Source organism: Muntiacus reevesi, chromosome 4 (genome assembly GCF_963930625.1).
Source record: "Muntiacus reevesi chromosome 4, mMunRee1.1, whole genome shotgun sequence".
Classification (NCBI taxonomy): domain Eukaryota; kingdom Metazoa; phylum Chordata; class Mammalia; order Artiodactyla; family Cervidae; genus Muntiacus; species Muntiacus reevesi.
The window spans coordinates 110,654,916-110,794,182 of NC_089252.1; the positions used below are offsets into that span (position 1 = coordinate 110,654,916).

A 139,267-nucleotide genomic window follows, 5' to 3' on the forward strand; every position below is an offset into this window, starting at 1 on the left:
CAACGAGAGGCCGAAGGCTCCGCAGCCATCTTCACGGAGCCCGCAGGAGGTAGGCATACGCGTTGCTGAGTGTTCATGATTCCAGGGGCACCGTCGCGCGTCATCGACGTCATCACGTGCTGGACGGGCCATCACGTGTCGGACGGGCCATCACGTGTCTGAAGCTCCGTCATGTGCGTCAAGTGCGGGTGACGTCGTCGCAGCGTCCGCGGTTCACGCGCGCCGCCGCTGCCGCCGCTAGAGGCCGCCTCAGGGGCCTTATGGCCGTCTCGTTGTCCTGCATTAGCGCCGGCCTTGCAGCCTCGAGGCCGTTAGGCCTGAGCCGCAGCTTCCTGCTGCTGCTAGTGCTGCTGCTGAACTCGGGTGAGGGTGGCGTCTGTTCCGCGCCGCTCCCGCTCCCGCTCCCGGTCTTCCCCGAAGCTGCCCTTCTCCAACCCGCAGTAGAGGCCGGGATGGGCCCTGCGCCGCCGGCCAGCCCGAAGTCCCTTCTCCTCTACTGAGCCTTCTGGTCTCTCTCAGGGCGGTTCCTGTGTTCCAGGGCTCGCAAACTCCCGCCCTCTCTGCGTCTACCCTTAGGCCCGCCAACCCTGCAGCCTCCTGAGGCCTTGTGGTGCCAGGGGAGTCATCCCTGCGTTGAGGGCTAAGCTCATGGCCTCCACACTGAAACCAGTGTTGCCTACCTCACTTTCTTCTCAGACCCTCTGTTCTTCAGAGGGTGCCTCACTAGCAGTAGCTTCCTTCCCTCAGGAAACGCAGGCCCTCAGGTGCTGTCTCCCTTGACTCCCTCAGCCCCGGGGGCCCCTCCAAACCTAACTGTTTACCTTTCTTTAGAAATCGGAGACAGGCCTCCTGTTCAAGGTCAACCTGCTCACCCCTGCTCTGGACTCTGGGCCCTCCATCTGCTCTCATTGATCTGTATCCTCTCCCTTTCTATTTACTGTGTTTCTTCACCCCGTCTTATCCCCTCACTGCTAGATTTCTCGAAGTAAGTTTTCACTTCATCTTTCCTTCGGGTGCTTCCTCACTTCTCACTTAATCTTTAGCCCGTTCCTGGCATGTCTTTGCCCTGTCATCCCTGACCTTTCCACTCCTCCCTCTTTGATTTTCTCTAATCCTTCCGCTTCTCTCAGGCCGTGCCTCCTGATTTTCCTCTACGTCAGAGTGACTCCCGTGCTCGTCTATGTTCCTCCCAGGCCCCCCATGTTCTCTTCATCCCTGACTTGTTGGTGTTCCCAGAAGTCTTGTCTGGGTTCCCTCTTCCCTGCTCTCTGAGTGAACTCACTTGCCCTGGGTATTGAGCTGCAGTTGCCATTTATGTGATGCTCCTTCAGGAAACAGTGTGCCTGGATGCACAGCAACATACTGGGCGTCTGTTCTTGAAGGACCTAGAGCCATCACAGCTCCTTGGGTTCCAAAGTTGAGATCCTCTTCTTCTGATAAACTAGGTTCTCTTATTCTGTCCTCTTACTCAGTGGATAGTAGTCATTCTTCTCTAAAATCAGAAATTGGGGAGTTATCCCTAGGCTCAGCTATCTTCCTTAGTCCCACATCCAGCTCACCAAGTCTTTTGCCACTGCCATTCAGCCCTACTCATTTATAGCCTGGCTTCTGCCGAGTCTTTGGTGGAATCTTACTGCGTTCAACCTTTTCACCTTCCTATCTAATCTGCTTACTGCCTTCACAATACAAGCCTGACCAGGTCACACCTCCATTGGTCTCCCTCCTCCTGGAGTCTCACCCAGGCTTCTTGGCCTGACTTATGAAGGCATTTCTGACTGACCCCTGACTTTCTTCCCCTGGCATCATTTCTTGCCATCATAGGCTTTGTCCTTTATCCTCTAGAGTCTCCAGCTTGGACCATGATGTTTCTTTCATAAAAAATGTCATTGTTACTTTTCATTTCTGTCTTACTCTCTCATCTTTAAGATCTGGCACAATAACCCCTCTTTCCAGAATCATCTCTAACTCTCTGTCTTCTGGGCTTACCTGACACATGGGGCCTTGTCCCCACATTGATCCCACATGAGTGACTGTGTGTTTACTTGTGACTTCTCTGCTGGACAGTCTGCTTCTCAAGAGCAAATACAGGTTGTGTCTGTCTGATACACCTCTGTCCCCAACCCCCAGCCCCTTGGCCTTGGACTCCAGGGCTGGAAACAGAGTGGGAGATTAGGAAATAATTGGTGAAGGATTGAATGAACTAATGAAAAATGTATTTCTTCATTGTCATCCTGTTACAACGTTTTATTTCATCTCTGTTCCCCATTTCTCCTCCAGGTTACAAAGGAGACAGCACCAAACCAGGTGGGTAGGGTAAGACCCTGCCTCAAGAAAACCTTGGGTCCTGGGAGGGTATATTCTGAAGAGGGTCACAGATACAGTGTTTCTGGGTCTATAGGAAGCAGAAATTCAGTGTAAATGGCCTACTTTCTAAAGAACAGCCTGTGCCTGCCAGTAAGTACAGACTCAACAATGCACAATGAAAGGGTATCTGGGCCTCCTGTGGGAATGCAGAGCCTCTTCAAGTTCAAGTCAGGCTGTATCCCATCAGGGAACATGCCCAGGAAGAAACCTTTTCAGCTCTGAACTGTTCATTTGCAGATGGAGCCTCTTGGGCCTTATGGAAGTGTCTGCAGAGCCTGGCTTTTCTGGGATCTTCCTGTCTTTTTCCTTAGACTTTTCCTTAGACTTTAAGGGTGGAGGGTTGTGTTGTTCATAGGTTTCCATTGTCACAGGTGCACCCCAATTTATTGTGAACTGTTATTTTTTCTTATATCTTTGCCCCACCCCTATTCCTTCTCTTCACTCTCCTCCCAACCTTTCTTGTATGTTCAATGCATATCTTTGTATTTTGGTATAAATACATATTGTGGTTTTGTGTGCATGTATTTTTAACTTACATAAACAGTATGTGCTCTAGATCTCTTTCTGTTTCCTCCTCTTTTCATTTAGCTCCATTTAAAAAATATTTTCCTTGGAAATAATTTTAAACATACAAAAGACTGAAAATAGTACAAGGAACACACACATATACATAATTTTTTTTCAGAATCAATTGAGAGTAGCATACAACTCTTTATCTCTGAATACTCTGATGTATATTTTTTAAGGATATTCTCTTAGGTAATCACAGTACAACCTATGAATTTCAAAAATTTACATTGATACCAATTTTTATCTACTGTCCATACTCTAATTGAGTCAGCCCTCTGCATTCCTACCAGCAGTTTGTGAAGGTGTATTTATTGTTATAGACCTCCCACCCCTTGGCTTCATCCAGCTTTTGCCTATCTAATTAATCTTTAGTTTAATTGATATTTTTCTCATTACTAATGAGCATGTCTCATTGTGCTTTTGGCCTCTTGAATTTCCTCTTCTGATAAATTGATTGTCCTTATTCCTTTGTACATAGTCTATTGTTCTTTTTTCTTGATGATTTCTTGATGAGTTCCTTGTATATTCCTAACAAAAGCATTGATTTTAGACATTGCAGATATTACCTACTAATCTGTCATCTGTCTGTTAACCTTGTTCCTGGGGTCAAAAATCCTTGATTTTTATGTAATCATGTTAATCAGTTTAATGCTTTTATGGGTTGTGGTTTGAGGTTTGTTTAAAGAGTCCTTTTCCATCCCAATGTTACATATTTGGCTGTTAACTGTACAGTTTTACCTTCAAGGTCTTCAAGTACTACCAGAGAAGAATTGAGTTTTGTTTTTATTTATTTTATAGTGAGCCAGTTTTCCCAGCACCATCTGCTCAACAACCCATCATTTACTCAGATTGTGGTAGCTCCTTTATTTGCATTAAGTTCCTGTATTCTGAAGAACAATTTCAAGTTCTCTGTTCTTTTTTTGGGGTCCACTTGTCTGTCCTTGTCAGTACCACAGTTTTTGTTACTATGGCTTTGATGTGTGCCTTAGTATCTGCTGGGACAAGTATCCCTTCTTTGCTCTATTTTATGGACCTTTGTTTTTCTATTTCAATTTTCAAGTAAGTTTATCAAATTTCTTAAAAATTCGAACTGGGAAAGTGACTTTACAGATTAATTTTGGGAAGAATTGCATCTGAAATATTTAGTTATTCTATTTAAAAACAATGGCTCCTCCATTTATGCCAGACATCTTCAGTGTCCTTCATTAGAGTTTAAAATGTATTACCACAGACATCTTCCTTAGTGTTGAATACTTGAATTCCAGGATATTTTATACTTTTTAGCTATAAAATATATCTTATTTTGAATATAGTTGTGCTATATTCAGGTTGGTTGGGGTAGAGAAATGTTACTGATTTTACAAATCAACTATTGAAGTATTATATACATGCACACAAAAAGTGCACAAATTGTGTGCCCAGCTCATGAAATGATCACACAGTGAATGCATCTGTGCAGTCTCCACCCAGTCAGAAAGTGGAGTGGTACCAGCGCCCAGAAGCTCCTTTCTTTCCTCCCAATCACTTCCTTTGCCCTCCTCCCACAAAGTATCATTACTCCTGGCTTCTGAAAGTATAATTTTTTTGGTCTGTTCTTTAATGTTGTATGATGTTTCCTGTAGGTTTGTTGCATGTTACTTTTATAAATAAGGATTTTCTTTCTGTTCCTAATTTGCTAAAGTAAGAGTTTGTTCTGTTTTTTAGTCATAAAGCTGTGTTGAATTTTTGAAATGCCTTTTTCTAGATCTGTTAAGAAAAGCACATGATTTTTCCTTAGAGAAAAGAATTGTTTATGTGGAGAATACACCAAGAGTGCTTCCACTGTGGACTACCCTTGTGCCCTGGGACAATCTCTACACGATCATGGTTCATTATTTTAAAAAATATAATATCAGCTAGTATTTTATTTACAATTTTGCATGTATAGTCACATTCATACAGTCATACAACTTGATTGTTGAAGCTACTTGCAAACTAACAGTGTGTAAGCTGTGAGTGGGAGGCCTCTGTTGGCTCCATGCTGGGGCTTTTCCTTAAATCGTCTATGTAAAGATTTCTGACATAGAAGTCTGGAGATTTTCTTGACTCTGAGTAGTATGGGGACAGAGGCCTTTTGCATTTAAGAGATGCAGAAAACCTTTTAGGAACATGACCTGAGCACATAAGAAAATACATTTCCTATCTTGGGACTCCTTCTCTGCTTCTCCTTTGTTTTGAAGTTCTGTGCTTTCTGCTCGCTGTGTGTCTCAGTGTCTGTCTCCTCCTCCTGTCGTGTCTCTGTTTTGATGCTTTTTGTCTGTTATCGTCATTTTCTGCCCAGCTCAGTGCCTTTGGGTAGGCTGCTGCTCTTCTCTCACCTTTAGTTTCCCCTTCTTTGAAATGGAAGCAAGTCCCTGAGTTTACAGCCTTGTGCAAGTTCCCCTGGGGGCATCTTGGTCTTAGTCATCCTTAGCCTCCTCTTTTTGGCCACTGTATCTCCCTGGCACACTTGTTCCTGAAGCTTGTGGCCAACCTTGGTGGCCGAAGAATTTGGACATGTCCCGCCATTGGCCCTGGGAAGTGAGCCTCCGAGTGGAAAATGAGCACGTGTGTGGAGGGGCCCTCATTGACCTCAACTGGGTGGTGACTGCTGCCCACTGCATCCAAGGGTGAGTATCGCTTCTGGAGACCCAAGACTGTAAAGAACCCAGCCTAGACTCCTTGTTTCCTCTGTGAAATAGTGTGGGAGTATAGGAGGTTGGGGGAGTGGGAAGGGATGTCCAGAATAGGAGAGAGTCACTCTCATGATCTCACAGAGGCCAGGGAACTGAGCCAGGGCAGGAACCAGAGCTACAGAGACTATCCTAGCCAGGGCAACAGGCAAACCCAGCATACACCCCACCCCTCACACACATGAGAACCTGCATGCCTGCTAATAACTGCACGCTTAAACACACAACACATAGACCAGGCCACTTGATCAGCTCGACTGATGAATGAGGAGGCAGTCATATCTCTGACCCTGAGGACCCCCAGGCTGGATGGGCAGGATGGAGTGAGCAGGGCAAATCAGGCAGGACTTCTAACGGGAGCATCCTTGGTGAAGGTAGGAGCATAGTGTTGCTTGAGAACCTGACATCCACCAGATGGGGCTCTGTGTCTCCTGTAGCACAAAAGAGTATTCAGTGCTTCTTGGCACCTCCAAGCTGATGCCCCCGAATGCCACGAGAACCATCTTGATCCCTGTGAGGGACATCATTATGCACCCCAAGTACTGGGGCCGGACCTTCATCATGGGCGATGTGGCCCTTCTCCAACTTCATAGTCCTGTCATCATCAGCAAGTATGTGCAGCCCATCTGCCTTCCGGAGCCCAACTACAGCCTGAAGGTTGGGACACAGTGCTGGGTAACTGGCTGGGGCCAGGTTAAACAGCGCTTCTCAGGTAAGGAGGAAGGGGTTGGGGGTGAGGTATGGCACCCCAGAGGGTACACTCCATTCTGTTGGGGTCTTGCCTGCTGGGCCCCTTCATGGTGCCTCTCACGAAGCTGTTACCTCTGACCCCTGGTTCTTTGAGGGGTCTTCTCACATGAGAAGTGTTGCCATGGTTTACACCATTGCACTTGCTGTGGGCCCTTCATTTAGACCTAGGAAAGCCAGATCATTTGCTTCTTTCAGAAGCTTAGAGTTAGGGATTCATAAATTCCTTCACTTACTCGTTCACCTGACAAATGTCAACGTTCAGGCATCTGCCACGTGCCAGACTCTTGGCACTGAGGATGTATGTCCTGCCTCTTGGGAACTCATAACTGAGTGTGGGTAGGGGCCCAGACTCACAGGGAAAGAGGCAGAGGCTTTGTCAGGTGATCATGAGCGTAAGTCAGGAGGAGTCTGGGATGAGCTCTGGGCAGAAGGTCTGCCCAGAGGTGCAGAGGTGTACCTGAGGTGCCAGAAGGAGGAGTGAGTGTCAATCAGGTGGCAGAGGGCACAGCCAGTACAAAGCTCATAGGCTGGAGAGAAGCAGCGTGATGTTGGGGTCTCAATTTCGGAGTAGTTGCACTGAAACTTGTATTGTATCCTGCTTGGCTCAAAAGCAAGAGATTCCCAGAGAAGAGGATTTTGGAGTAGAGCTTTAGCGAGTTAGGTGCTTGTCAGACATGGTCCACACCACGGGGGAAGGGCCAAGTGAAGGAGGGCCTGGAGACGTGAAGGGCTGTGGCCAAGTCTTGATGCTGGAGGTGACAAGACCCTGGGAAGAGGCAGGGTTGAGTGGAATGAGGAGTTAGTTCTCACCCCACTGGACTCCTCCACAGCCAACTCCACGCTGGCCCCAGAGCTGCAGGAGGCCGAGGTGTTTATCATGGACAACAAGAAGTGTGACCAGATTTACCGCAAGAAGTCCCGCATCCCCCGCGTTGTCCCCCTTGTGCTGGGGGATATGATTTGTGCCACCAATTACAGAGAAGACTTGTGCTCTGTGAGTTTCTGGGAGGTTCTGGTGGCTGTCCTTCGGTTGGGATGACTCCAGATGGGGGGCAGTTCCCCAGGGAAGGGTTTGCTTGGCCTCCCTCTTTGTCATCATCATCAGGCAGAGCCCTTCTCCCATCTTCCTTCTCCGTGACTTTGATTTTTGCCTGATATTCTGGGATGGGGTCCTCAACTGAGGAGTGAAGGAAGATTCCAGGTAGTGAGATCCTCAAGGATTGAAACAATCTTCCAAGTAGAACTCAGAGGGTGGGCATTCTGGGTCCCCTAGTCCCTTGGGCACCAGCTGGGCTGGGAGCCTCCATCACTCCTTTCTCTTTGCCTAGGGGGATTCTGGGGGCCCATTGGCTTGTGAAGTCGAGGGCAGATGGATTCTTGCTGGGGTGTTGTCCTGGGAAAAGGCCTGCGCCAAAGTACATAATCCGGGCGTGTATTCCCGTATCACCAAATACAGCAGATGGATCAAGAAGCAAATAAGCAATGGGATTCTCTCAGTTCCCTGCTCCTCTGCCTGGCTCCTACTCCTGTTCTGGCTGCTGCAGCCCCAGATGGGCCCCTGATCTTCGCTCTCCCTTCTCCGTGCTTTGCCTTTGCTGAATGAGGCCAGACCAAGATTAGATCAAGGTCATGGATCTGTATTCAACAAGAGTCAAGATGGGGAAAAGTGGCCCCTGGAACTGAGTCTAGCTTTGGCCTCCCAGTGGGGAGGGAAGTGGTGGATGACTAAGCCTTGAGTGACCAGGAGAAAGGAAGTGTGGCCTAGAAGTGCTCTGGAATTGGGGACCAGGGTAGCAGGGATTAAATTTGTGAAAACATAAACTGACTCTCTTCTCTTTTCTGGGTGGCCCTGGGGATTGGGGTTTGGTGGGTAGGCAGGACCTCCTGGAATTAATTCTCAGGAGGCTTCCCAGAGTGGAGACTGTTGGTTTTTGCTAAGCCACTTGTGCTGGGGCTTTGGGAAAAGGCCTGGGCCTGAGGCATCAGTTTTCTCAACTGTAAAGTGGGCGTGATGGGAGCAACTGAGACATGCACTGTAGGTGACAGTAGGAAGGATCTGTCATGCTCCAAAATCAGCTTGCTTTTTTTTATAACTGGCATATAAAAAATTGATTACAAAAGTCCTGTTCCTATATTTTTTTTAATTTAAAAGCAATAACTGATTTTTGGTTGTGATTTACCAAAAAAAATTCAGAAATACACATAAAGATTCCCCCTTGCTCATTAACCCCCCACCAGTAATGCTAGTAATCATTGTTAGCATCCTTAAATATATCAATGATTTTTTAAGCAATTAGACACATATATATTATTAATAACCTACATTAAAAAAAACTATATGCCTTGAAAACCTTTCTATGTCAATATCCAGAGCTATTCATAATTTTACATTATTTCATGTGTACCATGTGAATGTGTATATGTCATTTAACCAGCACCAGGTTTTAGGTGCTTTGTCTGCATTGCAGAAGTGTTGCCATGAATGTATTCCTGCACACTTGGGGATGGAGTGGGGGAGAATACACACTGCAGTATGTCTGCAACTGTCTTCCTAGGAGTGTACTCAGGGGAGGACCATCAAAGGAAACACAAATGTAGTAATTTTGGAAGAATACTATTTGTATAATTTACTCCTCCCAAAAGCCGAACAAGTGTACATTTATACCTATAGTATACAAGAATGAATGTTTCTTCTTTTTTACTAAAAATGGATATTATTAATTTTCAAAAATTTTGCCTATCCAGTGGTAGAAAGTTATATCATTGCTGTTTTAATTTGTATTTCCTTGATTGGAAGAATGCCTTTTCACGTGTTTATTAAAAAAAAGGCACATCTTTCCCTTAATAAAACCTTTGCTCATATGCCTATTTTAGTAATTAAGTTATTTATCTTTTTCTCATGAAAGGTCTTTCTCTTTTGTGAATATTTTTGTTGTTGTTGTTGTTCAGTTGCTAAGTCATATCCGACTCTTTGCCACCTCATGGGCTGCAGTCTGCCAGGCTTCCCTGTCCTTCACTATCTTCCGGAGCTTGTTCCAACTCATGTCCATTGAGTTGGTGATGCGGTCCAGCCATCTCATCCTCTGTCACCCCCTTCTCCTCTTACCCTCAATCTTTCCCAACATCAGGGTATTTTCCAGTGAGTCGACTCTGAATATTTAGCTTTTTAAAGAATTATTCACTTATTTATGATTGTGCTGGGCCTTCATTGCTGTGCACGGGCTTTCTCTAGTTTATATGAGCAGGGGTTACTCTCTGTTGTGGGGCAAGGGCTTCTCTTGCAATGGTTTCCCTTGGTGAAGAGCACAGGCTCTAGGCGCATGGGCTTCAGCAGTTGTGGTGCTCAGGCACACTTGCTCTGTGGCATATGGAATCTTCCCAAACCAGGGATTGAACCTGTGTGTCCTGCTTTGGCAGGCGGATTCTTATCCACTGCACCACCAGGAAGGTCCTGAATATTAAGTTTTTGTCAATTACTTTACAAATATTTTCCCCAGTTGCTGCCTCTTACCTTTTAGAAATATGTAGAATAGAAGGGTAATCCTCCTGTAAAGACTTCAAAAATTATTATTGAATGAAGTCAGTCAGTCTTTATTTTCTTTAAGAATTTTGAGGCTTGCTTAACTTGGCCTATTCCACCTCCAGATTATAAAGCTGTATTCACATATTTAATATTTTGATAAATTTGTTTTTTATGTGTAACTAATCCATTTGAAATTTGTTTATGTGTGCTGTAAGGTCAACCTTTAACACTATTTACTGTAGAGTCCATCCTTTTCCTGCTGACTTGAATGTCCACATTTATAATAACAAAATTCCAATATATTTGTGGGTAGATTTTTTTAAAATCTCTGTTATTTCCCACTAATCTGTCTATTCCTGGGCTAATGCTGTACTGTTTCAACCAGCTTCATGTTATGTTTTGTTAAATGGTAGCAAAAGCTGTCTTCTTAAAAAAAAAACACACAGCTTAATCTACAAAGTTTGCCTTTCTTATAAACTTTATAATCTGTCAGTTTTCATTAAAATTTTTTCTTTAATATTTTTCATTAAGAATATTATTGGTTATTTGAATTAAAATTAAATGCATAGAATAATTTTAGGAAGATTGTCATTTTTACAATATTGAGTTCCTAACCAAGAATGTAGTATATGCCTCCATTTATTCAGCTCTTCTATTCATGGATGTCTGGGAAAATACTGAGTTTATTTCTGAGTAGTTTACAAGTTTTGGTTATGTTTTTTAGGAATGGTATCTTTTCCATTACATTTATAAAACTCCATGTATTAGGTATTTTAAAGCTGTCGATGGATTAAAAGCATAATGATCTTGATTCCTGATCATCTTGCAAAACTGTGTATTTAATTCAGTAGTTTTTCAGTGATTCTCTTGGCTTATTTTGGGGTAATCAAATTACCTAAAATGGTCACAGCTACCTCTTGTCCTTTTTGAAATTCACACCATTTATTTCTTTTGCTATCTCCTTGCTGGAGACTCTAGAACAATATGAATTAGTAGCAATAATGGTGGAAGTATATGTGCTGAATTCTTCTTTTATTCATTTCATAGATACTTACTGGGACTTCCCTCTGTGTAAGGCACTGTTTTGGGCCCTGGTGACACAGTTGTGAGCTATTAAGATATTATTTTTATTAAATCTGTTTACATAATGAAATACGTTACTAGATTTCCATTAGATTGCTTAGGTAAATTTATAATGTTCTCTGGATTCATTTTTCTACCATTTTGTTTAGAATTTTTGTTCCGGTGTTGGACTGGTCTACAGTTTTCTTTTTTGTTCCACTCTTGGTACCATTACTATCAGTTCAGTTCAATCACTCAGTCGTGTCTGACTCTTTGTGACCCCATGAATCACAGCATGCCAGGCCTCCCTGTCCATCACCAACTCCCGGAGTTTACTCAAACTCGTGCCCATCGAGTCGGTGATGCCATCCAGCCATCTCATCCTCTGTCATCCCCTTCTCCTCCTGCCCCCAATCCCTCCCAGCATCTGGGTCTTTTCCAGTGAGTCAACTCTTTGCATGAGGTGGCCAAAGTATTGGAGTTTCAGCTTCAGCATCAGTCCTTCCAATGAACATTCAGGACTGATCTCCTCTAGGATGGACTGGTTGGATCTCCTTGCAGTCCAAGGGACTCTCAAGAGTCTTCTCCAACACCACAGTTCAAAAGCATCAATTTTTTGGTGCTCTGCTTTCTTTAAAGTCTAACTCTCACATCCATACATGACCACTGGAAAAACCATAGCCTTGACTAGATGGACCTTTGTTGGCAAAGTAATGTCTCTGCTTTTTAATATGCTGTCTAGGTTGGTCATAACTTTCCTTTCAAGGAGTAAGCGTCTTTTAATTTCATGCTTGCAATCATCATCTGCAGTGATTTTGGAGCCCAGAAAAATAAAGTCAGCCACTGTTTCCACTGTTTCCCCATCTATTTGCTATGAAGTGATGGGACCAGATGTCATGATCCTAATTTTCTGAATGTTGAGCTTTAAGCCACTTTTTCACTCTCCTCTGTCACTTTGATCAAGAGGCTCTTTAGTTCTTCACTTTTTGTCATAAGGGTGGTGTCATCAGCATATCTGAGGTTATTGATATTTCTCCCAGGAATCTTAATTCCAGCTTGTGCTTCCTCCAGCCCAGCATTTCTCATGATGTACTCTGCGTATAAGTTAAATAAGCAGGGTGACAATATACAGCCTTGACGTAATCCTTTTCCTATTTGGAACCAGTCTGTTGTTCCATGTCCAGTTCTAACTATTGCTTCCTGGCCTGCATACAGGTTTCTCAAGAGGCAGGTCAGGTGGCCTTGTATGTCCAGCTCTTTCAGAATTACTTCATGGCAAATAGATGGAGAAACAGTGGAATCAGTAACAGACTTTATTTTTTTGAACTCCAAAATCACTGCAGATGGTGACTGCGGCCATGAAATTAAAAGATGCTTGCTCCTTCCAAGTCAAGAAAAGTTATGACCAACCTAGACAGCATATTAAAAAGTAGAGACATTACTTTGCCAACAAAGGTTCATCTAGTCAAGGCTATGGTTTTTCCAGTGGTCATGTATGGATGTGAGAGTTGGACCGTAAAGAAAGCTGAGTGCAGAAGAATTGATGCTTTTGAACTGTGGTGTTGGAAAAGACTCTTGAGAGTTCCTTGGACTGCATGGAGATCCAACCAATCCATCCTAAAGGAAATCAGTCCTGAATATTCATTGAAAGGACTGATGCTGAAGCTGAAACTCCAATACTTTGGACACCTAATGTGAAGGACTGACTTATTTGAAAAGACCCTGATGCTGGGAAAGATTGAAGGCTGGAGGAGAAGGGCATGACAGAGGATGAGATGGTTGGATGGCATCACCGACTCGATGGACATGAGTTTGAGTAAACTCCGGGAGTTGGTGATGGACAGGGAGGCCTGGCGCCCTGCAGTCCATGGGTTCACAAAGAGACATGACTGAGCGACTGAACTGAGACCTGAGAGGAGAGAAATACATCCTCTCTCTCTTAATGTGGATGATGAAGCAGAAGGATGCTGGCCACCATTTTATGAAGTTACCATCACTGAAGCGAGGAGACAGAAATTTTAAGCCTGTTTAAGTGAACGTTTTACTTGGGAACTCCTAAATGGTACAAACTGCCTTTTGATTTTAGTGATCAAATGCGCTTCTTTTTATTTCATGAAAATTCTTTTACCTTTAGTAGTCCAGTGTTCCCCTTTGGGGGACTTTATTTTATTGTTCTTTTTCTGACTTCTTGAGTAGTATGCTTAATTCATTCATTATTTTTGGTTTCTGATCTTTTCGGTTAATTCCATAAAATTTCCTGTGAGTCTCACTTTGGCCTCATTTGATATTTGACTTCATTGTCATTTGTTTCTATATTACTTTCTAATTTCACACTGTATTTCTTACTTAACCCAAGAGTTCTATCTGTTTGTTGTTTAATCTCCTGACGGATAGTCTGGGAGAGGGATAGGAGAATTTATGGAGATTTTCTTTGTGCCTAGTATTTGGTAATTTTTATTGAATATTTCATGTGTGTGTGGAATAAAAGTGTGTGTTTTGAAACAGAGTTCTAGCTATAACTGATTGCATGAGGTGTGTTGATTGTGTCATTCAAATCATCTCAACGCTTCAGATAGTTTATGTCTATAAATCTGTTGATTTCTCAGAAGTTTATCATGAGAATTAAGACTGTTTCTTTTTTGGAAGGTAAAGAACATTTATTATTTTTAAAGAATCAGTGGGAGTATTGATAGATAATGATACTAAAAAATTCTACAACTTAGAGGAAATTTAGAGATTGTTTTATTATTCTTTCATATTATGCATTTAAAAAGTTTTACCTGATAAAGAATTTATATGTGAAAAAGATGACATCTGTAAAAACACATGTACAGGCAGGTACACTCAATTAGGGAACAAAGACTATTTCCTTCTGCAATTCTACCTTTATTTTTAAAAGCTGTATTGTTAGGAGTACAAGATTCATGCCTACTATACCATCTTGGTGAAATATATCCTATCAGTGTAAAATACACCTGTTATTGCATTTAATATTTGTTTTTACAGATATTCAGATCATAGAGTTCAGTCCTAACTCTGCTGTAATAATTGATTAGAATATAATTTTATATTTTGTATGTGTTTCTTATAAATTTTCCTGGGGGTTATTTTGTACGTTCTACAATTTCTTGCTTCAAACATTTAATTCATTTATTTTCATTCTTTGTTACTCAGTAGTAAATACATTTAAAGTTATGAATTTGCCTTGCACATACCCAGTAAGTTTTTTCAATGCATTGCTCTATGACTAGTATTTTCTAAATAGTTGATAGAATGTTTTTATTTCCTTGAAATAAGTTAACCAAATTTATTTTTAAGATTTTAAATCATTTGTTTAATCTCACTTAATTGTTAATAAATCCTTGTTCATTGCATCATGGTTAAAGATGTGGCCCAGAATAGTTCTGCTTTTAGGGAAGTTAACTGTGGTTTTCTTAGTAGTCTAGTATGTGGTTGACTTTTAAAGATGTTCCTTGCCTCAAAGATAGGCAGAGTTGGAGAAGACTCTCCCACTGCAAGTGAGGTTTTTCCATTTCTCATGTATCACTCACTATGTTTGATGTCATGATATTACATGGTGATGGTGGCAGTTTAGTTGCTAAGTCATGTCTGACTCTTGCAGCCCCATGGACTGTAGCCTGTCAGGCTCCTCTGTCTGTGAAATTATTTTAGTAGGAATACTGGAATGGGTTGCCATTTCCTTCTCCAGGGGATATTCCTGACCCAAGGACCAAACTCTTGTCTCCTGCATTGCAGGTAAATTTTTTACTACTGAGCCACTAGGGATTCCCTTGATATTACATAGACATTATAACTTTTATCTTTTTTCACCATAAAATAACTTTATTTTTTCTGTTTAAAGCTTTTATCCTGGATTGCATCTTAAGAAATTACTCTTGTCATTTCTATTTTTGCTTACATATATTTAATGTATTTCGACCCATCTTTTACCCTCAACTGCTTTATGTTACTTTGTTTTAGGTGAGTCTCAAGTAGCACATGAGTGGATTTTTTTTCTACCCAGTATAAGAATCTCTGACTTGTAGTATAAATAGAGGTTTTTGTTTGTATTCACATTGGTGGTCATGAATATGCTTGGTCTTTATTCAGTTATCTTTTATTATTGGTTGATCATTCCGCACAGAGCATTACTTTCCATAAAGCCAGAAGAGTAGAGATGGTTTTGCTTCTCTGGGTTTTCTTTCTTTTCTCTTTTCCTTACTCTTTTCCTCAGAGGCAATCTAATTATAGGACTAATCATTCTCTTGATTTTTGTACCATGTATTCCCTGATGGCTCAGTGGTAAAGAACCTGACTGCCAATACAGGAAACATAAGATATGTGGGTTCAATCCCTGGATCGGGAAGATCCCCTGGAGGAGGGCATGGCAACCCAGTCGTGTTTTTGCCCAGAGAATCCCATGGACAGAGGAGCCTGGTGGGTCCCAAAGAGTCGGACACGACTGAAGTGACTCAGCAATCCCTAAAAATAGTTTGTGCTGCCTATTTTTGAACTTCGTGCAATATGTACCTTTTGGTGTCTGACTTCTTTCAACAATATGTTTTATGAGATTTACCATATTGCTACGTTCTCATTGCTCTTGAGTATTCTGTGCATTCATCCTGCCTTTGATGACAGCTAGTGGGTTTCTAGTTGGGGCTATACTCAACAGTGCCACCGTCAACAGTCTCATGTTTCTTTCCTGCTGCTTACATGCATGATATTTCCAGGGCACACTACAAGAAATGGACCTGCATGTTGTGAGTTAGGCACATTTTCTACTTTACTCAATGATCCCAAAGTTTTTCACAGTGCTGGTCCCAGTCCATCTCCTGTAGCAGTGTAATGATAGCAATCTCATTACTCCATGGTCTTGACAACTAACAACAGGGTGGAGTAGGAGTGAGTCATCCTCCTGTATAGTATGAGGAGCATGGGATTCTTGGGGTGGGACTTCAATGGAGTGATGAGGAGGGGTCCGGGGTGGGACTTCAATGGAGTGATGAGGAGGGGTCCGGGGTGGGACTTCAATGGGGTGATGAGGAGGGGTCCCAAGATGTCACTTACTCTGCTGATTCATGAAGACCCAGGCTTGCAAACTGCTTCCTCTCAGGAGGTTACCTTCTAGGCCCCAGACAGCTCACCTCCCTCCACCCATGAGCTGTTCTCTTAAAAGTGCAGAGAAAAAATGTGGGAAGAAGGAAAACTCAAGTTCCAGCTCAGTCAGTCTCAGCAGGAACTAGCCATCCCCTGTTAGAGCCTCAGTTTCCATACCTCCAGGAAAGCCATGAGAAGGGCTTTGAGGATCTTGAACTGGGTACTGGGGATGCCTCACAGGCCAGGGAGTAGGCACTGTCACAACTACCACAGACTCAGTGTTAGGCATACAGGGACATGGTCAAGGCCAAGGCTGAGCCAAGGAGGTACTGTCATGGGCCAGACACCAGGTGCTGTCACAGGCCTTGCGTTTGGCAAAAGGTGCACCATACCAGAGGGGTATCTGGCAACCGCATCACATCACAATCCTGGCAGGTCATGACCCAGACCACACTGTCTCCTTAGCTTCCTGATTCTGCCCCACTTCCTGCTATATAAACAAACCATGAGTTCTAGAATTCTCACGCAGTGGAGATGCCCTGCCCCCTAGTCCCGTTATGAGAACCCGTGAGAGCTGTTCCCTTGCTTGCTATGGCCTGTGGGCAGGGAGCTCTAAAGGGCCTCGCATCTTCATTTCCTTCTGCCAGGGCTGACAGTAACCTCTTTGTTGAAGGTAGGGCTTTGGGAACATGAGAGAGAGGCAGGAGGACTCTACCCGGGTGCCCATGTCAGCGCCCTCATGCCTGAAGGGCCTCCATTTGTTCTTGATGGGCACCTCCTCACCAGACTGCATGGTGTGCCAAACTTGGGGACCCAGACAGTGTCAAGGCAGTTCCTGTTTGCAGGTGACCATGAACATGAGGAAAGAGCCTTGTTAAAAGTAGAATAAAACTCATAATCTGTGTAGTGGATGAGCTTGTTAGGGAGGCACAGTCTCAGAGAACCAGGACTCGTGCTGAGGACAGTGTGATATGTACGTGACTGCTCACCCCATGGAAGGCATCGTTCACACGGCTTATGTCACAACACCCCATGAGGTGGACCACTTCACAGTGGGAACCAGCAGCCCAGAGAGCTAAATGCTTATGGGGCTTGGATTCAATACCAATTTTCAATAGACTCTTTGGGGGTAAAAAGTTTGGGACCCCATGTGACAAAATCTGGGATCCCACCCTAGCTGACCACATGTAATATTGTGGTGGCAGCCCTGCTTCAGATTACCTGCCAGCTGCCCATTCTGCCCCTTGGCAGAAAATATGCTGGCATGGCATCTGTTGGTAGGGATGTGTCCCCCAACTTAGGGACTTTGTCCTTTTCCCTTACTGTGTGACTTGCTTTCCCAGACCAGTCCCTTAAGTGAGGGACTGAATGAATGAGTGCTGTTCTGCTCTCTGCTGTCCTCAGGCATCTGTGATGTTTGGGGCTGGTGAGGATGTGCACTGCTCCTCGTTGCTGATGGCTGTGCCTGTGATGATGTGGGGGTGAGAAGCTGTGACCTTGTAGGGATGGAGGTCATTAGCCAAGATAGGTGTCTCCATCACCATGTGTGAGTGCAGGTGGTGACATCAGAATACAGCTTATGAGTGGGAGTGCTTAGACTCTGGAACTCCAGAAGGGGTGGAGGTGATCTGCAGTGGTCTCTTGGAGCCACTGAGGGTCCCCTGTGTGTGGAATAGTATCACTGTGCCTATGAGAAGATTGATCTGCAACATCTCATGCCCTCAAATTAATCCATCCTGGTTCCCTAAAGATTCAGCTGCTGTACTTGGTGCTGGCATCTGGTGCTGGCATCTCCAAGCTGAATCCTGCAAATCTTGCATAAGCTTTTGGGGGAAGAGATCAGAGTCAGTGTTGTCCTGGACATGAGTTCTGAGGAGTGCTATTCTCTGAAACTGAAGAACCCACTATAGTTGTGGATCACAGAAGCAAAGTCCAACCCTTCCTCCTAGAGCTGTCAGTTCCTTCCTTGCCACTTACTGGCCCCAACAGCGGGAATGGGAGGAGAAGGGGCTGCATTGAACTAGATAGGAGATTTAGATTTTCAAGTGGTGAAGTTCATTCTGTGGGACCCTGGCTCTCCAGGGCCTTAGCCTTGTGAGAAAGGAAAGGGGAAGACTTTGGAAGCCTTCTCTTTCCTCCCAAAGTCTCCATTGGGGTAGGCTGTAATCTGAAACAAGGTAGCCATAAATCCACCACAGTATATGAGAAAGGCTGGAAAATATAGCCACCCCACCTTGGGGCAGACAGAAAATAGGACAGCAAGGCATTGGCCAGAGACACGGGGAAGAATGGAGCAATGAGAGGGCAAGGTAGACCAAACTCCATGGAAATGTTGGGGCCTGTGTGGGTGCCTGTGGATCCCTGTAGGGAGACACTGGTTGAGGGAAAAGGTGACCAGCCTCAGGTGTGGCAAGGAAACCTGACACCCACATCTGATAGCAGTACCAAGAGCCCTTGGACATGGTGGAACAAGACCAAACATCAGTGGTTTGGGACTGACTGAGGGATTGCTATGAGGCATGGCCCAGTAGATGTTTCTGCTAGTGTATGGGTCGCAATAGATGGTTAGCCTGGTCTGTTCATTGTTGTACCCTCTCCACCACCACCATAATTCCCCTCCTGCCCCTTCCCCCCATTCCCAGGCAAGGACAAGCTTTGCTTGCTGCTGCTGAGTCCCTGAAGCTCTGGTTGGCACTGCACGCTGAACTGCTTAGGGAAACACTTGCTGGAACCACATCTGCTTGAGACAGTGTGAACACATGTCCCAGTTTGCATGTAATGAGGAGGTCTCTGACCTCCTTGTGACGGCCTCTAGACCCCAGTCCAGACTTGACAGCAGGTTATACATTGATAAAAAAAAAACCTTTTTGTCTTTAATCTCAGTCTCAAACCTTTGCTGTAGAATTTCTCCTTTTCCTATCTTCAGTGATGTTGAGTTATTAAATACTAGTCCAGGAAGGTTCAGTTCAAAATCTCAGTCTCATAGCCAGTTCAATGCAGCCCTGTCTCCTCCCACTCATGCTGTTGGGGCCAGTGAGGGGCAAGGAGGGAACTGACAAGCATCCTTACTCATTGCCTGGAATAGTCACAGAGAGCACACCTCCAGGGCTGGTGGGCCATGGAGGCAGGCCCGGGACTTGTACAATGTGACGTCACTGTCCGTTGCTTCCTGGCCGCAACTGACCAGCAGCCCTGCTCATTGTGCCCCATCACTTAGTGCTTGACTGAATCTCACCCCTCTGATGATTCTCTTTCCCCGTCACTCCCCTAACCTGCTTGTGTTAACAAGGGAGAAGGGATGACCCTTAGGCTGTTGGATCCGAACAAGCCCTGGAGAGGTTGTCTGGTCCCCATTGTTTGGAGACTCTGTTTTTAGCATGGAGCTCCTGCTGCCTCTGGGCCTTTGGTTGCCACTTTGGGGGTGGTGAGAAAAGTCCCTCCCCACATGTGCATGTGGCTGTGGCTGCTTGTGATGGCTGGAAGTCTGAGGGCTGCCTCTTGCTGCCTGAGAGTCTGCATGAGGCTAGCACGGCCCCCTCTCTACCTTTTTCCTAAGGGTCCTGGTTCCGGGGTTGTGGTCGGACTAACATCTCCTGCAAGAATGTAAACGGAAAGTTAGTGGAGGTAGGCAAGTGGCCATGGCAGGTGAGCATCCTATTCCTGGGCATGAACATCTGCAGCGGCTCCCTCATCCACCACCAGTGGGTCCTTACAGCTGCACACTGCTTACAGAGGTCAGTCAGGGTGGCCAGTGGTCTCAGGGGCTCTGCTTTTTGGCCTGGGAGGCCCTGCTGAATCTGGTGATCCGGCAGTAGGGGCCTGGCTGGGTAGCCCTGTGCTCAGCTTGTGTCTCTCTACCCGTTCCATGTTTGACCTCACTGCTGGTGATCTGCCTCCTACCCATGATCCTGCAGATCCAAGGACCCCTTGTCATACTCCGTGAAGATGGGAGTTCAGAGCCTCTCAGAAAATGGTACCGAACTTCCAGTCATTCACGTCGTGATTCATGAGGATTTCACTAACCTGTCCCAGGATCTTGCCCTCCTGAAGCTCAGGGACTCTGTCTCCTGGTCCCCACTCATCCAGCCTGTCTGTCTACCTAACCCCAAACTCAAGCCATCTTTTGGATCCCTGTGCTGGATGATCGGGTGGGGAAAAATGGATATTCACGGTAAGTGAAAGCAGGCTGAGGTCCCAAGATACCTGCCTCTTCAGAACATAGCTCCACCAGGGGCTCCTCCATCCCATTCCTTTCTTCACTCCATCAGCAAACATTTCCTGAGCACTTAAATGTGCTGCACATTGTCCTGAACTCTGTTGATGGGAGAATATATACAGCACCCTGGTGTAAAAGACACCCATGATGTCCATGGACCTCAGTTCCCAAAGTTAAGTTAAATCCAATGTCAAACTCTCACCTTGCAGCCTGGAAGGAAATTACCTTTGTTACTGGGATTCCCTGTCTGCAGGTGGCACAGGGGCCATAGTCTCAGGGGCTACCTAGACATCGGGTAGCCATTTACACGCTTGTTGCCTTGAGCACCAAGACTTCCTGTCCCCTGTTGGTGTCACTGTGAGGTCCTAGAATTGAGGAGCCTTTGTGGGTCCTGCCTTCCAGGGGGTGGCTCCGTCTAGGCTTCAGGGTCTTGCCACCTTGGCAGGTAGCAATGGAACAGTGCTCAGCCACTCATGCTCATGGAACCTGAATCCTTGGCTTCCTTCAGTGCCTGGATGTTGTTCTGAGTCCCTCAGGAGACTTTTGCTTAGACTTTTTAATGCGGGCATTAAAAAGTCAGACTTTCGGCATTTTCAAAAGTCAGACTGTGGAGTGGGGCCTTTGTGAATCACTATCCTAGGAAATGGCCCTGCCTCCCACGTTATGAATCTGGATAGCTCCAAGATGGAGGTGAGCTGAAGAGATAGTGAGGCAGGATCTCTCTCTCTCCAGTGAAACCGCAGTCCCCCTACAGCCTTCAGGAGGTGGCTGTCAAGATCATAAATAATGATATCTGCAATCAACAGTACAAGTTCCTCTTCTTGACAGACCAGAAGAAGTTACTTGGGAATGACATGATCTGTGCCGCCTCATACTTGGGCTTGGACACCTGTCAGGTATGCAGTGTCTAGACCCGGGCAAGAAGGTGACTTTTAGCGGTCATGCATTCTTTCCCACGTGGCCCTGGGAGATTATCACCTTTCCCTGGGCCCCACTTTCCCCACTCTGTAAAATAGGGATGAAAATACTTTTCACTCCTCTCCCCAATTATAGTTAATAATGGCAGTACTTACAGGGAACTGCTGGGTGATAGGCTGTGCGTACTTTCATATGTAATAGTCATTGCCAAATCGTTTTCCAAAGCGATTGTAGTAATCTATATTCTTGCAGCAGTGTTTGAGAATTTCACTGCTCTATATCCTTGCCAACTTTTGGTATTGGCCAGACTAAAATGTTCTCCGTTCTGAGGAGAAATAGTGCCCTATGGTGGTTGCACGTACAGGTCTAGTTACTAGCGTACTTGTGCATCCTTTCACACGTTTATTCACCATTCATGATTCCTTTTCTGTGAGTCGCTTGTTCTATTGTTTGCTGTTTTCTTTTTATTATATCTTTTATATTTTGGGTACTGATTTTATGTTCATTGTATATATTGCAAATATTTTCTTTTTGAAATCATTTTATATATACTGTCTTTGCTGAACAGCAATTTGGATTTTTTAAAACATTTTTTTGAGGTATAGTGGATTAACAGTGTTGTGTTAGCAATTTAGTTTTTATTTCAGTCAAACGTATATCCATTTTTTTCCCCTTTTGGCTTATGCTTATTTAAGAAACCCTTCATCTTTCCTGAGGTTATAAAGACATTTTCCTATGTTTTCGTTTTCCTCAAAGTTTGGAAATTTTGGTTTCTACATTTAGGTCTTGAATCACGTGCATTCACTTCATAAATAGTGAAAGTTAGAGGTCTATTTTTATTTATTTCTGTGTATGGCCTACCAGTTTTCCCAGTGTCATTCAGTGAAAATACCATTTCCTCTACTGGCTGTCACCACTAACCTCATAAATCAAATGTCTGTATACACAGAGGATAGTTTCTTGAGTTGGACACCTTAACTTTTTTTCATCTTTAATACAAGTGTTTCTTTTGGTTTTTTAAAATTGAAGTATAGTTGATTTATTGTGTTAGTTTTAGGTTTATAGCATAGCGATTCAGTGTTTTTGCAGATTATATTCTGTTATAGGTTATTACATGATAATGAGTATAATTTCTGTCCTGTACAGTATATGCTTATTGCTTATCTATTTTATACATATTGAATAGTAGTTTGTATCTGTTAATCCCATACCCCTAATTTTTTCCTGCCTGTGTCCCTTCTCCCTTTGGTAACCACAAGATTGTTTTCTGTATCAGTGACTGTGTTTCTGTTTTGTGTATACATTCATTTGTATTCTTTTTTAGATTCCACATATAAGTGATATCATATAGTATTTGTCTTTATCTGACTTATTTCACTAAGTGTAATGTTCTCTAGGCTCATCCACATTGCAAGTGGCATTATTTCATTCTTTTTTTATAGACTGAATTATATTCCATTGTGTGTGTGTGGGTATCATATCTCCTTAAGCCAATTGTCTGTTGATTGGCACTTGGGTTGCTTCCATGCTGTTAAAGTGCTGCACTCAATATGCCAGCAAATTTGGAAAACTGAGCAGTGGCCACAGGACTGGAAAAGGTCAATTTTCATTCCAATCCCAAAGAAAGGCAATGCCAAAGAATGTTCAAACTACCACACAATTGCACTCATTTCACATGCTAACAAGGTCATGCTCAAAATCCTCCAAGCTAGGCTTTAACAGTATGTGAACTGAGAACTTCCAGATGTACAAGCTGGATTTAGAAAAGGTAGAGGAACCAGAGATCAAATTGTCAACATCTGTTGGATCATGAAAAAGCAAAAGAATTCCAGAAAAACACCTACTTCTGCTTCATTGACTACACTAAAGCCTTTGTGTGGATCACAACAAACTGTGGGGAATTCTTGAAGAGATAGGAATACCAGACAAACTTACCTGCCTCCTGAGAAACCTGTATGCAGGTCAAGAAGCAATAGTTACAACTGAACATGGAACAATAGTCTGGTTCAAAATTGGGAAAGGAGTGTGTCTAAGCTGCATATTGTCACCCTGTCTATTTAACTTATATGCAGAATATGAAATGCCAGGCTGGATGAAGCATAAACTGGAATCAACATTGCCAGGAGAAATATCAGTAACCTGAAGTATGCAGATGATACCACCCTTATGGCAGAAAGCGGAAGAGGAACTAAAGAGCCTCTTGGAGGTGAAAGAGAGTGAAAGTGAATGTTGTTTAGTTATGTCTGACTGTTTGTGACCCCGTGAACTATACAGTCCATGGAATTTTCTAGGCCAGAATACTGGAGTGGGTAACCTTTCCCTTCTCCAGGGGATCTTCCCAACCCCGTGACTGAACCCAGGTCTCCTGCATTGCAGTCAGATTCTTTACCAGCTGAGTCACAAGGGACGGTTAAGAATACTGGAGTGGGTGGCCTGTCCCTTCTCTAGCGGATCTTCCTGACTCAGGAATCCAACCAGGGTCTCCTGCATTGATGTCGGATTCTTTACAAACTGAGCTATCAGGGAAGCCTGGAGAGTGAAAAAGTTGGCTTAAAACAACATTCAAAAAACTAAGATCATGGCATCCGGTCACATCACTTCATGGCTCATAGATGGGGAGACAGTGGAAACTGTGGCAGACTTTATTTTCTTGGGCTCCAAAATCACTGCAGATGGTGACTGCAGCCGTGAAATTAAAAGACTCTCGCTCCTTGGAAGAGATGCTATGAGAAACCTAGACAGCATATTAAAAAGCAGAGACATTACTTTGCCGACAAAGGTCCCCCTAGTCAAAGCTGTGGTTTTTCCAGTAGTCATGTACTGATGGGAGAGTTGGATCATAAAGAAGGCTGAGCACCAAAGAATTGATGCTTTTGAACTGTGGTGTTGGAGAAGACTCTTGAGAGTCCCATGGACTGCAAGGAGATCAAACCAGTCAATCCTAAAAAATATCAACCCAGAAAATTCATTGGAAGGACTGATGCTGAAACTGAAGTTCCAGTACTTTGGCCACCTGATATGAAGAGTCAATTCATTGGAAAAGACCCTGATGCTGGGAAAGATACAAGGCAGGAAAAGGGGATGACAGAGGATGAGATGGTTGGATGGCATCACCAACCCAGTGGACATGAGTTTGAGTAAACTCTAGGAGATAGTGAAGGACAGGCAAGCCTGGTATGCTGCAGTCCATGGGGTCTCAAAGAATCAGATACAACTGAGCAGCTGAACAACAACAAATTAAATCTGTAGATTGCTTTGAGTAGTATGGCCATTTTAATAATATTAATTTTGAAATCCAAGAGCACAGATTATCTTTGCATTTCTTTCAGTCATCGTCAGTTTACTTCATCAGTGTTTTATAGTTCTCAGTGTATAGGTCTTTCACCTCGTTGGTTAAGATTTTTCCTAGGGTTTTTTTACATGATTTTGAACAAGATGGTTTTTTTACTTTCTCTTTCAGATGTTTCACTAGGGTACAAAAATGCAACAAATTTCTGTATATTAATCGTATCCTGAAAACTTACTGAATTCATTTATTCTAATAGTTTTGGATGGAAACTAGGGTTCTCAATATAGAGTATCATGTCATCTGCAAATGTGACAATTTAATCTCTCCCCTTTCAATTTGCATATATTTTATTTCTTTTTCTTGTCAGATTGCTATGGATAGGGCTTCCAGTACTATATTAAATAACAGTGACAAAAAAAAAAAAAAAAAAAAACAGTGATAAGAATGGGCATCCTTGTCTTCTTCCTGAATTCAGGAGGAAAGCTTTCAGCTTTTCACCATTGAATATTATGTTGGCCCTGATTTTGTCATTAATGACCTTTATCATGTTGAGATATGTTTCCTCTATACCCACTTTGATGAGGATTTTTATTATGAATGGATATTGAATTTTATTGATGTATTTCTCGGCATCTACTTAGATGATCATGTGGGTTTTCTTTCATTTTGTTAGTGTGGTGTATCACATTGATTGATTTGTGTATGTTAAACCATCCTTGTGACCCTGGAGTAAATCCAGTTTGATCATGGTGTATGATCTTTTTAATGTATCGTTGGATTCAGTTTAATATTTTGTTGAGGATTTGTACATCTATATTCATAAAAGGTGTTGGCCTGTAATTTTCTTTTCTGATCTTTGTCTAGTTTTGATATTAGGGTAATGGTGGCCTCATAGAATGAATTTGGGGGTATCCCCTCCTCTTTAGTTTTTTGGAATAGTTGGAGAAGGATAGGTATAACTTTTTTTTTCTGTGTTTGATAGAATTCCTCAGTGGAGCTGTTCAGACCTGAACCTCCAGGGAAGTCCCTAAAAATAAACTGATTCTTTTTTTTTTTTGCCTCATGTGGGATCTTAGTTCCAGGACCAGGGATCGAACCCATGCCCCCTCAGTGGAAGCACAGAGTCTTAACCACTGGACAGATCTGAACTTTTGTTTGCAGGCCATGTTTTTGTTTGTTTTTTTGTTTTACAGAATCGATTTCACCTGTAACGATTATGATTAGTCTATTCAAATTGTCTGTTTCTTTTTGACTCAGTCTTGGCAAGCTATATGTTTCTAGAAATTTGTCCAATTTTTCCCATTTCTTCTGTATTGTCCAATTTGTTGACATTTTAGTGTTTATAGTATTTTCTTATGATTTTTGTACATCTATGATATTGATTGCTATTTCTTTTCTTTCTTTCTTATTTTGTTTATTTGGGTCCTCTTTTCTTTTTGGTGAGCCTCGCTAAATGTTTATCAATTTTGTTAATCTTTTCAAAAAAAAAAGCCCTTGGTTTCATCCTTCTTTTCTATTTTTTAAGATCTCTGTTTTACTTATATCATCTCTGGTCTTTATGATTTCCTTCCTTCTGCCAACTTTGGACTTTCTTTGTTCTTCTTTTTCTAATTCTTTTAGGTGGTAGGTTAGGTTGTTTATTTGAGATTTTTCTTTTTTTTCCCTTGAGGAAGGCCTGTATCACTACAAACTTCTCTCAGAATGGTTTTTTCTTTGATATCATCATTGACTTATTGACTTTTAGTAGCATGTTGTTTAGTCTCCATATATTTGTTTTCCGGTTTTTCTGTAGTTGATTTCTAGTTTTATATTGTTGTGGTCAGAAAGATGCTTGATATAATGTCTATCCTATTAAATTTGTTGAGGCTGTTTTTGTGACCTAGTGTGTGAGATAACCTGGAGAACATTCCATGCTCACTTGAAAAGAGTGTGTATTCTATTTTTTTTTAAAATGTGGTGTCCTGTAGATATCAAGTACAACTGATCTTTGGTGTCACTTAGGAGCTCTGTTGCCTTATTGATTTTCTTTTTGAATGATCTGTCTATTGAGATCAGTTGGGTACTAAAGTCTCCTACTGTTAGTGCATTATTGTCAATTTCTCCCTTTATGTCTGCTAGTATTTTCTTTGTATTTAATTGCTCCTGTATTAAGTGTATGTGTTGACAAGTGTAATATCCTCTTCTTGTATTGACCCCTTTATCATTATATAATGTGCTTCTTTGTCTTTTTTTTTTTAATTTTATTTTATTAGTTGGAGGCTAATTACTTCACAACATTTCAGTGGGTTTTGTCATACATTGACATGAATCAGCCATAGAGTTACACATATTCCCCATCCTGATCCCCCTCCCACCTCCCTCTCCACCCGACTCTTCTGGGTCCTCCCAGTGCACCAGGCCCGAGCACTTGTCTCATGCATCTCACCTGGGCTAGTGATTTGTTTCACCATAGATAATATACATGCTGTTCTTTCGAAACATCCCACCCTCACCTTCTCCTACAGAATCCAAAAGTCTGTTCTTTCTTTGTCTTTTATTATGGCCTTTGTTTTAGAGTCTGTTTTGTCTCATATGAGTATTGCTACCCCCACCTTCTTGTCATTTCCATTTGCATGAAATATCTTTTTCTGTCCCCTCACTTTCAGTCTGCATATGTCTTTTGCCTTGAAATGAGTCTCTTGTAAGCAGAGTAATGAAAGGTCTCATTTTGTTTTTTGGTATCCAGTAAGTCACTCTTTGTCTTTTGATCAGAGGATTTAGTCCACTGACATTTAAAGTTTTTATTGGCAGGCATGTACTTATTGCTATTTTATTCCTTGTTTTCCAGTGTGTTTGTAGTTCTTATTTGTTCCTTTCTTCTTCCTTTTGCTTTTCCAATGTGGCTTGATAATTTTCTTTAATAGTATGCTTGAGGTCTTTTCTATTTGGTTTTTGTGTACACACAACCTATAATAAGTATGTTTTTGATTTGTGGTTACCATGGAATTTATATATGTTGATCCATAATTATATCTAGTTGCTTTAAAAAGAAGTCATTCAAGTTCAAACACATTCTAAAAGATCTACTTATTTACTCCCCTCCTTCAGATTTTGTGGTTTTGATGTCGTATTTTACATCTTTATGCTTGCCCCTTTACTGTTTATTGCAGTGATAGCTTACTGTGAATGGTGTCAGATTCATGATCTCTGAAGAAGATTTAGCTTCGGGACCAGGGACCAGGCATGATCACTTAAGAGCTTTTGTGTAGCAGAGTTTTATTAAAGTGAAAAAGGGACAGAGAAATTTTCTGACATAGACATCAGAAGGGGAATGGAAAGTGCCCCCCATTCCTAGTTTTAGCAAGGGAATTATATATTTTTTGATTGGTTATTACAATAAATCAAATAATGTCTCAAGGTTGTAAAGATCTTACTAGACCCACTCCCATAAGATACATTTTAAGATAACAGGATTAGCCAGAGGGTTTTCAGGAAGGAGAAACATGTCCTCAAGCAGGATACGTTACTGGTATATAATCCTTGCTAAGGAATGTTGAAAAAAAAGTGTGTCCTTTCCTCCTCCTTGAGAGCCCCAGATCCCTTTCTCTTCTTCGGGGACCCCGGACTTTTTAATCAACCTGCCTAGGAATTGACTGTCTCGGTAGTTATAATTGCTTTTATAGTTTTTTGTTTGTTTTTTAGTCTATGTTTTGAATTATTTAAGTGATTGTCAATGCTTACTAGTTTGCCTTTCCTATTGGGGTTTTCCTTTCCCTATAGATTGTTTCTTTTCCATTTAGAGAAGATGCTCAACATTTCTTTTAGAATGGTTTAGTGTAACTGAATTCTTTTAGTGTTGCCTGTCTGAGAAATTTTTTTCTCTCTACTTCTGTTCTAAATTATAATCTTGTTGGGTAGAGTATCCTAGGTTTCAGGGCTTTCCCTTTTCATGAATTTGAGCATATTATGCCACTTCCTTTTGGTCTGCAAAGCTTTTGCAGGGAAATCAGCTGATAGCTTTAAGGGGGTTCCCTTGTACATGACTCTGTTTTTCTCTTGCTGCCTTTAGGATTCTCTCTTTAACTTTTGCCATTAAAAATATTTATTTATTTATGGCTGTGTTGGTTATTTGTTGCTGTGAGGACTTTCTCTAGTTGCAGCAAGTGGGGGCTAGTAGTTGTGATGCAAAGGCTTCTCATTGCGATGACTCCTCTTGTTGCAGAGCGTGGGCTCTAGGGTGAGTAGGCTTCAGTGGTTGTGGTGCACAGGCTTAGTTGCCCCACTACATGAGGAACCTTCCCAGACTAGGGATCGATCCAACCCATGTCCCCTGTGTTGGAAGGTGGATTTTTAACCACTGGGCCACCAGGGAAGCCCTGATTTTTGCCATTTTAGCTATAATATGTATTGGTATGGGAATGTTTTGATTCATTTTGTTTGGGACCCTCTGTGCTTTCTGTACCTGTATATGTTTCCTCCTTTAGGCTTAGCAAGTTTTTAGCCATAATTTTTTCAAATACATTTTCTTTTTGTAAAAATTATTTATTTATTTGACTGTGCTGGATCTTTGTTACCGCATGGGCTTTCACTGGTTGTGGCGAGGGGCTATTCTTCTTTGTGGTGTTTGGGTTTCTTATTGTGGTGGCTTCTGTTTTTGTGGAGTATGGGCTCTAGGCACACAGGCTTTAGTAGTTGTGGAGCATAGGTTCAGTAGTTGTTGCTCATGGGCTCAAGTTGATCCACGGCATGTGGGATCTTCCTGGACCAGGGATTGGACTCATGTCCTCTGCATTGGCAGGCGGAATCCCAATCACTGGACCACCAGGGAAGTTCCTTCAAATACATTTTCAATCCCCTTCTCTCTCTTCTCCTTCTGGAATCCCTATTATGCATACATTGGCACTTTTTATATTATACCCATAGATCTCATATTTTGCTTTATTTATTTATTTATTTTTGGTTTTTCATTTGTCTCTCTGCTGTTCAGATTTGGTGATTTCCATTCCATTATTCTGTCTTCTAAATCTCTTATGTATTCTTCTTTGTTATTTTGTTGGCTATTCACTGCCTCTAGAGTGCCTTTTATCTCAGAAATTGATTTATCTATTTTTGATTGGGCCTTCTTTGTAGTTCTACTTTCTTGTTAAAATCATCTATGTTTATACTGATATTCTTTCTTAATTCACTTAGCCTTTTTATTACCAACTTAAAAAACATTTATTTATTTGGCTGCACCAGGTCTTAGTTGTAGCACAGGGAATTGTCAGTCTTCATTTCAGCATGTGGTATCTTTAGTTGGGGCATGAGAACTCTTAGTTGCAGTACGTGGGGTCTAGTTCCTTGATCAGAAATTGAACCCAGGCCCCTGCATTGGGCATGCAGAATCTTAGCCACTGGACCACCAAGAAAGTCCCTATTACCAACTTTTTGAACTCAGTGTCTGGTAGACCGATTATCTCTGTTTCATTACTTGTTCAGGGGTTTTCTTTTGTTCTTTTGGCTGGGAGTAAGTTTCTTTCTTTTAATTTTACTTAACTTTCTCTGTCTCTGTGAATTTAGGTGGAACACAGTTGTGTGATGTGGTCTCGAAGGGGTGGTGTTTCTGTGTGGAAGCGCCCCTTTGTAGGCTGTGTGCCCAGTATCTTTGGTGTGAGGGCTGGATTTGATGCAGACGCCAGCCAAGTCCTTCCGCATGGTGTGCTGGCCACTGTCACCTTGATGGAAGGTGTGGCTGCTGCTAGAGGAGCTAGAGACAGTGCAGGCTGTGAGCCGGGACTTCCCCTCTGCTCCCTCTCTGTGGCCGCCCCACCAGGGGTGGAGTTTGCTCCCACGTTGCTAGGAAACCCTGAGGTTGAGTTCAAGCTAATTCTGTTCCCTTTAAGTCTGTGGTTTTCTTCTCCCTACACTGGGGCTTTTGCCCCAGAGGAGGGGTGTGCTGAAGTAAATGGGGCTTGTGTGCTTACCCAGGTCTGTTGCGCTGCCGGTGTAGGCTTCTGGGGCTCTGCTCACACATAGCCCGAGATTGAGTCTTTTCCCCTGCTTGGTTGTCCCACATCTGGTGCTCTGTCGTGGTGCGGAATGGGAGTGGGGATGGTGGTGTTGGTTGCCAGGGTTCAAGTAGCTGTACCGCCACCACAGAGGCAGCCTGGACAGCCACTGTCCCCACATTTGGACCCCACCCCAGAACCCTGTGCCGCCTCTGCCTTGCTGCACTGACTCTTTTCCCAGGACCCAGCTGCCTTCCATTCTGTGCCAGGCTGAGGCATCGCTTGAGTGGGGTTTAAGTTTAAGGCAGTAAGGCAGCAGTCATTAGGCAGGCGTCTCTCTAACTTGTCATTAAGCTAGCACTGGCACACTCCTCGTGCGTGGCATCTAGGTTTCTCCTGCCTATCTGTCCCAGTGGTTCTCCCAGCAGCCATGTAGGACTCCAGGACTGGGATGGCCAGTCTGCGGCTTGACTTGCTCACTGCTCAAGGTGAGATTTTCCCGTACTGTCTTTCTTCTCCTCTTAGACCCCTTCCAGGGGCACAGGTCCTGACCCGATGCTTTTTTCTTGTCACACTTTGTTACATGGGGATCCTTCTTGCAGCCTTGGTTGTCTAGGAGTTCTGCCAGTTCCAGATTTATCTTTTTTAGATTCTTTTCCCATACGGACCATTGCAGAGTATTGAGTAGAGTTCCCTGTGCTGTACAATAGGTCCTCGTTAGTTATCTACTGAGAAGTTTGACTTTAAATCAACTTGAGCTTTGTGCTTATTGTGTGGATATATATATTCTGATTTCTAAACTGAGACATTTATATGACAGTGTAATCACAGTGATTATGATTACAATAATCACAGGGAGCAAAACAGTCTGATTCTGCCCAGTTTTTACCCAGGATCAAGGAAATACGTTTTAAAGGGACAAAAGGGGTTCAAATGAAGATGCTTATTGTGTTCAGTGTACCATTAACACTTTTCCCTGTCCTTTGCTCATGTTTTTCTATTAAACTACTTTTCTTTTTATTGATTTGTAAAAACTGTAGCTATTATATGCTGTGGTAATTGGTAAGGAACATCGTGTCTTTTTCAACTTAATTTTAGTGGCTTGTAAAATATGTGTATACACACACACGTACTTATGGATAGAGAAGATAAAACAAATATGGTTAAACATTAAATCAGTGGGTCTGAGTAAAAATATTATACTCATAACTTTTTTGTAAGGCTTTTTTAAAATTAATTAATTAATTTAATTTTGGTTCCACTGGGTCTTAGTTGCTGTGCTTGGGCTTCCTCTCGTTGTGGCGAGTAGGAGCTGCTCCTTGTTGCAGTGGTGTGCTGGTTTCTTGCTGCAGGGGCTTCTCTTGTGGATCACAGGCTGTAGGCTCGGGCTTTAATAGTTGTGGTGCACAGGCTTAGTTGCTCCGGACATGTGGAATCTTCCTAGACCAGGGATCAAACTCATGTCTCTGGCATTGCCAGGCGGATTCCTATCTACTGTACTTACAGGGAAGTCCTGTAAGTCTTAAATTACTTCAAAATCAAAAGTTTCTTTTTTTTTAACTTTGGAGACAGGAAGTTTTAACCCTTTGTGAAATGCTTTACAATTTTACCCTACTTGTTCATGATTTACCTTCTTTGGGTGTGGATTTGTTCTCATAGAGTTAATTAAAATTTCCATATGTTCACATTTATCATTATTTCCCTTAGTGATTGTAGTTTTTGTGCTGTGCTTAGAAATCTTTCCCACCCTAAGATTTTTAAAATTCTTTTCTCATATATATTCTTAATTATTTTCTTTAAATATTTTAATTTTGATTCATCTGGAAGGGTGAGAGAAGACACCAGTTATGTCAACAATTTTTATTGAATATCTTTTTTCGGCAATGAATTAGAAATGCCCTCTTTATTATATTATACATTTACATCTTATTTTGTGTATTTCTGCCCTTTGCAGTCTCATTCCTATGCCACCACCACTATTTTAAAATTATAGCTCTACAATTCCTTTTTGTGTGTGGTAAGGCAAGTCCTCCTTTATTATTTTTATTTTAAAGAATTTACCTGGCTGTTCTCCCATGTTCATTCTAATTGAACAATCTTTGTCTCAAGGTGTTTTCTAATTTCTTCTTTGATTTCATTATTGACTCGTTGGTGTTTTAGTAGCATGTTGTCTAGTCTCCATATGTTCTTTTCCCCCCATTTTCTCTTGAACAACCTTAGTGTAATATAAAAGGAAAATCATGTGGTGATCTTGATGGAAATTAACAGATTGATTTGGGGAAAACAGACCCTATTTTGCTTTATTTCTTTGTGTCCCTAGAGCAAGAGTTTATATAGCTTTCTCCATATAGTTTTTGCATGCCCACTTCTTAAGTTTATTCCTAGGTGTTTTATGTCACATCTCTATTGTTGAGATTTGAGCAGTATTTTTTTCAGTGTATTTTCTGTTTGTATTATATCAATATATTGATTTTTGTGTGTATTTACTTTGTAATAAGCAAACTTCCTAGGTATAGTGGATTCTCTTTAATTTTGTAGGCCCAGAGACATACCATCTGCAAACAGTGATAAAGTTGTCTCCTACTTTTCAATATTATGCCTCTTATTTCTTTTTCTATTTCTATTTTTTTGCAATGTCAAAAATCATATTCCAGAACAGTTCCTCTGTCTTCCATAAGACACTGTGCTATCTTGTTTTAGTTATATGTCTTATAAACAATGTAAGGCTCAGTGCCTTATACTTTCCAACACATTTGGGAGGCTTTCCTTTAATCTATTTACCAAGAAGGTTTCTTTTTATACCCCTCACTTTATGTATTGGTTTGATTTTTTTTCCACTCCACTTTTTCCCTGTAGTGATTTAAAAGTTGTATCTCAGTGTCATTCTCCTGTTGGTCACCTAATAGTTTCCACACATGTATTTAAATTTAACACCCAGGGTTAATCAATGTGTGCAGCTTCCTCAACAGAACAAGAACCTTCCTTCCTTTTGACTTGCCCTACTTCCATCCACCAGACTAATTTTGTTGAAAACATCTAGGAGTTCAGCTCACTGAACCCTTTTATTATATCCCAAGAGTTTTTGTTGACTCTCTTGAGCTTTCCAGGTCTATACCCATATGAGCTATGATTAGTGATGATTTTGCTTCTTTCATTTTCATGATTTTTACTTTTTCCATTATTCTGGTACTGTCCCTGAAAGCAGCCTGGAATTGTGGCTCTGCTTTTTCTTGTTGCTGACCTTCTTGGACGTGCTTTCCACACTTCATTATGAAGCATCTTGCTAACGTGGCATATCATCTGTGGAGGACAGAGCGATTGCTTTCTGTTTCACTGTGGCATTTTATTTCAGAAGCGAATGCTAAACTTCATAAAACATGTTTTCTGCAACTCTCAAGATGATTCTATACCCTTCCGCATGCTAAGTTGGTTCTGTGAACAGACTCCTCGTGTCTGTTTACCCTGACTGCTAGGACCTGCCCTCCCTGGCCATAGTGTGCTTTGGTTTCATTCATCTGTTGTATTCAGATTTATAATATCCTCTTTTAGGATATGTTTACTTTATTTCTTCATCCAACAGACCACCCTCTACTGGGCCCTGGACCAGACATGGGATAGTGGTGGTGCACAGCCCAGGAAAGATACTGGCCCGGGAACAGCCGTCCTGTGAGACACGACACCATACACGCGGTCTTTGTATTGTGTTTTGTTTTCCTCCAGTGAGACTGGGCTGCATTTAAGCTGTGTTGAGAAAGGCACTCCCCTTGTCAAATTATAGAGTCACAACTGTGCTTCACTTAAAAGTACAATCTGTGTTCTAGAACATTTGAAATGACATAAATTATCTGCTCCTTGAACATTAGAAAGAAGTTGCCTATATCTGTTCTCATTTGAAGGGGTAGTTCTTGAGCAGTATTTTACGTTGTTTTGTCCATGGTTATTGGCTTATGATTTGTATTTTCTTAGAAATTATTCATTTCATCCAGAATTTAAATCCATAAAGAGAAAGTTATAAACAGTCTTCAGATCTTAGAAAGTGTATTTTCCCTGGATCTGATTTTAATCTCTTCTACTTGCACCACAAAATATTTGCATTTTCCTCCTCTTTTAGTTTTCCTTGGTAGGACTTAAAAGGTGTTTATCTATTTTGTTGTTTTTTAAGAAAAAGTAATTGATTTTATTTCTCAAGTCTATGATTTTTTTGCTTTCTAATGTATGACATCTCTTTTTTGCCTTTATTAATTCCATTTTAAGTGTCTTCAGCTGAATGTGCAGTGATAAATAATTGATAATAATTTATTTTCATTCCCTCTTGTTTGATGTTAAAAGTATTTAGACTAAGACTATTCTGTGCACAATTTTGGCCCACATCCCATGGGCTTTGCAATATATGGTATTCTTCTCTTTCTGCATTCCAATTATAGATTTTAATTCTGTTTTTACTTTAGCATTTTTGAAAGTTAGTTTTTTTCCGTCTGATGGGGGTGTTTCACATTTTGTTATTGGGTTTTGGTTTTATTTCACTGTGGTAAGAGAATGTCCACATAGGATCTTTCTTTTTTGCCCTCCAATTTTGTCTCTCTTTTTCTCTGAGTTTTCTTTAACTCTGGATTCCCAGAGTCCAGTCAACCATATCTCTCAGGTAAGGATCCTCACACTATCATTACTAGCTTAATTATCACTGGCTTGATTTTCCCCTTCATCTTCCATTTTCTCTCTCCACATAAGGCCCCTACTGAAATGTGTTTAGTAATATCTTTAAAGATGTTTGTATCTTTGAAAAATGTGTCACGTGATATATGGGTATTTTAATTTACATAACTGATGTTCTACATACCCCTCCTGTATTTGTTTGTTGAGGAATCTCAATCTGTTAGAGAATCCACATTAGTTTTATCCTTTCAAGTCATTTCCCCCATGTGCCCTGTGTCAAATTTTTCTCTCTTCTCTATTTTGGGAGGAACCCATAATTTTCAGTTACTTTCAGTTAGTAAATGCCTTGTCCTATTATAAGCCTCAATTTAAAAATTAATTTGATTTAAACTTTACCAAGCCCACTCTGCCTCCCTGGAGTTTTGTTATGGTGGAGTCCAAATTAATTTTTCTCTGTCAGTTTCCCTACCACCTACAACAGAGACTGCCTTTTCCACAGTCATGACACTTTCTGGGCATGAGCCAAGTTTCCTCACTTGCAGGCATCTGGCTGGCTCTCCATTACCCCAGTGGTCTAGTTTTCTGTTTCTATACTAGTGCCATAGTTTGTACAATTATAGCTTTGAAATATATCTAACTCTGCTTAGATATATCTCCAGTCTCCAGCCTCTCCAATTTGCTCTTTTTTTTTTTTCTCAAACTTGTCATAGAATTCATGGCCTTTACCTTTAATATTCGTTCTAGAATCAGATGTCAAGGTCTTGAAAAAATCCTGGTAGCATTTTATTTGGAATTGCTTGAATGTTAGAGGTCAACGCAAGAACTGACATTGTCACAATATTTTGACTGTTTTACTCTCTAATGAATAGAGATAAAAGATGTTTATAAAATGTGTTTGGAGAACAAAGAATAACACAGTCAATACCCATACCTTCACCACCAAGCCTACAAAATAGTGCATCACTAGAAACTTTGAGGTTCTTATGTGATGATTTCTGAATATCAAACTGTGAAGGCTCTGCTGCTGCTTTTGGTTTTTTCTGCTAGCTGGCATTTGTTCTTGGTGCCTCAACTTCCCTGTGTGCGGGGTGATGCTTTAAGAGTGATGACGTGCTTTTTAGAGTGTTCTTCGTGGGAGTTTGCTGAAGCATGGCTTGAAAAGTGAGGTCCTTCAGACAGAATCTATATTTGCTTCTGCCAGGTACCAGGGCATAAAGAAGGTACCAGGGCAAAACCAAGAACTGCTTTAAATGATGTTCTTGGCTCAATTTTTAAAAATCACCCAGACAGTGTGAATTTGAATTACAAGTTCACATGAGGGCAGGTGTTCCCAGTTTATCCTCACGCAGAAGGTGTGGTCCTTTTTGGCAGGAATAACTTTTTGCAGGAGGTTTCCTCTTGGGCTCCCTATCTTGAGCAGGCTCTGGGTTTTGCATTTTGTCTTTTGCCTCCATGAATGAGGCTGTGAAAACCAAAGCTCAGTTTCACTGGGTTTGGCCCATGGCCTTGGGGCAAAAAGTCATCTTCTGGGCTTTGCTGTCAGCTCTCTGGGTTTCAGCCCTCCCTTGTGTTTTGCAATCTGAGGAGTCTATTTTCTTGCCAGCTCACCCATGCATTTAAAATGATAATTAAAAAAAACCTCAAATGTTATCTTCAGCAAGGTGGGGTAGGGGATCTAGCCTTCCATGCTGCAGGAAGCCAGACGCTCAGAACTGACAGTTTTACATTGTTTTAAATTGCCTCACGTAAGAACAACAGGATATCTGTACATTAATGTAGGTCTTCCTTTATCTTATTAAGTATGATTTTGTTATTTTTCCTTACATATCCTATACACTCTTCATTAGATTATATCTTATAAATCTTGGTTTGCTGCTGCTGCTGTTGCTAAGTTGCTTCAGTAGTGTCCGACTCTGTGTGACCCCATAAACGGTAGCCCACGAGGCTCCTCTGTCCCTGGGATTCTCCAGGCAAGAATATTGGAGTGGGTTGCCATTTCCTTCTCCAATGCATGAAAGTGAAAAGTGAAAGCGAGGTCGCTCAGTCGTATCCAACTCTTAGCGACCCCATGGACTGTAGCCTACCAGGCTCCTCCGTCCATGGGATTCCCCAGGCAAGAATACTGGAGTGGGTTGCCATTTCCTTCTCCAAATCTTGGTTTACATTACATTAAAATACATATGTATACATATAGGGAGGGAGGGAGAGCATGGGCTATTTTTCTGATTTATTAAACTTTTCAACAATACTGAAGCATGTAAGTTAGTTTAAAAAATCATAAACCCATCATCGGCAGAAATAAAAGCTGTTACCTTTTGATGTTTGCTGTTGTAAACATTATTCTTACATTTGCCTCTGCTTTGCATGAAAAGAGAGGGGGCAGATTTGCATTTCAAGTAGTTCATTATGCCAGCAGGATGGTAGGAAAGGAGAAAGTCAAGGGTAACACCTTGGAGGCCCACCACAATTTAGAGAGCGTGCAGAGAAGGGGACGGGGGAGTTGTGGTCGGAGGGTTAGCAGGGGAGTGAAGAGAGGCCAGTGTGATCCTGAGCTCAGGCCCCAGAACAGTGCTCCCATGTCACAGGGCAGGCTCCGAGCTATGCCTCAGTATCAGGGACAGCGCGGGCCTAACACAGCTCGTGTTAGGGACATGGCCTGGGAAGGCGCAAGTTTATCTGTTCAGGACCTGGGAGGAGGCCCTCCTGCTGCCTCCCTCATGCCGCCCTTGCTCCCCTCCGCAGAGTAACTCTGGCAATTCTCTGGTCTGCCAAATGAACAACACCTGGATTCAGATGGGGGTGGTGAGCTGGAGCTTTAGCTGCAAACAGCGCCACTTCCCGGGTGTCTACACCAGCACCTCCTACTTCACTGACTGGATGAAGAAGCAGATCGGTGACGTGAGGTTCGTTAATAGGGCCGGGCCTGCCTGCCTCAGCCCGGTCTTCCTCACTAGCTCCATCCTGCTGGTCTCCTTGGGCTGCCTGTGGCTCCTGTGAGTGATGTTTCCTGGGCCGTCCCTACCAGAAACAGCTGCTTCCTCCCCACTGTCTGTCCTGCGGAGAAGTGGAGACTGGAGAAGCACAGGCCATCAGGGCAAGTCCACGGGGGAGGGTTCCAGAGCCACTGTTCTTTCAATTGTTCAATGAAGGTGTTCTTGAACTTTGTGTCACTGAAGTCGTCATCTTTTTTCTTGACTTTGGCCAGAGCCTCCGCACCGCCAAGAGGCCTGGCTGTCTTCTCAAGGGGAGCCTCCCTGATAGCCTTCCTTGTACTTGTACCCATCCTGTTCCCCTCTCTGGGCTACAGTGTCCTCTTCTACCAATATGAAGCTGGACTCTGATTCCCCACTCCCTGCTTAGTAATCCCAGCACTCCAGCAATCCCCAGGTGCCCATGCTGTCCCCTGGGTCTCTGACCAACAGTTTCCCCTCAGTTCCTTACTATGAGGGTTGTCTTCTTCCCAGGAAACTCAAAATGACCAGACCTGCACTTGTGGACTCAGTTCCAGAAGCTGTGGGCCTCTCCCAAGCCCTCATATCACCCTAAGAGTCTACAGAGCTTGACCAGTTCCTCCTCCCTCCTGGGCAGGAATGAGTGATGATGGGTGGCAGGGAGGGGCAAGGCAGAGCGCCTGCTTAGGTGACTGTGGGGGGGTGACTGCACCCTAAGCCCCTGAGCTGCCTTAGTGACATCTGTCATACTCTGAAGAGGAAGAACAGGCCCAAGCTAGCCAGACTGAGCGTGCAGAGCCTTACCACCTCTGTGGGAGGTAGCAGGGGAGCCCATCAGGCCTGGTGGGCCTCAGGTTCACAGGGGCCAGCTATCCTTGCCCTCGGGCTCCAGGGCATAGTAGGTGTGGTTTGCTGGAGACTGGAGTACTGAATGGCCAGCCCTATTGTCTGTCCCAAGAGAGCAGGCCCTGGCAAAAGTCAAATTGTTCTAATCTGATTTAACTTTCACCTTTTATTGGGCTAGAATTTCCCAACAGCTTTGAAACAAAACTTCTCATAGGATTTTCCCAGACTACCTTTAACTGTATTATCCATCTGTCCCTGAGTCATCAGAATGTTCCGCGACTTCCAGCGCACCAAGAAGAGCCCACTGGTTACCATCACTCTTTCACTGTCTGTGGAAACCTCACCTGTGCCCTCTTTCTAAGCGGATGGATCTGTAAGGGAAGGGCATTTGCTGAATGGAGGTCGAGGGTGGGGGCTGGGGAACAATGCTTATTAAAACTATGCACTTTTGAAAATCGTTATTGAAAACATTTCAATCTGCCTAATTTCAGTACCCTGGGGCAAGGCCCCATTGTAGTTACCAGACTGGAGGGCAGATGGGACCGCTTGGAAATCCCGGATGCCAGCCCCAGGGGTGGGGCCTTCATCTCACTGGGTAGGGATAGAAGTGGGCTGCCAGAGAAAGAGGTGCAGAAACCGGCCGAGGTGAGGTTGAGGGACTCCAGGAAACTGCTTGGCCAGACCGCCCGGGAGCGACGTGCTCCCGGGAGGGCAGAGGCGTGGCCAGAAGCCAGGCCGTCCTGAGCCTCCTGCAGCAAGCCAGGGGGCGACGGGGACACCAGAAGCACCGTGGCAGGGGGCCACTGGGGGGCGCCCGCGACACCGCGGATGCCCGCGCCCTCCGCACCACAGAGAGCCGTCGGGGGGCGCCTTCGTGGGGCGGGTCCCGGGAGCGCGGTAGCGAGAAGAGCGCCGCGGCGCAGCCGCTGTTCCCCGCAGATGCAGATGGAGTTTTGGTGTGAGCCGCCGGCCGGCAGGCGCGGCCCCTCACTCCCTGGGACGTCTACCCTGGCCCTGGCCCTTGCCTCCGCCGGGCTCCTGCTGCTGCTGCGGCCCCTGGGTGAGGCCTGCCCCCACGCCCCCCCCACCCCCTCGGATCTGGCCTCCACTTCTGATTCTCCGTCTCCTTCCACAGGTTGCGTGGGCGCCGGCGACACGCTGGGGGCACGGTCCACGGATGTCCCCGCCGGCCTGGATGCCCCATGTGCCCCCAGCGCCACCTGTCCCTCGGGCAGCCGTCGCTTACCCCGGCAGGTCACTGGGGGCAGCCAGCCGCTCAGTACTGCGCAGTACGCTGCTTCTAAGACCCCCGACAGCGAGTTCGTTCCCCGTGAGTACTGTGGCCTCCGTGTGGGAGGAGGTGCCCAAGCAGCCTTGAGGACCTAAGGGACAGAAGAAGCGGCAGGGAGAGCGAGAGGAGACCTTCCTTTCACTAGCGCTTACTGAGCACCTATTGGTGGGACCTCCCGTGCTGTTGAGGTAGGAGGCAAGGAGGTCGGCGGATCCTAGGCTGTGCTGTACATCCTGCCTTCCTGAATGGCCAGTGGGGACAGCGTCTCTCCTTCGGGCCCAGGCCCTGATCCGAGATCCCAGCCAAGGCCTCCCAGGGCCTCCAGCACCACTTTCAGGGAGCCTTCCCTTGTGTGTTTGGGGGCACACCCATAAGTGTTCTCTAGCAATGCCTTCCAAGCCGGTTGACGTAAGACCCACTTAAGGAATACTCCTCATCCTGGAACTCATTGATCAGAATTTCACTGTCGGAGGCAGTCTCACACTGAGGACCCCGCAGCACTCTGCGGTGCATGCTGCCGTTCCCTCTCTTGTGTTAGCCTTTACAGCTGCTGGTCATGGCCTACTCACATTGATCTCACAATCTACTAGTCCATTTGGAACACCTAGGAGTGGGTCTGCTGTGGTGTCAGATACATGCCTCTTCAGTTGAAAGAATTTTTCTGTAAAATCTTTTCCAAAGTGATTGCACCCGTTGACCTTCCCTTGAGCAGTGAGTGAGCAGTCTGGGGCTGTGATCCTCACCAACTCCTAGCATCAGGGACATTTAGTTTTGCCTGGCAGGTGGTGGTGAGCAGAACTTCACTGTGATTTAAATCCACGCTCCCCTGAGGACTAATGGGGCTGAAGAGCTGTGTTCATTTGCTGTTGGGATTTCATCCTCAGATGTGTGTGGGTTCATGCACAGTGCTCATTTTTCTCTTAGGTCATCTGCCTTTCTCTCGCTGAATCATAGGAGGAGGGTCCTAGAGAAGGAAGGAAGTGTCTTCTTGGCTGAAGTAGGGGAATCAGATGGAAACACAGATGAATTTGTGAAGGGCCTAGCCTAGCCAGAGCTGAGGCCTGCTTGACCAGGGCAATGGAGCCAGTGATGCCCAGACTGGTCAGCCCTGGGGCCTGACCTGTGGGACAGAGAGGGATGCCTGGGGGGTGCTGAGGCTCTTCTAAGGCTGGAGACCCCAATCCTCAAGTGAACAACACCATTATTTGATGACCGATGAAGAAGGAGAATCATTGGATGGGTGCAGGCCAGCTAGAGTGGTGGGAGATCAGGCTGAGGAGAGGGGAAAGGGAGAGGTACTGTGAGATGTAGCTGGAAGGGTCCACTCTTATCAAGCTCCTTTCACTTTCCTCCTCAGCCTGTGGCTTCTCCTATGAGCGTGACCCCACCCTCAGGGATCCGGAGTCCATGGCTCGGCGGTGGCCGTGGATGGTCAGTGTGCGGGCCAATGGCACACACATCTGTGCAGGAACCCTCATTGCCTCCGAGTGGGTGCTGACTGCGGCCCACTGCATGACCCAGTGAGTCGGGGCCTAGACAGACGGGTGGAAAGTCATGTGGAGCCACTAGGGGCCTCAGTCATTCTGCCAGCTGGCCCATCCGTGGCAGAATCCCATAATCCCAGCCTCACTCCAGCTCCTAGCAGGGTAGAGCTGAGTCCTGTAGATTCCTTCCTAGGAACTGGAGGCTTGCTCCCCTCAGCTGATCCCCTAGTCCTGTGCAGTCATTCCATAGATAGGAAATGAAGACTTGCAAACCACTGTTTAGGCTTCTTCCTCCTGTGCACAGAAAGAAGATTCTAATTCTTCTGTTCCATACTCTTTGTTTCACTTATTCCTTCCTTCATTTAACCAGTAGCCTTGACAGTCTTTGAAGCCAGGCCCTCTGGTAGCTCAGACAGTAAAGCGTCTGCCTACAATACGGGAGACCCGGATTCGATCCCTGGGTTGGGAAGATCCCCTGGAGAAGGAAATGGCAACCCACTCCAGTACTCTTGCCTGGAGAATCCCATGGACTGAGGATCCTGGTAGGCTACAGTCCATGGGGTCGCAGAGTCGGACACGACTGAGCGACTTCGCTTTCACTTTCCTGGCCTGGGCGCTGGTAGCAGAAGAGGACTGCAGCGCTCCTCTCAGGCTGCTGGGGAAGACAGACAAGAGTACAGATGCTCACAGTCTGGTCAGTGTGGAGACAAGAGAGCAGGCGTGCCCGTGTTCTGGAGCCAGGGGCGACCCGAGGGTCCCATCTGGCTGTGAGGGCTGGCCAGAGGAGAAGTGATTTCCACGCCTAAGGGCCACACTGAGAAAGAAAGCTAGAGGGAGGGTTGGATGATTGCACAAGATCTCTGTCACTTCTGGGATCCAGCATGGGTCACTGGACAGAGTCTAGAGTTTAGAACCAGAGAAAACTGGGTCCACATCCCAGCTCTACCACTTGCTAGCTGTGTAGCCTTGAGTCGGTCGCTTGAGTCTCAGTTTCCCTCTGCATAAACTGAAGGGTTGTTGTCAGGACTGACCACACAGTGTGTGTGTGCTCAGGGCCCCATTCACATCCGCCCTGAGGAGTGGGCTTGGGGACTCGAAGCAGGTGGGTGGCTTGCCTGGATTTGCTCAGAGTATAACAGTGTGGTGGAGTTTAGGGGGGTGCAGGCTGGTGTGGGGTTCCTGGGACTAACGGAGGACTCCCCTTGTCCTTCCTCTAGGAGTGACATTACCTTTTCAGTACGGGTGGGGAGTCCATGGATTGACCAGGTAACGAAGACTACCATCGACACCCTGGCGGAAGAGGTCATCGTGCACAGCCGTTATCGAGCCCGTCGGTACTGGTCCTGGATTGGCCGGGCCAACGACATTGCCCTCCTCAACCTTGAGCGGCCACTGCAGTACAGCAAGTATGTCTGGCCCATCTGCCTGCCTGGCTTGGACTACTCGCTGAAGGATTACTCCCTCTGCACCGTGACGGGCTGGGGAGCCCCCAGGGTTGATGGTGAGTCGGCACCTTCCTACTCTCAGCAGGGTGGAATGTGTGGGAGAGAACCTGGGTGCAGGCCAGGGTCTACCATGGACAGGAATTTCTGAGACACCTTCCCCAGGGAGCCCACCACCCCACTCCTGTCAGACTCTTATCTCTTTTTCCCTTTGAGGGTTTCAGCAGTGCATGTATCTAGGGGACCCAGATTGCCCTTGAAACCCTCAGGCCCAGGTCAGGGTATGTAAACAGGCCTTCCTTGAAGGCATAGTGGGCACAGAGTAATATCTTGCTGTCTGCACACAATCCCAGGGTATCCATGTTTTGAAGCAGAACAGGCAAGGTGAGAGGAGAAGGGATCTGTGTCTGTAACAGGCTCCCCAGAAGATCCATGTGTCTGGCTAAGGGCAGTCTGCACCTGGAAGCTGGGAGTCACCGAGAGTCCCCTCCTGTCTCCCCCGCTACCCCAGCACTGGCCCCCCATCCCTCATCATCCCAGTTTAGGAGCCCAATGAGCAGGAGTGCTGTCCCAGGGCCATCCAAGGGCCCATTTCCTTAGGAGCCCAGGAATGTCCGTCCTCTTCAGGGAAGCCCTGTCCCTTTGCCACAAGAGAAGTGTCCTTCCCTGTGGTCTCGCGGAGCCAGCATGCCTGAAAGCACCCAGGGTCTCCAGCCCGGGTAGGGTGGCTTTTTGTCATCCCTGCCATGGCCTGTTTGGTGAATAGTTGGGAATGGTTGGAAGCCACCTGTCCCCCGGAAGCTCAGACTTATGGACAGACACACACTTATGAGAGTGGGGAGGGGAGTGAGGAGTGCCTGGGACCACAGAGGCGAGTCTGGGGAAGCTCAGGGGAGGAAGAGGCCTTTGGGGAAAGCTTGAAGAAAAGGCAGGATTCGAACCTCAGATAGACTTGGTAGGCTTTGGGGATAGACAGAATGCAAAAGCCAAGATGCTGAGATCAGAATGAACTTGATGGATTGGACTCTGCCAGATGTGAGATCAGGTCCAGCAAAGTCAAATCCTGGGTAAACTGCTCCAGGGTCTCTGTATCAAGTAGCCTTTGGGAAGCGTCAGCTGGAGTGGTAGGTGGGCTAACACTGGAGAGATCTCCAGGGCTGCTGTGTGGCAAGGAGACAAGGCTAGAGGAGTGGCAAGGAACAAAGGGAGGATGGACATGAGGCCAGTGGCTGCGGGCGGGAGCTGAACAGCCAAGCCTGAATGGGGGCCCCTGTCCCACAGGTGAATGGCCCCAATTTCGAACCATCCAGGAGAAGGAAGTCACCATCCTGAACAGCACAGAGTGTGACAGCCTCTACCACAGCTTCTCCAAAATCCCCTCTCTGATTCAGATCATCAACTCCCAGATGATTTGTGCAAAGGACGTCGACAGGCAAAAATTCTGCTACGTGAGCATCTCTCGCCCTTGCTCGTTTGCCTCCAAGGGCACCTGGCCAGAATTGGGGTGAGGGGCGCAGCAGAGGCAGGACCTGTGGGGAGGAGAGAGGGGCCAGGGATGAGCAGGGGTGAGTGAGGAGGAAGATGAAGGAGGGGAAATTTGACAGGGAATAGAGATTGGGGGGAATGAGAGGAGAGTTGGAGAGGGAGAGATGGGGAGTGGGGATGGAGGTTGGAGATGAGGGAGGAGGATGGGAAGGGTGGGAAGATGGAAGGTGGATATTAAAGAGATGGAGGATGGAGAGAGAGGAAAGGTGGAGTCTTTTAAGGAAGGTCTCCTGGGTCAGGACTTTGAAAGAACCTCTCAGCTCTGAGACACTTGGAGACTGCGCAGAAGGTTTGGTGAGGGCACCCTGCTTGTTCCTGAGCTGGATCAAGTCTCCTTTGGACCACATGTGGCCTCCCTTTTGTTCCCCACCCCTCCCCACAGGAGATAAGTGCTGAGCCCTTGGCCTGTCCTGTGCAGAATATATGGCACCTGGTGGGAGTGGTGAGCTGGGGCCCAGGCTGCAAGAAGAATGAGGCTCCGCCTATCTACGTCCACATCTCCTCCTACCAACAGTGGATCTGGGACCGCATCAACAGGCAGACTCTGCCAGCCCCATCCCGGGCCCTGCTCCTGGCACTCCTAATGCTCCTCAGCTTCCTTGCTGCCCTCTGACACTCGTGCTGTCCCTGGGTGTGCCCTCCCTTGCCCAGACCCCTCCTCACCCTCTTGTCTAGAATGCTGCAGGTGCAGTTCTCAGCCCTCACAGGCAGGGCAGAGACTAGATGTTCAATTAAATGGTTCTCTTCCCCGTGCCTCCTCCTTCCTGGGCCTGCTGCAGTGGGAGATGAGAGAACAGGGGTGGATAGGTGGCTCCAGGCAGTTGATACTGCAAAGGGCAGAGCCTCAGCTCCATCCAAAGGTTCAGGGTGGCTCCCGCAGAAGGTGGAGGGAATGTATGGGGATGATACTGGGGTCAGATGATTTAGGGCTTAGAATGTACTGCCCAGGCTGATGCTGGGGCTGCCAGGACCCAATGTGAGGCTGGGCCTAAGGGTGCAGCTCTGGACCGCGGAGGTGAGTGTGTTCTCCTTGACTCTGGCCCATCTTCTGGCCTGTGGTTGAAACATACTCTGTCATCGCCCTGAAGCATTGTAGTAAACTTTGACCTTCCAACCCTGTCCCCTGCCTGGACTTGGGGCAGATGCCCACTGGGATCAGACATGGATAATGTCTGATTAGCAGATATCAGCAGATATGCCTGTCCTTAAATGGCTAGTGGAGACCCAGGTCAGAGCAGGGAGGCAGCTGGTGGGGGAGATATGGCCCGGGCCTGGACTTACCCCAGGCATTACCAGTTGCTTCTCTGACTTATAGTGGCCCCTGTTCCCCTGGGCCTCTGCTGCCCAGCCAACAGAAGGGCTCTGGCTTGTATTGGTAGAACGGTCTTTACCAAAACCGTATGTATGAGAAGCCCACAGGCTGGACCCCTGGGCAGAGCCAGGGTTCCCACTTGGTGGTGCAGTGAGTACTCAGCTTCCACAGCAGGGCCTTCTGTAATCTCTGCCCCGCCCTCCGCCATGGCCCTAAGAGCTGGTGCTCCTTCCCCCATGTCAGCCTGGTTCCCTCTCCTCGTGTAATAATGATTTAGATTCAGGCTTGACTCCTCTGTGTCTCAGGCACCCATCTGTTGACACCAGGAAGTGGAGCAGAGGCAAGCACAGAGCAGGCAGTTTCCTTCTTGGTCCTGGTGCCCTGCCTCAGGGCTGAGCCCCACTGGCCGCCACTGACCCTCTGCCTCTCGGCCCACCACCTCTTCCTCCAGCTCATCTGAATTCAGAATGGGAGAAAAGTCAGGAAAGGGAACGACAGCCTGGCCTTCACCGCCTATCACTGATCACTGCATCGCCCTCTACCTAAATGCTCCAGGGATGGGGTACCTGAGTGGTCATCTCAGGTTGCTCAGGTATGAGAAGGCACTCAGCTTTATTTATAAATCTCTGCAGGCTGCAGAGGCAGTGTGAGCTTTGCCAGCAGCTCCCCACCCCCCGGCTCGGAAACCTCCAGTATCTCCTAAGTCTCCAGGCCCAGGTCTGAGTTCCTCAGGTGATGTTTGCTGCATCTAGATACACCCCACTCTGCATGTCCCCTCCCCAGGGGTCCAGTCTGCAGGTCAGGTTTGAGCCTTCACCTTCTGGTCAGCAGTCCTGTTTCAGACATCGTGGTTGACAGGAGAAGAGGAAGCTGTGCTGTTATATTCAGGAAGTGCAAAGCAGGCTGCTGCCTCCATCCCTAACTGCCCCTGTGGTGGTCTCTTGAGGCCCTGCCACCACAGCTAAGCCTAGAAAGGGCCCCAGGACAGCCTCAAGTCCCCACTGGCTTCTCAAATGTTCCCTGGATTCCCAAGTTGGGTCCCAGGTGCCAGCTGTCTTCTCTTCTTTCTCTGGTCCACTGGCCTCAGCCTTTTGCACTCCTGGAGCCCCAAGTCCTGAGCCCTTGGGCCTCATGCTAGGCCCTCCAGCAGCCTCAGCTACATCACAGTAAGTAAGACAAGTGCATCCACTGCCTGGAGCTTGGTATCTGCTGGGCTGGGTATGCTGCCTCTGGTCCTTCTCTGATCACTGCTCTGGGCCAGAACCCATGCCAGGCTTGGGGCAGCCCCTCACCAGCAGGGCTGCTATCCAGCCAAGTCCGAGAGCCTCCTGCTGCCCCTGCTTCCTCCAGTGACCCTCTCCCTCCTTGTGGGCAGCCCGGTGTGGCCTCACATTGTCCCATCCAGGCCGGCCATCCCCTTCCAGAAGAAAACCCACATCCCATCACCCCTTAGCCACAGCTGTTCTTGGCAGAAGAGACAGAGGCATGTCTGGGTGGGTAGAGGCCACTTTGGATCTACAGAGGGACAGGGTCTACAGACCACCTCTGCTGAGCGGCCACGTGGACGGGGTGAAAGGAGTTGGCGTCCAGGCCAGGAGGTGGCACATCTGGTACAGTTTTGTCCTTGCTCCTATAGGCTCGAGAACAGGGTGCTGGGCCCCTGCAACTCCTTCTCTACAGAGAGAGGGTTCTCTGCAACCTCTGGGGTCCATGTGTGAGCTTGGAGTCTAAGATGTCTGGACTGTGGCAGGACCATGAGCCCTAGGGCTGGCCAGCCCCAGCCGCCACCTCCAGAAAGCTCTCCTCATTTCTCTCCTTTCTTCTTCTTGGCCTCATTCTTCTCATCCTCCTCTACCTTGATGGCCACTGTATCCACACTGTCCTTCTTCTTCTTCTTCTTCTTATCCTCTGTGGAATAGAAGGAAAAGGGTTCAACAGGTGTGAAACAGCATCCCAGGACCCACACCAGAGCCTCCCAGTCCAACCCTTCATTCCTTTTTCCTTCCAAACCACTCCTACCTGCAAAATAGCTTCTTGTTTTCCCTGCCTCACCCTGACCCATTTCTTTGCTCTGGTCTCCAGAAACCGCGATGAGTCCCCTCCCTGAACCAGGTGGAGGGGAGGAACAGGGCACTCTGAGTGGAAGGATCAAGGAAATGGCCAGCTTGGCAGGCTTGGGGGTTGGCGGGACTAGGGGCCAGGCCTGCTCACCTCCAGGGATTTCTGTGAGCTCGTTGAGGGGTGGCACAGTCTCCAGTTTGTCCGTGTACATCTTGGCTGCCTTTCGCTGCAGATACCGGGCTTCAATCTCCTTCCGGGTCCGTGGCACGCGGCAGTTGAAGACACAGCAAAGAGTGATAACTACAGGGAGGACAGAGCAGGCTTGGCAAGGGCCAGAGCTCAGACACCCCAGGACTGGCACCCAAATTCCAGGCCTGTCTCCATCTATCTATGTGGGTCTCACCCAAGAGTCTCTCTTCAGGAGGTTCCACATTTTGACAAAACCCCTGTGGGCTCTGAGGTTTTCAAAATATCTTCTCCTGAGCAGGGCTGGCTTTAGGTGGTAGGCCTGCTCTCAGAAAGGCCTTGTGCTTGGTCTGATACTCTGCTGTCACTTTCTTGAAATTCTTAATAGTCTTTGGACAGAGATCTCATGTTTTCAGTTTTCACTGGTCCCACATATTATGTCAGTGATCCTGGCTCAGGGTGGGGGCAGGTCTTTCTGGCTAGACTGAGAGGTCTTGGACGGTACAGCCTCCAGGAGGGTGTCCTGTCCTTGAAACCCAGGCCTCTGGGCTCCTGGTTCATCCTCGGTTTTCCTCCCCAGGCTCTTGAGAGCACTTCAGACCCCAGAGGACAGGCTGCATCTTCCTCAACCTCCCTGAGGCCAAGCCAGGGCTCCTCCTGGCTGTGAGAGGCTGCAGGAGGGCATAGACCTTGCCCTGGGCGTTCACCTCAGACAGAGTTATTCCAGGAGTGGTTTTCTGGCTCAGGGCACAAGCTGGGCCCACGCAAGCTGGGCCAAGGCATGGAGCTAGCCTGTCCAGGGCCGGGCCGGGCAGGGCTGCCGGGACTCGGCTGGACTGAGTTTATTTTTTTAAGGCCCCCACAGTCTGACCACCTTGGCCCCAGCCTCAGGGGGAGGGGACAGAGCTGCTTCCTATTATAAATCAGATGACCAGACATAACTTCCTGGCAGACTCCTAGAGGCAGGAGGGCCAGGCAGGACAAGCCAGGCCTCTTTTTGGGGAAGATAGATCAGACCTATGTGGTCTGGGAAGGAGCACCCTTTGGGGTCATCTTGTGCAACTTCATCAGCCAGTATTATGGCCCCATTGAGTCTTCCCCAGACTCACAGAATGAAAGAAAAAGTGAATGAGATGGTTTCAAAGCTTTTGGGACTCAGGACAGGACTCCTGAATGAATGGACAGGGTGTCAATAGCATCCAGGAGCACATGGTGGGGGACAGTCGTGTGAGGGCCCTAATAGTAGGTCTGACTGTGCACTGCTGCCCAGGGATGGACCTGGGAAGACAGTAGGCTTTTCTTACCCAAAGAGCTGGGCTCTGGTCGCCTCCAGACCCCTGTATGCCAGAGGTCCAGGGTTGGTCCCCCACCCCCACCCTGTTGGCTTGAACCACCTCTTCCAGTTACCCCATCAGGTACCTTCTCAGGGCCATGCCTGGGCTCTCAGCAAAGGCTGGTCCCAGTCCCTGGGAGGCCTGGACTTTAAAGGCAGCACAGCCACAGCTATTGGCAGTCAGAGCAGGATGGAGGCGCTGCCCCTCACTCCGGACCTGTCCCACCCAGCCTGGCCTGCTTACTTCTCTTCAAAGGAGAAAAACAAAGTTTCTTGGACAGAGTTCCAAGCCCAGGAAGAGGCTGGGGATAGGAGTCCCCAGGCTGGCGGGAACCAAAGAGGCAGCCCCATCCAACTCCATCCTCTCCACAAGGTTCTGGGGGTGATGCTCCACTAACAGCTGTACCACCGAGGCCCAAGCAGACAGGGAAGTGGGAAAAATGTTTCCTCCCCAGGAGACTGGAGCCCCAACTCCTAGAGTCCTGCATAGAAGGTAACAAGTGCTGACCTATTACTCAGAGGCCTTTGGGACTATCCCTTACCTTTTTCCAGGAAATAGGGTTAGGAATAGAAGTCAGTCTGTGTAGTTGAGGTCCAAGGGCCTCTTTGGGCCTGACACTGCAACTTTCCTATGTGCTTCTAGGCACTTCCACCATCTTGGGCCAAACAGAGCCCGGGAGAAACCATTGTGTATCTTGAGGCCCCATGGTGCCCTCGACCCGGCTCCTTGGGGTGCCCCAGAGCTGCTCTTTGGACCTGCACCCTGGACTGCTCCTGTGGCCCCTGCAGGCAGAAACCTGTTTCTTGGTACTGGGGGGTTGTTTCCCTCTCTGAACACCTGGCTGGGGCTGCAGCCACACCTGTCTGTCTGTGTGGCCTCCACTCAGAAGCCTGACTGCTCACCAGCCTTGGTTAGGAGCAGAAGGCAGCCTTTTGCTCACCTCCTCCTCCCACCCTGTGAAAGTCGCTCAGTCATGTCTTATTCTTTGCAACCCCATGGACTGTAGCCTGCCCGGCTCCTCTGTCCATGGAATTTTCCAGGCCAGAACACTGGAGTGGGTAGCTGTTCCCTTCTCCAGGGGATCTTCCCAACCCAGGAATCAAACCCAGGTCTCCCACATTGCAGGCAGATTCTGTACCGTCTGAGCCACCAGGGAAGCTCTCCCACCCTAGCTGTGAAGAGAGTGGGGGTGGGGGGTGGGGTGGAAGGGCACTTCTGGTGCCAGGAGAAGCACATGCAAAATCGATGTCCTTGTCTCCCCTGGACCCCCTACATCTGGGTGGGCCCTTGTGGTCAGCCCTGCCCCCGGGGGACCTCATCCCAGTATAGCTCCTCCTAGAACTTAAATGCCCCTGTAGCCCCTGAGCCAGGGTGCACTCAGTAAACGTCTTAGAGGGGTTATCTGAGACCTGTGTGGAGGCCGTTTTCTCCCACGTCTGCCCCCACTGTACCTCTCCTCGGAATGCCTTGCTAGCTGCCTGACACAAACCTCCATCCATCCTACCCATCTACAGCTTAGAAGACCCCTCCTCCATGAAGCCTTTACTGGGGGAGTATATTCTTTCCCTTTACTGCCTGCGCCCCCCCGCCTTTGACCCGTGGGAATCTCTTTGTGCCCTGGTGGCCTCTCCCATCCAGTCGGCATTTCTCAGCCCCTCTTTTCCCAACTCCAGACCCCAACTCTGGAAGGACAACTGAAAGGAGCATCACAAACTGGCTTCTATTGCAACTTCGCATCAAGCAACTCCCAGATCCAAGAGAGGAAGGGAGGGGGTCTCCTGTTTTTCACTGAGGTGGGTGTGAGTCATTCCAAGGAAATGGTATTTGACAATGCTAGGTTTGCAGCCTGGGAGCCACATCTGCTGGGCGTCTGGGGAGCCCTGGTGCTGAGCTGTAGCCAAGGGTAGCCTTGTTGGGGCCCCTGGGTGTGGGTGTTTTAAGCTGGCCAAGCTGCAGGAAAAGCATGAGGAGGCCAGCGATAGGGAAAAATGACACGTCTTCGTCCTGGTTCAGTGGAGTCCCCTGTAATTACCATAATTGCCGTGTGGCTGCATCCCCCGTCGGGCAGAATACTTCAGGTCACCACCAGCCTGTCAGCCCTCCACAGGGACTTTGTGTGGATCAGGAGGTGCCAGAAACCACAGAGGGCCTCCTGTGGGCGCCAGGCCTGCTTGCACTGCCCGGAATTGCTGCTCTGCGCCCCTGGGGGGTGGTGCTGGGGGGTAACGGGGTGCTATGCTCCCACTGTGGTATGGCAGCAGCAGGGGGTAGTCAAGGGGGGCAGCCGCTACTTACTGATGGACAGCACGAAAAGCGAGAAGATGCCCACCACGTGCCACAGACGCATGTCCCAGAACACCACCGTCTCCTTGGTCAGCGGGGGCGGCTTGGGCTTGGGCGGGGCTGTGCTGGGCTGTGGGTCGGGAGAGAGCAGAGTGAGCCAGGCAGAAGCCAGGGGCAGGGACTGGGCTGAGAGAGGCCCAGGTCTCAGCGAGGACTCACTAAGTCCGAGCATTTCAGAATCTCCCAGGATCAAGGGTCTTAGACATTCATAACCAACGCCGTAGACCTTGGGAAGTTCCGGCCTTAGAGCCAGAGAAGAGGGCAGAGAACCTAAAACCATGGAGCTGGGAACTGGGGAGTGTGAGGGTGGTTAATGCTTGGGGAAACCGAACCCAAGGGGCAAATGTGGATGGTTTGTTTCAGTCAGGTTCAAGGCCCTTTCTCTCCTCCTGCTCCAGGCCTGGGCCCCACACAGGCAGATGGGGTCTCAGGACCAAGGCCAGAGACAAGGCCCGTACTGCCCCGTGGTATTTTTTTCTCATGTCCCCCCAGTGTGGGACAGGGTGTGGAACTGCAGTCAGGGCTTCATGACTCTCTTACTTGACCAGGATCCCCACCAGGTGGCCTCAGCAGTTGCCTGTCCTACCTGAGTCACCTTCTCTGACCAGAAAGCTGGGCCAGAATCCTCACCAGAAAGAAGGACTAGGTAATTTGTCTGAAATGCAGTAGCGACACCTGGAGGTCAAAAGCTGGAAGCACCGCTGGAGGGATCATGAGCACTGCGCGCCTCTTCCCACCTTCCCAGCGCCACACCTCCCTGTCCTGGGGTTCTGAGGAAGGAGATAGGGTCATATCCCTCTCAGCCCCCCCAGGTCAGGGACATGGCCCTGCTCAGGAGGGTAGCAGTGAGACCTGTTCCTGACCTGTGGGTCTGAAAGGGATATGACCCTATCTATGTCACCGAACTTGGCTAAGGGGTATGGAGGGGTACTTGGAGGGAGAGGGGACCCCTCTGGGGCATCAGTGCAATGCCTTGCCCCTCGATTAGCCCCAAATAAGGACAGACAAGAGGAGTCTCTTCCAGCTCCCCGGAAAGGAAAGGCAACCGTCTGTCCAGCCTTTCCCCTGGTCCGTAAGCCTGGATGGAGCACCTACCAAAAGCCAGGTACCTCTGCACCTTATGGACGCCACCCTTCAGCCTGTACTGGGGACACTTGGAGAGGACCAACAGCCTGTCCCAGGTAACCAAGAAGGTCTATGTGCCCAGGACTGGTGCATGATTCCCGGCTTTCTTCTCTTAACCAAGGTGAACTGGGGTAGGAGCCTTCTTTTCTTTAGTCCTCAGTTTCTCCATCTGTAACTTGAGTGGGATGGTCCCAGGGGTCTCTGAAAGGCTTCCTACACAACCTGAGTGGTAAAATGGACAAGTAGACACCCTTCCTCAGCATCATCCCAGGGCCTGGACCCATCTGTGGGGTCAGACACGTGTGTGTGGGGTTGGGGCTGGGCACTCTGAGTACAGGGCACATGCGGCCGGAGTACACATGCATGTGGTCAGGCACACATCTGTAGTCAGGGCCAAGGTCTGGGCAGTGGCAGGGTTGCATGGTTCTGACGCTCAGTGTGTTGACCCAGCTGGTTGTAAGACTGGGAGATTCTGGGGGCCATGGTAAAGATCTCAGACTCAGAGCCTGGGCAGCCAGGAACTCACTTCTGACACTTTCTTATTCCAGTTTTGTTCAAGACACCCTGATAGGGTCTTGGGTAGGGGGAAACAGGTAATAGTGGGGCATCTGTTTGTGGTGGACACTGCTGGGAGTCTGAACTCTGAAGCTTGGGGGCCTGGCCTCCATCAGAATTTCACAGGCTGATTGAAGGGTGATGCCTGTGGGTAGGGTGAATGGTACTATGGACCCCAGCCCCTCTCATCTTTCTGGTACTTCCTTGGATCGCCTGGGCTCAGCCAGGCCCTTGTTCAGGCTGTAGGCAGATGGTAGGCAGAGAGACTCAAAATGCAATTTCCCTTGATGAACTGGGAGAAGACGTTTTCCTGGGGACCGAGGGAACAGTCCTTGACTCAGACCTGAGTCGACCCCCTCTGTCGGGCTTCTCCTACACCCAGACCAGCTCAGTTTCTGTACCTGAGGCCTCAGGGCAGCTGATGGGGGCCTAAGTGCACTCCATGGGGCTCAAGCCAGCATGACTCCCCTTACAGAGACACCAGAGCTGACATCTGACTCCAGCCCAGCCTTCTGATCACACCCCCTGGTCAGCAGCAGGCACAGACTAGCATGGGGGTGCAGGGCTCTGTCCCCACGTACCTCAGACCCACCAGTTCAGGGGTGTCCCCTCAGACCCCAGAGATAAGGCCCTGTCCCCCCTCTCCCATCCTGCTGCCCAGCACCTGCCTCTTGAAGGGTCTCCGGGGTGCTTGACTGTCTCGTGCACTTCTGCTCTCCCCACTCTGCCCCTGCCCTCACAGGCTCCTAGCCCACTCTTCCCTGGCCCTACCTCTGGCCTTCTCCCTCTGGCTTGCTGCTCTAGAATCCTGGGTCTGGTCAGCCTCATCAGCTCCCCTTCCCGGCTCAGCAGGAATGGGGTACAGGGAGGCCAGCCAAGGGGGCTGCAGATGGCTCCCACCCTTCCCTTTCTGGCCAGCCATTCTTTTCACTTCATCCTGGACTATCTCAGCAGCTCCTTCCAGTTCTCCCGAGTATGGGCCCTCTTCTAATTTATTCTCCTTCCAGTCCAGGACTCATCCTGATTCTCCTCTGCTCAGACACCTTTGCTAGCTCCCAGTTATCACCAGAACCAAGTAAGACCCCGCGTCCCTGGGCCCTGCCCTGCCTGCCCCTCCCTGCGATGTGGAGTCAAACTCAACACATGGCTGCTCTGTGAAGGGTGTCCTCGTCCTCCTGCCTCCGTCCCCCACCTGCCCACCTCTGGACACCAGAGTAGAGTGCAGGGACTGAGTGTCCCCCATCAGACACTCGCTGACGCCAGGCTGTATCTCCAATCAGACTGGGGAACCCTAAGGTCAGGGTGAGTCTCCCCCATCAGAATAATGTTCCTGAGATCGGGGGCTGTGCCTGCCCATCAATGCAAGGACACTAAAGGTGGGGCTGAGTCTCCCTGCATCCTGGAAGCGCTTGGGATGGACTGTGTCTCCCCATTAAGTCAGGTCACCTAGGGCAAAAGAAAGGGGAAAAGCAGCTTCCCGTCAGAAAGGCGCCGCCTGGCTCTGCCTGGACGGTGACAGCCACCCCGAACCCCTCCGCGCCGGCCCACCTCACCTCCACCAGCTGCCCGGCGACCCCTGCGAGGCAAACCCCCAGGGCGGCGCCGCCCAGCGCCCAGAGGAGCCCCGCGCCTCGTCGCGGCCCCGCCATCTTCGCGCGCGCCGCGCTGCTCCGCCGCAGGTCGCAGGTCCGGGGAGCCGAGGGACGCCAGCCAGGCTGCCTTGGCCGGGTGACTGCCCCTCGGGCAGCCGGCGCTCGGCGCTGGCGATCTGGTCGCAGGCAGGCTGCGAGTGAGCATCATTTATTCATCGTCGGTGTCCGGTTCCTGGGCTGCCCGCCCCTGCATCACTCCGAGTGGAGGGCCCGCCCCCCTCCGGAGATCACACTCTAGACTCCCCATTCCTCTAATCCGACCAAGACCGACATGGGGCTGGAGTGGGTGGGAGCGGGGACAGGTTGGGGTCAGGTCCTTGGACAACAGGTTCCCCCCTTCCCTTACGCAATCGGGCCTCAGTTTATTCATTTGGGACAAAGGGAGGGGCTGGAATCTGCCGATCTAGGAGGCCCTTCCCATTCTGACGTTCTGAATTTGAAAAACCGTACTGGACCCAGGTGGGGTGGGGGGTGGATGGCTTGGCAGGAAGGTTGCTATGGCGACAGGCGCTTAGGGATGTCCTGGGCTCTCTGGGCTGGCTTCCTGCCCAGAGGCAGCTCTGGTCACCCTGGACACCAGAGCCAGGGGGAGGGGGAGGGGGAACAGGGGGTTATATGGTCAGAGCAGCCAGCTGCGGGCGTGACAGAAGGTTCCTGAAGGAGCCAGCATCTGTGGCCTCACAGGACAGGCTGGGCTCCCCCTGAAAGGGCTGGAAGACCATGTTCTGTTTCCGATTGATCCTCAGCATCTGCCCCAGCCTGAGCTGTGACTCCCACTCCAGTCTGAGCCATGACCCTGACCTCACACTGAACCTGGCCCACACTGCACTCTGGTTCTGACCTCAGGGTGAGCCTTGACAACCCAGGGATTTAAGGAGGATTGGAGGAGCTGTGGAGACCTGGGAGGACTTTGGAAGAGAAGTGGGGAGGCCTGTGACAGGGAGATGCCTCTGGTCCATCCTCACCCTTCTCTCTTTCCTTCTTTTGTGGTGTTATTAATCTCTCTGCTGAGCGCTAGAGAAGCAGCCAGGTGTTAGACCCCTGCATTCCTCATCCCCAAGGACACCAGTGGAGACCTGTGCAGGTTGCGGTGCTTTGGGCCTCGGGCCTGCTGTAAGAACGGGGAACCCTGTAGATCCAGAGCCTTTATGGTTCCTGCCTGGTGGTGCCATGTAGATGGGCAAGAACCAAGGCAGGCTGCAGCAGAGAGGGGAGGGCCAGCTGCAGATACCTACAGCATCAGGGCTGGGACACGCTGGGCAGGCAGGAAAGTGGGAAAGCCAGCAGTGAACCATGATGGCTGTCCCAAGGGGTCCGTCGAGAAGACCCTTGACAGTGGCTGGCAAAGTCAGGGGACTGAGTAGGCTGGGTCACCTCATCCTCCCCAGGTTTTGCCCTGATCAAGCAAACAGGAACTTCACCGAAGCCCAAACCACTTGCTGTAGCTCTCTGCCCATCATTTTGACCAGCTAGGGAGGTTACCCATGGGACATGAGGTCAGAGAGGCCTTGGTTGGATTGGGCTGAGGTTAGTGAGCCTAACAGTGGCCTTGGGTAAACTATTACTCCTCTGTGCTTCGGTGTCCTCATCTAAGGACTGGAGAGGGCAAAGCTCTCATCACAGGGCTGCTGGGAGGATCATATGATCTAACAATTGTGGGAGTAATGAGTACAGTCTGGCTTGCCTTGATGGGATGGCTCAGCCCAGGAGGGAAGGGCGTCATTGCTTCTTTCCATCCAGAAAGTAGGAAAAGCCCAATGAAGAAATCTGAAAGGGAATACAATCATGTGTGTCCCTGAGATGGCCACTGTTCCAAGTGGGCTCTACCTCTCCTCAGGCTGTTGAACACAGCTGAAATCTCACTGTATGCCATTTATCAATATACCTTTTCCCCAGAGGTTGTTCCCAGTACAACATCCTAGATCTTCACCTTCCCTAAACACAGTGTCAGTACTGTCATGCAGGCTTTGGAGTCAAACGGACTTAAAATAACAACGTGTACCCAAAGGTTTAGTGTAGTTTTAAGCTTTAATAACCTCAGAAGTATAAAGCTATAAACTTACAAGAGACCCCACTTGAAAGTTTATTTGAAGTTCCTTTTCTGCCTCTGAAGATGACAAAACTTGACCAAAAATTAGTTATCCAAAGTTCACGATGAAATCAGCTTAAAGAAGATATAAGTGATGAAATTTTCAAATTGTTTTTTAAAAGTTTGAGCTTTATATTTTATAACTTCTGAAGTTATTAAAGCTTAAAATGAAGACTTCTGGGTCATGGTCCTATTGACAGCTGCAAGCCCTCGGTGGGTTAGTGAATCTCTCTAAGCGTCAATCCTTCATCTGTAAAATGGGTATAACTACAGTATCGTGGCACCCACACATTAGAAACCTTCAGTAAATGCAAGTCATGATCATTATTGCTATCGTTGTTAAAGGCAGTCTGAAATTACACTCTATAAAACCCGTCTAGAGGGAATTCCCTGGTGGTGTGCTTCCACTGCAGGGTGCACATGTTCAATCTCTAGTCACGGAACTTAGATCCCACATGCCACGTGGTGCAGGCAAAAAAGTAAAACCCCAAACCAAACAAAAATCCTCGGCGACACTTTATTCAATCAGTTTCCTACTCTTGAATACTTGTGTGTTTCCAAGTCTCCAAGGTTAAACACCATGGTGAGAGGAACATCCTGAAAGTTAAAGCCTTTTCCACCTTTTTACTCCTCTCCTCTGTTTACTTGTGAGAATTGAAGCCCAGGGAGAGGTTGTGTCCTACCTAAGGTCCCTCAGGAACTGGGGCCTCAAACTCAGTTTTCAGCTTGTAATCCAGTGAGCTCTGCTCACTGTTCAGTACTGTTTCTACTTCTTCTGAGGGGCCACACATACTCCTGCGCTCCACTCCCAGTTGGGCCCATCAGGTCTGGGGAAACAGAGTTCTGGACCCCTGAGCTCTCCAGCCTGGCTTCCCTGAAAGATGGTGTCCCCCTTTACATGGCTGCATGAATGCTGGCCTGCAGAAGCCTGTTTGTCCCTTGTGTATTATTTATAGCTCCTGTGGGTTTCCTGTAGGGATCCAGTCCAGACTCTAGGGCCTCTGGGTTGGAAGCTGTGGGCAGAGTCATTTGGCAGTGGCCAGGGGACCCTGCGGACAGTCTCTTCTGGAGTCTGAAACCCCAGATTTCAAAGTTCAGCTCTAGGGAAGCAGGGGGTAGGAAGGGAGGATCCCCCTTGTCACAGAGCCAGGCTGAGATCCAGTGCATCTTGGACTCAGCCTAGGCTGGGGTGGGGGCTGGGTAGCTGAGGCCTGTGACACAGTGGCTGGGGCCTGTTGGGAGCTGGCAGCCTCTGACCCTGTTGGCCTTGGGCCTGGCCCAAAATAGCTCTGGGGCTGAGCTGGGCCTGGGTGAGATCTGTGTGTTCATCAGCATGTACTTGTGTCCAGGGGCACTCGAGTACATGGACGTACACAAGTATTCTGCACTGACCTCTCTGCGTGCATGGGTCTGAGTCTCAGTGTGTGTTCTGTGGAGCAGGGTGTAAGTCTGCACACATGTGCCCATGGACAGCGTTGCCACCCAAGTTGTGCAACACAGAAGCCCTGCCAGTGGATTCAATAGCAGATGGGTCCATGTGACACAGGTGAATGTACTGTGGAATCATGTGTGTGTGGGGGGGGAGAAGTTCAGGTGGGTATGTGTACATCTGTGATGGGATTGGGTAAGGGCCTTGGGCTGCACTGCAGGGGGCCAAGAGCAGGTGGGCCCAGTGGAAGCTGTCTTTGGGGGCACTACCAGGGCACTTCAAATTGTGGGCACTACCAACAACCCTGGAAGGAAGGCTGGGCAGGTCTTGCCCCATTTATGAGACAGTAAAACTGGGCTTGGGGATGCTTGTGATGTTATCCAGTGAGTGGGGAGTGAGTGAGGGAAGACCAGCCCACATCCTTTCTTCATTCCCACTGCCTGTTTCTGGAGGGTGCCTCTTGATCTCAGACTTGTCAGTGACACAGTTATCCCCTAGAATCCTCATGCCGCGGGAAGTGTTTGGAGGACCCAGAGGAAAACAGCGGCCTACTTTGTTAGAGGCTTGAACCGTGAGTCCTCCCCCTCCCAGGAGGTTCTCTGGGACAAGGCTTCCTGCCACCTTTTCCAAGGTCGCAGGCCCTGGCGCGCAGACAACCGCCGGCTGACTTCACGGTCTACCGGGCCATGTTGAGAGTCGGGAGTGGGGGCAGGAGACTTCCTCAAGGTCATTCAGACAAGAGTGGCGGCTGGCCAAGGACATCCTGCCCACCAGGAGCAGCCTCGGTTTACCCTCCTCTCGGCCACAGGTTTCAGGAACCCATCCGGTGCATCTAGGCCCGGAGGGCGTCAGAATGGCGGGGCAGGGGGGCAGTACGCAGATGAGTGGAACAGGGAAAGACCCCTCCAGGATGCTTCCTAAGGTGTAGCTGGGTTCTCCTGAGCGTGAGCGTGTGTGTGTGCGTGTGTGTTGGCTGCGGTGGGCAATCAAGTTCCTACCTCCTGTCCTCCTTCTCCCACCCCAAGTGCGTCCAAGACCCTAGAGGACGCCAAACTGAGACCTCAGGAAAGACCTCGTGCGCGGGGCAGACTGACGCCACTTCCCGCCTCCTCCCAGCATGTCCCGGTCTTGGACCACGAGCAACATCCCGAGGCGGGGCGGAGGCAGGGAAGGCGGGGCGGAGGCACGGGAGGCGGAGTTGCCTTCGGGGGCGGGGCCTGGAAGGAGTGGGGGCGGGGCCAGCGAGGGGCGGGGCCAGCGAGGGGCGGGCGTCCGCGAGCAAGCAACCGCAGCGCACTCCCCCGCGTGGGTCCCCGCGCCTCACAGGTAAGGGCGGGGTGGAGGTCGCGCGTCTGGGGCAGAGCCCTTCTGCTGTCCTCTCTCCTTGCTCCAGGTGAGACTTTAGTCTCCGCGCCCTCTCGGGCCGCTGCGCGCCGCCCCTCCACGACTGCTCAGTCCTCGGCAGCACTCACGCTCGCTCGGAGCCCGTCAGAGTTTGTCCGAAGGCCCCTCCCTCCCAGCGGGGTTCAGCTTCGTCCTCCCTGCCCCTTGGTCACCCTGTCACCACGCGACAGCCTCCCTGGTCCCGTGCCTGACAGGAGGGCAGTGCCCAGGGGCTTGGCCTGGGCTGTGGGGCGACCTCGTGGGCAGTACCCAGCTTGAGGGACTTGGCGCCAGGAGGTGACGCAGTCTAGTGTTGCCACAGGGAGAATGGCATGGGCAAACGTCTGGTGACTGGAACAAGATCCCATGTTTGGGAAATTCCAGGGACTGTGTGTGCCTGGCCAGGGAGAGGAAGGAGAGCTGTGAAAAAAATGCCACCAGGGAGATCGGAAGGGTGAGGGGTGGGGTCTAGGACAAGGTACCTGGAGCCACTGAGGCCCAGAGTAAGGGTGTAGGGGAGAGGCCCAGGTGGAGACTGGGAGCTGTCAGCTGTGACAGCTCAGCGCCCCCTCCCTCGGGCAGCTCCTCCCTCCTCTCTCTGTCTACCGCCAGGAGCTTGCTGGATAATCAAGGGGGTTCCAAGGCAGCCCAGGAAAAAGCCTCCACAGCACGCAGCACTTCCTTGGCTGGCCAGACCAGGAAATCATAGAGTACCGTGACAGGGTGTGGCCTAGGGGCCTGAGGGGCCAGGCCTTGGAGAAGGCAGGGGAGAAAGGGACCCAGTGTGGACAGAGGCCAAGAATGCAAGAGAGAGAGAGAGAGAGAGAGCGTGCGCAAGCGAGCCAGAGAGTGAGCTAGCAGGTCTGGCTGCTGGTTAGATAGCTGCAGGGACCGGCAGCTGACTCACCTGGGCATGCCAAGACTAGCCAGTCTTTCCTTACCCTGCCCCATGGTGAACATGAAAGCTGCCTGGGGAGCCTAGGTATTTGCTGTGTGCCCTGAGGTGAGTCGCCTTTCTGAACTGCCTAGCTCAAGTGAACTTCATGGGACTCGGAGCTGGAGGCCTGGGTCTGAGACATGTATGTGCTCTATAGTTAGTGTCTTTGGGCCCTCCCATTCCTTCCTGGGCCTCAGTTTCCCCGTATGTACCTCTTGTGCAGACTCCTAAGGAACCTTAGAACTGGATGCAGTGAGAGGGTAAGAAGGCCATACCCTTCACCAGCGAGCCGTGGCTTGGTGATGGGACTGGTGTTTGAGGGACGAGACTCCTGCTGGGTCCCTGTAGTGTTAGGTTCTGCACCTCTTTCTCCTTACTTGTACACACTCAGGCACACTCATGCCTGGCCTGGCTCCTGCCCTCATATTTCATTGCCTCTAGCGTGAAGCCTGGGAGCTTCTTATCCTGGGAGCAGAGGCTCATGGGACTACCAGACCAGATGTTTAGCCTCAAATGCAGTTTTCTCCCCACCCACCGCCTCACCAGCAATGCTTAACCTCTGGCCTTTCCTTTGGGCAGTGTGACTCAAAGATTAGAGATCCTTCTGGGGCCACAGACCTGGAAGGGTCCCAGAATAGTTTTGCCAGTCTGGGTCTGTAAGACTCAGATCCAGGGGCCCCAGGATGCACTGAGACGTAAGGGAGGCTGAGAAACAGGTCCCCATACCCAGAGGAGCTCCCCTCCATCAGTGTATCCTTTCTGAAAGTGTTGGTCACTCAGTCATGCCTGACTCTTTGCAACTCCATGAACTGTAGGCTGCCAGGCTCCTCTGTCCATGGAATTCTCCAGGGAAGAATACTGGAGTGGGTTGCCATTCCCTTCTCCATGGGATCTTCCCGACCAAGGGACTGAACCTGGGTCTCCTGTATTGCAGGCGGATTCTTTACTGTCTGAGCCACCAGGGAAGTTCCTTTATCCTTTCTAGGGGAGACTAAAAAAACTGTGATTTAGTCAGAGTAAAAAACTGTAATTTAGTCTTCTCCATTTCATAGAGAAGGTGATTGAGACTCAGAGATGAGCAAGGCCCTGGATAAGCTGGGAAATGGCCAGGACTGGGCAGAGGTCAGAAGGGGGCCTGTGGGAGCTGCTGAGGTGTGAGCCATGCGTCCAGGGTGAGGGAACAACTGGCAGCCCCATGCAGCAAGGGGAGGAAACCTGAGAGGGAGAGGAGCACCTCCAATGTGGCATTGGCTGGGGTGGGCCCCGCATGGTATCAGGGATCTGATGCTCAAGCCCTCCCGCCAGTGAGTTATTTGCTGCAGGGCCCCAGCTCACCCTGATCTGGTCTCTAGTCTGTACCTCCTATCTTAAGCACACCTTCCCCCCTTCACTTTTAGCCAGGGTCCTCACCTGTCAGCTCTGACCCTGATAGACTGCCAGCCAAGGTTGGAAGGTCACCTTCCAAAGGGTCTTTCCGTTCTACCAGTTTCTGGAGATGGGGGTGAGAGTCAGATGGGCCCAGGCCTCACTTGCTGCACCTCTGACTCCTAGGCTGGGCTCGCTTGGTCTGTCGGAGTTGACTTGGAGCAACCTTCCCCTAGTCCTCCAAAGCAGGCTGGGCTGCTGCAGGCCCAGCAGAAAGAGAAGAAGGGTGCAGCTGGGTGTCCAGTCATTTCTCCTTCCTGCCTCTCCCTCCCAAGGCCTCACCCTCCTGAAACAACAACAGCAGGAAAGGTGGGGCAGGAATGCCTGGGCCCATGGCCAGAGTTCTGAGACATTTGCCTCACTTTGTTGCCCCAGAGACAATTCCCTGGGAATCATAGGCTCTACCAGGGGCTTGGAATACCCTTCAGTGTCTTTGGGGCTGGGGGTGGGGGGGTGATGAGACCCCTTCCCATTTGGTCTTTTGGGTCTACCTGCGTTGCCTCAAGTTATGTCTCTAGTTCCACCTGGGTCAACCAACTCAGAGTGTCAGAGTTGGAGAGAGGCTGAGTCTGAGGGTCTGGGATTAAAAGAGAATTTAATTTTCAATTCTAAGATGTATAGTCATGAAATCTGGGCAGATGACCTCGTTTGCCAGGTCTGGTAGGAGAGGGCTGTGTCTGATTGGAGGCTGCAGCCTGGCTATGGCAGTGGGTTTGAACCTAGGCCCTTTGCTTCCTCTCTCTCCAGTCAGGAGGCTCCTCTCTCAGGTGATCCTGCCTTCTTGGTGGGTCCCTCTCCAGAGCAGGAGGTACAAAGACCTGCTCAGCCCCAGAGCCCCCACATGTGGAGTAGGACCCGTCCTGCAGGATCGGCCAGGTGGGGAGCGTGGCGGGGCCGGCTCCTGCTGACCTCACCCTCTCTCTGCTTGGCATCGTCTCGTCTGCAGCTGTCACCGAGTCCGCGTCCCCAAGTCTGACCTTGAATATCACCACTCCCCCACCCTGAGCCCCTCCACGGCTCTCGGTGGGCCCCCTGCCGAGCCTGGGTCTTCATGCTAATGAGCCTTTGCTGTCGGTTCCCTCACCTGCATGCCTTGTCCTCTCTGCCTCTTTTATTTCTTGTTCATCCTTCATGCCCCAGCAGGCAGTCCCCTACCTCCCCCAAACCTCTTCTTGCTTACAAGTCCCTGTTGTTTGACAGGGGGTCCTGAGTCATGACTTTGAGAGAAAGGCTGTGTCCTTCTAACAGTATCCTTGTTTCCAGAGACTCTGTGGAGAGGGGGCTAGGTCAGAGCACTACTAGATGTTACTCTCAGCCCTTGGGAGCCATGGTGGGTGTTTGAGCAGGGGAATGAACAAGCCAGAGGGCTTAAGGAGCATCTGCCTTTTGGGTAAAAATAGATGCTTTCTTTGGCAATTCTGAGCCCTCTCTACTAGTCCTTCAGGCTCCCCTCAATTGGGTCCAAGTGGAGCATAAACAGGAGTCACTGGTCTGTTTAGAACTCCCCTTTGGGGTGACCTGGGTTCCCTGCTTAGTTCTGAGGCGGAGTGGTCATGGGCCTTGCTTTTGGGCATGTGGCCTGAGGGGAGCACTGACCACGCTCCCACGGCTGCTCTAATCTGTGCTTTGTCCACAGGCCTGAGTCCGGCACCCTGGCTATGTGCAGCCCAGAGGAGGCGGCCCTGCTGCGGCTGGAGGGGGTTTTCTCAGACACCCTCACCCGCATCAACAGCCTTGTCCTCCAGCCCCTTCTCGAGGCCGGTGAGTTGAGGCTCTCCAGTGAAAAAGGTGGGGGCCACAGGAACCGTCCTGCTAGGGATAGGAGTCCTCCCTGGTTGGATCTTCTGAGCTACGGCTTTCTCAACTGCAGATGGGAGCGGTGGCATTTGAAGTGGGTGGCTTTCGATGGGTCCAGGTTTCTCACGCCCAATTGTTGACTGCTTCCTTCTCAAAGGGACCCTGGGGAACTAGGCTCTGAACCCCATTCTAACATAGGTCTGCTGTGCATGGAGATGATATTCTATCTCTCCCAGGGCACAGGTCTGGATTCTCTGCCCAAATTCTCATCTTGCTTTCACCCAGGGCATGACTGGAAGGCAGGATGCCTGGTCTGTGAAGTGACCTTAGGCAGGTGCCTTCATCTCAGGAGCTCTATCAGCATGTCTGTAAATGGCAGGGGACCACTGCACATTCAGGACCTGAGGAAGTTCTGAAACTCAGGGACTGCGTGTACTTGGTGGCCACGGGTCATCAGTGCTGCCCCTACGTAGCGAGGAGGTGGACATGTGCCCCTGTTTAATCCACGAGGGTGCCGCCCACTGCTGCAACCTGCCTGTCCCTTGCTGAGCTCCAGGGGGCATGTGGGCTTCCAATCCTGTCCCAGGGACCTCCAGGTCTCGCAGGGCTGCTGCCACCCGGGTGACCAGCCAGGGCGTGTGCGTGCTCCCTGGAAGGTGGAGCGGCCCTGTCCCTGCTCACGGGGTGCTTGCACTCCTGCCCAGCTCCAGAGGCCTCAGACCCCTGGGGCCGAGAGTGCCTGCAGCTCCTGCAGCAGCTGCAGAGGAGCTCCCGACAGCTGTGGGACGTGACGGAGGAGAGCCTGCGCTCGCTGCGGGAGAGGCTGCGCCGCCCTGAAGCCGTCGGCCTGGAGTCCCTGCTGCTGCTGCGTAGCGCGGACCGTGTCCTGCAGGTCCACCTGGAGTAAGACAGTCCCAGCGGGCTGGGGGTGGCGCTGGGACTCAACCTGGCTCAGGGCTTCAGCAAAGGTTTGGGCTCAGCCCTGGGGTTGGCTGTTAGCCTGGTGGCAGGCTCAGACACCCCAGACCTGAGCCTGGTGACCTTCCAGGGAAGAAAGACTCTGAATTAGAATTGTCCAGTTGGGTCAGTGAGGACTCAAGATCAGCAGTGTCCAGAGCCAGGCCCTCAGGGCTTTAGCCACTCAGCGGGTAGGATCTAGGAACCCCAGAAGGGCAGGCCCTTGGGTCTGGAGCTGAGGGTGGGGCCTGCAGGGTGTCCCTGGTGCTACCTACAGGTACATCGAGTCCTACACATGCTGCGTGGCAGTGCAAGCCTTTCAGAAGGCAGCAAAGAGGAGGAGGTGAGCACAGGGTGGTGTGGTGGGCCTCTGAGTGGGGTGTGTCTGGGAGGGAGGGCTTGGGGAAGCCACGCCCCAGAGCAGTGAGTGTCACGGCCCGGGACTCATCCTGAGCACTCCTGACTCTGGCAACCCTATGCTGATCCACACCCCTGAAGAGGGACAGGGAAGCCTCGGGAGGCTGTGAGCAGAAGCCAGACACCAACTAGCGGGAGTGACCCTGGGGCAGGGGAGCATTCCTAATTCCTACTCAGGGAGGGCTGTTGTTATCAGTGATCCCTTCAGTCTCTGAGATGCTGCTCCCAAATCTCAGCCACTGTTCTCGTGGGAGAGAACTTTGGGGTCTGGGATTGGTCCTGGGATCTGAGGGATTAGCCAGGGCAAGGAGGCAATGGTGGTGGGTGTGGGAACAGAGGAGGGGAGAGTGACGGGGCGCTTGGCCCTCCCTCCACCCAGTGAGTACTGGCGGGGCCAGCGGAAGGCGCTGCGGCAAGTCCTGTCAGGTGTGAGCTCCGAGGGCTCAGTGGGCACGGCCCTGCTCCAGGCCCTCCGCCAGCCACTCGCCCATCACGTGCAGCAGTACGTGCTCCTCCTGCTGAGCCTCGGGGACACCATCGGGGAGGTAGGTAGCAGGGTTGCTGGGGGCAGGAGGCCAGGGCAGTATCGATACTTACCAGACTTGCCTCCGTGAGGAAGCTGACAGATGGGAGAAATGGGCCTCTGGCTCAGGGAACCTGCCTTACTCAGGAACCCCTTGTTTGAAAAGGACCTGGCCTGCCTTGGGGACATCATCTTGTTCTGGGGGTTTGAAGGGCCATGTCCTTGCCCTGGGGTATCTGAGTTACATGGACTTGCCCTGGCGGAGCCAGCAGAGACCCAGGAAGCAGATGTAGGCTCGTGTGCTGGGTGTGAAGACATGTGGCCCAGGCCCAGGTGGGGCATCATCGGATGGTCTTGAATCCCCTGGAGGCATCCTCCTGCCGACCTCTCCTCGGAGGAAGAGTCAACAGGGAGAAAAGAACAAACCCCTGACCAGCTGGGCCAAGGCAGGGCTGGGGCAGTCATCCCAGAGTGGGGGAAGGTTCTGATGAGCTCCCGCCCCGGTGGCTCTGTCCCCCCACAGCGTCACCCCACCCGGGAGCTGGTGATACACGCTGCCGGCCTCTTCGGGGACTTGCAGTCCTTCATGAGGCAGGAGCTGGACCAGGCCACATCCACGCAGGCCCTCTGGTCCACTCTGAGTAGCCGACTGAGGGTGAGTTCCACGCCTGAAGGGCGCTCTGAGAAGACCTTCCCATCCAGCAGGGGCCCTCTGAGTGGCTCAAGCTGCCTCCTGCATTCTCCATGCTTCAGTTTTCCCACCCGAACAGGGCAGTGGCTAAAGCAAGTGTCTGTGACATTTCTCTGTCCAGCCATCCTCACGCATTTGTTGAGCCACTCCTGGGCTGGGATGTGAGCTGCTGGCTCTGAAAGAGCAGTTACAGAACCGACACCCTTTGCCTTGGGGACATCATCTTGTTCTGGGATGTCACTGAATGATTGCACCCTCCAGCCACTGCCTATAGTGCCCCTACCGGGGGAAAATCCCATGTGCTCTGACAAGGCATGACAGGCTGGGGCCTAGAGCAGAGAATTAGGAGGAGAAATGAAGGGGATAAGAACTGCCCGAGAGAGGCGGGGGTCGTAGAACCCTGGGTGAGAGTTGATGGGAGCTTGGCTGTGGCCGTGGCCCGAGATGGGGCGGAGGAGGACAAAGCGGGGCTTCAAGAGACGTTGTGACATCTTGCTGGGAGTAGCCAGGGATGAAACCCCACCAGCTCAGAGCCCCAGTGCCCATCACTGACCTGGGGGCCTTCAGGAGATGCTCAGAGTGTGGGCAGAGGTGCCTGGGGCAGAGGCGGGCAGTGGAGTGGCTGGTGTAGTGTCAAGGACGGGGGTTCCTGAGCTTTGCAGTTCCCTCCTCACCTCACCAGGATGTGCTCTGCACCCCCGCTCGCCGACTCTTGCAAGACAGCCAGGACATCCCCGTGACAGTCACCCCACTGCGGGCAGAGCGCGTGCTGCTTTTTGATGATGCCCTCGTCCTGCTGCAGGTGGGCTGGGGCAGGCCAGAGGTCTTGGGAGTGGTTGAAAAAAGGAGGAAAGAGACAAGTGGCTGGGGGAGATGAGGGGGGCTGAGACGTGGAAGGGGTGCTCCTTGCCCATCCAAACCTATGTTTCCTGAGGCCTGGTTTGGGGGTTTTGATGCAGTTTGCGTTTCCCTCCACCCCTGACTTTCCCTCTGTGCTCCAGGTACACTGACAAGACACTCACTAAAAGTCGCCGAGCCCTTTCTCACCTCTGGCCCTGGGCATGTCCTGTTGTCTGTATGGGACCCTTTCTTGTCCTTGCCCATGTCTGGCACACTCCTCCTCCCCTTGAGGCCTGGGCCTGGAGCCACTTCCTCCTGTGGCTATTGCCAGGCGGGAGAGGTCACTACACAAGATCTTCCAGAGGAAGGGAGGCTTGGTCTGGCTCTCAGAGCTGGGATGATGTTCCAGGTAGAAGGAGCAGCACAAGCAAAGGTTCAGGCTGAGGAGAGTTTGTGGCAAGTGGAGAAAGGAGGGGGCACGTGACCTGGGGTTGTTCTGTGTGGTCTCAGGGGTCAGGCTCAGCAGCAGGGATTTTAGGGAGGTTTCTGGCAGGGGCTCACAAGGCCCAAGCTGTATTTCCGGAAGACCACTCTGGTGGCCCTGGTGGAGCAGGACGTGGGGGGTTGTGGGAGACTCATCCTGGGTCTTGGGTGGGAAGGGAGGTGGAGGGGCTGCCCTGGAGATGGGAACAGGCAGGGGTGGTGGGGGACTCAGCTCTGGGCATGCTGAACTGGGCAACCTGGGGACACCCAGGGGCATGCTGAGCTGGTGCTTGGGAGCAAGGCCAGACCAGAGAATAGGTGAGCATCTTGCTCACCTGTGCCCCATCTTCTTTCAGGGCCACAACATCCACACCTTTGATCTGAAGCTGGTATGGGTAGATCCTGGGCAGGACAGGTGAGCACCCCTCTCCAGTGACACCTCAGGCCTTCCCTCCCTCTACCCCATGGAACCTGCCCACCCCAGGGCTCTGACTTGGACCTGCCCCCAGCTCCCTTCTGAATAGAACTGAATAGAACCTACTTATCACCTCCATCTGCCTAGGTGCACGTTTTACCTCCTCACACCTGAGGAAGAGTTCTCCTTTTGTTCCAAGGACCCGCAGGGCCTGGTGAGTGTGGGTGGACTGTGAATTCGGGGACTAGGATTAGGGGAGTAAGGGAAGGCGACAGGAGGGTTGCAGCACAAGTATACTGCCCTGGAGGCTCCTTGGGAATGTCAAGCCTCTGGAGTCATGGTCAGAGTGAGTCAGGTGTCTGCCTGGGCTCAGGCGTCAGACTGCCATAGAGAGCAGGTATTTTTCTCTGTGAAGCCAGGGTTGGGGCCTGCTTGATGGTTTTGTTTGGCCTCTCTGGGCAGGCCCAAAACTGCAAGTAAGTATCTCAGGTCTGGATGAGGCTCTAGGGAGCAGTGTGGAACTGTTAGAGGTTCCCCCAGGTGACAGAGTGAGGTGTGGGGGGTGGTACCTGGAGCCACCCCAGGAGGCTTCCTAGAGGGGCTGCCTCCAGCAGCAGTGACCTGTCCTGTGTTTCCCCTGTCCTCCCCCAGGTGGTCTGGCAATGGAAGGTTACCCAGGCTGTGTGCCAGGCCTTGCGTGGGAAGAAGGACTTCCCGGTGCTGGGAGCGGGCCTGGAGCCTTCTGAACCTCCCACCTGCCGCTGTGGAGCATACACCTTCCGTGCAGAGGGCCGCTTCTGCCAGGCCACTTACGAAGGCGAGTGGTACTGGGGCAGGCCCCATGGCAAGTGAGTAACTGAGGCTCTGGGCCAGGCAAGGCAGGGGTCCTCCTGGGAGTCTGGGGGGCACATAGGACCCAGATGGACCTTATTGCTTCAGGGCATGAACCAGAGGCTGTTACCCTCTCTGGTCAATTCTGTTTCTCCCACAAAGTCTCTCAAATCCTCCTGGACAGCACTGGCCCATAGTAGGTTTGTGCCAAATAGTCTTGATGTCGGTGAGGCTGGTGAGCTTGGGACAGGCATCAGGAGACTGAACTTCAGGGCCCGCAGTCACTGTTCTGTTCTCAAGGCGGGTGAAAGAATAACTGGTGTCTGTGTAGCATTTTCTGGCGGCCCTTACAAGAATGGCCTGAGGGAGTGTTAGCACGCCCTTTGTAGATCCAGAAACCATGACTTTCTCCGGGTCTCAGGGTAGGTTCTAGGGGAAGCCTGGCCTCAACTGCAGATCTATACGACCCCACAGGCAGATAGGCTTTTGAAGAATATGGCCCTAATTTGTGCCACAGCTGGCGAAACCAAGGCCCTGAAAGCAGAAGGGACTCGCCAGGGTTACGCTGGCAAGCATTCCACTCATTTCTGGTACCTTGCCTACTTCCAGAAAGGGCTTTCAGGAAGCCTATGAACAAAAACAGAAAAAGCAGTGCCGTGTCAGAAGAGGAGATGAGGATGGTAGAAACCCCACTGACTCCTAGTGCTTGGCTTGAACTTGAAGGTTAGCTCTGAGCTTGCTGTTGGTCAAGGGAACAAGGCAACCTGGATGCTTCCGGAACTTCCCCTGCTGGATATAGAGTGCCCTCTGTGAGGCTGCGGGGGCAGCTGTGCCAGGAGTAGGAAAGGCCTGAAAGCCCATGCAGGGTCGTGGAGCTCAGGGAAGAGGCCCTGTGGGAGCAGAGAGTCCAGCCCAAGGGCGATCGAGGCCTCTGAGAGAGTGTACAGCGGAGGCCAGCTGGGGGACTTGTGTATGCTGAAGGATGTCTGGTGGACCTGACGCCCATGGGCCTGATGACTGTGGACCTTGACTGTGTTCCAGGGGAACCCTGAAGTGGCCAGATGGGCAGAATCACGTGGGAGATTTCTGCCAGGGCCTGGAGCATGGGTAAGGCTGGGGCTGACACGGGGCAACGTGGTGGGGGTTCCCACCCCATCACTGTCACCAGCCTGGCCCCACCCTAAATTCCCAAACCTCCAGCAGAAACTTGGAGGCCGTCTGGTCCAGCCCCACTCTGTCCTAAAGGGGAAACTTGGCCCTGAGAAGAGGGCAGGTCATGGAGGGAGTGGTCTAGGTCCAAAAGGCCCTCTCAGGGTGCATGGGGGTGGGGTGGAGGTGGGTGGGGTGTCCTGAGGGGCCCTTAGGAAGAAGAGGGACCTGATCACCTGTAAGATTCTCCTCATTGTCTGCGAAGGCCCCTTGGAAGCAGGGACACTCCTGGGCATGGAGAGGCTGTGACAGGTGTCTCAGGCCGTTGGCCCCAGTGCTGACCTCCCTCCCTGCCCACCCACACTGGCAGCTTTGGCATCCGCCTGGTGCCCCAGGCCTCCGAGGATAAGTTTGACTGTTACAAGTGCCACTGGCGAGAAGGCAGCATGTGCGGCTATGGCATCTGTGAGTAAGTGACCCTCATCTGACGGGGGGCAGCCTTGTGGGCTGGGCACGTCCTCTAGGAGGCAGGGCCAGCCATTGGTGACCTCCTCAGGTACAGCACCAGCGAGGTGTACAAGGGCTACTTCCAGGAGGGCCTGCGCCATGGATTCGGGGTCCTCGAGAGCGTCCCACAGGCCCCTCGGCCCCTCCGGTACACAGGCCACTGGGAGAGGGGCCAGCGGAGTGGCTACGGTGTTGAGGAGGACAGTGACAGGTGAGCGCTCGACAGCCCCCAGCAGGATTGAGGGGAGAGAGGAACCTCACAGACCAAGTGCCTCCAGGCGTGGGCTCCCTGTCATCAGTGGGTCCGTTCTGTCTGTCCCCCAGAGTCTTTCTGAAGCCCCTCACTTCCGCTCCATGCCCTCAGTTGCTGCTGAGGCTCAGGTTGAGGGACCCTGACCCTGACTGCAGGTGCGCCCCCACCTCCAACTCCAGCCCCTCCCTGCTCTGTCAGAGAGGAGTTTGTGACCCCATGATCTGGTCTCATCAAAGGGTCACAGCCCTTCCAGGTTCTCTGGGCTGAGACAAAGCCCAGTGTCCTTGGCCTGGCATCCGAAGCCTTGCCTGCTCCTCTGAACTCATCCGTGCCATGACACCTGTGTGCCCCCCAGCCTTCTAGACCACTGAAGTGAAGTGAAAGTCGCTCAGTTGTGTGACTCTTTGCGACCCCATGGACTGTACACTCCATAGATTTGTCCAGGCCAGAATACTGGAGTGGGTAGCCGTTCTGTCCTCCAGGGGATCTTCCCAACCCTGGGATCGAGCTTTAGCAGGCGGATTCTTTACCAGCTGAGCTTCCAGGGAAGCCCTCTAGACCACTGAACGCCCCCACATATCTGACGTATACTGACACCTCCATGGCTTTGCATGTGTTACAGTGGCACTCTCACTCTATCTGTCCTTCCTGCCACCTCTCCCAAGAAGCCTGCCAGGATGCCCTCCCCCAGGCAGGCTTCCTTTCTCCTCCACCCTCTGTTCCTCTTGTGGGTCCTGATCTTACCTCTCCATGTCTGACTTGAGTGAATTCATGTCCTGGCTCCTTACCTGCCCCTTGCCCCCTACCCTGGGTCCCATGTCAGCAGAGCACACAGAAGGTGCATGGGAACAATTCTGATCCAACTCCGGCCATCTTCTCCTCCCCCAGGGGTGAGCGCTATATTGGCATGTGGCAGGCTGACCAGCGCCATGGCCCAGGGGTCATGGTCACCCAGGCGGGTGTCTGCTACCAGGGCACCTTCCAGGCAGACAAGATGGTGGTGAGTACAGAGACCCACATGTGTCCTGAGCCACCTCTCCCTGCTCTGGGGCCCCAGAGCTGAACTGAAGCTGGTCAGGGGTGGATGGGGCAGGAATCAAGGTTCTGATGTGCTAGAGCGAGCCCAAACCTGGGCCAGAATCCAGTTCTGCCGCCTGCCTACCCTGGCCTTGGCCAAGTCCCTGGCCCTCCCAGCCTCACTTTTCCCTTCAGCAGTTCAGGTTACCTATTTATTGTAATGACTCACTGGAATAGCAATTATGAAGTGAATGGTAATGAGGATGCCAGCAGCCTCCACTGCCCACATTTATAGACCATTAACTGGGTGCCTGAAAAAAAAGAAAGTGGAAGTGTTAGTCAGTCATGTCTGACTCTTTTGTGACCCCATGGACTGTAGCCCGCCAGGCTCCTCTGTCTTATCTGGAATTCTCTAGGCAAGAATACTGGAGTGGGTTGCCATTCCCTTCTCCAGGGGATCTTCCTGACCCAGGGATCGAACCCAGATTTCCTGCATTACAGGCAGATTCTTTACCGTCTGAGCCACCAGGGAAACCCTGGTGCCTAGCTCTGGGCTAGGCCTCCCAGCATGGTCTCATGGGATCCTCCCAGTAGCTCTGGGGTTCATGTTGTCGTCCCTAGTGTACAAGTGACAAATGTGGGGCTCAGAGAGGTCAGAGAACCTGCCTAGTGTCACATTCTGCTGAGTGACAGAAATGAGTCTCAAGCCCAGGTATCCTGAGCACGGGCATATCAAGCCCCGCCTTCTGTCTCACCCACACCCTGCCAGGTGGTTGGCACATAGTATGGCTCGGCCTGATGGCGGTTATTGATACTGTGGCTTGTTTGTTTAGCTACACTTTGTTCTGGAAAGAATTGAAGGAGGAAGAAAAGATAAGAATAGGCACATAAAATAGATTTAAAAATAAGAACACAAATTGTATCCCATTTGGCTCTGAAGCTTCCTGACAGCCAGAGCCGCAAGGGAACCTGATGAACTCCGCTGCCCCTGGCATCAGTGACAGGAAAGTGGAGATGGTTCAGGAAAAGCCCAGCACTTCCTGAGCTGTAGGTGGGAAGGAAGGTCCCCCAGAAAACTTCCTGAGAGAGGCCGCTGGAGGGGAGAAGCCAGGTCTGAGGGTGTCAGTCAGAGTAACCCAGGATCGAGGTGCATGGGGTTTGTGCAGTCCAAGGGCTGGCATCCCACCTGGGCACAGTCCTAGGAGGTGTGCCAGGGCTCACCTTCTCCTCTCCCTACCCCTAGCCTTCTGGCCCTTCCTAACCCACTGCTTCTACCCTCCCCACTCCTCTAGGGCCCAGGGATCCTTCTCTCTGATGATGACTCCTTATATGAGGGCACTTTTACCAGGGACCTGACCCTCTTGGGGAAGGTGAGAGCCACTGAGACCCTGCTCCGCTCTGCACTGTGACCTTGGCCGGAGTCTATAATCTCCCTGCTTAGACCCAGGACTGAGGGTGGGTGGAGAAGGTAGGGGGCCCTCTCCCATCTCCACTCTATCTAGGGGGCATGTGCAGCGACCTTTCTCTGCCACAAAGGTGCAGTTTGATTGGGTATGAGTTAAGAGGGCATAGGCAGGCTTGCCTTGGGTGCAGAGGGTCTGGTGGTCTCTTGTGTCCCCCACTGGCTCCAGAGTTAGGGATCCACCCCCTCTACCACCACCATCAGTGCCTTGAGTGGGGTCCCCTGAAGGCATTGTCCTTCAGGAAGTTTCTGCCCGAGCTGACCCAGCAGAAGGCAGTTGTATCCTTGCTGGGGCCTTTGGACACGTGGGCGCTATTTTCTCTTTGTAATGACTGGAGGGTCCTGTGGCATCTAATGGATAGAGACCAAGAATGCTGTGACTGGGACAGTCCTGTGCAGCAAGGAGTTGCCTCTCCTTGGGGCCAATAATACCTCACGCCCTCCCTAAGGCCACTGCCTACTTCTGGGCTTATTCCCCGCTCCCAGCCTCAGTGGTGGTCCCCCTACTCTGACCTCTGAGTCCCTTCTCTGACTCCCTTGCCATCTTCTCCCTCAGAGACAAGCCCCTTGGTGGTGGGCACAGCTCTCGGTCAGGGCTCCTGCAGGGGTGAAGGATCATGAGCCCCTTCGGGTGGGGCAGATGGAATGGATGGTGGGAAGGCCACCCATCAGTTTCTAGCCTCTGTGACCCAGGATGATGGGCATGAGGCCTGTCATGATTGGGTGGAAGGGCAGCTGGACAGACAGATGGACAGACATCCCTGCATTCCTCTCCCGGCTTCCAGGGCAAGGTCACCTTCCCCAATGGCTTCACCCTGGAGGGCACTTTTGGCAGCGTGTCAGGGAGGGGACTGCATACCCAGGGTGTGCTGGACACAGCTGCCCTCCCTCCAGATCCAAGCAGTACCTGCAAGAGGTGAGAGCCTGACCGTCTGGCCTGTGCATTCTGGAGCCTTTCCGGGGGGTGTGCTTGTGGGTGCCTGTGTCTCTACCCCCAAAGACTCAGGTCTCGTTAGAAGGGCTTTTCTGTACCTCCTCTCAGCTCTTTGGAGAGTTCAGAAAGCTCAGGTCACACAACCCTTATCAGAGACTCTGGGAATCAAGGGCTATGTGGTGATAACTCCATATGCCACAGAACTAAAGAAAAATGCTATGTATAGACTCTATACATAGAGTCTTTTTCTAGGAAGGTACAAGATAGTTTCCAAACCAAACAAATGACAATAAAATAGACAATTCAAGTGTGAGTTGAGCTTAAAAGAAAGGGAGGTGCAGATAGGCACTATAATTGAACATTAGCCTGACTCTGAGTTCCCTGGCAGCCAGGGTGGAAAAGGAAACTTGGAAGTGGATTCACTCTCCTTATCATGGGGTATTTGAAAAGCAGATACACTTCCTCCTTATGGGGACAGAGTTCTTCTTTGGAAAACAGGTGTTCAAGTGGTGACTCTTGCTATGTCTGTTGAGATGTGGTTGGTGGTTCTAATGGTGCAGCCAGCATTTTAGAAGTTGATTTACCTGACACATCATCCCAGCACGTTTCTTTTTCTCTGATAGCAGGAGCTGGAAGTGGATGGCAAACCCTAGGGGCATGAACCCGGGTCAGGTGCAGGAGTAGGGATATCTGTAAGTGTGACAGGAGAGGGCAGTGCTCACCAGACATGCACACAGCCAGACGCCTGGGTCTAGCCACCGAGACGGGATTAAGCTCAGGAAGGAACCAGGTGCGGGAGGAGGGAGAGTCGGGGAACCCTGGGCTTTGGCCCCTCGCCTCTCCTAGGCCAAGACCCCACTCTCTGGGCTTGGCCTCCAGCTCTCCAGATCTTTCTGTTTCTTTTCCAGGGCTCTGTGTGCCCCTGTCTCTTTTCTCTACCGTGGAGTAGATTCTCTCTGACCCTTCTCTGCCTCCCGTTTCTCCTCCTGGAGTCTTGGAGGTCAGACCCCTCTGCCTACCCCAGTCTATCCACCCCACTGGGACCCTTAACTCTGGCCAGGCTGGATATCCCCGCCTCTCCAAGGGCTGGACAGGGTCCTACATGGCTCCCTCCCTGTCCACGTTTCCCACCACCTCCATCGCAGGCAGCTGGGTCAGGGTGTCTTCCCCGTGGAGAGCCGCTGGCAGGGTGTCTATGGCCCCTTCCGGGACTTTGTTCGTGCCGGCTGCCCCGGGGACCTGCGGGAGGCCCTGCTGGGCTTCCACGTGCAGAGCTCAAGGGAGCTGCGCAGGTCGCAGGAGTACCTGTGCTGTGAGAGGTGAGGCCCAGGCGCGGGGGGCGTGTGTACCCACGGGGTGTCCAGACCCAGGGCTGGGGGCAGTGGGCTCTGAGTGGGCGGGGGCGGGGGGAGGGTGGAGAAGGCTTTCTGGAGGGGGCGGGCCCGGGCATGGGTGAGACGTTGTGTGTGGTGCCCCAGGACCCGCCCCGAGGACCAGGCGGGCAGCATGGAGGACCTCCTGGAGGAGCTGCTGCAGCACCGGGAGCCCGAGGCCCTGCAGCAGTGCCTCAGGAAGGTGAGGCCACGGGGGAGGGTGCTGACCACAGGGCACAGGCCTTGCTGAGAGGCCGTGCTGCTCCTGTCTGAGAAGCGGGCTCTTGCCCTGGGGCTGAGCATCTCTTTGTGGCTGTCGCACCTGCCCAGGCTCTGAGCAGCTCTCTGCATCCCCTGGGGAAGCTGCTCCGGACGCTGATGCTGACCTTCCAGGCCACATACACAGGTGTGGGGGCCAACAAGCACCTGCAGGGGCTGGCGCAGGAGGAGGTGAAGCAGCACGCCCGGGAGCTCTGGGCCGCCTACAGGTGAGCTCGGTGGCACTCGGGGGCAACCACTGCCCTGTCCCCAGGGCGGGGGGCTCTGCCCTTTCTAGGCCTCAGCTCCGTCTGCTGCCCTGGGTAGGAATGGTGCCTCTGCCTTGGGCCTCGATTGAGAGAGGAGCAGAGGATGGGTTGGCTAGTGTGCAGCTGGTGAGCCTATGGGTTAGACGGTGGGGAGGTGGTAACAAGGCCTGACTGCAGCCAGAGTCCAAGCCCCAGCCAGGCTCTGGGCTGGCTCTAACCCCACTGCAGGCTGATCCTGACCTGGGCTCACAGCCCATCTTCTGTCCTGTCCTGGTTGAGCTGTGACCCCATCAAACATCATAAACTGAAACCTTAAATGCTATAGTTGGTTCTGTTCCGGGGTTCTGGGACACTCAGGTGGACATCCTGTACTCCCATCCCCCTCACTGCTGAGGTTTGGGCAGCTGGGCTCTGCAAGCCTCATGCTTCATGGTTCTGGGAGCAGAACCCACCTGCATGGCCTTGGGTGACTCGTTCTGTGGAAGATGGCAGGCACACCGCCCCTTTCTTTGGTTCACAGGGGCCTGCTGCAGGTTGCCTTACAGCGCAAGGGCGAGGTCCCAGAGGAAGATGAAGATGCAGAGACAAGGTGACTGCCCCCAGGAAGTCTGTGGGGTCTTCTCCCCTGGTGCAGCCAGGCTCAGCTCCAGGGGATCCTTATACCTTGCTCCTGGGACTTCCCTTAGGGAAAAGAGGTGTTTCTGAGGAAATGTTTGGGGTTCATGCTATCGACCACACGCTGTTCATTGACCATTCAGGAATCATAAAGACCTGTGACCTCTGTTCCTTGAGCAGCCTGGGAAGGGGCACTGCCACCATGCATCAAATGCACCTTTGTTCTGAACACGTTATCCCAACCCCTCATCTCTTAGGTGCCTGGAGGGTGAGCAGCTTCCTCAGGCATGTCCTTCTTCCTGTGCACAGATGGGGAAACTGAGGCCTGGCAGAAGCTGAGCCTGAGGTCACACAGAGCAGGAATTAAGTGGGTCATTAAATCTCTCGACCCAGTCCCCCCAAGACCAAACCTCACAACTTGCCTTCAGATTCCAGGCCCAGGGATCCTGATCAGAGGGGGCTTTCTGTTACTGCATTGCAGGAGGCATGGGAAATGAGGTTAGACCTTAGGGAGAACTTCCCCCTGAGTCCCAGCAAGCACAGAAAGCTAGGAGGCCCAACTGGACTAGCCTGAAATGACTGCTGATAGCTTTGCTGCAGGTCACTCATCCATCAGGGCCCGGTTTTGCTTTCAGTCAAGTGTGGATCAAAACCCACCCTTGCCTGCCACGTTGGTTCTCAAAGCTGAATGAGACCACGAGGTGGTCACAGATGTCAGCTGGTTGTGGAACGACTGAGAATGGGGCTGGGAAGGGTTTTCTCGGGGATGGGGGAGGCTGGAGGCAGGAACACTGAGGTGGAACGAGGATTTCTAAGGGCTCTTGGGGGCACCCCAAGTAGATCCCCACGCCCGCCCTGCTGGCCCTGAGCTGTCCTGGTGGCTCCCACTCAGGGACCTGCGGGTGCACGGCTTGGTGCTTCCCCTCGTGCTGCCCAGCTTCTACTCGGAGCTCTTCACTCTCTACCTGCTTCTTCACGAGAGGGAGGACAGCCTCTACAGCCAGGGCATCACCAACCTGAGCCTCTTCCCCGACACCAAGCTGCTTGAGTTCCTGGACGTGCAGAAGTAAGCCTCCCCCCCATGCCACGTTGGCCAGAGTTCTTGTGTAGCAAAGGATGCAAACTCAACTCCAGTTGTCTTCAGAGAAAAAGGGAAGAGGTTAATTGGCTTATGTATCCTTGAAGTTCTAGGATGTGGCTAGTATGGCTAGATTCAGGTATGGCTGGATCTAGGTGTTCAGCTGCATGAAAAAGGAAGCAACCTCTCTCTCTCTCTGTTGGTGTGTCTCTGGTTTTCCCATGTGGTGACAAACAGCACCAGTCACTCAAGGTTTATACTCTCCTCACAAGGAGTTGGTGTCTCCTTCCCAGCAGCTCTAGCGGAGCCTCTAAAGTTCCTCCCTGGCATGGCTAGGTTCTTGAATGTGTCCCTGAATGCCGGCTGTGGCCCAGATTGGCCAGGCTGACCTCAGTATCTACCGCTGGGGCTGGGGTAATATCACCTGCTCCCAGCTCTTGGACTGAGAGTGGGAGAGGGATGATCCTCAAGGGGGAAACCGAGGACTATTCTGGAAGCAGGTCAGAGCCTCCCTTCTACCCTCAGTAATCAGAACATCCTGTATCCCCCACGCCCCTTCGATCTGAGTGTTGACGGCATGAATGCACTCCTGCCTCCCACACCTGGTCCCCCTTTTCTCAAGGTAATGGTGCTTCCTATCCCCCTTTCCCCCAAAGCCCTTGTTTCTCTTTCTGTTGTGGTGAATGTTTCCTGCATCTGACCAGTCACCAGCCCAGAGACCTGGTTGTCAACAGCTTCCCAAGGGTTTTCCCTCTGCGCCCCTCCTGCCTCCTCAGCGCCACCTCCTCCATGCTGGCCTCCCTGCTTCATTGGCTGTACTTCCCTTGTATGGCATCCCTACTTCTCACCAGCCTATGCCAGCTCACTCAGCCCCTGGAGCAGTCTCCACAACTGAGCTCTCTGGATGGACCCCCCAGGACCTTGTGCAGGAGGGTGCCCTGGCCTGCAGCACCATCCCTCTCTCTACTCACTGTGTTTTGGGGCTGCAGGAGGACTGCCCTCTCAAGGAATCCCCCCTGGTCTCCTATAGCCTGGGCTCCACAGAATTGCTCCCAGATGCCATTGTGCATCCCCAGCCCCTTTCCTGTGCTCAGCCCTCCTGGGGGACACAGGGGTGCAGGGAATTTGCCCTCTGACTCAGAGGGCAAAGCCTCCCATCTCTCGTCTTATTTCAGGCACCTGTGGCCCCTCAAGGACCTCACGCTGACGACCAATCAGGTGAGAGGGTGGGCCGGTTACCTGCCTAGGAGAGGGGGGCCTGAACCTCAGCTGGGCCCTGGGTTTGCTCAGGCTTCCGAGCAGCTCCGTACCCTCATAGTCACAGTCTCGGGCCGCAGAGGCGGTGAGGGAGAAGACAACAGGCTTTCTGCGCTGCTCTGGTTCTCAGTGCGGGTGAGTGTGCAGCCACAGGGGCCAGGCTCACGCGCAGGCCCCACCCCTTTACTGGCTGTATGGCCATGGGTGAGATCCTTGGTCTCTGTCCCTCAGTTTCCGCATCTGTGGAAGCACCCACTGCTGCAGTACTAGGACTCCCTCACGCGATTGTTGTGGGAGGAGGGGAGCAGGCTGGAGCAGAGGACATTAGTGAGGCTGGGAACTAGTTAGAAAGGCCAATTGGACCCACGCCACACCTACTGAGTCAGAAACCCAGGGAGGGAACTTGGAATTTGTGTTTCAATGAGCCCTGGGATTCAACAGCTGTTGACATAGGCACTTAGAACTGGGCAGCCCCCAGTGACCATTGGCTGCTACGATTCTTCTGTATCCACCTTGATCCTCCCACCTCCTGGAGACCGTTTACCCCACTTTACAGTCAAGTAAACTGAGGTTCATTAGGACTTCCCTGGTGGCTCAGATGGTAAAGCATCTGCCTACAATGCAGGAGACCCGGGTTCGATCCCTGGGTCGGGAAGATCCCGCGGAGAAGGAAGTGGCAACCCACTCCAGTACTCTTGCTTGGGAAATCCCATGGACGGAGGAGCCTGGTAGGCTACAGTCCATGGGGTCGCAAAGAGTCGGACACGACTGAGCGACTTCACTTTAAACTGAGGCTTACAGTGGAGTTGTGACTTGCCCTGGGTCTCTCAGCCCTCTGGGCAGAGCTGTGCTGAAGCCAGTGATGAGGAAGGGGTGGGTGGCGAGGGGCTTGAGACCAGCCCTGACCCTGGGAAGGGGAGGCCTCATCTAACCCCCTCTCCCGACCACACAGAGATACTCCCTGGTCAGAGACAAGTGCTTCCTGTCGGCCACGGAGTGTCTGCAGAAGATGATGTGAGTCCGCAGCCTGGGGAGGGGGACGTGGGAGGCAGGAATGTGGGGACTCCTGGCTGGGACTGAACCCGAGGGCCTTGATCTGGAGCCATTTACCCTGCTGCAGCTCCACGGTGGACCCCCGGGAGAAGCTGGAGGTGCTGGAGAGGACATACGGGGAAATCGAGGCCACTGTGTCGCGGGTGCTGGGCCGGGAGCACAAGCTGCCCATGGACGACCTGCTGCCGCTGCTCATCTACGTGGTGTCTCGTGCCCAGTGAGCCCCAGCTGGGGGTGGGCCCAGGAGCTCCCTTCCCACCCTGCCCGCCCCAGCCAAGACAGACTGCAAAGCCTTTGAACACTGCGGTCTATGGGCACAGCCTTTCTTGGGACAGCTGGGGAAGCTGAGGCCCAGAGAGGCCCACCCAGGGTCCCATGGGTACCACTCACAGCGGGGACCACAGCCCAGGTGTCTAGCCACCCAGCCCAGGGCTCCTTCCCAGCTGCTGGGCGCCTGTCCTGAATGGTCCCCTTCTCCCTCTCGTGGTGGTGGCGGTGGTGCTCCAGAATCCAGCACCTGGGAGCCGAGATCCACCTGATCCGTGACATGATGGACCCTCTCCACACAGGAGGCCTGTATGACTTCCTGCTCACGGCCCTGGAGGTGAGGGGTAGAAGCGGTTGGCCCAGGCAGGAATGCCCTGGCCTCTGGGGCAGACCCTTTTTGCCCCAGACACCATCACGGGGATGCGCTCACATTTACAGCTAGTGTGTGTCTCCGTGGGAGTGGTCCTCACAGAGCCCCTACTCCAGCCCTTGTTAAAAGCGGCTGGGTGGGGGAAAGTAGGCATAGCACATCCCAGCCCTCGGCTCCCCAGGGCTGAGTGTGTTCCATGCTGCGTTCCTGAGCACAGGAGGAGAGAGAAAGACCCCTTTCCTCAGACTGTGGCTGAGGGCTGAGTTGGAGACACAGTGGTCCAGACCTGGGAGTGGGTGCACCTGAGTCAGGCCCTAAAGCCTCTGCGTGCTGCTGGGGGCGGGCAGACCAGCTGGCTTCAGCCTCGCCTCTCTCCTGCCAGTCTTGCTACGAGCACATCCAGAAGGAGGACATGAGGCTGCATCGCCTGCCCAGCCGCTGGAGTTCCAGGGAGCCATGGTAGCTTGGCTTCTCCTGGACACACCGCAGAGCTGAGAGGGCCGCTGCACAATGCCTGTGGCCTGGGCCTGGCCGAGCCTGGTCCCGGGGGCAGAAGGCAGGATGGGCCCTGGAGGTGACTCTGACTCTTTGAGGAGATGAGGTCCAGTTTCTCCAGGGAGATGCTGCTGGAGTCCTGACTGGGGTGAGGGTGACAGGTGTGGCCCCGGAGCTGGTGGTCTGCCCCCCACCACTCTGCAGGCCGGCCTTGGATGACCTCCTTGATGCTGAGGGCAAACAGACCCTGACTTCTCCTTGCCTGAGACTTGCCTTCACGTGACTGAGCCGTTCTGGGCCTCAGTGTTGCCATCTGTAAAATGGTGAACTAGGGGATCTGTAAAGAGCCTTCCATCCATCTTGCTGACTTCTGGCATCCTTCTGTAAGTCTGACTTTGGTCTGTTGCACTGTAAGTGAAGTTCCTGTGTCATGGGGGGTGTCATTCCATTTCTCCTGTCCTGGTCAGAGGCTCCAAACTGCTAGTGACTGCTTCCTTTATTGGGGTTTTTTTCCCCATGAGTCATCTTCTGTACCTGTTTCCTCTCAAGGCCTCAGGGTAGGAACTGTTCCAGTTCCACCCTGCTGGCTGGCCTCTAGTGAGGCCCTCCCCTCATTGGGTATGCAATTGAAGGAGTGGGCTTGGGAGGTCTCTTAACTGCAGTCCACATATAATGGCCATGCCGGAGTAAGCTGGGGGGAGAGGGGAAAGAAACTCACCTTGCTTGCCTCACTGTCAGCAGGTGCTAAGGGAATTGGCCCCTGTGGACCTGCATGCCGAAAGGACAGCAGGGGTGCAAGGGTTCTGGGGGGGACTGTGCCTAAGGATTCAGGGGGCTAATCCAAGGACCCCCAGAGACACTAGGGAGAATTGAGCAGAGAGCTGCAGCTGCCCCCAGAAGAAGGGGCAAGGGTGAGCTTCCCTGGCTGGCTCCGCCAAGTGAACAGCTGAATTGGAGAAAGGTTTTGGGCTCTGGTTTTGCCAGACAGGCCTGTGGTGTCCTCAGGACACCTGGGGAAGCTGAGGTCCTGGAAGAGGATTGAACTGGTGAAGAATAGGGATCCCCAGGATGCTGTGGGCATGCCCCTCACCCAGGACTGTGGTAGCTCTCCAGCAGTTGTCAGCTGGTTCTCGTCCTTTAACGAGTGACAGCAGCCTTGCCTGAGGGCAGCGCTGAGCTGGTGTGATGCTGCAGCCTCACTCCCCACACACTCCCGATCACCACAGTTCAGATTCGCCAGGGCCCTTTCACCCATCCTCTGGCTGGGCCTCGCCCACACCTACTGAACTGGGGCCTCCCGACAGGGCTTCGGGAGATTCCCAGGGCAGCTCTGCTGTCAGACCCTTTCAGCACAACTGCAGAGCCAGCAGGGGCCTTCAGATTAGACAGCACATTGACAGCTGAGGTCAGTGCTTTATTTACAGACGAGATGCCTGGAGCCAGGTGACCACCTGCTGCGTCACCTGAGCAGGTGACCACCTGCTCCTTGGGGAGGCTGATGGCAACGGCCGCCTGTGGGCAGGCGTGTCCACCCTCGGTGATGGTGTCTCCAGCTGCTGCAGGAGCCCCTTGGCTGCGGTAAGAGCCTTGGTGTCCACTCTGCGAGTCTGGTTGGAAACCAGGGACTCTAGCACCTCGAGTGATCTGGTTGATGTGAAAAGCAGCCTTTGCCCCCCGTCTTTCTGGTCCCCATCTCCTCTCCAGAGAGATGATTCTGCTTTCAGCAACAATCGCGAGGAAGTGGTAAAATTCTTCACAGTCTGTCTCAATCAATCAAGACTTGTGTTCACCAGAGCCGGAGAGGAGAGAGGCCAGGGTAGATGCTTCCCACTGATGGAGTTCTGACAGGCTCTGAAGGGCCACACTGGCCTTCAAGGGCCTAGACTTCGGGCTGAGAAAGACAGAGACACCTGAGAGTTAGCAAATGGCCTCTCAGTGAGGAGATGTGTCTGAGTCACACAACCCAAACCCCACTTTTCTCCCACTGTGACCCTGACTCTGGAGACCCACCTTTGCCCTGGCCCTGCAGGCAGTCTCTAAGGCAAGCTCTCAACCCCTGCTTTCCCCTGCCCCCCGCCCCACCCCGACTACTTCCCTTCGACAGTCAAACCTGTCTGCTGCCCTCCCTGCTCTCCAGCTCCTGCCCCTTGCTCTCTGCCCTAGAAATGTCCTCCTCTGGTCCCACTGGGTCCGTCTGTGCCATCCTCACAGGCCATGCGCCCATGAAGCCCCGTGTCCCAAGGCAGAAGTCTCCCAGCTCCCCAGCCCTCTCTAGGGCCCCTTCCCCTGCTCCATCATGTTACTGGTGGGTGCCTGCTTCCCCCCAGTTCACCAGGGACCTCTGCTTGTCCCAGTTCACCAGGGAGCAGTTCATCTGCTCCCTCCGCTTGCTACGTAGAGAGAAGGGGGAGCTGGACCCGAGTTCTGGCCAAGTGCCCCTGGCGGAGGCCTCCCCGGCTCAGGTCCAAGGGGAGCTGGCAAGAAACCAGGAGAGGGGGGCTGGTCCCACCAGCAGGACCAGGTGGAGGCTGGCAGTGACAGAGCCAGCAACCAGCTCAGTTCTGCAGGAAGCACAGAAGAGGAGTCTGTTTTCGTTTTGACAGTAGAGTGACCACAGGGCCCCAGCCGTAATAAGGTGACGCTAAGGGAGTTCATATCAGCGTCTGTGAAGTATTGTTTTGTCATTTGGTGGAAGCCATCCTGCCTCCCCAGTCAGTCCTCCGTTCAGAGTGTCTCCAGAGGGGGTGTCCAGGACTCAGATCAGAAGGCATGGTGATGGTCTGGGATGAGGTTGTCAAAGCATTCTCAGAAGACAGGCTGGGCCAGGGGTCCTGCAGGTGACAGCCACGTCACTAAAGCCGCCCACCCCACTCCACAACATCGTTGACCTCCAGAGGGTCTGAGGTCTCCTCCCACCAGCAGAACAGCTGTCCTTTCATGGCCCCATGGTCAGTATCTGTATGACCTGTCCCTGCAGCATGGGAGTTTTAACCCTTTAAAAAATCCTCGCCATCTCTTACTCTGGATAGGTTTATCCCTAGGAGATTATTACATGGCACCTCAGATCATGCTGGCCATGCCAGGACCACCCAAGGAGCTGTCACCTGGTGCTCATGCTCATTATGTCCCCAAGCTGCCTGGTCCCCAGCTCGGCTCGGCCTCCCACAGACCCTGTGGCCCGGCTTCCTGCAGGTGGGCACAGGAGGGGAAAATGGAGGTGGGAGAAGTCTCATTGTGTGGCTGGGGTCTCTTGCAGGCAGGGTGGGCCTTTTCTCATCCTCCGTCCTAATTAAATAGTGTACTTAGATGGTGGTACATTTCTGGGAAATTGTCACAATTAGGGTCCACTTATTATTTTCCCAGTTTTAATTTTTATTTATTTATTTTTTATTTTCCCAGTTTTAAAAAATGAGTCCACTTCATCTTTTCATGGTTTCTATTGTCTGTGGGTGATGCTTGCATGAAATGCCACATGAATGCCAGATGTTGGCACTCGTGACCACGAGGGAGGCATCACTGTCTGACTGGTTGTGTTCAGGGAGTCCAGATATGTGGCAGCATGTTTAGGAGTTCTCAAATGGCGTGTCCTACATCTGTTCTGCAAGTGGGAGTTATTGCGTGGTACCCAGAAAGGGGATCACTGCAGTTGACACCCAGTGGTACCCTGGGCAAGGGTAAGCGGTCTCCAGAGGCTGGGTGATGGTGTATGCAGGCGGCTGCGGTCTTCACCTGCGTGACGCAGAGCTGGCCATGGGTCCCACTGGTGTTCATCGCCAAAAGGCCCTTTTCCGTGGGTCGTGAGCAGAGTGTGTGACTCCTGAGCAGTCTGCCGCCACGGTTTGTCCCTAAGGGGTTGGGACTGTATCCAGATTGTTCGGTTGTCAGATGCCACAACTGATGGCCGTTGGCTACTGGCTGCAAGTTGCTGAAAGTGTAACAAGGTGTGTTCAGGGGGTGTCTTCCAGGACAAGCACCAGTCTGCATCTCTATTCATGGGCAGAGGTTTTTTGTTTTTTTGCTTTCCCCCTCCACGCTTTAGCTCTTTCCCAGGCATCCTCCGGGACAGTGGTATACTGAAGACCCCACATCGCAGGGCCACACTTCCACGCAGGTGGGAGAGTCCGTTGACGGCTGGACTCCCTTCTTGGATGTACTGTTTTCATTTGATATCAGGGGCCTGCTGGGCAGGGCCCAGACATGCCAGGGAAGAACAACCCAAGGGGAGCTAGTCTCTCACTGTCCACCAATGCCCAGTTACAAGCCAGTAACGGGCCCTCAAATGGGATAGGCTGAGCCGCCACTGTCAGGCAACTGCCAATGAAAACACCAGGCGTCCTCTTTGCCGAGTGTCAGCTTCCTACTCCCGCAGGCTCCAGGCTGCGTCATTCTCAGTCCCCGACACTTGTCATCAGAAAGTCTCTTAGGACAAACTGGCCTGAGCGGGAGGCAGCCTGTACAACCTGCGGGCTGCTTTCTCTAGGCACTTCTGCATCTGCAGCTCTTTCATTGATGTGCAGCGAGCTCCTTCCTCGTCCACTGTTGTCTTCTAAACTTCTTTACCGCCACCACGTGACTGGGGCGGGGAGCCTGGAGGGCTCCTACTGGGCACTTGCCCCCATGCCACTGTCCTAACCGTGGCATTTCCCCAGCAGCAACGCCCCTCATAGTAAGAAGAAGTGGTTCTCATCCTAAAACCTGTTTCCTGGCTCTGTGAACTGTCCTTCACAGGAAACAGCACAGATTAGTTTCAAGGGCATGGTAGGGTCAGCTTTGGTGGAAGCCACATCTTTGTACCCTAAAAAGGACAGGCTGGAGCCCCCAGCCTTGCCTGGGGAGGAGCCGCCAGGAATCTCATCAGGAGAAGGCAGGGCCGTGGCCTTGTGCAGTGTGGTTTCTTTCCCTGTTAAGACAGCCTCCTGATTGGAGTTACAAATCCCACATACACTGACGGTTTCTGCCTCAGAAACACAGTTACTCCACTGTATGATGGATAGCAGTTTGAGGATTCTTTTCTTTTTTTTTCCTTTTCAGTTCTTTAATTACTGGGTGTGGTAGACAGAGAAATTGTCCTTGGAAGATGTCTATTACCTAATCCCTGAAGCTGTGAATCTGTCACATCGCTTTTGTCGATGTGATTAAATTGAGGACCTTATGAAGGAGAGCTGATCCTGGATTTTCTGGGTGGGTCCAATCTAATCGCAAGGGTCCTTAAAAGTTGAAGAGGGAGATGGGAGAGTATCAGAAGGAGATAACGACCATGGAGGAATGGCCCAGGAGATGCAGGGTTGGAGCACGAGAGTGTAAGAGCCTCTAGAAGCTGGAAAAGGCAAAGAAATGGATTCTGTCCTGGAGCTTCCAGGAAGGAACACAGCCCAGGGAGAGCCGTGTCAGATTTCTAACCTACAAAAATGAAAGAGAGCGCATTTGTGTTGTTTTAAAGCCACCAAATTTATAATCATTTGCTCTCCTGGCAATAGGAAACACATACACTGCTTCTATAATTTTCTTTGTTACTGTAACTGTTGAGGTTTCATCCTCCCGCCCCCCCCACTCCCCTACCCTCCCCACCCCCACCCAGGCTAATGCAGAGACTCACTCCAACTCCCTCACATCCTGAATGTTCCTGTCCCTTCAGATGGTGGGCAGTGTGAGCTCAGGGCAGACTCCACCTCTCCCATCTCTATCTCTTATGCTGACTGGCTCTGAATTGCAGGAATTTCTTCTGTCTGATGTGCGTCTGTGTCTCTCTATTCTTGTCTGACCTATAACTAACCCCTGGGTGGCCCAGATCCCACAGGATTCCCAGGCTCCCAGCAAACTAAAATTCTGTTCCCTCCTTGCTTATGACATCTTCAGCTTATAAATTGCCCTGTCATCATATCGGGCCTCCCCAAAGTTGGGGCTTTGGGCCCCCAAATCTCTTCAGTCTTTCACTTTAGGCACTTCTGTTCAATAGACCTGACTCACTCAGGACAGATAGCAAACCACACACCCTCCAGTTCTCTCTCTTAAAAAAAAAGGGATGGTGTAGCTTCCTTCACAAACCACGAGATAACCACCAGATAAACTGAATAGTTAAAAGGTAAAAATAAAACTCTAAATATATTAGAAGAAGAAATAGGGGAGTAAGTCCCTGTATTAGTATGTGAAAATCCATTTTATTTAGGGATGAGCATTAACTTCTATTGATGCTGCCTAAAGGTTTTGGGGACCAAATTAAAATATTAATAGTAGACCACCTGGTAGATTGTACCAACTATCAGTGTCTTGGCTAGAAAATTCATTCAAGAACTGAAGGGTAAAATGAAGTTTTTGTACCTGTAAGTAGATAATAGGAATAATAGATTTAATTTTGAAGAGTGGAATATCCAAGATAACTTTCAAGAAGTTTCAAGAACTGTTGACTGAGCATAGCTGTGCCCCTGGTATACTAAAGAATAGAGGAGAAAAACCTCTGCTAACTGAGAAAGAGGTGAAATTTTAAATTTGATTTGGAATCACTATCTCTATAAAAATGGTGATTTTTTTCATGTGACTATTACCTATCTATTTGAGAATCATAAGATGAATCTTTGAAATGTTTATGTATTCCAGGGCCTATTTTACTCCTTAAATAGACCCTAAAATAAACCCTGCAAGGTTTTCTTATCAGTACTCGGCTGAATACTGATGTAGCCTAGTAGTCCTCTGGCGGCCAAGAAGAAAAAGGTCTGCATGGTCAGCATGGCGCTGTGACAGATGGGGAAGGGGGAGACCCAGACAGTAAAGGACACCAGCATGCTTGACCTTGGCTTCACCGAAGGTGTCAGGGAGGCTCCTGACTGGGGAATCCACAGCAGTGCTTCCCAGGGCCAAGGATCCCATGCATTCCAGGACACAGCAGGAGGCAGTGACGGAGCCACATCCAGCGATGATGTGTGTAGACTCATAGAGTGTGTGTGCATCTCAGTGAAAAGAGGAGACAGTCCCAACCTGATTCTAGATTCTGACTTGGATCAAGGCATGATGTGAGTGGCAGAGTCAGTGCTCCTGATATAAACCACTGTCTTATCCTTTTCCCTTGATTTTGAAAGCTAAAACCACAGTCATGATTTTAGCCTAAACAGTAGGAATAACCACAGTAAACACAAATGTAAATGTCATTTGCTGAGCTATGCAGGTGCCTGTGTTGGGAGGGCTGATGGAGAGTAAGAACAGAGGAAACCCAGGAAGAGGAGGGTGAGCAGGATGTAGCTGAGAGCCGGTTGCTGGCCTTGGTGATCGAGAGTCTCAATGCTTCACAGAGACCCTGAGGAGCGCAGCTGTGAGAAGAGAATAGCACAGAGCGGTGCTGACCAGAGCCATCCTTAGTGGCTCTTGAGAATCCAGGAAGGTCATTTTCTTTGGGAGACAGTGGTCTTGAGTTGAGTTTGAGAACTTATGATCAGTGTACCTCACACATTGGTGTGTATCTAACAAGGAGAGAAAGGATGTTTAGTGTCTCCAGTTCAGGGACTCCTACTGATGCCCGAGGAGAAGAGTCCCCTTTGGGAACTTTGAACACCCTGTTCAAAGTTCTCAGTGCACACTCAGACAATAGCAATGAAATTTACAAGTTTCTGTTGAGGCTGTCTAAAACTTTTTTGAACAAAATGAAAATTTCTGTCATTTTTTTTTTGCCTTGTGTAAGGGAGCTATTTTGGTTCACAGGGAAACTATTAAAGAGTCTTAGATATATAAATATAATATCTTCAGGTTCTCTCCCAGATTACAATGTTTCTCCAACCATAGGTTGAGTAATTTATTCTCAAGAAATATGATTTTTACTGAGTATTAGATAAGTTTAAGGAATTACCATTGGTTTTGTTAGGTGTGATAGCTTTATACTAGTTATGTGGGAAAATGTCATATTTTCAGAGAAAATTTCAGAGAAACCTAAGGAGTGAAATGTCAATGTATCTGTAATTTATTTTCAAAAACATTTGCAGAACAGTTATAGGTAAAGCAAACATGGCAAAATGTTAGCAGTTGTTAAATTTTGACCACATATATATGCATAATCATTATACTTTAAATCTGAAAATGCTTATAACATAAAGATCAGAAGAGGAAATGAAAAAACCTCATCTGGGGCAAATTCTCTCAAGTTAAAAAACATAATTAAGTTTTATTTCAGTGGAAAATTGTTAATTCATTCCAGAGCCCCAAATTTAAGCTCTGAGTTAAAATAACACAAAATTACTTTAAAGCTGGCACAGAGGACTTCCCTAGAGGTCCAATGGTTAAGACTCTGTGCTTCCAGTGCAGGGGGTACAAGTTTGATCCCTGGGTGGTCAATGAAGATCCCTCATGCCATGTGGTGTGACCAAAGTGGGGGAAAGAAAAGCAGGCACAGTTTTTCCAGTTTTTACTGTTATCTGTTGTAATCTGACATACTAAGACAGGCTCATTTTGTTAATTTATTTCATGTTTGTCTACCTACACTGCTTCAGGTCCTTTGTGTCTCTTACATATTAAATACTTAAAATTTGTATAAATTATGCACTTGACTATCAATGTATGTTACTTGAGTCTTTCATCCAAGAATCAATCAGAAAGCACAGGATAGAATTAAAAAGTCTACAAAAATAATGTCAGTGAAGCACCAAGATCGCCACCATAGGAAATCAGTAAACCAGGAGTAAATCAATGAGATGATACTGATTCTCCCATCCCCCTATGTCCTCAATGCAGCTCCTTTAAGGAGTAAGATTCTTGGGGCAGGGGGCAGAGATTTTTTTTTCCCCAGAGAATTCAAAGGCCACGCACATCTCTTCAAGTATGCTGGGGAAACTCAGAGAAGGGAAGGACTTAGGGCTCTGTTTCACGGCTCATGGCTCTGTTGGATACAGACACCTGTCTGCATCCTGTCAGGCCCACAGGTGACTAGTACCTTGGGGTTGTCATAAGAGACCTTTGCGTGCTTAACCCCCCGCGGCTCCTGTAGCCTTGACAACTGCTGTGTGTGTGTGCATGCTAAGTTGTTTCAGTTGTGTTCGACTAACAGTGAGACTCTGAACCGTAACCCTCAAATCTCCCCTGTCCATGGGATTCTCCAGGCAAGAATACTGGAGTGGGTTGCCCTGCCTTCCTCCAGGGAATCTCCCCGACCCAGGGGTTGAACCCACGCCTCTTAAGTCTCCTGCAATGGCAGGCAGGGCCTTTATCAGTAGTGCCACCCGGGAAGCCCCTGACAATTGCTGAGATCTCTTCAAAATGAGGCTACCGTCGCTTTCTCAGACTCACTATGTATGTGCGCCCTCAGGGCACTTTTCCCTCCAATGGGAATCATCCAGTTAAAAAAGGTGATGTGAAAACTTGTCCTCAATTTCAGCTGAAGTGGTCAATGCCACCACCTCAGCTCTGGAAGGTGTTTAGGGCAGCCTCAGCTTGCAGGCTGGGGCTGTTACAGATGATAGAACCTCCCTAGGCTTCCTCCTTGCAGGAGAAAGTGGAACCTGCAATCCTAATGTACCCTGTGTACCTGGATAAATGCCTGGGGCCAAGAGGAAAGGTCAGCACAGAGACTTAAGGAGAAAGCCGCTTGGCTTTCTTTTTTTGTTTGTTTGTTTCATTTATTTTTATTAGTTGGAGGCTAATTACTTTACAATATTGTAGTGGTTTTTGCCATACATTGACGTGAATCAGCCATGGATTTACGTGTGTTCCCCATCCCAATCCCCCCTCCCGCCTCCCTCCCCATCCCATCCCTCTGGGTCTTCCCAGTGCACCAGCCCTGAGCACTTGTCTCATGCATCCAACCTGGGCTGGTGATCTGTTTCACCCTTGATAGTATACTTGTTTCAATGCTATTCGCCCCTTGGCTTTCTAAAGTACACATCATCAGGCTTGCTGGGATTTGTTTGGCTGATGGGTCCTGAACCCTGGGGGACAAGATTGAATCAATACTGTCCAAGGATTTCATCCTGCAACTTGAGGTCCTGTTCAGTCAGCTTAATTACCTGCTGTGTGAGTCCAACAAAATATATTTGGCTGGCCTGTCAGTGTGATATATCAGATTGGGAATCAATTTTTCTAAACCCTTTGCAGGATTCTTTCCAAAAAAATGTACTCTCTCTCTAATTCATGGACTTTACTTCCTTCAGTTTGATCTCTGCCTTCTTTGTCCCAAGTCCTCATTAGACTCTAGAGCTGTCCTCCAAGGTAGCTTTCTGGGGCTAGAAGGATCTGAACTGGGCTGCTTCATGAACAAGGAGCAGTGACCACCCATCGCTAAAGTCACTCAGGGCTTACATACACAGTTATGTTTAATAGGGAAAAGCCAGCCAAGAAGCCTCAGGGTGCACCGAGGTGGACTCAGGCCTGGCACAGCTGGACTGGACACATGTGAAAAAGTTCTAGAAGCATCAGGCCGCTGTAATGCCCTTCATTTTATAGGCTGAATCGAACCAATTGAACAGTTATGCAATAATGAAATCTTCCTGGTCAGGAAGTGCCCTTGTAAAAAGGAGAAACCTCTGAAGCTTAGCCACGGATATCAGCCTGTTTTATGTGAACTAATTCAGACAAGCTGAGTGAGTTCTCTGCTGAAAGGGGGAGCAAATGTTGCCCGAGGTGACAACCGTTCAGCCTCCTTGGCCCTGCTGTGAATGGGATGTTGTTGAGGAGTTTCTCATAGAGCAATGTGCTTGTGTGAATGCTCCATTCATTCATCCAACAGGTAAGTTGTATGTCTCATAACCTATTACGAATGTTGTTCCAGACCCTAGGGCTGTACTGGATGCCAAGGCAGTCAAGGTTTCTGCTTTCACATTCAGCCTCAGAGCCCCCTGAGGTGGGCCCTGGGTCTTCCTGGCCCCAACTTACCTTACCCTTTCCCCACAGCCAGACCATGTAGCTGGAACCTTCCTTTCCTGGTCTCCGCCCACTGTTTGTTTTTCAAGTTCTCCCAAAGCTGGTCTTCAACCTGGTAGATGCATCATCCTGGTGACCTTTCCACAGATTAGAGAAAAGGAAGCAGTGCCTGCTCATTTCCAAAGAACAACATCTAGGACTGTTCAGATCTCTTAAGAGGATGCAAGCCAGAAGGACAGGATGGCCTGGGAGCTGGGCTTCAGGGCCTGATTCATCCCTTAAGCCTCTTTTTTGACCTCAAACAAACTAATCCTATGTCATACAGGTATTATTTTCAAGCACTATACAAGATTCCATAAACATGTTTTTTCCTAGAAGATAATTCCAGTGGAACTTTAAAAATGATAAGTTGCATCCACATAGGTGGACATGACAAGTTAATTTTATGATCAGTCCTAAAAGAAGAATTTCATTCTGCTTATATTCACGTGCTTCACAAAAAACTAAACTAAACCATACCAATCAATAAAAATCTCTTCGGGACACGTTCAACCTGGGAATAGCTTAGAGCCCCACCCAGTCAGCAATGCTGGGGTATTTCCAAAGAGAGACATCCCTTTTTAATACTCAGAGATGCGACATTCACAAACTGTTCCACCTGCCAGCACGCCCATAAAACCTGTCCCCATAGAAATGGGATCTCCAAGTCCAAGACCTCTTCTTCCCACTCATTACCTCCTTGACTGTGAATTCATCATTCTCTCTGATGGGTCATAGACCAGCATGGAACTAGCCAAGACTTCTGCCGAGTCTCTATCCCCCATTTAGGAGACCAGATACACATTGAAACAGAAAGTCCTAAGATATCCATTTTTACAGTATCTAAAAAGTGTCCTGAGGAGGTAGTGCTCCAGAATATCTGAGCAGTAGCCTAGAAATAGGAGTCTTTCTCTGCTTCACACTTTATTTAAAAAGTACCACTTCCATCACGCTTCCTGAGGGACCTAAAGCTCACCAACACAACTCCCTTGCACCCATCCTAAGTGAACCATCACTCATGGAAAGGGGGCAGCACTTCCCAAAGAAGGTGTCCTTGGGGGGAGTGGAAGGCTCTGACCTTCTCTTATAAATTAAGCAGTATAAAGATGATAAATTTTAATTGTGTTAAAGTTACTGTCACCGTTGAACTAGGGTGTAGTGGTCTCATTCTAAACCTTATGAACTTAAGAACCTTGTGAATTTTGAAGGTAGAACTGGCAGGATTTGTGAGTGGTTTGGATGGAAGGCTTAAGAGAGAGAAGAGCCAGGGTGACTAGATTCTAATCTGAGTAACAGAGCGACTGGGGCACTGTTTATGGAGATAATGTGATTCGGGGTGGTGGAAGATGGGAGTGGAAGAGGAGAAACTTTCTGGGAAAATCTTAGAAGAAAGAATACTTTGACCTTGAGCATTTAAATGTGGGAACAGCCTTTAAGAGCACTTACTTGAAGGCTATTTATAACTCTAGAAATTATCATTCTTAGAAGTTTAGCAATCTATTCAGTTGCTTTACACCTCCATTTGCACCATCTATTTGCCTACCATAACTTATGATATGTCAGGCACTGTACTTTACTTATGAAGAAAGTAATTTTTAACTGTATTATAAAGATGAGGAAACTGAAGCTCATAAATAATTAAGGTCATCTAGCTAGAATTATGCACAGTAGAATTCTCTTTCTGTATGTTTAATATGTTATACAGAAAGTTAGCCCGACACAAATTATCAGGTGCTTCGTGGCTTCAGAACAAACAACACCAGCTCCCTGGGCCCTGTGGAATACATCCTCCCCTGTCCAGTAGCTTCTGATCACTAATTCCTTTATCCAGTGTATGCATAGTACTTACTTGCTGAGCCAAGAGAACCCACGAGAGATGTCTTTGAAAAACCCTTGGAATCCTGTTGGTGTATATTTATGGTGACCACATTTCTTCACCAAAAATGGTGACACAGGAGCAGATATTGGCAACACATTCGAAATCGGGACTGCTCTGGAGAATCCACGGTATTTAGGCTGCCCTTGAGGTAGAACTGGGAGAGGTTTGTTTGCACAATTTAGTCCATGAGTTGAGTGGACTCTGGGTGTTCTCCTTCCAGTAGGCAACCTAGCACCAAACTTCTGAGACTGACTCTTTCCCCTTTAGAGGTGTAACTTGGCATTCTAGGGCACTACACACTTCTGGGACCTCAGGTCCCAGCAGACGTCACGGGCGATGTGGGAGGCCCAGTCTCTACAAAACAGCCCCATTCCCTGATCCAGACTCTGAAATCTCCTTTAAATGTTTATTTATTTATTTTTGACTGCACTGGGTTTTCACTGCTGGGCTTGGGCTTTCTCCAGTTTTGGCGAACGGCGGCTACTCTTTGTTGTGGTGCTCAGGCTCCTCCTTGCGGTGGCTTCCCTTGTTGTGGAACACGGCCTCTAGAACAGGCTCAGTAGTTGTGACACAAAGAATTAATTGCCCCGCGGCCTGTGGGGTCCTTCCAGACTGGGGATAGAACCTATGTCCCTTGCATTGGCAGGTGGATTCTTAACCACTGGACCACCAGGTAAGTCCTGAAGTCTCCTTTAATCCATATTGTTTGTAACTTTGTGAATAAGAGAAATGTGTAGGCAGCTTTGAAAAGAGAATTTATTATACAGATGCATCCGTACCTTATGGAGCCCAAGTTGGGTAAGCAGTCAGACCCTGGGAAGGATGAGAACTGGGAGTGGAAGGCCCCGAAAACCTTGGAGGACACTTTATTCACCCCTAATGTTTTTCTCCAGGCATCTGCTTCCCTCTTATTTCTGAGCAGCTAGACTTCTCCGCTTTACAGTCTGAGGCCATGGTGGCCCCTGGCGCTCTCAGATTTCCATGGTATTCATTCAGATTCTCAGAAGGAAATGGATTCCTCCTTGATCCACCCCACCTCACCCTGGGGAAATGTCTGTAGGGTCTGCACCACGCTCGTTTCTGAACCCAAGTCAGGACAAGGCTCTGCGGTATAAGCCTGGCTGCTGTGGGAACCACAGATTTGGAAAGGAAAGCCAGAAAGGAACTTCTCTGAGTTTAGCTCTGAGCAGATGCTGCTCAGAACAGCTAAGGGTGGGAATGTGACCACAGATCTGTTGAGGTCCTGTGGGTGTTTGCCATTTGGTCATGATCCCCTTGGATCTATGAGGACAAATTCTTTTCTGCTCAGTACACCTTCTGCCTTTTATTTGAGGAAACTGCTCCTTCCCCATTCCATGCAAGTCTGGTGGGATACAGTATTTGTTCCTGCGTGACTAGCTTATTCCACTTAGCCCAATGTCCTCAGGGTTTATTCATGTTGTACCATGTGTCAGACCTTCCTTCCTATTTAAAGCTCCATAGTGTTTCATTGTATGGATATGCCATATTTTGCTTATCCATTCGTTCGTTGATGGATATTTGGGTTGCTTCTACCTTTTGGCTACTGTGGATAATGCTCCTATGGATGTAAGTGTATAAATACCGCTTAACCTCCTGCTTTAAATTCTTTTGAGTATACATGCAGTAGAATTGCTGGTCCATGTGATAATTCTTCATTTAATTTTTTGAGGAACCGATACACTGTTTTTCACAATTGTACTATTTTTACAGTCCCACTAACAGACAGGTTTTCAATTTCTCCACATCCTCACCAATACTTACTTTCTGTTTTTTGGATAGTAGCCATCTTATGGGTGTGAGGTGGTATCTCATTGTAATTTTGATTTGCATCTCCCTAATGATTTAAGGATGTTGAGCATATATTAATGGGCTTTTGGCCACTTGCATATTTTCTTTGGAGATTTCTGTTGAATTTCCACTTAAATATAGCTACTTAACTACATTACCCATTTTTGAATTAGGTAGTTTGTGTTTTGTTGTTGAGTTGTAGTTCTTCATATGTTCTGGCTGTGAAACCCTTATCAGATATATGATTTGTATATATTTTCACCCATTCCATGGGTTGCCTTTTCACGCTATGGATTGTGTCCTTTTATGTAAAGAAGTTTTTTATTTTGATGTAGCCCAAATGATCTATTTTTTCTTTTGTCATCATATCCAAGTCAAATTAAGAAATTATTGTCAAATTCAATTCATAAAGTTACCCCCTATGTTTTCTTCTAAGAATTTTATAGTTTTAGCCCTTATATTTAGGTCTTTGGTTCATTCTGAGTTTATTTTTGTAAATGGTATAATAAATGTCCAACTTCATTCTTTTCCATGTCAATATTCAGTTTTTCCCAGCACCATTTGCTGAAATGACTATCCTTTCCCATTGAATGGTTTTGCCACCCTTGTGAAAATCATCTGACCACATATGCAAGTTTATTTTTTAGCTCTCTATGTTATTACATTGGCCTATGTGTCTGTCTTTATGCCAGTACCACATTGTTTTGATTACTTTAGCTTTGTAGAAAGTTTTGAAATCAGCAACTATGAGACCTCCAACTTTCTTCTTTTTCAGGATTGTTTTTGGTTGTTTGGAGTTCATTGAATTTTACGGCAGATTTTTCTATTACTGTAAAAATCACCATTGAGATTTTTATAAGATTGTGTTGAATCTATAGATTGCTTTGGATAATACTGATGTCTTAACTATATTAATTTTTCCAATCCATAAATATGTCTTTTCATTTATTTGTATCTTTTAAATTTGTACTTTTAAGTGTACAAAACTTTTTGCCTTTTTAGTTAATTTAATTCCTAAGTATATTATTATTTTTTTTGATGCTATTACAAATGGAATTGTTTTCATAATCTTTTCCACATAGTTCATTTTTGGTACATTATAAATATAACTGATTTTTGAGTATATTTTATATTCTTCAACTTTTTTGAATTCACTTATTATTAGTTCTGACAGTTTATTTTGTATTTGTGTGTAATCTTTAGGGTTATCTTGATATAAGATCATGTCATATAAGAACAAAGATAAACCTTTTATTTTCTTTTTCTTGGCTAGTTGCTCTCACTTGATGTCTAGTACTATGTTGAATAGAAGTGGTGAGAGTAGGCATCCTCTCCTCTTGGGACTCCACTGACACAAATTTTATATCTTTTGCTATTGTCCCATGGGTCCTGATACTCTGCTATTTTTCTTTTTTTTTAAGAAAACTATAGTCAGGACTTCCCTGGTAATCCAATGGTTAAGGCAGAGGGTGTGGGTTCAATCTCTGGTTGAAGAACTAAGATCCTACAAGCCATGCAGCACTGCCAAAAAAAAAAAAAAAAAAAAAATTAAACAAAACTGTTTTCTCTTTCTTATTCAAATTAAATAATTTTATCAAGTATCTGAAACTTCACTGATCCTTTTCTCTATATTTTCTTTTCTGCCCTTGAACTCATCCAGTGTTATTTTTGTTGTTTGTTTGCCTTGGTTGTGAAAGCTTTCATTTCTAAAAGTTCCATTTGGTTCTTCTACATATCTATTGTTCCTTTCCTGATTTTTTTTTACTTTTTCCATTTGCCTAAAGAGTTCTTGTGATTGCTTGTTGAAGTGTTTATATAACTGCTTTAAAATCCTTGTCAGATGATTTCAACCTGTATGTCATCTCAGTACTAAGTGTCTGTTGATTATCTTTTCCCATTTGAGTTGAGATTTTCTTGACTCTTGGTATGAGTAATTTTGGACTGTATCCTGGACATTTTGAGAACAAAGTTAGGAGACTCTCCTTTTCATATAACTATTTTAATAGGCAGTCAATCTATTTATGTTAAGAATGCGTGTCCTGGCCCACTTTTGTGGGCTATGTTTTAAATATCAATTACTTTTCAAAGCCTTTGCAGTGCTTTTGTGGTCTGTTGCTTGTGTGCTACCCAGAGGTCAATTTGAAACCTATGGCATTCCATGCCATAGTTTAGTTATCGAAGTTTTTGCTGTTTGGTCCTGATCAGTTTGATAAATGGGCTGTGTCCAGGACTTCATACCCAGATTGAAAGCATCCCATTCTTCTATGGACTGCAGTGTCCTCCCTATCCCCCAAATCCTACCCCTTCCCAAATTCATATCCTGAAGCCCTAACCCTTCATAGAGACAGGTATTTAGAAATGAGGCCTCTGGGGGGTTATTAGGTTTAGATAAGGTCATGCAGGTGGGATCCTCATGGTGGGATTAGTGTCCTTATAAGAAGAGACACCAGGCTTTCCTGGTGGCTGGGTGATAAAGAACCTGCCTGCCAACACAGGAGACACAGATTCGATCCTTGGGTCGGGAAGATATCCTGGAGAAGGAAATGGCAACTCACTGCAGTATTCTTGCCTGGGAAATCCCATGGACAGATTAGCCTGGCAGGCCACAGTCCATGGAGTCACAGAGTCGGACACGACTTAGCTACTAAACAACAACAAGAAGAGGCACCTGAGAGCTTGTTCTTTCCCTTCCTCTCTCACCCTCTCTCTCCCCCTTCTCTCTCCTATGCCATGTGAGGACATAGTGAGAAGTGGCTATCTATAAGACAGCAAAGAGCTGTCATCAGAAACTAACCATGCTGCCACTTTGATCTTGGACTTCAAGTGTCTAGTACGGTGAGAAAGGCACTCATGCTTCTCTCCCCACCTCTTTCCCCCTAGTCATTGTTGCCAGGGCACTGAGGATTTCGTGCGAGCCTTCTTGCCTCCTGAGAGGTATCTGCAGAAGCTCTTGACTTTCCTTCCCACCCTTGTCCTTCCATCTTTCTGTGCAAAGTAATCCTCCTGAACCATGTCCGTTGTGGCACTCCCCTGGCCAACACCCTTCAGTTGCACCCTTCAGTGGCTGGCCCTTGGGAAAAGCTCAGATGCTCAGCCAGCAAGGCCCCGGATGCTGATTTCTTCAGATTCAGCTCTTGCTACATTTCTCCTCACTCCCATTCTAGCTTAGCTAAATGTATTCCCTCAAGACATCCAGGACCTGAGTCCTGAATTTCACCTTCACTGGATCATGCCCAGGTGGGCTTAACTAGCCTGTTCTTAAAAAGCCCTCTTTTGGCCAGAATGGGTTCCCATATCAGGTGGGCATCTTTGCTGCTGTGGCTCCCAGTGTTATTTAGTTCTTCATAGTTATTACCTTGGCTTTTCTGCTCTCTTCTTCCCTAGACTTGTAGCCTCCAGAGCCATCACTTCTGTTTTTTTTCTGCTGTATTTATAGCACAGTGCTGGGCATGTGATGAGTCAGAAAATCCACAACAAATTTTCACCTGCATTTTCTGCCTCACTTGATTGCATTTACATTCCAGCAGCAGCATTTTGCAGTTCGTGATGGTAGGCCTTTGCTTCTAAGAGCCTCCCAGACAGAACCTGCAAGTTCTGTCTTTTCTTCTCCTTCTTTTTAACTTCTATTTCCCTCTTAGGGGCTTTCCTGGTGGCTCAGACAATAAAGAATATGTCTGCAATGCAGTAGACCAGGTTCAATCCCTGGATCACGAAGATCCCCTGGAGAAGGGAATGGTACCCACTCCAGTATTCTTGCTTGGAGAATTCCATGTACAGAGGAGCCTGGTGGGCTACAGTCCATGGAGTAGTGACACAGCTACGACTAAGTGACTAACACTTTCACTTTCCCTCTTATATCCAACAAAAATTCGTCTTTCATCAGAATGCTCTCAATGACCCCAACTGAGATTCGTGGTTTATTCATTGAATTGAATCCCAGGTTGAATGAGAGAGCATGGCAGGGAGAAGGGCTCTGAGCCCTGTTTCCTGTATCATATAAGTGTAATCTGAGGAAATGCTCCCCTAACTCTTCTTGCCTCCCATTGAGATGGTGAGTCCCATCTGGGCCCCCTGGGGATGTTAATGGAAGCACTTTGTGATGTATCAGGGCATTTAGAGGACTGGAACACCTCACTTTCTCTGTTCAGAATTGCCTTGCCTCGCTCTCTGTGTCTCCTGGTAGCACTGCTGCTTGAATATGTAGGGATTTGCAGGTGCTAGCTGCCTACAACCATCAAGTACTTTACAACATACATCTATCTCTCTGCTCCTTTGCCCTGTTTGGGAAGTGCACCAGGCCTAGTTATAATTTTCACTTTAAGAAGCAGCAACCCTGTAAAGAGCTCTGAGAGATAGCTGGGCAGTGACAATGATATTTCAAAGTCCAGAATCTATGTGACAGACACTTTGTTGGGGTGGCAAGATACACCTTAGCCTAGCTGCCGGCATGTGGAGATCTAAAGCAAGAAAATGAAGAGCATGTGGGACTTGCCTAGAGTGGCCCAGTGATTAAGACTTCTCACTTTCACTGCGAGGGCCTGGATTTGATGCTAGTCGGGAGAACTAAGACCCTGCATGCCTGAATGGCCAAAACAAAGAGCACACATGCCAGCAATGGCATGGCAGCCAAGTTATATTAAAATTATCCTAATCTTATTGAGTGGTTCTATGTGAACATATTTTTGAATAAGCCAGTTAAATTCATGTGAAGAAAACATAGTATTAGATCAATTAATTTATAAACCTTATATGAATGACTATTTACAATATTTTTATTGCTGCAGACAGGTGCATTTCTCTTGTAAAAAGAAAACAGGAGAAAGGATTACATGATCTGTTTCTTAGGGGAAGTGTAGAGCAAAACTAACTGTGCAAATGTTTAAAGTACTGGGTTGGCCAAAAGTTCATTTGAGTTTTTCCATAAGATGTTATCAAAAACCCTGAGTGAACTTTTTGGTCAACCCAGTATGACTGTAAAAATCATCACACCCTCCTCCCCCCCGCCTCGTGTGCTTAGAATTTGAAATATTGGGATTTCAAAATTAGAAGATAATATGGAAATAAAGTAAGCTGCATAGAGCTTTGATGTTAGATAATTCCATCTTTAGAGGTACAGGGAATAATATTCTGGCTCCCATGAAGAGAAGACTATCTTGGCTAATAATTCCCACTCAGCACTGGAGAAGGATTCACAGGTAGATCCCCTCACAGGTGGGGGAAACAACAGTATGGGATATGTATGGTGTAGCAAAGGGACTGAGGGATTTGCACTGGCTTGTCCTGGCAGAATGACCTCAGTGCTTTGTATCCTCTTGTGTCAATGAAGCTCTTGACCAACGTTAGCCTGCTTTTCTGTCTCATCTGGATTGCTGCGTAGTCTCAGCTTTGTTTCCACTTTCTGCTTCCATTCTTCCCTGAGCCTGAAAATAGAAACAAAATATACAGAAATGGAGCATTCCTCTCCATGACTTTTGGTTCAGGGAAGCTCCTTTCCCTTTAATTCTGAAGGTGTTCTATGTATGCTTGTGTGTGTTCGGGTTTTAAAAGGTATGCAGAGGACTTGCAAATTTAAATATATACATATTTGAAATCTCATTTCTATTTGAGCCCTGGTGGCTCAGATGGTAAAGCATCTGCCTACAATGCGGGAGACCCAGGTTTGATCCCTGGGTTGGGAAGATAACCTGGAGAAGGAAATGGCAACCCACTCCAGTACTCTTGCCTGGAAAATCCCGTGGATGGAGGAGCCTGGTAGGTTACAGTCCATGGGGTTGCAAAGAGTCTGACATGACTGAGTGACTTCACTTTCTTTCTTTCTATTTGAGCACTATTTTAGTCTTAATTTCTAAACTTTCCTTTGAAAGTGCAATATTTTTAAAGTATAAGAAGGGGGGAAAGCCCTGCCAATCTAGAATTGTTTACCCAGCAAAGCTATCTTTCAAAAACCAGAGGTGAGATAAAATTGTATTCATATGATTGCAAGGTTCTTACCCTCTACAGAAAATGATGTATCACTTGAAGGTAGAATGTGATAAGTATATAAATCCTAAAGCAACCACTAGAATAACACACGGAGATATAGTTAAAAAGCCAATAGAGGAGATAAAATGGCTAGCATACACATGCCCCACAGCCCCTGGCTACACACTAGTTGTGGTTTTAGTGAAGAGACAGCAATTGAACTGTTCCCTCTGAGGGAACAGACAAGCTGGCCTGTCCTTTCCTGTGTCCTGTAGGTGATTCCCTGCAGTCATCGAGAGGCTGTGTATGTGAGGGTGGTGAAGTGCCACTGTTTCCAGAGACAGCAACCCAGGTCTGCTTGCATGAGTCACTGCTCTCCACTCGACTTGCTTGGCTAGAACAGGGTTGCACACCAGAGGGCCCAGAGCCTCCAAGAACCACACAGGACATCCTGTGTCATTATCCAAATGAGCACTGAGCATTAATTGGTCATTGTCTCCTTTGTTTGATTGCTCTTCATGGATACATCTGTTGACATGCTCCACAAATTTAGTGTAGCCCTCACACACTAGAAATGGTGACAGAGAGGAGAGATCTTTCTGGTTATAAAGATGAGAGCTGTGTACACTTGTTAACTTGGAAGAATTTCTTAAGTTACTGCCCATAACCATAGATGGTGGCAGGACCCCATGCAGGAAAAATTAAAATACATTGCATCCTTTAGGATTGGCATTTTTCTGGGGAAATAGATTTTTCTTTCAAAAAACACACAAGCAAAGGTCGTTATGATGTGTCCATGTGGGTTCATGAATTGTAATAGAGTACCCTCTAGTGGGGCATGTTGCTGGTGGGAGAGGCTGTGTGTAGCGGGGTTGTGCTGTGAACCTAAAACCACCCTAAAAATCAAAGTTTATTTTTAAAAATTAATAATAAAAAAGTAGACAAGGCACGTACTTTCTCAGTGCACTTCTTCCCAGGCGATGTTCTTCTGATTCTCGGTAGTAAGTCTGTTTGCCAATTTCCCTTTCCCAGAAGCGTTTGAGCTCGTGACAGGTGTTCCGGCAGAAGACCTCCCGGCGGACGTACTGATTGTTCATCCCCTGAAAAAGAAAATATCGACAGAACCCCCACAGAACATGCTCCCTTATACTCTGGAAGGTACAGATCCTGCTGTTTCACACCTGAGGGAGGCCTCATTCAGGCACAAAACCTCATGATGGGGACACACTGGTTTATTGATGGGATCCAGGGATGTGACTGCAGAAGCTTCCTGCTGAAGCATGTCACAAGTGAAGTGAGAGTCACTCAGTCCAACTCTTTGCGACTCCATAGACTATAGTCCATGGAATTCTCCAGGCCAGAATACTGGAGTGGGTAGCCTTTCCCTTCTCCAGGGGATCTTCCCAACCTGGGAATCGAACCCAGGTCTCCCGCATTGCAGGTGGATTCTTTACCAGCTGAGCCACAAGGGAAGCCCAAGAATACTGGAGTGGGTAGCCTATCCCTTCTCCAGCATCTGACAAATACCTCTGTCCTTCCTTCCCCCTGACAAATGAATGACTTCTCAGCTTTTTATCAGCAGGAAGTATGAGCCAGGCATTTTATGCTATTGGTCCCTTTAGTTATCATATCTCCATGAGTCAATATCCTCTTCCTCATTTTCTAGGCGAGACATTTGAGGAGTGATTAAATTCGCTCGAGGTCTCATGGCTGTAACAGGCAGAAGGCAGGCTGCACACCTCTGAACATTTTCAGGCTCTTTACTAAAGAGATTTGTCACAGAAAACAGTCCCCACATCTGACACAACAGAGCAAGCAGCTCGGTGTGCACGTGCATGTGTGTACATGCACATGTGTGTATATACACGCTTGTGTGTGGAATCACACATGTCAGGTACTCAATAATGCTCACTTTTTACAAGAAGAGACCACTGCCCAACTCCCAGACCTCAGTGGGTCCAGCAGACAGGTCAAAACAGGGGCTGAGGGGTGGGAGTGGGCGCAGGGAAAGGAGTTAACGGGCAACTGGAAATGTCCAGGGAGGAGCTAGGACCTGGTGGCAGACGCAAGGGTAATGGAGGCATTCTGAAGAGGTCAACTCCACATGGTGAACGAAAGTGAGGGGTGTCAGTGGCGCTGCCCTGGTCATGCCCGTGCAAAGACGGGCAGCCAGAGAAAGAGGGTTGTGCAGAGCAACCCCGAGCAACGTTGGACAGAGGTTGAGTTGTCTGGGCACTGACATCCAAGGGAAATACTGAAGGTGCCTGTGGATACTTGGTCTGGAATCAGCATGAAGTTCTGCATCACAGCTCTCCCAGAGGGATGGGCAAGGGCACTAGGGCAGGATGGAGGTGAGACAGGTTTGAAACCAGACGTTTACTCCAGACCTATCAACTTGAGGCACCTGCTGTTTGCCAATAATTCTCCAGGTCTCAGTCTCCTCATCTTTAAAATTTCTCTGAAGATTAAATTTGATCATAAATGCAGAAGTGTTTTGCAGTTTATGAGTTCTGATCTAAATACACATAGCCTTTTGTAATTCTAAAACCTCAGATTGTACAGGATATAGGACAATAATTAGCAATAAGTAATCATCGCAACCTCCCCCCAACTTTCTTGCTATAGACATAAGATAATTATACTTCTCTTTTCTTTCTGAATCAGTGTCTGTTGACCTTCACTGACCTTGGAGTGACTTGGGGAACTTTACAAAAAATGGATGCCAGGGATTCCTCCTTAAGGAGTCTAATTTCATCAGCCTTGAAAATGTACTAGGTGTCAGGATTTTTAAAAGTTCCTGCTGTGATTCTAAAGTGCAAGCCAAGGTGAGAACTCAGTCTTTGATCCTGTCCTGTTGTGTGTTGGTCATGTCTGTGTCCAGAGCTGGCTCCAGGGAGGCTGAGGGAGTGAAGGCTGGGCCTAGGTATGTCTCAGCAACAGTTGTCTTTCAGGGAAGACACTATTTTGCAGGTAAGGAGGTTGAGTGGCAATCTGACCTTATCAAGGTCATATAGGTGGTAAGTGGGGCAGCTGTCATACTCAGGGCCCGGGCGCCATCCCCTGCCCCAGCTGTCCCCTAAGAAGGAGGAGAGTGACTTTCTTATCTCCTGGAAATGCTCAGTGATCTCACACTTTCCTGGCAAAAGAGCAGAGATCCAACTGTCCTTGCAGTAAGTTCCCAGAGCTTTTAGGAAATGAGATTATCCTATGTCTTATTTAAATATATTAAAGTGTGTACTGGTGCTCAGTAAATATTTGTTGAATAAATGCCCCCACCTCCAAGTTATCTTTATCCTGAAGGTCTGGCCAGGAAGTGGCAGTGTTCCCTGTGGCAGTGCTTCAGGCACTGAGGGCCAGTCTGTGGGGCCAGTGAGGGGCGCCCTGAGGCCACCTGGCCTGGCCTGAGGGCCTCGGGGTGCTTCCTAAGGGCAGGGACATGCAGGATGAGGGGGTAGGAGCACGCGGAGTGTGGGAAGTGGACTCTGCAGAGGCCTAAGGTGAGAGCCCTGCAGAAGCAGAGGGACAGAAGCAATGGGGTGGCCTGGTAACTTTTTCAGGCTGTGGAAATGTTTTATATCTTGTTTCTCCTCATGCTGACACAGCTGTATCCAATGCTGAAACTTATCAAACTGTACACCTAAAGCAGGTGAATTTTATTACACATAAGTTGTGTCTCAATAAATAGAGAAAAATTGTCTTCTATCTTTGGACTAGAGATTCATCCAAGTTCCCCAGCTCTAACCTTCTGGGAGATTCAGCATCTCATTGTTAGGATTTAGCCCATTCCTTCAGGGATAATACACATTTCCAGGAACATTTGTGTTTTCTGGCTTCTAAAACGAGGACAACTATTCTAGCTTGCAGAAATGAGACAAGGAAGATATCAGTAGTCAGAAAGTCCTTTGAAAATGCGGAGGATTGTCCTTGATGAATAAGTGACTATTCGTCTGTATCTGCTCAGCCAACAATACCATCCACCAGACGGCGTTCCCAGGTGGCACAGTGGTAAAGAATCTCCCTGCCAATGCTGGAGACACAAGAGACACAGGTTCGATCCCTGGGTCAGGAAGATCCCTTGGAGGAAGAAATAGGGCAATCCATTCCAGTATTCTTGCCTGAAAAATTCCATGAACAGAGGAGCCTGGCAGGCCACAGTTCTTGGGGTCACAAAGAGTCAGACATGACTGAACGACTGAGCACATAGCACATAGCATTCCTGTCAAGAGACTCAATAGTATTCCTTCCAGTCAATCACCACCAACTCAGAAAAGCCATAACTTCAATGGCAATTATAAACTTTACTTCACAAAATTAATGCATGCTTAAAGAGAACAGCAGCATACAACACCTTCATAGAAGTCAGTTAAACAAAGTGTGTTGAATTTTTCACCATCCGTGAGGCATCAGTACTGCCCCAGGGGTCAATTGATCTTAGTGAGTCAGCTGAGACAAAGTCACATATTTGCCCATTGTGAGTGCTAATTGCTGTGTCAATCATTTAACTTCCCAAGTCTCTGGTTATTCAGAATATAAAACCCAGATTGAGGGATGTGAGAGTTATCTCCATAAGAATACTATGACTCTCGACTAGTTGTGGTTCACTGTGTCCCAACTGATCAAGGAAATTCCCAGGTGAGGGAGCTTGGCAGCAGCAATGGAATAAATGGACCAGCAGCAGGGCCTACAGAGATGCAAAACCCAACAGCTCTGATAGGAGGAGCTGTGGTCCCACTGGGTAGAGCAGACACTCACTACTTTTCTCTCTGTCCTCTGAGCATACTTTGTTGACTATGCCAAAGCCTTTAACTATGTGCATCACAACAAATTGGAAAATTCTTAAAAGAGATGGGAATACCAGACCACCTGACCTGCCTCCTGAGAAATCTGTATTCGGGTCAAGAAGCAACAGTTAGAACTGAACGTGGAACAACAGACTGGTTCCAAATCAGGAAAGGAGTACATCAAGGCTGTATATGGTCACGCTGCTTATTTAACTTATATGCAGAGTACATCATGAGAAACACTGGGCTGGATGAAGCACAGGCTGGAATCAAGATTGCCAGGAGAAATATCAATAACCTCAGATATGCAGATGACACCACCCTTATGGCAGAAAGCGAAGAAGAACTAAAGAGCCTCTTGATGAAAGAGGAGAGTGAAAAAGTTGGCTTAAAACTCAACATTCAGAAAACTAAAATTATGGAATCTGGTCCCATCACCTCATGGCAAATAGATGGGGAAACAGTGGAAACAGTGACAGACTTTATGTTTTTGGGCTCCAAAATCACTGCAGATGGTGACTGCGGCCATAAAATTAAAAGACACTTGCTCCTTGGAAGAAAAGTTATGACCAACCTAGACAACATATTTAAAAGCAGAGACATTTCTTTGACAACAAAAGTCCGTCTAGTCAAAGCTATGGTTTTTCTAGTAGTCATGTATGGATGTGAAAGTTGGACTATAAAGAAAGCTGAGCGCTGAAAAATTGATGCTTTTGAACTGCGGTGTTGGAGAAGACTCTTGAGAGTCCCTTGGACTGCAAGGAGATTCAATGAGTCCATCCTAGAGGAGATCAGTCCTGGGTGTTCATTGGAAGGAGTGATATTGAAGCTGAAACTCCAATACTTTGGCCACCTGATGCGAAGAGTTGACTCATTGGAAAAGACCCTAATGCTGGGAAGGATTGGGGGCAGGAGGAGAAGGGGACAACAGAGGATGAGATGGCTGGATGGCTTTACCGACTTGATGGACATGGGTTTGGGTAGACTCCGGGAGTTGGTGATGGACAGGGAGGCCTGGTGTGCTGCGATTCATGGGGTCGCAAAGAGTTGGACATGACTGAGCAACTGAACTGAACTGAATGTTAAGTCTTACTGTAAAGCTACAGTAATGAAGATGTGTGATCTCAGCAAAAAAAAAAAAAAAAGGCCAAAAAAACACATCAAAGACATGTCTCGACAAATAGTGTTGAAACAACAGGATACTAATACGCGAAAAAAAAAATCAACCAGAAAATCCTCTAAGGCCCACACGGTATATAAAAATCAACTTATTATAGATCTAATATAAAATGTAAAACTATAAAACTTCTAAAGAGAAAATCTAGTGGGTTTTTTGGTGTGTGTGACTTGGGGCTAGGTAAAGAATTTTTAGACATGACATAAAAAGCACACTCCATGAAAGGAAAAAAATTTCAATAAAATGGGCTTCATCAAAATTGGAAAGTTTTGCTCTCCAAAAGAGAATGAAAAGACGAGATACAAATTGAGAAAAAATATTTGCAAATCATGTTTATGACAAAGGATTTGTGTCCAGAATATATGAAGAGCTATCAAAACTCAGCAGTAGGAAAGCAAACAACCCAAGTAAAAGATGGAAAAGCACGTTAGCAGACACTTCACCGAAGAGAATGAACAGATAACAAGTAAGCATTAAAAGACGTTGAACATCATTAGCCACTAGGAAAATACAAATTAAATGAAAAGTGCAGAGATACCACTACATCCTTAAAAGAATGGCCAAAATAAAAATTTATATATTGACAATATCAAGTGCTGGAGGGGAGAGGTGTAGAGCAACTGGAACTGTCAATGTATGACTTGTCAAGTTAAACATATTCCCACCATATGACCCATCAATTCCATTCCCAGGTATTTAGCCTAGAGAAATGCAAACCATGGCTTCCCAGGTGGCTCAGTGGTAAAGAATCCACCTGCCAATGTAGAAGAAGCAAGTTCGATCCCTGGGTTGGGAAGCTCCCCTAGAGAAGGAAATGGCAACCCACTCCAATATTCTTGCCTGGGAAATCCCATGGACAGAGGAGCTTGGCCGGCTATAGTCTATGGGGTTGCAAAAATGTCAGACACAATTTAGCGACTCACCAACCAACAACAATGAATGTAAACTAATGTTCTAGTAAAAATCTGTACACCTATACACAGTTCTATTTTTCATGCCAAAAAGGGGAGACAACCAACAGTCTTTGAATGTGTGAATAACTGTTGGACATCTGTAGGATGAAATACTGTGCAGTAACAAAAAAAGAATACTGTTGATATTTTCAATAACTTGGATGAACCTCAAAGGCATTCATGTTGAGTGGAGGAAGCCAGTCTCAATAGACTATATACCCTTTATGATTCCATTTATACAACATTCTTGAAAAGACAAGCCTATAATAACTACTTGGGGTTAGAGATAGGGAGAGAGCATAACTTCAAAGCCAGATCATGAAGAAATTAGGGGTAGGGGTGATGGAATTGTTCTGTATCCTGACTGTATACCTCTGTGGTAGTTCCACAGAGCTGAATATGTGATAAATTCTTAGAAATGAGCACGCACAGAAGAGTCATTTTGCTCTATGTTAACATACAAATCAAAATTTAAAAATAGAACAGAACCGTTTTTGATTTTTCACTGATTTTATAAGATTCAGTCATTGAAAAGTCTAAAGATTATTTACAATCCCTGAAACACCACAGAACCTTCTCAGTTGTTGCATGGACCAGCTGCATTGGTATCACCTAGGAGTTGTTATGAATGCAGAGTTTATCAAGACCAAAATCTGAATCAAAATCTGCATTTTAATCTGATCCCTAGATGATTCATGCACATAGGAAAGTTTAAGAAGCTCAGTTTTCAGAATTACAAAGACCAGAATTTAGTACATCCTCTTAAGCATCAGTCTTCTGAGGAGCCCGCTGTAGTTGAGCATCTCTATTTGAACGGATGTTGATTTCTCTGAGGTTTAGCATTTCCCCCTCAATATGCACTGTTTTTGTTTACAGGATTTCATCTTATCAGAGCCCTGTTAAATGATCACTGAAATGGATTTCTGGTTCTCTCACAGAGCTGTTTTGAATGCATTACTTAAATATATAAACTACATATGGAAAAGTCCTGTTGAGATTTCTAAGCAGTGGAATTCCACCATTCCCAAACAGGTGTAAGATGAGAGTTCAGAGGGAAAGATGAACCCCAGTGACTGAAAAAGAAAGGGTTACAAGAACTCTCTCCATTCACTTCCCCTCGAGAAGTGCAAGATGAACTTCCATCCCACCTACACTCAAGTTCAACATCATTTACCTTTGTGATGAATCTGCTGCTGTCTTGATACAATGTCAAGGAGGGTGAGTATTGCAGCTAGGGTTTGCAACAGCCCCGGTCTGGTCCTGAAACCTCAGGGCACCCTTTATATGTGGAGGGGAGGTGTTTCAGAAACAACTCAGCCTTTCAAGGTTACAGGCACCAAATTAGTAGCAGAATCACAGAGATATCATTCCAGGCACATGATGACCTCCTTCCTGGTGGAAAATAGCCCCCATCGCCTGTTCCCCCTACCCAACCCAGGGTAGGTAAGCTTCCGCTCTGGCAGGCCCTGCCAGGACCATGACTTGGCTGGAACCAGAGTTATTGTGCAAAATATGCTCTGGATTATGCATGAGCTTGAACCTGCTGTGCATCAGGCTGGCCTCAGCCCTTCAGAGAATAAACGAGCCCAGGATGGTGTGACAAGCCACACTTTGGGGTCACTTTACAGGATGACTTGGAGATGTGTGCTGCCCTTTGGAGCTGCTAATCCACTCAGGGCGCTTGGTGATGACATTTCACAGTTTGCTTACTTCTCCCCCAGCGGGAGTAGGAACTGGACACCGATGACCCTCTTCCAGCAAAGGCATTAAACTGAGAAGGGCTTCTCAGTTGAAAGGGGCCTTCAAGCAATTTCAAGGAGCTTTTTGTGTTCTTGGGTTAAACATCTGAAATGGTCCCTATCTGAGGACAGTCAGGTCATCATCAGAACCTGCTGGGCTACTAGTAAGCATGCTTATAACTTAGTTATGTGAGTGTGAGTGTCAAAGCTCAAGCCTCCACTGTAAAATCCCAGGGCAGTGAAGCAAGTGGAATTGCTGATGTTCAATCTGCAGAGGTATTCTAATGAATCTTTTCTCTCCTATTGTGAATGCCTCTTGGAATGGCAGAACCAGATCATGCAGTGGAGGTTTTCTCATCAGCGGAAGAAGGCGCTACCCCTCAAAGCATCACCTATTGAAAACAATAGCAACAGCAACGCTGATATCACTGGACTGTATGTAAAGGTAAAGATACCCATTTTGCTTTTACTGTTTTTCTGCTGATACATGTTATATGCAAACAGAGAGGATAGGATAAAAAAAGCTATTAAAATATTTCTTCTGTAAGTTTTTAACTCCGTTTTCCTCTTTAAAAGAAATCCACAATGGAACAATATTTAATAGGTGAAAGATTGTCTTGAAAGTTTTTTTTAAACTGACATGCTATATGCATATATTCCTCAGACTTTAGACAAACCATTAGCAAGTCCTTTAAGAAAAAATGTATCAAACTGAGCTTCTGAAGAGTTTCTGCTCCTTTGGTGCTCACAAGTGATCTGAAAAACCTCCTTAAGGCCCTAGCATGGAATTTCACAACCTCCATAATTCATTTACTCCAAAGGACACACATTTCTGATTTTCGTAGTTTGACTGCATTTTGAATTGACAACAGAGTCAAAAGATTGACAGACCCACGTGACCCATGACATTGCTGAACCACTGAATTCACCAACCCTAGAGGCTTCTAGCCTTATGAAACCATAATAAGTGAGAACGTGAATTTCCTTTATGGTCCTAAGTCAGTTGAGATGTTCTTTCACATCTTTTTCCTTAGAATGTAATCTATTCTTTCTCCTTTCCCGTTTTTTCTGAATTTCCTCTCTCCTCATCTTTCTGGTAAGGTTTCAATACACACTGGCTCAGACATGCACTTGGCAAAGGGCATAGACTTGGAGGCTCTGGGTTCCCCTGGTGGCTCAGCTGGTAAAGAATCCGCCTGCAATGTGGGAGACCTGGGTTCAATCCCTGGGTTAGGAAGATCCCCTGGGGAAAGGAATGGCTATCCATTCCAGGATTCTGGCCTGGAGAAGTCTGGCCTGGGTTGCAAAGGTCAGGACACGACTGAGCGACTTTCACTTTCACTTTCTTTTGGAGGCTCTGGATTTGGTCGGCTCTGTCACTAGTTGATTCACACTGGTTAAGTAGTTTTGTTAAGTCTCAGCTTCTTCATTGTAAAAGAGGAATGATAAAACCTATAGAGAGGGACTTCCCTGGTGGTCCAGTGGCTAAGACTCTGAGCTCCTAATGCAGGGTGCCTGGGTTTGATCCCTGGTCAGCAAACTAGATCCCACATGCCGTGACTAAAGATCCCACATTCCACAATTAAGACCTGGCACAGCCAAATAAATAAACAAATAAATATATATTTTAAAAACTGTAGAGAGATATAATAATGGTAAACAATTGTTTTATTATATTATAAATAAAAACTAACATTTATTAACTCTTTTTAGGTGTCTGGTACTGTTCTAAGCTTTATAGGTACAAACACAGTATGCTACACCTAAGACTGGCGACTATCGTCACTCCCACTTCATAGATAAGACCGTGGCACAAAAGGGTAAGCATCTTATCTGAGGTCGTATCGACAGTAAGTGACAGATTGGGGTCTGAACCCAAGCAGCGTGACTTTAAAGCCCTTAATCCATCATGAGCTCCAGCATTGTTAAAGGTCACACCCAGATTTCTCTGGGTCTCTGCCCTGTGCTTCCATCATCTGTTCCCCAGTGATAAGTTACACGGGGATGGGGGTTGAAACGTCATGCAAAGCTTGGGGCTGCCGGATAAAGTGAGAGGAGAGGACAGCACTCAAGCCAGACCCCCCTCCCCCAGGGGACCTCTCTTGGGTACCAAGGTCATGTCAGTACCAGCAGGGCAGCTCACAGAGACGCTGTTGGGGACTTGCTATTTTCTTCATTTGAACTGTTTGTTTTGAAATAATTCTAGATTCACAGGGAATTACAAAGAGATGTACAGGGCGGTACTGCGCACCCTCCACCCAGTTTCCTCCAGAGTTAGCACCTCGTATAGCCACAGTACAAGAGCAAAACCAGGAAATACACTGGTACCATCCACAGAGCTTCTTCAGGTTCCCCTGGTTTCACAAGCACTTGTGTGTGTGTGTGTGTGTGTGTGTAGCTCTGTGTAGTTTTATATGTGCAGATTTGCACATTTACCATCACAGTCAAGATACAAGCTTGTTTCATGGTTTGAATTCCCTGTGTTTTCCTTTTATACTCACAGCCACTTCCCTCCTTCCTTCCCCACCAACCTCTGCCAACCACTAATTTTTCCTTCATCTCTGCAATTTTGTCATTTCAGTAATGCTATATACTCTAGAAACCATGCAGTGTGAACTTTTGAGGTTGACTTTTTGCATTCAGACAGATTTCCTTGAGATCCCTTTAAGCTGTTGTGTGTATCAACAGTTTGTTCCTCTGCATTGCTCAGTAGTAGCCCATGATGTGAATGCATCAGCTTCTTTCATTATTTACCTATTGAAGGATGTTTTGATTGTTTCCAGTTTTCTGGATATTATACCCAAAGCTTCTATGAACATCCACGTACAGGCTTTTTGAGAACAAACAAAAATCCTTCTCTGGAATAAATACCCAAGAGTTCAATTGCTGAGTCATATGGTAAGTATTTGGGCTTCCCTGGCAGGTCACCTAGTAAAGAATCTGCCTGCAATGTGGAAGACTCTGGTTCAATTCTTGGGTTGGGAAGACCCCTGGGGAAGGGATAGGCTACCCACTCCAATGTCCTTGGGCTTCCCTGGTGGCTCATATGATAAAGAATCCACCTGAAATGCAGGAGACCTAGGTTCGATCCCTGGGGCGGGAAAGTCCGCTGGAGGAGGGCATGGCAAACCACTCCAGTATTCTTGCCTAGAGAATCCCCATGGACAGAGGAGCCTGGTGGGCTACAGTCTATGGTGTTGCATGAAGTCAGACACGACTGAGCGACTAAGCACAGGTCAGTCCATGGTAAGTATTAATACAAGTTTAGGTTTTTAGGAAACTGCGAAACTACTTGGCTTTGTTTTTTAAAACTATTCTTTTTAAAATAATTTCACACAACAGAAATTTTGTTAAGAAGGAATAGTACAAAGAGTTTCATACTGTCACCAAGATTAACCAAATGTTAATCTTGCAACATTTGCTATAGCATTTCCTACATCTCTCTCTTTCTTTCTCTCTACCTATCATCTGTCTCTGTCCATCCATCCATCCATCCATCCATCCATCCATCATCTCATTTCTGAACTGTTTTAAAGTAAGCTGCATATATCATGTCATTTTCCTCTTTGTTGTTGTTGAGTCGCTAAGTCATGTCTGACTCTTTGTGGCCCCATGGACTGAACCACACCAGGCTTTCCTGTCCTTCACTATCTCCCAGAGTTTGCTCAAACTCATGTCCATTGAGTCAGTGATGCCATCCAACCATCTCATCCTCTGTTTCCCCCTTCTCTTCTTGCCCTCAATCTTTACCAGCATCAGGTTCTTTTCCAATGACTAGGTTGTTCATATCAGATGGCCACAGTACTAGAGCTTCAGCTTCAGCATCAGTTCTTCCAATGATTATTCAGGGTTGATTTCCTTTAGGATTGACTGGTTTGATCTCCTTATAGTCCAAGACACTCTCAAGAGTCATTTTCCTCCTAAATGATTTCATATTTCAGTGTGTATTTCCTAAGAACAAGGACATTCACTTACATAACCACCCTATAGTGGTCAAAATGAGGAAATTTAACAATTATTACCTCAAACACATGTTTTTCAGATTTTTCTCAATGCAACTGATAGCAGTTCACCCCCGTGAAATCCAATCCAAGATCATACAGACACTGCATTCACTTGTCATGTCTCCTTGATCTCCATTAACCTGGAAAAATTGCTCACCCTTTTAATTTAATTAACTAATTAATTTAGGTATTTTGTGACGGTGACAGTTTTTAATACCATAGGTCAGTATTTTGTAGAAGACCCTTCAGGTTGGCTTTGTGTGATATCTTGTCATCATTAGAATCAGATTATGGATTTTTGGCTTAAGTGCCACTGAAGTGATGTTTCCTGTTCAGGGCCCCCTAGCAGGAGGCACAGATAGCCATTTGTTCCATGTTGGTGGTATCAGTGTTGATCATTGATTAACATAGTATCTGCTGGTTTTATCCACTGTAAAGCTATTATTTCTCCCTTTATTTATAAGTATTTTGTGGGGAACTAATATGAGACTGTGTATATATCTTGGTGCTCATCAAACTTTCAGCCTCTAGGTTTAGCATGCACTGATGACTCCTGCCTGCAACATTTTTTTATAATAATAAACATTTTTATGAATCTAATCCGATCTTTCCTTCTACATGTATTAGCTGGCATTCTACAGTAGTGTTTGCTCTTCTCAACCATCCGTCTGTCTATTGGTCAGTCTAGATACTGCCAGTATGGACTCATGGGTTATTATTTGATTCAATGGATTATAATCTGTTATTACCATTTTTTATTTCAGTGCCCAGACTATTGCAGATTTGGCGAGGGGTAGCCTCTTCAAGCTGGCTTCTATGTTTTCTGACATGTCCCCATCCTTCCCCAGTGGCTCAGACAGTAAAGAATCTGCCTGCGATGCAGGAGATCTAGGTTCAATCCTTGGGTTGGGAAGATCCCCCAGAGAAGGGAATGGCTACCCATACCAGTATTCTTGCCTGGGAAATCCCATGGACAGAGGAGCCTGACAGGCTACAGTCCATGGAATTGCAAAGAGTCTGACATGACTGAGCGACTGACAGCAAAAACAACACCCTTCTTGAGGCCTTCCTTACTTTTTGGCACAAGATATTCCAGGCTTATCTTGTCCCTTTCCTGCCCCAGTCCTGGTATCAGCCACTTCTCTTTGAAGCCCTAACTCCTTTTACTGAGAAAAGTGTTGATGCAACATGACCAGTGTGCTGGGTGTGCCTATTGCATTGGAGGGGTCACAGCTCCTGAGCCCTCTCAGCATCTGGGTTTTGAGCTTTCTGAAGTTGAGTTAGGGGGATGCTGTATAACCTGATGCTGCTTGATTGGTTTCTGGTTGTATTCATTCCTAAGACAGCCCCATACACTGGAAATGGGATGTTTTCGGAGTTGAGGGTTGGAACAATGCCCTCAGTGCTGGGCTTGGCCTAGCAGGGCAGCTGTGAGAGTTATACAGCTAAAGCAGTCCTTGGAGACAGAAGAGAAGCCAGGGCAGAGCATTTGGAAAATGCAGTTGCTTTGCTCCTCACGTAGCTCCTGTCCCAGAGGAGACCCTGCTAGATGGAGATATTGTTGCTTCTGCTGTTGACTTTGTTGTCATTGTACACAGCCTTTCTTAAAAATAAGGTATTTGTGCTGATTTGATTTTTGTCTCAAAATGGTGAAGGAGAACTCCAAGGGTTGCCAGAGCCCAGCTGGATTTTGTGATGTTGCTCTCAACATGGCACATACTCTTAGCTCTGAGAGCTGAGTTATCAGATACGGTGGTGGGGATGGGCAGAGAGAGAGCAAAATAAATAACATGAAAATAGGACTCTCTGACAGAAGATAACTACCCAGGTTTAAAAACCCTCCTCCAAATGGGCCAAGGGAAACCCAGTTGGGAAGACCAGCCTGCATACCAGGTATCCTAATCATCAAGAGTCATTCAGCTCTAGGCCAGTGGGGACCTGGTCTAGCCGGCAGGCTCACAAATGGGACTTTGTGAGATCCTATTTATAAGGAACAGGGCTGCTTTACTAAGCTTGGGGGCTTCGTGGAAGCAAAAACGTTATGAACCATTGGTTAGAAGAGGGCTGGCAGGAAATATATACTTCTAGCCCAGACCAAGGTAGTCGAAGAGTCCCCAGAAAGGGCCATCCCTGACCTTTGCAACAGGGCTCTGAGAAGCCCCTCATTAGAGGAAAGTACTTTCATTCAGCGCCAAGGTGCAAATACTGCCCCTCAACAATGTTAGGCCTTTTACAGGCAAGTTCAAGGTCAGTAAGGCAGGACTTGGGGGAGGCCAACACAGCCTCTTACTAACCTGGGTTTTGCAACACTGCAAGCATTTATATGGGTTGCATGATATTTCTGGCCGTTAATTCAGCTGCTTTTCTGGGATAAGCTCACTGGAGCAGGAAAGGCTTTCCTAGGGCTAGTAGCACTGAGCTTTCCTGTTAAGAAAATGGTTGTCCCATTTTCTAATACTCCATGGGGTGACTTTCATTCCCTAAAAAAACTCACACTGCTTTACACATGACGTATTAGTTATCCCATTGTTTCGTACTTGCAAAGAATGTAAAATTAGTAAGATGATAAAATATTTAAATTTAAGTAGAGGAGACATTACTTTGTTACAAAGGTCTGTCTAGTCAAAGCTATGGTTTTTCCAGTAGTCGTATACGGATGAGAAAGTTGGACCATAAAGAAAGCTGAGTGCTGAAGAATTGATGCTTTTGAACTGTGGTGTTGGAGAAGACTCTTGAGAGTCCCTTGGACTTCAAGGAGATCAAACCAGTCCATCCTAAAGGAGATCAGTCCTGAATATTCATTGGAAGGACTGACGCTGAAATTCCAATACTTTGGCCACCTGATGCGAAGAACTGACTCATTGGAAAAGACCCTGGTACTGGGAAAGATTGAAAGCAGGAGGGGAATGGGGCAACAGAGGATGAGATGGTTGGATGGCATCACTGACTCAATGGACATGAGTTTGAGTAAGTTCTGGGAGTTGGTGACAGACAGGTAGGCCTAGCATGCTGCAGTACATGCAGCGCGAGCCGCAAAGAGTCAGACGTGACTGAGTGACTGAACTGCACTGCGAGGAGACTAGTTTTCTATGAGCGGAGCAGAGACAGATGACACTAATATTTGTGTACGTTCTATTGTGAAGCATGTGATGCTGTATTGTAGTTCTTTACTGATTATCCTCACATGAGGTTCTTGTCCCTATTTTATAGACATGAAAACCAAGTCTGGGAAAGACTGAACAACAAGCCTATGATCTCACAGCTGGAAGTGGCAGAGCTGAGGCTCAAACCTAAGTCAGTCTGATCTCAAAGTCTGCAAGTGCTGTTGAAGCTGGTATGTTTGTACCTGGTTGAAATTGGCCTATATATTAGGCACATGGGATATAAATAGTAAATATCCATGTAACATATGGTTAACATTGTGTAACCTGATCCACACTTGAGGGTGCCTCTGCTTAAAGATTATTATCTGTCTTTTTTCCGTGGTGGCTCAACAGTAACGAATCTGCCTGCCAATGCAGGAGATGTAGGTTCGATCCCTAGGTTGGGAAGATCCTCTTGGGAAAGAAAACAGCAAAGCACTCCAGTGTTCTTGCCTGGAAAATTCCATGGACAGAGGAGCCTGGCGGGCTACAGTCCATGGGGTTGCAAAAGAGTCAGACATGACTTAGAGACTAAACATACATGAAACGTGAAATATAGTCACCACAAGCGAAGAGGTTGGAAGCTCTGGAAGCTCTGTTAGCAGTCCACAGCAGACCACAGCGTCACTGTGTCTCTGACTTTGTCATCTCTGGATGACTTTGGCCTTAAACCTGTGCTCCTTCACTGGGACCCATGGGGAGGTTAAATAGAAAGTAGCTTACCATCTTTCATCTCCCTTCCTCTTCTCTCAGCAATTCCTTTTCCAGGGCCAATTCTTTACTTCCAGGCTCTGCCTGACCTAATGAAGAGGCTGGGAACCCTGAGATATGACTGTGACCCTGAACAGCTGAACATTTCATATTGACTTTGTAGGAGGTTTTTTAATTTACAAAGTGCTTTCAGTCACATTGTCTAATGAGTTATCAACAAGGGTTAGGAAAAGTGGTAAGAAGTAAGGCAAAGATGACAAAAGGTGTAAGATATGCCTGGGAATGAGGCTGATTCTCTGGAGAGGGGGTGGAGGTTGATGAAGAAAGATTGTGTTGGTGAACCAGCCCTGAGCACCAGGCAGAGACAGGACAGGACTTGACAGAATCACTGACCCACAGGCCCCATTTCCCAAGACCCTTGCCCACTGCAGACCCCAGCTGATACAGAGCCAGGAACTGTCATTTCTCCAAGAGACAGCTACGGCGAACTCTGACAGAAGCTTCCCTCTGACGCTTCACATGCCTTCATGTGGTCAGGACCACAGGACCATTTTGTGATACATTTATCTATGCCCTGGCGGCTTATCCTTAAGAACCTCATTAAGAATGGTGCTTTGCCAAAGATAAGAGTTGTGAAGTTGACAGGGCCTGGGGCTGTGTCTCTCTTGGCCTGACCTTTTCCACTCCTTTATGAGTCTCATCCATATTCCATTACCTTCAGATAAACTGTGCTTGCTTGGTGGGGAGTGGGTGCCAGTGAGTAAGCTGCCTGGATTCTACCAGCGTTTTCACAGTCTTGCGTGCCATTCTGTACAGAAAAACGAGAATGGAGACAGACTCTCCAGCAGTGCCGTGGGGAAAATTATTCTGGGCAAGGACTTTATGAACTCTTTCCAGCCACCAAAAATGAGGCTGCTGAATCCAGGCATGTCTGGCCAAGCACGTCCTTACGTTTCAAGGGTACAGCTTGGGAAGGGCGGGGTGCGGTCCACGCAGCAGCCGCTCTCTGGCCAGCCCCGAGGCTGGCCGCATGGAGGGGGGTCGGGTCAGTGACCCTGTGATGGAACGCCTCCTTCACTCTCCGTCCAGGATGCGGGTGGGTGAAAATAGGTGTGCAGATGATGGTATGCTGATGCCCTCGGTCAGGAGGGCAGCTGGTGGCCTATGAGCCAGCACCCAGCCGGGGTTGCCTCTGCACAGCAGTGATACCAGCAGCTGGACCCGAGGGCCTCCCTCCACCCAGAGTCAGGACCCTGTGCTCTCCAGGATTTCCTGATGATGATCTGCTCGCTGCAGTGACGAGACGTGACTTGCTGCATAAAGAGGGGATTTATTCCCCACAGAGCGATAATGCTATTGTTTCAGAGTTGAACGCTGAACCTGAGTATTTCCATTTGCTCCGTATTTAGCACCACCTACTCTGTACTTTTCCCCTCTGTGTAGTTGTCTCTCTATACCCCAGGCTGTGGGCACCGTGGTCTGTGGGGGTTATGTCCTGTGTGTCATGGTGTGTCTGCCCCAAGCATCTAGGACAATGCTTCGTTGCTGTTGTTCAGTTGCTAAACTGTGTCTGACTCTTTGTGACCCCATGGACTGTGGTACATCAAGCTTCCCTGTCCTTCACTATCTCCCAGAGTCTGTTCAAATTCATGTCCATTGCATCAGTGATGCCATCTAGCCATCTCATCCTCTGCTGCCTTCAATCTTTCCCAGCATCACGGTCTTTTCCAAAGAGTTGGCTCTTTGCATCAGGGAGCCAAAGTATTGGAGCTTCAGCTTCAGCATCAGTCTTTCCCAGTGAATATTCAGGACTGATTTCCTTTAGGATTGACTGGCTTGATCTCCTTGCTGTCCAAGGGCCTCTCAAGAGTCTTCTCCAGCACCACAGTTTGAAAGCATCAGTTCTTTGTCACTCAGCCTTCTTTTGGCCCAACATGACCACTGGAAAAATCATAGCTTTGACTATATGAACCTTTGTTAAAATGATGTCTCTGCTTTTTAATATACTATCTAAGTTTGTCATGGCTTTACTTCCAAGGAGCAAGCGTCTTTTAATTTCATGGCTGCAGTCACCATCTGCAGTGATTTTGGAGCCCAAGACAATAAAATCTGTCCCTGCTTCCACTTTTCCCCTTCTATTTGCCATGAAGTGAGGGGACTGGATGCCATGATCTTCGTTTTTTGAATGTTGAGTTTTAAGCCAGCTCTTTCACTGTGCTCTTTCGCCGTCTTCAAGAGGCTCTTTAGTTCCTCTTCACTTTCTGCCATTAGAGTAGTATCATCTGCATACCTGAGGTTGTTGATATTTCTCTTGGCAATCTTGTGGGGTTGTGATTCATCCAGCCTGGCATTTTGCATGATGTACTCTGCATATAAGTTAAATAAGCAGAGTGACAATATTCACCCTTGTCACGCTCCTTTCACAATTTGCATACAGCAAGCATTTTTTTTCCCCTACTAAATGTTTGTTAGCTCAAGAAAATCAGTAACAGTAGATTTAATTTGATTCAAACCCATATTTTGGGGATGAGATGGGGCTAGGGATGGAGGATGGGGTTTAAGGACCTGGAATGTGGAGTCAGCGTTGGAATCTGTCTTCCCCTACCAGCTGTGTGGCCTTGGGCAGGTCAGTCACCCTCTCTGAGTCTTAGTTTCTTTCTCTGTGAAATGGGGGTAATAATAGTTACTCAGCACTATCGTTGAAAGCATCAAATGGGATCACAAGTATGTACACATTTTCTAGCAAAGTTCCTGGCAAAGTAAGTCCACAATAGGTGGATGAGTATTGGAAGCTGTTAGGAAAACATTAAGAACCAGAGGGGTTAAATGAATTGTCCCAATTAATACAATGAGTACTATTTATTCAATTGTACTACAGTGTGGGGTATGCGTGCTTAGTCATATCTGACTCTTTGCAACCCCCTGGACTGTAGCCTGCCAGGCTCCTCTGTCCATGGGATTCTCCAAGCAAGAATACTGGGATGGGTATCCATTCTCTTCAGGTTGCAACAAAAGAAGCCACTGCAATGAGAAGCCTTAGTACCACAACTACAGAATAGCCCCTGCTTGCCACAACTAGAAAGAAGTCTGCCTGGAGCAATGAAGACCCAGCTCAGCCAAAACCAAAAAACCCTATGGAAAAAAAAAAGATGATGAAGAGGCTAGCTAGGGCAGAGAGCTGAGTCCCAGGCAGCCGCTGTTCCTTCACCTCCAGCCTGGAAGCCAGGAGATGGGCCTGGTCTTTGCCCTCACCTTGGGGAAGGATGGACCTCTCTACCTGCTGGGCTGCCACCTTGGGCAGGTGGAAACATTTTCAGGCAAGAGCAACAAAAAAAATGCACTACTCCTGATATATTCAGGGAAATCATCTATTGGATTTTAGTTCAAATATCTCTCGAGGTGGAGTCTGTGCACACAAAGGCTTAGATGAGTCTGGCCACCTCCCATCATGCCAGGTGTCTCACCCAGGAGTGGGGCAGAAGGGCGTTTGGGAGCTGAAGAAGATACCTTGAGGTGTGAACTCAAGTTACTCAGTACTGCTGTGTGGGAGTTGAACTCTGAAATGTTTTGCCAAAACTACTGCAGAAGAATAATAAAAGGAGGGAAAGAAGAAAGGGATACAATCCTCGTAATGATCCCATTAAAAGGAGAACCTCATCTACCAATTTTCTAAAGCCATTGTTTTAGAACCAGGCCATGTGCTCAGCTCTGTCCTGTGTTTGGCCAGGGGTGTTTAGCACACGCTGCAGTGAGGCAGCCAGAGGGAAAACTGTTTGGAAGAGACTTACAGGAAGAGATCTGATTGCTGAGAAGCATGGTGGTGGGACCTCCCCGCCTCCCTTCCAAAACCTTTCTTGAGCACCACTTACATGCTGGCACTGGTGCCGGTGGGGACGATGATGAGCAGCCTGCCTGGGCCCTCATTCTGCCCACAGCACACGGAGGCTCAGGCCTTGAGACAACTTGCTGGCAATGGAGGGGGTGAGACTTGCGTCTAGGCCGTTGGAGTCCAAATCCACTGTGCTGGGAAAAAGACCAAGCTTTGGACGGCCAGCACTTGGCAGCCTGAAAAGGTGTGTCTGTGGTTTCCTGCTCTTCTCCATCCTCTTTAAAGGCCCTTCTTTCTCATCACTCCTCCTCTTCCCAGCAGAGGCCCCACCCAAGGAGGAGGCTTTTCTTCCCTGTGGGCAGGAAAGGGCTTACTTGGCTTCTTCCAGGGCCAAAGGGAAAAGTGGCTCTTCAATAAGAATTATCCAATCTACTTCATGATCTCCAGGAGCATGTGTATCTGTTGAGTACCTATGGCTCTGAGCCTCCTTTTGGCCATTTTTCAACAGTGGTTGGAACAACTCACTTCCCAGTGATAGCACCTGCCTCAGTGATTGATAGACACCAGGGGAAGGGCCACATCCATTTCAAAGAACATCAATCAGGTCTGCCCACCTAGCAGTTTCAAGTTGGAAGGAGGCTGGGGACCAGTAACACGGCCATCCTGGGAGATGGTGCAGTCTTCCCAACTCTACACACTAGATGTGGTCTCTGGCCCTGCAGACCAGCGTGCACCAGGCCAACTGTCATTCCTTCTCCTAAGAAATGAGATGAGGCACAGCTGAACTCAGAACTAGCTCCAGATAGCTGTGCAGAGTGATTCTTGCAGAGAAAACAATGAGTTTCGTATGTTTCCCTGTGAAAGGTTGTTGCTGAACCACGAAAGATGCCAGGATTCTTGGCCTCTGGAGGAGAAGAAATCAATCTGGGGCCAGAGACGAGGCTTGATCGCTCAGAGCTTTGGTGTAATAAGGTTTTATTAAAGTATAAAAGAGATAGAGAAAGCTTCTGACATAGACATCAGAAGGGGGCAGAGCCTGGAAATTGACTCTTACCTGTCTGGAGTGCACATCACCTATTGCTATATTACCTGATGCTTCTACCTTGGGGCTTTTAGAAGCTCATGGAGTTACAAGGCAATTAGTTTTACCTTCCTTTTTGGACTTCCCTCCTTCCCCTGCCCAGAGAGGGAGGAATGTTGGACTTGGGGTGACTCTGACCCTTGGTTAGGCTGTGCCTAGGCTGGCAGAGATGAAGCCAAGACCGTCAGCAACTGTGAGTGGAGACAGAGCCAAAGCTTTGAGGGAAGGGTCTTAGGCAAAGAATCTAACCGAGGCTGTGTTTTGTCGGATGGGGCAGTTGATATTTCTGTTTATAACTGGGATGTGTTTCTATAACTGGGACACACTTCAGAGTGGGAAACACCTTTTATCTAAAGGTGTTCTATCCAAGTACTATAGAAAAATAAACATCTTACTTTTCATGATTCCAAACAAAATTTGATTTTCCTCTCATAGCACATGGGTTCTATTTTGATGGGCTAGTCGGGTAAATCCTATAATAATGTCAGTTTTTCTGATTGACGATTACGTGCTGATCTATCTAGTCTGTAGTCTTTGGCTTTTTTTTTTTTTTCTGAATAAAAATAAACCAGAGTGATCTGGAATTAGATAATATTGCACTTGTCTTCTGATTCCTACTGCATGGAGGGCTCCCTGTGCAACTGGGTTGATCTGTGATGGGTTAATTTACATCACGCATTCAACATGATGTAAATTATTAAGAAATAATTGTGTGGCTTAAAAGTGCTGTATCACTTAAGAGAAGAATTGTGACCTCCCTCTTCTGCTTTCTTTTCTTCATTTTATTTTCTCCCCCTGATCAGAGTTGACCTAGTGGGTGAGGTGGGCCAGTCTCCTGGGAGTTGCAGAGGCTCCTGGAAGCAACCACAGCTGGGGAGGGCCCTCTTCTCTGAAGGAGCCACAGACCATACTGAGGTCAGTTTTGTCAAACAGCATGCTGCCTGCTCTTCCTGTCTTTATCATCTTCCCTCTCGATGGGGATATAGGAGATGGTCTGCAGAAGTGTTAATTGTCTTTAATGCAGCTGTTAATGAGAAAGGAGATGATAAGAAACTAGTTCCCTTCTTGCCTTCCTCCCACTGTTTTTCCCTCCCTCCTTCGCTCCCTCCTCCATCTACAGTATCTACAGAGCAGCTCTAGGGTCCCTGGAAGTTTGGCACCCAGGGGTTGAGGATGCTGACAGACCAGTGCGGGAGACAGACAGGAAAACAAATCAGGCTGTTGGAGTGTTATGGGATCCGAGAGACCTGTCGGGGAATTCAGCTCACAGAGCGGTCCTTCCCCCAGAGTAGTTGGAGTAGGTGTGGGGAGACAGGAAAAGTAGAAGGGGAAGGAGGGGTGGAGGCACACATTGTATTAATCACCCTACCCCTTGTGAGATGCTTGTATTATCCCGGCCCAGCTGTACCTCTGCCAAGGTGGATATTGCGTTTTTTTTCTTTTCCATTTGTGGTTTATTACAGGATATTGACTATAGTTCCTTGTGCTATACAGCAGGACCTCATTGTTTATCCACCCTATGTATAATAATTTGTATCTGCCAGTTCCAGCTCTCAATCTATCCTTCCCCTACCCATCCTCCTTGGCATCCACAAGTCTTCTGTATGTCTGTGAGCCTGTTTTATAGACAAGTGCAGTTGTGTTATATTTTAAATTCCCTATATAGGAGATATGATAAGGTATTTGTCTCTTTCTAAATTATTGCACTTTGTATGATCATCTCTGGGTCCATCCACATTGCTGCAAATGGCATTGTTTCATTTTTATGGCTGAGTAATATCCCACTGTATTTATGTGTATATATATGTACCACATCTTCTTTATCCATTCAGCTGTTGGACATTTTGGTTGCTTCCATGTCTTGGCTGTTGTAAATAGTGCAGCTATGAACATAGAGCTGCAAGTATCTTTTCAAATTTTGTCCAAATATCGGCCCAGGAGTGGGATTGCTGGATCATATGGCAACTCTATTTTCAGCTTTTTGAGGAACCTCTCTACTGACTTGTTGACTCGGAAGTCCAAAGATCTGGTCCCATACCTCAACAGGTGACAGCTCTGAAGGGCCATCCCAGTCCTGGAGCTCCCACGGCATCCGTTGAGGCCTGTTACACATAGCGTTTCTGCTGCATAGCAACAGTGCAGTTAACTTCTTCCGGAAGGCAGCTCCCTGAAAGTGTTGTTTTCAGGAGCTCCTTTCAGGAAGCTCCTTCTGAACACCCACAGCTCAGCTTCCTGGGAACCTGACCCAGGACTCATCCCAGAGTAACCATTTTTCCCTGTGCTGTGGTTTCCTCTCGCTTCCTTCTATTTATTGACGTTGTCATCACATAAATCTGTCATGATTTTCACTGAAATAGAGACAACCCTTCTCCATCTAACCACTCATCTTGAAGTAGATTTTTTCCCCCTGTAATTTCATAGTTATCCCTGGCTAACTGCCTCACTCTCCCATGAACACTTCCATGGACCTCACAAATTTGTAACCTCACAAATATAAACATTATAGATAATTCTTGCCTTTACTCTTTACAAAATCTTAACTTCCCATTATAAAATCAATTATGTGAAATTGTAGTTAGCTTAGAAAACAAGATGAAAATTTACCCATAATCCCTCTACTTGGAAATGACGGTTTCAATCTTTTCGCATTTCTTACCTTTTATGAACTCTAGTTGAAGCTACACTATACTCTGCCTTTCTCACCTGACATTGTGTTTTTCACATTTTAAGTCACTAAATATTCTAAAGATGGTATTTTAAAGGTGGTCGTATTGCAAGGTTAAGGTTGAGTTCTTATGCAAGAAGCCCTTCTCTGATGTCAGGCCTCTGGGTCAGCAACAGTGTTTTGAGTGACCCAGGGCAAATCCACCCACTTCGAGTAACAGGGTCAGAGGGCAAAATGCTTTTGAGCTAGTGTGGACACTGGTGTGTCTTTATTGTTTACCATGTGGACACTTTGAACAATCTGTAAGGCTTTTGAGGGTAGAATCTAGAGTCTTCTGCATCCCCTTGAACACCATTTCTCAGAATGTACTTTTGGTTCATGATTTTAGATAGATACAGGTGAACGCTATTATTATTCATTTTTGTTTTTTAAAATTTAGGGACTGGTATAAATTATTCAGGCTTCACAAATGCTATCATTTTGGACAAGTAAAAAGCACTTGAAAAAATAAGTGGATAGATATTCAAGATCACCAGTCACTAGGGAAATGCAAATCAAAATCTTATAAGATACTACTCCATACCCACTAGGATAGCTATTATGAAAAAAAATAAAAGCAGTGCCCAGAAAGCAATAGGGTGCAGGAAAATTGGAATATTTATGCATTGCTGATAGGCATGTAAAATGGTAAAACTGTTGTGAGAAATGTATAGTAGTTCTTTACAAAATTAAAACAGAATTATGATATGATCCAGCAATTCTACTTGTGTGTCTATACATCAAAGAACTGAAAGCAGGGACTAGAAGATATATTTATACACCAATGTTCACATCACATTATTCATAATAGCCAAAAGGTAGAAACCAAATGCCATTAATGGATAGATAACCGAACGTGGTATATATGTATAATGGAATATTATTTGCCCTTTTAAAAGAAATGAAGTTCTGACACATGGGTGAACCTTGAAGACAGTATACTAAGTAAAATATGCCAGTCACAAAAGGATGTGTATGACTACTTATGTGAGGTGTCTAGAATAAATTCATGGACACAAGATAGACTAGTGGTTGCCAGGGGCTGTGGGGAGAAAAAATGGGTTATTGAGTTTCAGCTTTAAAAGATGAAAAAGTTGTGGCAATGGATGGTGGTGATGATTGCCCAATAGTGTGAATATACTTAATGTCACTGAACTTTACACTTAATAATTGGTTGAAATGATAAGCTTTATGTTATGTATATTTTACCACAATACAAAAAATGAGTGAATATAAATTAAAATTTAAGCACAGATGATGTGGCCTAAATAAGGTGGAATGTGAATGTCCAAGTTTGGGAAACACAGTCCCAACTGTGTTCACATTATGGTTAGCGATCACAGCAGTTTCATGCAAATGAGAGAAAGCCTTATTTCAAAACTCTGAGGTCTTTTTAAAAAATTTTTTCCATTTCTGGGCTAAAAATGTTTTGAAGCAATTTGTGGTAAGTAGGAAGGTAGAGAACTGTGACACTTGTTGAGAAACTTGTTGTGCTAGAGTTTTAGTTGGTTCACTTAATTCTAACACGGTGATTTAGTGACCAACGTGGTTCAGACTAGGAAACTGGGTCCCATTGCCAGTAAGTGGCCAGACCAGCCTTCCCCACTGGGCAGCCCACTCTCCAGCTCTGAGCTCTCTTGGTGGTATCTCTCACCGCTTCCTTGCTTATCCCATTTCACCTTCCGTCACCGGATATTGCAAAAAACAAAAGAAAACTCCACTCTTGGAATTTTGCCTCTGTAGGGCATTCATTTGGAAAAACACAAATTATGGCTGCAACAGTATGTAAATAATGGGAGCGGATCTTGTCCCTCCCAGCAGAGCGCACACACCAAAGCCACAGACTAAACTGGCCACCACCTTGAGCTCTTGGCCTTTCCACCTCCCTCAGCTTTAAGCCTGTTGTAGTCATCATGTTCCATATGAAAACAAAAATAATACGCCCTCACTGCGGAAAACAGAGAAGTGAGAGGAAAAATGCGACCACCTAGAAATAACCACAGCTCACACATTGGTCAACGTACTTCCCACTTTTACTGAACAGAACAGATACATATTTTTTAAATGGGCTTTACAATATATGGTTTTATCACTGGCTTACAACTAAACATGCTGTGAACATTTTCTTTTACCACCATTGAAATAATTGCACAGTATTAAGCAATCTTTATATATTGGGGGAATTTAGATAGTTTTTTTTAAAGGAGACTTTATTCTTTTTACAAATCCTTCAGAAAACAGGTACCCTTGTCTCATATAGCTTCCTATTGATGGTAGAAACTTGCCCTTCAACTTAGCCTTTTAACTTGCTTCTCTGTAGCCACCAGATCAACCAAGACATTCATTTTATTTTTTCAAATCTCTCCCACTTGCTCCCACTTTTCTACCTAGTCACCCAGGATACACGCACACCTCCATTACTCTAGCACCCTGTCTCTCACCTTGGATATCTGCCCCCTCCCTTCTCCTCTGCTCCCCTTACAGGTCCTTCCTTTCCAAGATACCATCTTAACTGATGTCAATCAACTCCATTCAAAGCTTTATGCTCAGTTCCACATTGAGAGTAACCTTTAATAATCTGAATTCAGTTGTTTAAAGGAAATTATTTGTAAGCCCTTGGCAGTTACATGTATCAGAAACACAGGAGTTAGGCACTCCTGTGATATGGCTTACTTTTTTTTTTTAATTAGTTTTTTGGAGAGGGCAGGGCAGAGGAAAGTAATTGGTCCTTTAAGGAAATCTTTTTAGGGACCACAGGGAAATCTATTCACTATTTCAAGGAAACTAATTACCATCTCTCAGTTGGGACTTTAGAGAGACAGCCTTTACAGGTCATGAAATCTGCATGACAAATGTTGAAACCAAATGTGGGTTAATAATAACTTTGTATAGCAAGGCAGATGCCAGGGAGCATAAGAGCACACGCAGACGGTGTTAATTCTGGAGTCCTGGAAGCTGTGAGGTGCTCATCCATCACATGGCCGTCTGGAAGGTAGAGACACTTGGTTATTAAAGGAGATTCCTCTGGCACTTTATCCTGCTGCCCACACATGTGACTCATTTACATGAGCTCCAAAGCAGTTAGGGTCCAAGATTGAGTACAATGTGTTTATGGGATCAACAGTACCTACCAATTATGTGCAGTCAGACTCCCCTGAAAAAATATTTTGACAGAAGATGCCATAGGCCCACTGTTAACCTGATCTTTCTCAGACCTGGTCATCTAACCCAGCTGGTGATGCCTGTAATTGCTGGCATGTGGCAGAACTTGGTTAGGCTCTGATGATAAGGAGACAGCACATTTCGGATCCCAAGTTCTGAGGAGAAAATATGGTCCCTACCTATCCAACCATTCCACCCATACCTTCCAATCACTTACCCTGGGTCTGATGTGTATGTGTATTTGTGTGTGTGTGTTTGTCACTCAGTCATGTCCAACTCTTTGCAATCCCATGGACTGTAGCCTGTTAGGCTCCTCTGTCCATGGACTTCTCCAGGCAAGGATACTGGAGTGGGTAGCCATTCCCTTCTCTAGGAGACCTTCCCAACCCAGGAATCAAACCCAGATCTCCAGCATTGCAGGCGGATTCTTTTCTGCGTGAGCCACCAGGAAAGCCCATGTGGGTCTCTTACCCAATGCAAATAGAAAAGACAATCCCTGCCTGGATCGGTGTCCCATCTTGTACTCAATGAAGCATTTGTTTTCATTTTCAAATTGTTGAATATTTTCAATTTCTAACATCTGCAGGGTCAGGACTAGGAGAGCCCTCTGAACTAGGGTGGCCTCTGAAATCTGGTTCAGATTGGGCTAGGGAACAAACCCTTTCCTCTTGTTCTCCTTTATGTCCCTGCCCTTCCTGTCATTGTTTTCCTCAAATCAGTAAAAATCAACAAGGTGAAAGGGTTTTGAGACCAATCACCAGGGAGTGCCGTACAGGGACCTTTTAGGACCCATGAAGAAGCTCCTGTGAAAGGAGAAGGGGGCTCAAATCCTCCCATGGAATTTAAGGACAATACTTGCAGTTGGGTTCCCCCAACCTCACTCTGGGCTTCCCCTGTGGCTCAGCTGGTAAAGAATCCACCTGCAATGCAGGAGACCTGGGTTAGATCCCTGGGTTGGCAAGATCCCCTGGAGAAGGGAATCTGTATTCTGGCCTGGAAAATTCCATGAACTGTATAGTCTATGGGGTTGCAAAGAGTCGGAGATGACTGAGCGACTTTCACTTGCAAATCAATTAGCAGATGGCTGCCTTCACTTGCAATCCCATTCTGGGATGGGCATTGAGCTGCCCCCCACCCCCGGAGTCTGTCTGGGTCTCCCTGCCCAAAGAAAGGAACACCAGAGAGCATCTCTTGGTGTTTAAGAGGCCAAGGCTTTTCTTGTTTATTTTCCTCTACAGAGTTTCACAGCTTATAAAGTGTCAGGGAGACTCAAAGTAACTCTCCACCTGAAAGGTGGCACAACTAGCCAAATACTGAGGAAGTAAATATCAAGGGTGCCAGGATGAACATCCAATCTGGAGTCCTTGATGCTTTTACAAGCAGACCTTTGGCTGACAGTCTCCAGCAAGCCATGTAGTAAGGGGAGAGACCCCATTAACTAAGTGTCCACAGGCCACTAACTAACCTGAGAGGGCAAAAGCGGGGACCCTCTGCTTACCACAACCAGGTAGGAATGACTGAGGAAAGCAGCGAAGCTGGCCATGCCAGCATTTACACATGGAACACTTCCTGGGCAGCCAGGTGTCATGGGGCACAGACCCACAGTTCCTGAGGATGAATGGACATGCAGATTTTAAATCCCCGCTTCTCCTCCCCTCTCCGCCCCCAGCCCCTTTCAAGGACTTACTCTCTGCGAGAGTCATGCTCACAGTTCCGTCCATAGAAAGAGGGAGGACAGGCACAAAAGGACCCCAGCATGCAGGTTCCCCCATTTAAACAGCAGGTTCTGTTCAGCTCCTTACCTGAAATGTAAGAAGAGGTGGCTGAGAGGGGTGGAGGGGCTGAAAAGTGAGTTCCCTTAAAAGGTTAATATGGCGGCAAGGACTTAATCTCCCCAAAGTGTTTGCAGATGTCTAAACATTGTAAATCTCACTGAATAAGACTCTGCTTTTTAGTGTTCCTTTGGCTACCTGTGCTTTTGAGCATAGAAATCTTTTTTCATGCACAATCCAGTGGTGGTACCTGGAATCCCCAGCCTGAAGTGGGATCAGGTGAGGGAAACTTGTGTTCTGCGAGGGAAACTGTGTTCTGTGGTGGGGTGGGGAGGCAGTGTGAAGTACATGCCTGTATTGTCCCCAGAATCAAAACCAGTCCAACCATCCATCTACCCAGCTCCAGAATCAGATGCTCACTCTCTTAGGCGAAAGTGTCAGATACTCAGAAAACACATAAAGGACCACGATAAAGATACCACACTGTACATCTAAGGTGGGTACATCTTACTCTTTTGGATTCCCATGGATGCTACAAACTGGGAAGGCTGGTGACGAATTGCAGGCTCCTCTTGGGACCAAAGGCCATCATCTCTGAAGGCCAGCTCTCCCTGTGACGGACGGGCAAGTTCAAGGTCGCCCAATCCTGAATGACAAAATTAACTCCTTGAGTCTATGTTCCAGGCCACTTGAAAATTGCTAGTGATCAAAAGAACAAAGTCTCTTACCAGTGACTAATCCCAGTTCAAGTGCTCTGGAAAAGGCCATGATCAAAATCACACTAGGAAGAGGAAATCAGACCTCCATTAGCAAAACAAAGCAAATAAAATCCCTTTGAGTTAACACCACAGGCCACTAGGGAGAGAAATCCTACAGCACCACTTTCCTCCCCCCCCCCACCTCTTTTGAAATGATTAATTTATATAACAATCCAAAGAAAGATGATGAGAATAAAGTCCAACTAATTTCCAGCTCTTTCCAATACGTATCCTCATATGCATATAATTTTAAGTGTCTTCTACCTTCTATGTCACATATTTTTCTCCTGCACCTAGTTTTTGTAGTAATTTTAAATGGCTGGATGACATTCAATGTCATTGATGAATCACAGTTCACAAACTATTTCATTTACACCAGTCATTTAAAAGATGTTCAAGGTTAAAAAACATTTCCCATTATTCTTAACGGCTTCCAAATATTGAAAACCTGTCTATAACTTCAACCTTCTCAGACGTATATTTTAAATTTCATTGTAATATTGAACTGTTCTTACAAAAGAGGAGAAAACCACTAGTCATGTCAGGCAGAGCCAGTAACCTGACTGAAGATGATAAAAGCCAATAACAAAGGTAGATGCAACTTTAAGTTCCAGGTCTTTTGGAAAAACAGCAGCACTGTTGGCAGCTCTTTAAAGTTTGAATGAGATGAAATAAATCAACGCAGAGGTACAGAACACGTTTCCTAAGCTGGCAAACTCTAGTAATAAAAGGTTCACACTCAAGATCGGTTCATACCTGTAAGAGAAGCACTCCATCTTCCTCTGGTCTGTGGCCCCTAACAATTTAGAAGGAAAAAAATATTAATCCAGCTTTAATTCACAGTCATTGCCAAAACACCCAAAGGAAAATGTTAATTTCTTGACGTGAAAAAGAGCATTTTAAAGGAAAAGTATCCCAGATGAGAAATATGCTTTCCCCCAAAGTTCTTAGAAGCAGAAGTCGGGCTGTCCGGCGAAACTAGGGTATGCCTCATGGGTCTGTCCTAACAAACGCTTGGACTGCAACCTTCAAGGAGATTTCGCCTTCCTCAGTGGCAAGCCCAGGGGTTGTGGGGACAACCCTCCGGTGGGCGGGGAGGCGGCGGTCCGTTCGCATTACAATGCTTAAACACTCGGGGTGGAGGTGAGAGGCTGCGAGGCGGCCAAACAAAGAGAGAATGGAAAAGGCCATTCTTGTAAAACTGTTGCTAATTAGCCCTAATGTCTGTATCATTAGTTTCGGGTTAAAAATATCAGATTTGCTGTTTAAAAAAAAAAAGGCAAACCAATTACTGTATCGAGGTGGTGGAAAAGTATTGCTTTAATCAGGAAACACCAAGTTTGGGTCTCCCAAGGAGTTGATGTTTTATAAGTTTTATTTCCCGAAATTTGCTTTCATTTTTGGTTTTCCCAGGAAAGGTGTGTTGAGTCCGTGGTCTGAGAAGGGTGTGTCTCTATGGGTGGGAGGGAAAGGTGAGGACTCAGGGAAAGTTAGGGTTAGGACAGAAGTTCAGGGTTAGGAAGGGGTTCCTGCCCCGGCTGGAGTGAATGGGTGTAAATTCCAGGCACACCTGAATTGCAAGGGAGGCTGGAAGGAAGCACAGCCGGCGCCAGGCGGGTGGGTGGGCTAGGGGAGGTGGGCAGCGAGGCAGAGTGTCCGGCCGGCCAGGGCCTGCGCCTTCCTGGTGGACTGCGGGCCCTGGCGCAGCCGCTAGCGGTCTGCGCCCCGGGTGCCAGGCCTGCTTCAGGAAAAGGATGTAGAAATACGGCAGTCTAGACTGGGAGGCCATTTTAGCTTTGCCACTGGGTTTCATTGCATTTTAGCAGTCTCCCAGAGCCCAATGTGCAGCCTCTTCCATCCCCTCTTAGTCTGCCCTGCCTCGCCAGGACACCAGAATTAACCCGATTTAGCTGTGTCCTGTGATTACCCTAAAAGTATTTATTTGGTGATTTCAGTAAGCTCCAGACACTACTGCTGGAGAGACTTGTCCCTGAGCCCCGAGGCCTCTTGAAACAGAGCAGGACCCTTTGGGGCCTTCCCAGGTATAAAAAGTCCCTCCGTGTCTCTTGTCTCCTATAAGTCACACAGGAGCAGGCTGTTAATGATTAGGACAATAGAGTCACAGAATCTTTAGTTCCTCCCTGAAGGAGACAGATAACAGTGTCTGATGCACATTCCTGAGCTGGATTGCAGACACCAAAACTGCCACCACAGGGAAAAGGCTAACTGCATGATGACCAGACTATCGCCATGACATAAGCTGCTCCATCTTGAGCAGCACTGATTCTCTGAAGGTGAAAGTGGCTCAGTCGTGCCTGACTCTTTGTGACCCCATAGTCTATACAGTCCATGGGATTCTCTAGGCCAGAATACTGGAGTGAGTAGCAGTTGCCTTCTCTAGGGGATCTTCCCAACCCAGGGACTGAACCCAGGTCACCCACATTGCAGGTGGATTCTTTACCAACTGAGCTACCAGGGAAGCCCTATGTCTGGCCAGCACAATTGCAAGAATTGGCCTCAAGAGAATGGGGAAAAAAACTGACCCTGGAGTTGAAGATTAACTGGGCTTGAAACAATCAAGATGACGCTGACGCAACCTGCTACTTGGCTCCAACAGACCTTAGCCCACAGTACTTCCCTATTTCAAGGTGGATGAGATTGGTTAACTAACCTACTTTCTTGAATTTCCTCTGGGAGTGGGTCAATGCTTAAAGGAATTCTTAAATTGGAATTTTATCTTTTAGTCAAGGGGATCATAATTGGCATGATGAGTCTTTGCAAAATGATTACTTAAAATGTTAGTAATGAGATGCATCTTTTGGAGTCTCAGTGGGCATGTGAGGGAACCAGAGAATATTTCTTACACCATGTCAGATCCTTCCACTCTAACAATTCTTTGTCGCCCATGTTCAGCTTGAAATTACAGAAGACTTCTTCACCCTTTTTCCCTAGACATGGAAGGAAAATCTGACAGTGGGGGTTGTAACTAAGGAAGTGAGACTCTAACTAGGGACTGTCAGCAACTCAGCATTCTATTTCTTTTTCTTTCTTTCTTTTCTTTGGCTGCACTGAGTGGCTTTTGGGCCTTAGTTCCCTGATCAGGGATGAAACGCATGCCCCAACAGTAGAAGTGTGAAGTTCTAACTACTGAGCCACCAGGGAACTCTTCCAAATCTATTTCTTAATTTTTACTATGCCTAAGTTAGCTTGGCTTAGCTTGCTACAGATAGAGAAAGCTGTTGAGGCTCATCAAGATTGAAGAGTAGTTTTTCTATAGGCCTCACTTCTGTTCCTTACTCTCCAGGACTAGCTGACCAAGGATTTGTTCCAACTGCAAGCAAGACCTGATGGCTACTTGGAACCTTGTGATGGGGACAGTCGTCTCTGAATTTAAAAGACTGCCCCCTCCCCTACACATAGCTCCTTCCTCTTTTCCCCGGGTAATCTCTGAGCAAACCTGGGGATTTGGTTCTTTGTGACCCGAGTCTCCGTCTCTCCAGGGTTGCTGGCTTCCTTAATAAGGTTATCTTTCCTTTATCCAACACTTGTCTCAGTATTGGACTCTTGAGCAAAGAGCCGCTGAGGGTGGGTTTGGTAACACTTTCACCTAACACCTGAGTGCTCCAGATCACTTAGTTTGTTATTAAATACATCCTAAGTCATGAGTGAAAGTGAAAGTGTTAATCACTCACTTGTGTCCTGCTTTTTGCAACCCCATGGACTGTAGCCTGCCAGGCTCCTCTGTCCATGGAATTTCTCAAGCAAGAACACTGGCTGCTGCTGCTGCTAAGTCACTTCAGTTGTGTCCGACTCTGTGACTCCATAGACGGCAGCCCACCAGGCTCCCCCGTCCCTGGGATTCTCCAGGTAAGAACACTGGTGTGGGTTGCCATTTCCTTCTCCAATGCATGAAAGTGAAAAGTGAAAGTGAAGTCGCTCAGTCGTGTCCGACTCCCAGCAACCCCATGGACTGCAGCCTACCAGGCTCCTCTGTCCATGGAATTTCCCAAGCAAGAATACTGGAGTGGATAACCATTCCCTTCTCCAGGGAATCTGCCCAACCCAGGGATCAAACCTGAGTCCCCTCCATTGCAGGCAGATTCTTTACTGTCTGAGCTACCAGGGAAGCCCCTGAAGTCATGAGTAGTTTTTTAATATCATCTACTCCTAATTTCTAAAGTAAAAGCCCTGCGTTTACCTAATATTGCCAGGCACACAAATGTGAAACTTTTATCTACTGCTGAAATGGCCCAAATCATCTGAGGACTTAATGAAGCTCAGGTTCTTTATGTCTCAGTGCAGAAGGAATTCAGTAAGAGGCAAAGTGATAGGTAAGAATTATAGATTTATTAATATACTTTGTAATGAAGTTGCAGGAAAATGGAGTCCAAAAGGATGGTCATGTCCCAGGTCTCAGGTGAGTTCCTGGGACGGGCCACCAAATGAAGGTGCTTGGCTTTGAGTAGGAAGGAATTCAAGAGTGAGCCGTAGTAAAGTGAAAGCAGGAATACATATTTCACAGGCAGAATGCGGTCCATCTCAGAAGGCAAGAGTGGCCCCGAAATGTTGGGGTGGTTAGTGGGAGGATTATTTCATCTATTTTGAGGAATTAGATCACTGCCCGCTTTTGGCTTTTTCTCTCAGAACAGTCATGGTGCCACTGGATGTGTCATTTAGCATAAGCTAATATATTACAATGAGCTCATAATGAGGCTACCAGAAGTCAAATCTTCCACCATCTTGGGCCTAGTCTGCTCTAGCCAGTTTCTGTCGTCTCCAGTTTTTGTCAACGTCTGTGTCATTCTTTAAGGACTGTGCTCTGCCCCCTTCCCATGGCAGAACGAATTGCAGCATCGGAGACTATTTCAGCATTCCTGTCCACCTGTGTGAATGTGACGGGTCCACAGGTGCTACAGAAGAGCAGTTATTTGCTTCTACATCAGCATTTTAATTCTTGGGGGAATTAAATTTTAAATGATTTTTATTGGAAGGTAGGTCCCCATCAGAGCAATGGTGGGATGGGATGCAGCCTGTTTACTTAAAGCTGGTAGTTACTCCACAGTGGCTGACTAATTCCTGCTGTGCATCAGCTCCCCGTGTGGCCTTCCAACTTGTTAAAAAGCTTCAGGTGTCACTCTGATATTCAGACGGAATGAGGAACTTGGCCTGAAGCTCTAGAAGCTGGATGTGGGTGAGGGCAGTGCAGAAGAGAAGGTTAATCAACTAACCCAGGAGCTGCACTGAGGCTTAAAGAAATAACAGTACATTCTTAGCACACCTTGTGCTTCTCAGCCTTCAACTATCCGATGCGCTAAGCAGATAACAACATTGACGTTAGTCTCACTTTATGGATGAAACAAAGAACTCCCATCTGTGAGCTTACAGGTCTTTTCCATGGAGGCTGGGCAAGTCTGTGGCAGAACTGGAAGAGGGACACCACCCCTGCACTGACACTTCCTTGTTTAAAGGGGCTCTTGTGGAACTTTTAGAATTTGGATTAGAACCCCTGGAAATCACCTCCTCGTTTTCAGGAGGGAATCAAGGCCCTGAGTCTGGTGACGTTTGCATGACTGGTGTGAGTTCAGCCTGCAGCTCACACAGGATCTCTGTGTACCCAAAGACTGGAGCTCATTGAAGAGATCTGTGTTCCCCACAGGGACAGAGGGCAGAGAAAGTCTAGTGTATGCAATAGACAGAATCTAGGCTAAGTTTTAAGATAGGAAGAGGATGAGGGGAGGGGAGGGCTGAAGTGTCTGAGTGGCTAGATATTTGCTATTGGGCTGGGGACCCATAGGCTGTTCATTCAACAAGTATTTAACGAGGCTACTGTGTTGCTGGTCAAAGGCTGGGCTCTGAGGACACAGTGATGAGAGGTGACCCACCACTCAGTCGGGGAGAAAGGGCAGTCATGATTGTAGTTGTGCTGCTGTCTCTGGGTGGGACATCTCTGAGACAGTCACTGGACACCTCTGCTCGGTCACTGCTGAAATTGACAGAGGCCAAGAAGAACTAAAGAGCCTCTTGATGAAAGTGAAAGAGGAGAGTTAAAAAGTTGGCTTAAAGCTCAACGTTCAGAAAACTAAGATCATGCCATCTGGTCCCATTACTTCATGGCAAATAGATGGAGAAACAGTGGAAACAGTGGCTGACTTTACTTTTGGGGGGCTCCAAAATTACTGCAGATGGTGATTGCAGCCATGAAATTAAAAGATGCCTACTCCTTGGAAGGAAAGTTATGATCAACCTAGACAGCATATTAAAAAGCAGAGACATTACTTTGCCAACAAAGGTCTGTCTAGTCAAGGCTATGGTTTTTCCAGTAGTCATGTATGGATGTGAAAGTTGGACTATAAAGAAAGCTGAGCGCCAAAGAATTGATGCTTTTGAACTGTGGTGTTGGAGAAGACTCTTGAGAGTCCCTTGGACTGCAAGGAGATCCAACCAGTCCATCCTAAAGGAGATCAGTCCTGAGTGTTCTTTGGAAGGACTGATGTTGAAGCTGAAACTCCAATACTTTGGCCACCTGATGCAAAGAACTGACTCATTTGAAAAGACCCTGATGCTGGGAAAGATTGAGGGCAGGAGGAGAAGGGGACGACAGAGGATGAAATGGTTGGATGGCATCACCGACTCAATGGACATGAGTTTGGGTAAACTTTGGGAGTTGGTGATGGACAGGGAGGCCTGGTGTGCTGCAGTCCATGGGATCACAAAGAGTCGGACACGACTGAGTGACTGAACTGAAACTGAACCCAGCCTCTGGCCAGTAATTACTGTGTTAGAGACCCATGGAGGGTCTGGTGTAGGAGACCCTGGAATAGGGGGTTCCCAGTCACTGGCAGCCACATTCTCTCTTATGGAGGGCGCTGACAGATGGTCTTGGTCTCAGGATGGCTCAGTACCACCCTTTTGTCATCCAACCCTAGTTACTGTGCCAGTGCACGAAGAGGCCAAACAAACCTAAACGTGTATTGGGCATGTGAACCTGGGTTCGACAACACTCTGAGTTGTCTTGTATTAAAACCTGGGGCAAAAGAGAGTTGTGTGTGTTTAAAATACACAAGTAAGAATTTGACTTAAAACCAACCAACCAATCAAGAATAGTCGAAGCA

The 139,267-nt window shown here is 48.0% G+C and overlaps 7 protein-coding genes across 10 annotated transcripts; 4 read left to right on the forward strand and 3 right to left on the reverse strand.

Moving 5' to 3' along the window:
• Positions 1-260: 260 nt before the first annotated feature.
• On the forward strand, positions 261-7,957 carry LOC136166894 (serine protease 45). Its single transcript, XM_065933861.1, has 6 exons — positions 261-363; positions 2,278-2,304; positions 5,435-5,582; positions 6,083-6,357; positions 7,226-7,389; positions 7,724-7,957. The coding sequence occupies exons 1-6, from the start codon at positions 261-263 to the stop codon at positions 7,955-7,957; spliced, it is 951 nt and encodes a 316-aa protein (XP_065789933.1).
• An 8,677-nt stretch (positions 7,958-16,634) lies between these two features.
• LOC136167486 (serine protease 46-like) lies at positions 16,635-38,116 on the forward strand. The gene is made up of 5 exons (XM_065935044.1): positions 16,635-16,644; positions 19,634-19,811; positions 19,992-20,248; positions 21,026-21,189; positions 37,862-38,116. The coding sequence occupies exons 1-5, from the start codon at positions 16,635-16,637 to the stop codon at positions 38,114-38,116; spliced, it is 864 nt and encodes a 287-aa protein (XP_065791116.1).
• A 1,628-nt stretch (positions 38,117-39,744) lies between these two features.
• On the forward strand, positions 39,745-45,291 carry PRSS50 (serine protease 50). Its single transcript, XM_065935045.1, has 6 exons — positions 39,745-39,976; positions 40,052-40,246; positions 41,565-41,727; positions 42,909-43,192; positions 44,415-44,581; positions 45,061-45,291. The coding sequence occupies exons 1-6, from the start codon at positions 39,745-39,747 to the stop codon at positions 45,289-45,291; spliced, it is 1,272 nt and encodes a 423-aa protein (XP_065791117.1).
• Positions 45,292-46,658: 1,367 nt separating this feature from the next.
• TMIE (transmembrane inner ear) lies at positions 46,659-55,276 on the reverse strand. Its single transcript, XM_065935393.1, has 4 exons — positions 55,148-55,276; positions 51,867-51,984; positions 48,202-48,351; positions 46,659-47,898 (listed from the first exon to the last, which is right to left on the reverse strand). The coding sequence occupies exons 1-4, from the start codon at positions 55,241-55,243 to the stop codon at positions 47,795-47,797; spliced, it is 468 nt and encodes a 155-aa protein (XP_065791465.1). The 5' UTR covers positions 55,244-55,276; the 3' UTR covers positions 46,659-47,794.
• A 3,532-nt stretch (positions 55,277-58,808) lies between these two features.
• ALS2CL (ALS2 C-terminal like) lies at positions 58,809-90,287 on the forward strand. 4 transcript variants are annotated; one of them, XM_065933865.1, is made up of 26 exons: positions 58,809-58,881; positions 64,146-64,270; positions 65,011-65,209; positions 65,541-65,606; positions 66,060-66,225; positions 66,727-66,858; positions 67,577-67,696; positions 68,574-68,632; positions 68,780-68,846; positions 69,284-69,480; positions 70,505-70,570; positions 70,983-71,081; positions 71,169-71,330; positions 72,261-72,372; positions 73,682-73,759; positions 74,637-74,767; positions 75,931-76,104; positions 76,264-76,360; positions 76,489-76,646; positions 77,206-77,274; positions 78,193-78,366; positions 79,554-79,596; positions 80,588-80,649; positions 80,756-80,905; positions 81,196-81,292; positions 81,708-90,287. In XM_065933865.1, exons 2-26 carry the CDS (start codon positions 64,168-64,170, stop codon positions 81,786-81,788), a joined length of 2,862 nt encoding a protein of 953 aa, XP_065789937.1. In that variant the 5' UTR covers positions 58,809-58,881; positions 64,146-64,167; the 3' UTR covers positions 81,789-90,287. The 4 variants fall into 4 exon arrangements, with proteins under 4 accessions (XP_065789937.1, XP_065789935.1, XP_065789936.1 ...); XM_065933863.1 differs by lacking the exon at positions 58,809-58,881 and adding an exon at positions 60,027-60,090; XM_065933864.1 differs by lacking the exon at positions 58,809-58,881 and adding an exon at positions 61,057-61,150.
• A 9,379-nt stretch (positions 90,288-99,666) lies between these two features.
• Positions 99,667-103,444, reverse strand: FAM240A (family with sequence similarity 240 member A). Its single transcript, XM_065933867.1, has 2 exons — positions 103,296-103,444; positions 99,667-101,800 (listed from the first exon to the last, which is right to left on the reverse strand). The coding sequence occupies exons 1-2, from the start codon at positions 103,436-103,438 to the stop codon at positions 101,698-101,700; spliced, it is 246 nt and encodes an 81-aa protein (XP_065789939.1). The 5' UTR covers positions 103,439-103,444; the 3' UTR covers positions 99,667-101,697.
• A 25,891-nt stretch (positions 103,445-129,335) lies between these two features.
• On the reverse strand, positions 129,336-132,931 carry CRIPTO (cripto, EGF-CFC family member). The gene is made up of 6 exons (XM_065935440.1): positions 132,912-132,931; positions 132,126-132,178; positions 131,909-132,043; positions 131,313-131,427; positions 131,124-131,233; positions 129,336-129,448 (listed from the first exon to the last, which is right to left on the reverse strand). The coding sequence occupies exons 1-6, from the start codon at positions 132,929-132,931 to the stop codon at positions 129,336-129,338; spliced, it is 546 nt and encodes a 181-aa protein (XP_065791512.1).
• Between the last annotated feature and the right edge of the window lie 6,336 nt (positions 132,932-139,267).

Excerpts from the sequence above, each read along its gene's own strand:
- LOC136166894 (XM_065933861.1), top strand. The coding sequence starts at position 261 with ATGGCCGTCTCGTTGTCCTGCATTAGCGCCGGCCTTGCAGCCTCGAGG. Across the intron at positions 5,583-6,082 it reads GCTGCCCACTGCATCCAAGG|CACAAAAGAGTATTCAGTGC; the intron begins GTGAGTATCGCT and ends TGTCTCCTGTAG. Across the intron at positions 6,358-7,225 it reads GGTTAAACAGCGCTTCTCAG|CCAACTCCACGCTGGCCCCA; the intron begins GTAAGGAGGAAG and ends ACTCCTCCACAG.
- LOC136167486 (XM_065935044.1), top strand. Across the intron at positions 19,812-19,991 it reads GCTGCACACTGCTTACAGAG|ATCCAAGGACCCCTTGTCAT; the intron begins GTCAGTCAGGGT and ends ATGATCCTGCAG. Across the intron at positions 20,249-21,025 it reads GGGAAAAATGGATATTCACG|TGAAACCGCAGTCCCCCTAC; the intron begins GTAAGTGAAAGC and ends CTCTCTCTCCAG.
- PRSS50 (XM_065935045.1), top strand. The coding sequence starts at position 39,745 with ATGCCCGCGCCCTCCGCACCACAGAGAGCCGTCGGGGGGCGCCTTCGT. Across the intron at positions 39,977-40,051 it reads GCTGCTGCTGCGGCCCCTGG|GTTGCGTGGGCGCCGGCGAC; the intron begins GTGAGGCCTGCC and ends CTCCTTCCACAG. Across the intron at positions 41,728-42,908 it reads GCGGCCCACTGCATGACCCA|GAGTGACATTACCTTTTCAG; the intron begins GTGAGTCGGGGC and ends TCCTTCCTCTAG.
- TMIE (XM_065935393.1), bottom strand. The coding sequence starts at position 55,243 with ATGGCGGGGCCGCGACGAGGCGCGGGGCTCCTCTGGGCGCTGGGCGGC. Across the intron at positions 51,985-55,147 it reads TCGCCGGGCAGCTGGTGGAG|CCCAGCACAGCCCCGCCCAA; the intron begins GTGAGGTGGGCC and ends CCCGACCCACAG. Across the intron at positions 48,352-51,866 it reads GCTTTTCGTGCTGTCCATCA|TTATCACTCTTTGCTGTGTC; the intron begins GTAAGTAGCGGC and ends TCCTCCCTGTAG.
- ALS2CL (XM_065933865.1), top strand. The coding sequence starts at position 64,168 with ATGTGCAGCCCAGAGGAGGCGGCCCTGCTGCGGCTGGAGGGGGTTTTC. Across the intron at positions 66,226-66,726 it reads TCGGGGACACCATCGGGGAG|CGTCACCCCACCCGGGAGCT; the intron begins GTAGGTAGCAGG and ends GTCCCCCCACAG. Across the intron at positions 66,859-67,576 it reads CTCTGAGTAGCCGACTGAGG|GATGTGCTCTGCACCCCCGC; the intron begins GTGAGTTCCACG and ends TCACCTCACCAG.
- FAM240A (XM_065933867.1), bottom strand. The coding sequence starts at position 103,438 with ATGAACAATCAGTACGTCCGCCGGGAGGTCTTCTGCCGGAACACCTGT. Across the intron at positions 101,801-103,295 it reads GGAAGAAGTGCACTGAGAAA|GCTCAGGGAAGAATGGAAGC; the intron begins GTACGTGCCTTG and ends TTCTATTTTCAG.
- CRIPTO (XM_065935440.1), bottom strand. The coding sequence starts at position 132,931 with ATGGAGTGCTTCTCTTACAG. Across the intron at positions 132,044-132,125 it reads TGAACTGGGATTAGTCACTG|GATTGGGCGACCTTGAACTT; the intron begins GTAAGAGACTTT and ends TTTGTCATTCAG. Across the intron at positions 131,428-131,908 it reads ATCCATGGGAATCCAAAAGA|GTAAGGAGCTGAACAGAACC; the intron begins GTAAGATGTACC and ends CTTACATTTCAG.